The sequence below is a fragment of the Moschus berezovskii genome, chromosome 16 (genome assembly GCF_049115385.1).
Source record: "Moschus berezovskii isolate FMDL1 chromosome 16, NW_MosBer_1.0, whole genome shotgun sequence".
Classification (NCBI taxonomy): Eukaryota; Metazoa; Chordata; class Mammalia; order Artiodactyla; family Moschidae; genus Moschus; species Moschus berezovskii.
In genome coordinates, this window is record NC_142475.1 from 43,471,023 (window position 1) to 43,615,201 (window position 144,179).

The 144,179-nt window shown below is 38.6% G+C and overlaps 1 protein-coding gene and 1 pseudogene across 2 annotated transcripts; one reads left to right on the plus strand and one right to left on the minus strand.

Moving 5' to 3' along the window:
* Nucleotides 1-16,958: 16,958 nt before the first annotated feature.
* On the plus strand, nucleotides 16,959-17,567 carry LOC129559824 (securin pseudogene; annotated as a pseudogene).
* Nucleotides 17,568-53,385: 35,818 nt separating this feature from the next.
* CRISPLD1 (cysteine rich secretory protein LCCL domain containing 1) lies at nucleotides 53,386-108,973 on the minus strand. 2 transcript variants are annotated; one of them, XM_055431913.2, is made up of 15 exons: nucleotides 108,571-108,973; nucleotides 107,308-107,627; nucleotides 76,036-76,154; nucleotides 75,553-75,685; nucleotides 74,143-74,258; nucleotides 73,267-73,367; nucleotides 71,372-71,512; nucleotides 71,139-71,199; nucleotides 70,964-71,030; nucleotides 70,656-70,786; nucleotides 68,458-68,501; nucleotides 68,291-68,363; nucleotides 64,466-64,541; nucleotides 58,921-59,051; nucleotides 53,386-54,541 (listed from the first exon to the last, which is right to left on the minus strand). In XM_055431913.2, the coding sequence occupies exons 2-15, from the start codon at nucleotides 107,563-107,565 to the stop codon at nucleotides 54,490-54,492; spliced, it is 1,503 nt and encodes a 500-aa protein (XP_055287888.1). In that variant the 5' UTR covers nucleotides 107,566-107,627; nucleotides 108,571-108,973; the 3' UTR covers nucleotides 53,386-54,489. The 2 variants fall into 2 exon arrangements, with proteins under 2 accessions (XP_055287888.1, XP_088700736.1); XM_088844610.1 differs by lacking the exon at nucleotides 108,571-108,973 and having other exon boundaries at nucleotides 107,308-107,673.
* Between the last annotated feature and the right edge of the window lie 35,206 nt (nucleotides 108,974-144,179).

Below are 144,179 nucleotides of genomic sequence, written 5' to 3' on the forward strand. Positions count from 1 at the left end.
TCATGTATGGATGTGAGAGTTGGACTATAAAGAAAGCTGAGCACCGAAGAATTGATGCTTTTGAACTGTGGTGATGGAGAAGACTCTTGAGAGTTTCTTGGACTGCAAGGAGATCAAACCAGTCAATCCTAAAGGAAAATTAGTCCTGAATATTCATTGGAAAGACTGATACTAAAGATGAAACTACAATACTTCGGCCACCTGATGCAAAGAATTGACTCATTGGAAAAGACCCTGATGCTGGGAAAGATTGAAGGCAGGAGGAGAAGGGGACCATGAGATGGTTGGATGGCATCACCAACTTGATGGACATGAGTTTGAACAAGCTCCGGGAGTGGGTGATGGACAGGGAAGCCTGGTGTGCTGCAGTCCATTGGGTCGCAAACAGTTGGACATGATTGAGTTACTGAACTGAATTGAACTTCCCTTGACCTTAGCCATGTGACCTAAGCAGGGTACAGAATTAGTCAAGGAACTGGACATAAAAGTCAACCATAGCCGATCAGAATCTTTTCTTGAAATATACCACCTAAACATAAGGTGAGAGAGGATCGTTCTTCTTTTAGAACTCAAACTTTAAGCCTACCAGCTTCTACCTTATCCTCCTTGTGGGAAGAATGCATGTGAAGCAGAAGAACAGCCAAGAAGAGAAGAAAGACACACTAAGAAATAGAGTCCAAGCAAGCTTCAGATATATATGAGCTGCATTTACATATGTAATGCATACTCTGTTTTGTTTCTGTTAGCATAAAAAGTGATTTGCTACTTGGATCCCAAAGAGTCACATCTAATGTAATAAACCTACATTAAAATGTATAGTAAACCAAGTTCTCACATTTGTGTTCTCTCTTAAGTCCCCAAATTATCTCCAATGACTGGAATTTTTATTTCTACAATTCTAAAGATGAATAAATTGAAGCTCAAAGTGATAAAATATCATGCTTAAGATCTCACAGGGAAAATGTTTACCTGAATATTCTGATTTCAAGTGTGTGTGATATTCTTCAAGTGTGATAATGCAAATCAGTACATATTTCTGCTTTAGGTTGGAGTCAAGACTCTAGCTCAAATTTACAAAAGCAAAAAACACGCTATTGTACCAATGTATAGCAGGGTGAGCCAAACTGAGCCTACCCTGCGAGTAAGGGCAGAAGAACAATAACTGTCCTCATTTCTGGGCAGAGTCCGGGATGGTTTTTTGCTCAGAGAAGAGTATGTTAGCAGCCCCAAGTGTGCAGGGCTTTGTTCATGAGTATATTTCTGGGACATCTCAGAAATGTTTTGATGGAGGTTGATGACTGAGAAGCTGTGTAAACTGTGTAATGAACAAGGAAATTTTGTGTATAAAGGCTCATTTGTACCCACAATTGGGTAAAACTTGAGCAATTCAGGTTAAATTTGTCTTCCTTGAATAACCTGTTTGACTTTTAGGAAGTAAAAAAAGATAGAAATATATTTACTCAAAAATGTTTTCACAACTGTCTGTTTAGTGGATGCTTTTATCTGGAATAGAGAAAATACTAGCTAGGAAGAGCAATATATCTAGAAAGATCAATTTTTTTTATGTTAAAGCAGGATAACTTGGTTGAACTTCAAAATGCAAGATAAACTGGCTGTATCATCTTGATCAACCTCTTTGAATTTCAGGTTCCTCACCTGTACAATTACTATACTAATTATTACTCTCAGGATTATGTACAAAGATTTAATAGGTTAATTTGTACAAATGCACATAATTAACGTTCAGTTCAGTTCAGTCACTCAGTCATGTCCAACTCCTTGTGACCCCATGAATCACAGCACGCCAGGCCTCCCTGTCCATAGGATAGCATCAGTTCAGTTCAGTTCAGTCGCTCAGTCGTGTCCGATAGGATAGCATAAATATTACCTATTGAATCTTGCTTGTGATACCACATTCAACATGATTTTGCTTGTAACACTCCTTAGATTGAAAGGATTTTTTTTCTGGGTTAAAAAAATAACTTCAGTAACATTTCTTTTAGTTCTTCAAATAGAAACCACTGCCTGGAGATAAGTTTTCTTCGGTTAAGTTTATATATCAACACATGTATCTATATTATACACTACAGAGATATACAGAACATGAATTGAATAAAGGAAAGCTCTCAGAAAGATTTTTCATTTCAAATGTTCTACTTTCATTTAATAATGAAAAAAATCTTAGTAACTAACGTTCTTTTGTGTTTAGGGAACAATTCCATCATATCTGTAGGCTTCTACCTTCTCATTTTTTTTTTTTTTTTTAGTTAGAATATGAGAACTGAAGTTCTTCAGCTTGAAGGTAAATCTCTGCTCAGGACACAAACTGAAATAACCCAACCTGCCAGTACAAAGGACTTGCATGCTCTCCAACAGGTGAGGTCTGGCACGGAATTCGACCAGCTGGCAAAGCCAGTGTGGCTTCCTGACCTGGATTCTCCTTCCAGGGTTGCAGTCCTCCAAATCCTCTTCTAGCCCCAAATCTCTCAATGTTTGTCCCAACCTTTGGAAAGTTCTGCCTGCTGGAATTAGAGTCCTGCCCTACAGCCATGATTTACACTGATAAAGGGACTGGGTTATAGGGAAGAAAGGAGTAGGAAGAGCAGAGCTAATCACGCCCACTGCTGTTGTTGTTTCCTTACTAAGTCCTGTCCAATTCATTTGTGACCCCAGGGACTGTAGCCTGCCCGGCTCCTCTGTCCATGGAATTTCCCAGGCAAGAACACTGGACTTCCATCTCCAGAGGATTTTCCCAACCCAGGGATTGAAACCACATCTCTTGTATTAGCAGAAAACTCTTTATCACTGGGCCACCAGGGAAGACCATGATCATGCCCATATTGTCTTATTTCAACATTTCACTTTGACAATCCTCTTCCCTTTCCTAATATATATACTATCACCTCTCTGGTTTGGGCCCTGTTTTCACCCAGAGAGATTTGATGCTGACTCCAGTCAACAGCAGGAGTGTAAACTGTGTGATCATTAGTATCACTGAAGCTCATAACTCCTGCTAACTTAAACAAAACTAGGAACCAGTGGCTATCAATCTCAGCCTTGTACAAACAGGAGTTTGCCACAGTCCTATACTGTGTCCTATACTTTCTATATTATGATTTGGACTTGCTGCCGCTTCCTTGGGAGTCAAATCTACACCATGTGTATCTCCTCCTGTGCTAGGGAAGCAGATTACTTCCCCTGTTTTTCTTGGCCTACTGTAAAATCTCTGCAGTATCCAAAGCCAAGAACACACAGATTTTGAAAAGATCTACACTAAATAGGATGTTTAAAAATACTTCATTTCTTTCATCAGTAAACAAGCTTTATAGTTCCTATTAGCTATTTCTACCATACAAGAGAAAAAAGAAAAATCATTTTAAAGATAATAAGTTTTCAAATCAAAAAGTAAAAGGGTTCTGTGACAGAAAATGTAAAAAAAAAAATAGGGACGGATCTAAAGTAAAAAGACTCACTACATCCATCAAATATACAAAATTATTCATTATATCCAGCTCAGAGAATATAAATCTTCATGTAAATGCACAAAAATGTGTACATTACCCTAGCCACTTAACAAATCACAAACTGTCTCCCCATGGATATCTTTGGTCCTCATATTGTTTGGTTTCCAATGAATAGATAAAGAAAGAAAATATTGATGGGCCTAGTAAGTGTGTCTGGCAAAGAGTTCACAGCAGGGAGAAAGAAAATCTGGGTTTAGTTTCTGTTTTCTTGCCCTAATTTACTGAGTGAACTTGGAAAAGTTCTTTGCCTTTTCTGGACTTGACTCACCTGTAATACAGGAGAGCTGAAATTAACACCCTCTAAGTTCTTGTGTATATCCAAACAAGTAAAAATCAGCAACTCACAGCCATCTCACAGCCATCAGAACAACCATCGTCAAAAAGACAACAAACAGTACCACCTTTCTCGATTCCACTTACACATGTTAATGTACAATATTTGTTTTCCTCTTTCTGACTTACTTCACTCTGTATAATAGGCCCTAGGTTCATCCACTTCATGAGGACTGACTCAAATGTGTTCTTTTTATGGCTGATTAATATTCCATTGTATATATGTACCACAACTTCTTGATCCATTCATTCATCAGTGGACATCTAGTTGTTTCCATAGCCTGGCTATTGTAAATAGTGCTGCAACAAATATTGGGGTGCCTGTGTTGATTTCAATTGTGGTTTATGGTACTGATGAACCTACTTGCAGGGCAGCAACGGAGGTACAGACATAAGGAACAGGTTTGTGAATGCAGTAGGGGAAGGAGAGAGTGTGGTGAATGGAGAGAGTAGCAAACAGACACACACATTACCACACATTACCATATAGAAAATATATAGCCAGTGGGAATTTGCTGTATGATGCAGGTAGCTCAATCCAGTGCCCTGTCACAACCTAGAGGGGTGGAATCGGTGGGAGATGGGAGGGAGATTCAAGAGGGAGGAGACATATGTTTATCTATGGCTGATTCATGTTGATATATGACAGAAACCAACAGAATATTGTAAAGCAATTATTGTCCAATTAAATTTTTAAAAAAAGACAACAGACAAAAATTGTTGGCCAGGATATTGAGAAAAGGGAACCCTAGTTTACTATTGGTGGGAATGTTAACTGGTACAGCCACTATGGAAAAATAGTATGCAAATTTCTCCAAAACTTAAAAACAGAACTACCATGTTGTTGTTGTTATTGTTAAGTCATGTTTAACTCTTTGCAATCCCATGGACTATATAGCCTGTCAGGATCCTCTGTCCATGGGATTCTCCAGGTAAGAATACTAGAGTGGGTTGCCATTTCCTTTTCCCGGCAATCATCCTGACCCAGGGATTGAACCCACATCTCTTGTGTCTCCTGTATTGGTAGGCGGATTCTTTTACTACTGATCCACCAGGAAAGCCTGAGAACTACTATACAATCCAGCAATTCTACTCCTGAGTATATATCTGAAGAAAATGAAAATACTAATTTGAAGAGATACATGCACCTTGAGGTTCACAGACCATTGTTTACAATAAATATCAAAGATACAGATTAACAATCTAAGAATATTACTCAGTCATAAAAAGAATGAACTTCTGTTATCTGCAACAACATGGATGAAACTAGAGGGTTTTAGCTTACTGAAATAAGACAGAGAAAGACAAATTCTGTATGTGTTTCCTTATATGTGGAACCTAAAAACCAAAAAAAGCAAATGAATATAATAAGACAGGAACAGACTCACAGATACAAAATTAGTGGTTACTGGTGAGGAGAGGGGTAGGTGGAAGGGGAAGATAAGGGAAAGGGATTAAGAGATACAAACTATTAGGTTTAAAATAAATATGATACAAGGATGCAATGTAAAGAAGAAGGAATGTAACTAATATTTTATAATAACCTTAAATGAAGTATAATCCATGAAAATATCTAATCATTATGTGGTATACCTGAAACTAATATCACATTGTAAATCAACTTTCAGTTCAGTTCAGTTCAGTTGAGTCACTCAGTCGTGTCCGACTCTTTGCAACCCCATGAATCACAGCATGCCAGGCCTCCCTGTCCATCACCAAATCCCAGAGTTCACTCAAACCCACCTCCATTGAGTCGGTGATGCCATCCAGCCATCTCATTCTCTGTCGTCCCCTTCTCCTCCTGCCCTCAATCCCTCCCAGAATCAGAGTCTTTTCCAGTGAGTCAACTCTTCGCATGAAGTGGCCAAAGTATTGGTGCTTCAGCTTTAGCATCAGTCCTTCCAATGAACATCCAAGACTGGTCTCCTTTAGGATGGACTGGTTGGATCTCCTTGCGGTACAAGGGACTCTCAAGAGTCTTCTCCAGCACCACAGTTCAAAAGCATCAATTCTTCGGTGCTCAGCTTTCTTTATAATCCAACTCTCACATCCATACATGACCACTGGAAAAACCATAGCCTTGACTAGACAGACCTTGGTTGGCAAAGTAATGTCTCTGTTTTTTAATATGCTGTCTAAGTTGGTCATAACTTTCCTTCCAAGGAGTAAGTGTCTTTTAATTTCATGGCTGCAATCAACATCCGCAGTGATTTTGGAGCCCAAGAAAATAAAGTCTGACATTGTTTCCACTGTTTTCCCATCTATTTCCCATGAAATGATGGGACCAGATGCCATGATCTTTGTTTTCTCAATGTTGAGCTTCAAGCCAACCTTTCCACTCTCCTCTTTCACTTTCCTCAAGAGGCTTTTGAGTTCCTCTTCACTTTCTGCCATAAGGGTGGTGTCATCTGCATATCTGAGGTTATTGATATTTCTCCCAGCAATCTTGATTCCAGCTTGTGCTTCTTCCAGCCCAGCGTTCCTCATGATGTACTCTGCATAGAAGTTAAATAAGCAGGGTGACAATATACAACCTTGACGTACTCCTTTTCCTATTTGGAACCAGTCTATTGTTCCATGTACAGTTCTGACTGTTGCTTCCTGACCTGAATACAGATTTCTCAAGAGGCAGGTCAGGTGGTCTGGTATTCCCATCTCTTGAAGAATTTTCCACAGTTTGTTGTGATCCACACAGTCAAAGGCTTTGGCATAGTCAATGAAGCAGAAATAGATGTTTTTCTGGAACTCTCTTGCTTTCTCCATGATCCAGTGGATGTTGGCAATTTGATCTCTGGTGCCTCTGCCTTTTCTAAAACCTGCTTCAACATCTGGGAGTTCACGGATCACATATTGCTGAAGCCTGGCTCGGAGAACTTTGAGCATGACTTTACTAATGTGTGAGATGAGTGCAGTTTTGCAGTAGTTTGAGCATTCTTTGGCATTGTCTTTCTTTGGGATTGGAATGAACCTCTTCCAGTCCTGTGGCCACTGCTGAGTTTTCCAAATTTGCCGGCATATTTAGTGCAGCACTTTCACAGCGTCATCTTTCAGGATTTGAAATAGCTCCACTGGAATTCCATCACCTCCACTAGCTTTGTTTGTAGTGATGCTTTCTAAGGCCCACTTGACTTCACATTCCAAGATGTCTGGCTGTAGTTCAGTGATCACTCCATCGTGATTATCTGGGTCATGAAGATCTTTTTTGTACAATTCTACTGTGTATTCTTGTCACCTCTTCTTAATAATGTCTGCTTCTGTTAGGTCCATACCATTTCTGTCCTTTATTGAGCCCATCTTTGCATGAAATGTTCCCTTGGAATCTCTAAATTTCCTGTAGAGATCTCTTGTCTTTCCTATTCTGTTGTTTTCCTCTATTTCTTTGCATTGATCGCTGAGGAAGGCTTTCTTATCTCTCCTTGCTATTCTTTGGAACTCTGCATTCAGATGCTTATATCTTTCCTTTTCTCCTTTGCTTTTTGCTTCTCTTCTTTTCACAGGTATTTGTAAGGCCTCCTCAGACAACAATTTTGCTTTTTTGCATTTCTTTTCCATGGGGATGGTCTTGATCCCTGTCTCCTGTACAATGTCACGAACCTCCATCCATAGTTCATCAGGCACTCAATCTATCAGATCTAGTCCCTTAAATCTATTTCTCACTTCCACTGCTTCAATTTAAAAACAAAAATTTTAAGTACTAAGATGCTGTGTGTCTGCGATTTTCTGAAGTATTAACATTAAAATACTAAATGCTAAATAAAAGTTGAGCTAGGGGCATAACAAAATAGATACCAGATGCAAGAGTGTGTTATGACACAGAGCAACTTGTTAAAAGCAAAGTATATAAACTTAATAGACTAGTGAGTAGAATTGCCCTATGTTTTCTGAGCATTCAGGTTAAGATTTTTTTTTCCTTCGTAATGGCACTAAGGGCATCAAGAAGAGTGAGAGATAATAGAAGAAAAATAAATTAAGCCATAAGCTGATGAAGCTTAATTGCTTGGATGAAAATGTTTTATCCATTTTACTATACACTATGTAGTCACTGATGTTTTTGGCAAGTATGAGAATGTTACTCTGGAGAAGGAAATAGCAACTCCTCCACTATTCTTGCCTGGAGAATCCCATGAACAGAGGAACCTGGCAGGCTACAGTCCCATAGGGTCTCACAGTATCAGACACGACTGAAGCGACTTAGCACAGAATGTAACTGCAATTACATTTAAGGGATACAACTGTAAATTTCTTTTATGACTTTTGTTCCTTTCGCAGCTGCTGCTGCTGCTGCTAGCAGCAGGTGCGTTTTATTGTTGTTTTTGTTGTCAAGCACAGAAGTATACAGGAATGATCTCTCCTTGTGGCTTTATCATTTTTTAAGGAGAGTGTTTGCTTGATAATCCACAGTGCATGCACGTGCAAGCACATGACCCTGTTTGAGAATATTTCTAAAATACCAGAAGAGCCTGTTTTTATTTTAATGCTTACACTACACAAATTCAAGATCAGTGCTATAATAAGGGATCCAATTTAATCCCCTGTCACCATTAAAATTTGCTTTGTGGAATTTTCCTTACCTCTCTTGTTATTCTCTTTCATATTTTTAGAATTCCAAACAGAATCTATCTAATTCAACTATGTTGACAGCCATAAGAAAGACTATCTATTTACTTAATCCAAGGTTCCTGAAATAATTAAAATATATTTTCTTCAAATTTTATATTATTTGCCACAACTATATAAAAGCATTGCTGGGCTTCCCAGGTGGCTCAGTGTTAAAGAATCTGCCTGCCAATTCAGGAGACTCAGGAGACGTGGGTTTGATCCCTGGGTCAGAAAGATCCCGTGAAACAGGAAATGGCAATCCATTCCAGTATTCTTGCTTGGAAAATTCCATGGACAGAAGAGCCTGGTGGGCTGCAGTCTGTGGGGTTGCAAAGAGTCAGACACCACTGAGCACACACATACATTGTTTTTATGCTATTTATGCCAATTTATGAGGTGAGTTCCATTTTTTATTCTTATCTTTAATCCTTATCTAATAATTTTATCTTTGAATCCTAAACTAGAAATATATGTATTTCTTATTTCTTTTTAGTTCTTTGCCTTGTTCTATTTCTAATACATTTTTCTTTTCCCTTTTTTTTTTTTTTTTTTTTTTGGTTGCTGGTCTTAACAGCAGTTGAAGTCAGTCCTATTACTCAATGTTATATGCTGTTTCAGCATCAAGCACACTCCACCCTTCAGAGGTCATATTTCACAAGTGACGAGATCTTTGTGTATAAAGTTGGAGGATGGGGAGGTAAGGGGGAGAGACTATGTATACATTCGTATAAGGAATTGGGGTTTCCTTTAGGGTGAAACACCATATAAACACATTATTGTTAGTAAACTTGAAGACCTGGTTAAACTGGAAAACCAGAGGTAAGAAAGACTTTTTGTTTTTAAATATGGAAACAGAAGAAGCCATAACTGAAAATAAAGTGGGGTTCCTGGATAGTCAGTCTCCTGTGTTTTTCGTTGGTGAAAGTCAATGGAATCCTTTCATAGCAAGTGAAAGTTGGCTACAGGGGCAGCTGACATTGGAAACACAGCACAGAGCTCGTGTTTTGTGGAGTTTATTGACTGCTTCCCAAACAGAAGAAATAAACAGAGAGCTGGGTTTTTAATTTTAGGATCTATTTGCACCCTATTAAATTAGAGAACCCAAATGACGTCTGCCTGGAGGAACTCCTGGCTGCATGAGCACTTTCTTTCCTAGCCTGACAAAAGATGATTCAGTTCTAAGTAGGCACATATCACCTCCTTGGCCAGAACAGCAGTTGCTAGGATGAAACACAAAATATTGATGTTGCCATTGTGTCTGTGATAATGTCTTATCTCTGCCAGGTATGCAGTTTCAGTTCAGTCTGAAGAAGTTTATGAGAAAAACAAGTTGACAATCACTGACTACCAAGTTTGCTAAATTGTGACTTGAATTGGGAGGCCTACAGCTTCCTCACTAACATGAGACCAGATGAATTTCATTTTGAAGTTTATTTTTCAAACTTATCGAACTTTCCAAATATATTCTTCTTATCTATTAGCAATTTACATAATTTATCAATATATTTATTCTGTCTTCTATCTTTAGAATGAGAGTTCAAAGAGAGCAAGGAAGTCTTCTGTATTTATAAGGACCAGGATGGTGCCTATTGTAATGGTGAAAGAAAGTGAAGTCACTCAGTTGTGTCTGACTCTTGGTGACACCATGAACTGTAGCCTGCCAGGCTCCTCTGTTCATGGGATTCTCCAGGCAAGAATACTGGAGTGGGTTGCCATTTCCTTCTCCAGGGGATCTTCCCAAGCCAGGGATCAAACCTGGGTCTCCCACACTCTATAGGCAGACTCTGTCCTCTGAGCCACCAGGGAAGCTACCAGGGAAGTCCTATTACATAGTAACTACACAATCAATGCTTTCAAAAAAGAGTAAAGTCACACACTCTCTTTCTCTCTCTCTCTCTCACACACACACACCTGAGAAAGCTGGTGTGCTTGACTTTAGAATGATGAATTTTTAGCAACAAGTTTGCTCTGTACTGTTCTTATGCCTTCTATGTTATGGATGAACTATTAATACAAACATACAACCTTGTATCTGTGAAGCAGCAGGAGGCAATCAAGTATGGATTTTTTTTTCTTCTCGAAACAACTAATGTATAGATGATTTCACAAGCTTTATAGATTTTAAAACAGCTTCCAGATCATTTGAAAGTTGCATTAAATACCAAACTTATATATAACTAGAGCTAAATATGGAATGTGAAGTCAAGTGGGCCTTAGAAAGCATCACAACGAACAACGCTAGTGGAGGTGATGGAATTCCAGTTGAGCTATTTCAAATCTTGAAAGATGATACTGTGAAAGTGCTGCATTCAATATGCCAGCAAATTTGGAAAACTCAGCGGTGGCCACAGGACTGGAAAAGGTCAGTCTTCATTCCAATCCCAAAGAAAGGCAATGCCAAAGAATGCTCAAACTACCACACAATTGCACTCATCTCACACGCTAGTAAAGTCATGCTCAAAATTCTCCAAGCCAGGCTTCAGCAATATGTGAACCATGAACTTGCAGATGTTCAAGCAGGTTTTAGAAAAGGCAGAGGCACCAGAGATCAAATTGCCAACATCCGCTGGATCATGGAGGAAGCAAGAGAGTTCCAGAAAAACATCTATTTCTGCTTCATTGACCATGCCAAAGCCTTTGACTGTGTGGATCACAATAAACTGTGGAAAATTCTGAAAGAGATGGGAATAGCAGACCACCTGACCTGCCTCTTGAGAAACCTGTATGCAGGTCAGGAAGCAACAGTCAGAACTGTACATGGAACAACAGACTGGTTCCAAATAGGAAAAGGAGTACGTCAAGGCTGTATATTGTCACCCAGCTTATTTAACTTCTATGCAGAGTACATCATGAGGAACGCTGGGCTGGAAGAAGCACAAGCTGGAATCAAGACTGCCGGGAGAAATATCAATAACCTCAGATATGCAGATGACACCACCCTTATGGCAGAAAGTGAAGAGGAACTAAAGAATCTCTTGATGAAAGTGAAAGAGGAGAGTGGAAAGGTTGGCTTGAAGCTCAACGTTCAGAAAACAAAGATCATGGCATCACTTCATGGGAAATAGATGGAAAAACAGTGGAGACAGTGTCAGACTTTATTTTTTGGGCTCCAAAATCACTGCAGATGCTGATTGCAGCCATGAAATTAAAAGACACTTACTCCTTGGAAGGAAAGTTATGACCAACCTAGATAGTATATTAAAAAGCAGAGACATTACTTTGCCAACCAAGGTCCGTTTAGTCAAGGCTATGGTTTTTCCCGTGGTCATGTATGGATGTGAGAGTTGGACTGTGAAGAAGGCTGATCGCCGAAGAATTGATGCTTTTGAACTGTGGTGTTGGAGAAGACTCTTGAGAGTCCCTTGTACTGCGGGGAGATCCAACCAGTCCATTCTAAAGGAGATCAATCCTGGGTGTTCATTGGAAGGACTGATACTAAAGCTGAAACTGCAATACTTCGGCCACCTCATGCGACGAGTTGACTCACTGGGAAAGACTCTGATGCTGGGAAAGGTTGGGGGTGGGATGAGACAGGGACGACAGAGAATGAGATGGCTGGATGGCATCCCCGACTCGATGGACATGAGTTTGAGTGAACTCCGGGAGTTGGTGATGGACACGGAGGCCTGGCATGCTGTGATTCATGGGGTCGCAGAGAGCCGGACACGACTGAGCGACTGAAATGAATTGAATTGAATTGAACTGAAATATTAATCAGAAGACAGCTAATGATGTCTAGCTTTCAGAGTTAAATGCTTCTTTTTAATATAATGTTGAAACAGAATAATGCTGATATTTCATGATAGTTTTCTTTCACTTCAGTTCAGTTCAGTTCAGTCGCTCAGTCATGTCCGACTCTCCGCGACCCCATGAATCACAGCACGCCAGGCCTCCCTGCCCATCACCAACTCCTGGAGTTCACTCAAACTCATGTCCACAGAGTCGGTGATGCCATCCAGCCATCTCATTCTCGGTCGTCCCCTTCTCCTCCCGCCCCCAACCTTTCCCAGCATCAGAGTCTTTTCCAGTGAGTCAACTCATCGCATGAGGTGGCCGAAGTATTGAAGTTTCAGCTTTAGCATCAGTCCTTCCAATGAACACCCAGGATTGATCTCTAGAATGGACTGGTTGGATCTCCTTGCAGTACAAGGGACTCTCAAGAGTCTTCTCCAACACCACAGTTCAAAAGCATCAATTCTTCGGTGATCAGGTTTCTCCATAGTCCAACTCTCACATCCATATATGACCACGGGAAAAACCATAGCCTTGACTAGACGGACCTTTGTTGGCAAAGTAATGTCTCTGCTTTTTAATATACTATCAAGGTTGGTCATAACTTTCCTTCCAAGGAGTAAGCGTCTTTTAATTTCATGGCTGCAATCAGCATCTGCAGTGATTTTGGAGCCCAAAAAAATAAAGTCTGACACTGTTTCCACTGTTTCTCCATCTATTTCCCATGAAGTGATGGGACCAGAAGCCATGATCTTTGTTTTCTGAATGTTGAGCTTCAAGCCAACCTTTTCACTCTCCTCTTTCACTTTCATCAAGATGCTTTTTAGTTCCTCTTCACTTTCTTTCACTTAGGTGACATCATAAAAGTTAAAAATTAAAAGGCCAGTTTTAAGAGACTTCTTTTGCTGTAATCTCAGAAAGGCTACAATTTAGTGAGAGAATGAAATGATTCTTTTCTGTAGTGATTCACGTCTTTGTTCTTCCCCAAATTGAGATTTTGTGAACAAATTATGCTTTTAATAGTGTTCTCATGCTGTGGGGCCAGCTGCCCATTTAAATTCAAATAATTTATTCTAAGACAAAATTCATACATTCACAATGTGGTATATTTAACACAAAAATATTCCCTACACACTCTTTGTTGCTGCTGCTGCTGCTAAGTCGCTTCAGTCGTGACCAACTCTGTGCGACCCCATAGACGGCAGCCCACCTGACTCAGCCGTCCCTGGGATTCTCCAGGCAAGAACACTGGAGTGGGTTGCCATTTCCTTTTCCAATGCACAAAAGTGAAAAGTGAAAGTAAAGTTGCTCAGTCATGTCTAACTCTTAGCGATCCCAGGGACTGATGCCTACTAGGCCCCTCTGTCCTTGGGATTTTCCAGGCAAAAGAGTACTGGAGTGGGGCGCCATTGCCTTCTCCCACAGTCTGTGTTATATGTATTAAACACTTATATACATATTATGTGTGTATGTAATATATCTTTATCTATATATTACCAAAAGCATGAACAACAAAAGAAAGAATTGACATATTAGACTAAATTGAAATTAAAACTTCTTCTGCATCAAAAGTGAAAGTGAAAGTCGCTCAGTCGTGTCCAACTCTTTGTGACCCCATGGACTATACAGTCTATTCAATTCTCCAGGCCAGAATACTAGAGTGGGTAGACTTTCCCTTCTCCAGAGGATCTTCCCAACCCAGGGGTTAAACCCAGGTCTCCTGCACTGCAGGCGGATTCTTTACCAGCTGAGCCACAAGGGAAGCCCTCTGCATGAAAAGACATTATCAAAAAAGTGAAAAGTCAATCTATAGAATGGAAGACAGGATTTACAAATCATATATCCTATAAGGGTCTGGCACCCAGAATATATCAAGAACTCTTACAAGTCAATAAGCACAAGTCACACAATGCAATCACAATATGGGCAATGGACTTTAATATATATTTTTCCAAAGAAGTTATATTAACTACCAATAAGAAAATGAAATGATGCTCAGCATCATTGGTCACTAGGTAAATGAAATCAAAATCACTTCAGAACAACTAGTATGACTATAATTAGAAAAACAAAAAAAAGCCAAGACTGGTAAGGCAATGAGAAACTGGAACCCTTATACATCATTAGTGAAAATGTATAATGGTTCAGCTATTGTGGAAAACACTTTGACGATTCCTCAAAAAGTCAGACACAGAACTATCATGACCCATAAAGCCTACTCCTATGTATAGAACCAAAAGACTTGAAAACAAACACTCAAATGAATACATATACACTTACGTTCATAGTAGTACCATCAAAACAGCTTAAAGATGGGAACAGCCCAGCTGTCCTTCAATGGCTGAACAGATAAACAAATTGTGGCAGATACACACAATGGAAAATTACTTAGGCATTAAAAAAGATGAATAATAGGAACATAATCAATCCTTTTGTCGTTATAGATGAAATGCTTTCCATTACCCTAGACTAAAAATAAGATCTGGGTTTTAGAAAACTCATACAAGGTAGGGTTTTTTTCCCCTACATCTTTATTGGTACAGAGCAAACAGAAGACAGCAGTCCCAGGAGGTAAGACACGAGTGAAACTGAGCATTCAATAGAATCAGAAATCAGAATTAAGAGACACCTTAAAAAACAAAACCCTAGGAATGCCCAGCACTCCAGTACTCTTGCCTGGAAAATCCCATGGATGGAGGAGCCTGGTAGGCTGCAGTCCATGGGGTTGCTATGAGTCAGACGCAACTGAGCGACTTCACTTTCACTTTTCACTTTCATGCACTGGAGAAGGAAATGGCAGCCCACTCCAGTGTTCTTGCCTGGAGAATCCCAGGGATGAGGGAGCCTGGTGGGCTGCCCTCTATGGGGTCGCACAGAGTCGGACACGACTGAAGCAGCGACAGTAGCAGCAGCAGCAGCAGGAATGCCCAGCAATCTAAGTGAAAACACTAAAATACTGCCCTCTCCTTTCACACATACAGAAACAGAACATACATAACGGGGCTTCAGCCAAGTTTACATAACTATGATGCAGATTTAAATGGATGACTTCAATTAACTATTTTTTGTTATTCCAATAGAAAAGACTTTGCAAGCCAATAAGCAGACAGACAGACAGAGATAAAAAAAATAAAGAACAAGACACACTGTGGAGATCTACAGGTACCTTGGTATAGTTAGACTATCAGTTCTGAAGCCAGAGTAGTAAACAATGAGGCTAACTGGAGAGGAGAACCCATTTCAAAGAGATGGAAAGCTTTAAATGGATTGAGAAGGATAATGGAACAGTCCATAATAATAAAGAGCCTCTGAGTTGTGAGCAGAAAAGTAATATATCAGATTTAAGACTTAGCAAAACCATTTGGCACTATGGATAACATACTTGAAAGGGAACAGGTATTTAACACAGTTTTAAAAGACCACTCATGAATCAGTTTAGTAACAGGATCAGCAACCCTCTGGTTATCTAATACCTGAGCAGTTTCATTCAAAATTTTCTTTAGAGGCCTAGAATCCTTGCCAGGATAAAGGACCAAGGAGTGAGAAACTGCTGCCTGGAAAAATGGAAACCCAGATTCAAGTTAAAAAAGACAAAACCACAGAAGGATGACTTTGGTATTTTCTTTTAACTAATGAAAACATCAAAAATTGCTAATACCCACAGTTTTCCAGGAAGAAAGAATTGCTTTGCATGGGGCTTTCCTGCCAGTTTTCTTTTCCTTTACTTTTAAAAAGAATCTTTGGGGCACCCTGTACTCTATAAATTCAGTATTTGAATAATTATTTGTTTTAGCTTTACAAATTCATGGACATTGAATTTTCTTTGTAAAAACAATGTTACTGTAGGTTGACAACTGAGAGAGCCAAAAAATTAAGATAAATAAAAATGTAGTTCTATGTACTCCAAAGACAGAAAGGAAGATCTTTCAACTATGACAAATTAGGGGGGTAGGGTGGAGTCATAAACATGTAAGAATATTCTGAATATAATTAAGCACAGAATCACCTAAGATTAATTTTTAATATTCTCTACCCAAAAGAGAGTTTTTATATTATGTTTTTAGAAATAAAGCAAACATGAAGAAGAAATGTTCAATGATTGAAAAAGATCAAAAAGAAGGCAGACATATTCAAATTCTTTTCTCTATCAGGGTAGTTAGAAAAAAATTATTAAGAGGAAATTATTCTAATCCATAAACATAGGATATCTTTCTACTTATTTGTGTCTTCTTCAATGTCTCTCATCAATAATTTATAGTTTTCTTTTAGCTCAATGGTTAAATTTATCCCTAAGTATTTTTTAATGCTACTATAAAGGACTACCCTGGTAGCTCAGCTGGTAAATAATCTACCTGCAATGCAGGAGACCCCAGTTCAATTCCTGGGTCAGGAAGATCCACAGGAGAAGGGATAGGCTACCCACTCCAGTATTCTTGGGATTCCCTGGTGGCTCAGATGGTAAAGAATCTGCCAGCAATCTGGGAGACCTGAGTTTAATCCTTGGGTTGGGAAGATCCTCTGGAGAAGTGAATGGCAGCCCACTCCAGTATTCTTGCCTGGAGAATTCCAAGGACAGAGGAACCCAGTGGGCTGCAGTCCATGGGATCACAGTCAGACATGACTGAAGGACATTCACTTTTATTTTTTGATGCTACTATAAAGGGGACTGTTTTCTTCACTGCTTCTTCAGATAGTTCACAAGTAGTATATAGAAACATAAGTCAGATAAGTCTTGCGAGAGTTTGACTGTTACTCCGAACTTGATCCAGAATGGCTACTCTGATCTATGCTGATAAGGAAAATGGAGAACCAGGCATCCATGTGGCTCATAAGGATGGGCTAAAGCTGGGGTCTGTGCCTTCAGTCAAAGCTTTAGATGGGAGATCTCAGGTTTCCACACCACGAGTTTGCAAAATGTTTGATGCTCCACCAGCTTTACCAAAACCTGCGAGAAAGGCTTTGGGAACTGTCAACAGAGCTACAGAAAAATCAGTTAAGACGAATGGACCACTCAAACAGAAACAGACAACTTTCTCTACCAAAAAGATTACTGAGAAGATTGTTAAAGCAAAAAGTCCGGTTCCTGCCTCAGATGACACCTATCCAGAAATAGAAAAATTCTTTCCCTTCAGTCCATTAGATTTTGGGAGTTTTGACCTGCCTGAGGATCACCAGATCGCACACCTCCCCTTGAATGGAGTGTCTCTCATGATCCTTGATGAGGAGAGGGAGCTTGAGCAGCTGTTACACGTGGGCCCCCCTTCGCCTCTGAAGACGTCTCCTCCACTATGGGAGTCTAATGTGTTGCAGTCTCCCTCAAGCCTTCTGTCGACTCTGGATGTTGAATTGCCACCTGTTTGCTGTGACTTAGATATTTAAATTTCTTAGCACTTTGTAGCTTGGGTATGTATTAATAGTTTGTATTAATAAAGCAATTCTTTGTTTTAAAAAAAAAAGAAACGTAAGTCATTTCTGTGTGAGTTTGTATCCTTTAACTTTACTGAATTTGTTATTAGTTTTCAGTTTTATGGTGGAGTCTTAAGGGTGTTCTATATATAAGATTATGTCAACTGTAAATAGAAACACTTTCATTTCTTCCTTTCTGATTTGAATGACTTTTAATTTTATTTCTTGCCTGATTGCTCTAGCCAGGACTTCTCATACTATATTGATTAGAAGTGGTCAGAGCAGACATCCTTGTCTTGTTTATAATTTTAGAGGAAAATATTTCAGCTTCTCACTATTAAGCATGATGTTAACTATGGTCTTACCTTATATGGCTTTATCATACTGCAGTAAATTCCTTCTATACCTAGGAGCTTTTAATTTGTTGAGTTTTTATCATGATAGGGTATTGAATTTTATCAAATGCTTCTGGTGTACCTATTGACATGATCATACAATTTTTATCCTTCATTATAGCCAATGCAATCTTAAGCAAAAAGAACAAAGCTGGAGGGAGTGCACTATCTGACTTCAAAATACACTATAAAGCTATGGTAATGAAAACAACATGGTACTGGCATAAAAACAAGACATACAGAAAACGGAAATAAAGATCTCTGAAATATATCCCACACCTTTACAGTCAATTAATTTTTGAGAATAGTATCAAGAATACAATATAGGGAAAGGACAGTATGTTCAATAAATGGCTATGAAAAAACTGAATATTATTCACATTCAGAAAAATGAAACCGGATTATTTCACATCACCTACAAAATCAACTCAAAATGGATTAAAGACTTAAATATGAGACCTAAACCTATAAAACTACCAGAAAAAAACCTTTTGATACTGGTCTTGGCAATAATTTTTGGATATGACCCCCAAAACACAGGCAACAAAAGTAAAATTAGACAAACTGCCCCAAATTAAAAAGCTCTTGCACAGCAAAGGAAACCATCAAAAAAGTAAAAGAATAACCTAAGGAATGGGAGATAATATTTGAAAATCATGTATCTAATAAGGGGTCAATATTCAAAATATATAAGGAACTCAAAAAACTCAATAGAAAAAATAATGATAATAATAACCTGATTAAAATATGTGCCTGAATAATGCATTGTTCAGAAAAAGACATTGTTCAAATGGCCAACAGTTGTATGAAAAGATACTCAATATTAATAAACATCAGGGAAAAGCAAACTGAAACCACAATCATACATTATCTCACACCAGTTAGAATGTTTACTATCAAAAAGTGTTGGTGAGGATGTGGGAATAAAAGAATCCTTGGGCACTGTTCGTAGGAATGCAAATTGGTTCAGCCATAATGGAGAACAGTATGGAGGTTCTTCAAAAAAACTGAAAATATATCTACCATATGATCCAGCAATACTATTTCTGGGTATATGTCCAAAGGAAATGAAATCAGTATCAAAGAGAAATACTTGCACTCCCACGTTCATTGTACCATAATTCACAATAACCAAGATATGATAAAAACATAAGTGTCCACTGATGGATGAATGAATAAAGAAAATGAGACATCTTTCTATCTCTCATACATGCAATGGAATATTATTCAGTCTTTAAAAAGAAGGAAACTATGTATTTGTGACAACATGGATGAACCTGGATGACACAATGCTAAATGAAATAAACCAAGCACAGAAAGACTAATACTTCATGATCTCACTTGTAGGTGGGATCTTAAAAATTCAAACCCAGAGAAATAGAGATTAGAATGGTAGTTTCCAGGGGCTGAGTGCATGGTGGTGTTAGTTCCCATTTTAAAATGAGATTTTAGATGAAAAGAATAAAGTTTGAGCAATGCAGAATGAATAATTCCTGGAGATCTAAAGTACAGCATATTGACTACAGAAATTAATACAGAGTGCCTGATGAACTATGGATGGAGGTTCGTGACATTGTACGGGAGACAGGAATCAAGACCATCCCCAAGAAAAAGAAATGCAAAAAAGCAAAATGGCTGTCTGAGGAGACTTACAAATAGCTGTGAAAAGACGTGAAGCAAAAAGCAAAGGAGACACAGATGTATAGAACAGTCTTTGGGACTCTATGGGAGAGGGTGAGGGTGGGATGATTTGGGAGAATGGCATTGAAACACGTATGTTGTCATATGTGAAACGAATCACTAGTTCAGGGTCGATGCATGTTATAGGATGCTCGGGGCTGGCATGCGGGGATGACCCAGAGGGAGGATAAAGGGAGGAGGGAGGTGGGAGGGGGGTTCAGGAGGGGGAACTTATGTAAACCCGGGGCAAATTCATATCAATGTATGGCAAAACCAACCAATATAATATTGTAAAATAATTTGCCTCCAATAAAAAATAAATTAACTACAAAAAAAAAAAAGCTTTTAAGTTTAAAAAAAAAAAAACAAAGGAGAAAAGGAAAGATATACCCATTTGAAAGCAAAGTTCCAAAGACAAGCAAGGAGAGATAAGAAAGCCTTCCTCAGCGATCGATGCAAAGAAATAGAGGAAAACAACAGAATGAAGACTAGAGATCTCTTCAAGAAAATTAAACCTACCAAGGGAACATTTCATGCAAAGATGGGCTCAATAAAAGACAGAAATGAAGATATTAAGAAGAGGTGGCAAGAATACACAGAAAAACTGTACAAAAAAGATCTTCATGACCCAGATAATCATGATAGTGTGATCACTCACCTAGAACCAGATATCCTGGAATGTGAAGTCAAGTGGGCCTTAGGGAGCATCATTACAAACAAAGCTAGTGGAGGTGATGGAATTCCAGTTGAGCTACTTCAAATCCTGAAAGACGATGCTGTGAAAGTGCTGCACTCAATATGCCAGAAAATATGGAAATTCAGCAGTGGCCACAGGACTGGAAAAGGTCAGTTTTCATTCCAATCCCAAAGAATGGCAATGCCAAAGATGCTCAGACTACCGCACAGTTGAACTCATCTCACACGCTAGTAAAGTAATGCTTAAAATTCTCCAAGCCAGGCTTCAGCAATACGTGAACATGAACTTCCAGATGTTCAAGCTGGTTTTAGAAAAGGCAGAGGAACCACAGATCAAATTGCCAATATCTGTTCGATCATTGAAAAAACAAAATAGTTCCAGAAAAAACATCTACTTCTGCTTTATTGACTATGCCAAAGCCTTTGATTGTGTGGATCACAATAAACTGTATAATTCTGAAAGAGATGGGAATAGCAGACCACCTGACCTGTCTCTTGAGAAATCTGTATGCAGGTCAGGAAGCAACAGTTAGAACTGGACTTGGAACAACAGACTGGTTCCAAATGGGAAAAGTAATACGTCAAGGCTGTACATTGTCACCCTGCTTATTTAACTTATATGCAGAGTACATCACCAGAAACACTGGGATGGAGGAAGCACAAGTTGGAATCAATACTGCCAGGAGAAATATCAATAACCTCAGATATTCAGATAACACCACCTTTATGGCAGAAAGTGAAGAACTAAAGAGTCTCTTGATGAAAGTGAAAGAGGAGAGTGAAAAGGTTGGCTTAAAGCTCAACATTCAGAAAACTAAGATCATGACATCTGATCCCATCACTTCATGGCAAATAGATGGGGAAACGGTGTAAACAGTGGCTGATTTTATTTTTCTAGGCTCCAAAATCACTGTAAATGGTGATTGCAGCCATGAAATTAAAAGACGCTTACTCCTTGTAAGAAAGTTATGACCAACCTAGACAGCATATTAAAAAGCAGAGATATTACTTTGCCAACAAAGGTCCGTCTAGTCAAGGCTGTGGTTTTTCCAGTGGTCATGTATGGATGTGAGAGTTGGACTATGAAGAAAGCTGAGTGCCAAAGAATTGATGCTTTTGAACTGTGGTGCTGGAGAAGACTCTTGAGAGTCCCTTGGACTGCAAGGAGATCCAACCAGTCCATCCTAAAGGAGATCAATCCTGGGTGTTCATTGGAAGCACTGATACTGAAGCTGAAACTCGAATACTTTGGCCACATCATGGGAAGAGCTGACTCATTGGAAAGGACCCTGATTCTGGAAAAGATAGAGGGCAGAAGGAGAAGGGGACGACATAGGATGATATGATTGGATGGGATCATCGACTCAATGGACATGGGTTTGGGTAGACTCTGGGACTTGGTGATGGACAGGGAGGCCTGGCGTGCTGTGGTTCATGGGGTCGCAAAGATTCGGACACAACTGAGCAACTGAACTGAACTGAATAATATTGTATATTGTACCTGAAATTTGCTAAAGAGTAGTTCTTAAATGTTCTCACAAAAAATATTATTGATAAGTGCATGAGGAGCTGATTATATAATTAGTTTCACTATGCTTATCATTTCACAATGTATGCATACATCTCAGTTCAGTTCAGTCGCTCAGTCGTGTCTGACTCTCCGCGACCCCATGAATCACAGCACGCCAGGCCTCCCTGTCCATCACCAACTCCCGGAGTACACTCAAACTCATGTCCACAGAGTCGGTGATGCCATTCAGCCATCTCATTCTCCGTCGTCCCCTTCTCCTCCCGCCCCCAACATTTCCCAGCATCAGAGTCCTTTCCAGTGAGTCAACTAGTCGCATGAGGTGGCCAAAGTATTGCAGTTTCAGCTTTAGCATCAGTCCCTCCAATGAACATCCAGGATTGATCTCCTTCAGAATGGACTGGTTGGATCTCCTTGCAGTATAAGGGACTCTCAAGAGTCTTCTCCAACACCACAGTTCAAAAGCATCAATTCTTCGGCGATCAGCTTTCTTCACAGTCCAACTCTCACAACCATACATGACCACGGGAAAAACCATTGCCTTGACTAGACGGACCTTGGTTGGCAAAGTAATGTCTCTGCTTTTTAATATATTATCAAGGTTGGTCATAACTTTCCTTCCAAGGAGTAAACGTCTTTTAATTTCATGGCTGCAATCAGCATCTGCAGTGATTCTGGAGCCCAAAAAAATAAAGTCTGACACTGTTTCCACTGTTTTTCCATCTATTTCCCATGAAGTGATGGGACCAGAAGCCATGATCTTTGTTTTCTGAATGTTGAACTTCAAGCCAACCTTTTCACTCTCCTCTTTCACTTTCATCAAGAGGCTTTTGAGTTCCTCTTCACTTTCTGCCATAAGGGTAGTGTCATCTGCATATCTGAGGTTATTGATATTTCTCCCAGCAATCTTTATTCCAGCCTGTGCTTCTTCCAGCCCAGCGTTCCTCATGATGTACTCCGCATATAAGTTAAATAAGCAGGGTGACAATATACAACCTTGACGTACATACATCTACATGTGTATATATGTATATATATACACACACACACATATATCACATTCTTCACTGAAAATATATACAATTTCCATTTATCAGTTTTGCCTCAATAAGCTGGGGGAAAAAGAGGAAACATAAGCTCAAGAATAGAAAAAAAATTCTAATAGAGAATCTAACCATTTCAAATTAGTTCAAGTGTTTCAGTCAGTTCAGTTCAGTTGCTCAGTCATGTCCGACTCTTTGCAACCCCATGAATCACAGCACGCCAGGCCTCCCTGTCCATCACCAGCTCCTGGAGTTCACTCAAACTCATGTCCATCGAGTCGGTGATGCCATCCAGCCATCTCATTCTCTGTCATCCCATTCTCCTCCCACCCCCAATCCCTCCCAGCATCAGAGTCTTTTCCAGTGAGTCAACTCGTCGCATGAGGTGGCCAAAGTATTGCAGTTTCAGCTTTAGCATCAATCCTTCCAATGAACACCCAGGACTGATCTCTTTTAGTGTGGACTGGTTGGATCTCCTTGCAGTCCAAGGGACTCTCAAGAGTCTTCTCCAACACCACAGTTCAAAACCATCAATTCTTCGGTGATCATTTTTCTTCACAGTCCAACTCTCACATCCACACATGACCACGGGAAAAACCATAGTCTTGACTAGATGGACCTTTGTTTGCAAAGTAATGTCTCTGCTTTTTAATATGCTATCTAGGTTGGTGTTTGGGCACAGAAAAATTGACTTTAAGGAAATAAAAAATTGATTTTCAGGACTGATCATGAAACAATCATGAGTAATGTTTATGTAACTGTGCCAACTATAAATGGTTTTTACTGCAAGAAACACAATGCTCACATGAGGTGACTTATGAAATAAAGATGTTCAGCAAATTTGGGTAGAGAAGTTTGAGGCTTGATGTCATAACTCAACAAAATTATCAGCCTTTGGTTCTCACTGTTTTTTCATTTTCCCATCCTCAGCGTATTAGTTTTCATTAAAGTAAATGTTTGTCACTTCTTAGCTACATAATTAAAATCAAAACTCTGAACTGTCATTTCTTAACAAAACTTTGTTCAGTGTAACTGTGTATCTATCTTGCTCTCTTTATATCCATGGAGCAAAAGTCCCTCCCAGAACCAGCTTGCCCCTAAGCAGATGTCTCCTTAAATATCTTTTTTCACAACCTGATTACCTTCTCATCTCTATAAAAATCTGTGGCAGAGAAAAATGCCATAACCAAGTTTCATTTACATATTCATGCTTCATCCTTTAGGGGATAGGGAAGGATATACTTTTCTTGAGCATTTTACTTTCTGAAAATATTGGGGTTCTATAAACAAATGATGGCTCAGCAGAGAAAATCTGCCTGCAATGCAGGAGACACAGGAGATGTGGGTTCAGTCCCTGAGTTGGGAAGATCCTTTGGACGAGGAAATAGCAACCCACTCCAGTATCCATGCCTGGAAAATTCCGTGGACAGAAGAGCCTGGTGGGCTACAGGCAAAGGGGTTACAAAGAGTCAGATATGACTGAGCACATGGCACATCTATACATCTATAAACAAATGAGGAAAGAGTACTGGGTAGGCCCAACATTATCATTTGCCAGAATATTCATGAAAAATAAATTTGTCAGAACACAAAGGTAAATAGTATGCATTTCTAATTCTTTTTCTAAAGATTCATTAGGAAATTTTCAAACATTTTAAAAGAAAAGTGAATAAATCAATGAAACCATCCCCAGTACCAATCCACCACCTTTGATAATTTTCTACGTTCTGCCAGTTTCTTTAGTCGATACCACAACTGCACTCATCTCACACACTGCAAAGTAACACTCAAAATTCTCCAAGCAAGGTTTCAACAGTATGTGAACCGAGAACTTCCAGATGTTCAAGTTGGAACTTCAGATGTTCAAGCTGCCTTTAGAAAAGGCAGAGGAATCTGAGATCAAACTGCCAACAGCCATTGGACTGTAGAAAAAGCAAGAGAATTCCAGAAAAAACATACACTTCTGCTTCATTGACTACACTAAAGCTTTTGACTATAGGCTTTAGCTGTTGTGTGGATCACAATAAACTGTGAAAAATTCTGAAAGAGATGGTACTACCAGACTACCTGATCTGCCTCCTAAGAAATCAGTATGCAGGTCAAAAAGCAACAGTTAGAACCAGACATGGAACAATGAACTGTTTCAAAATTAGGAAAGGAGTACATCAAGGCTGTATACTGTCACCCTGCTTATTTAACTTCTATGAAGAGTACATCATGCTAAATGCCTGGCTGAATGAAGCACAAGCTGGAATCAAGATTTCCGGGAGAAATATCAATAACCTCAGATATGCATTTGACACCACCCTTATAGCAGAAAGCCAAGAGGAACTAAAGAGCCTCTCTTGATGAGAGTGAAAGAGGAGGGTGAAAAAGCTGGCTTAAAATTCAACATTCAAAAAATGAAGATCATGCCATCTGTTCCCATCATTTCATGGCAAAGAGATGGGGAAACAATGGAAATACTGAAAGACTTTATCTTCTTGGGCTCAAAATTCACTGCAGATAGAGACTGCAGCCATGAAATAAAAAGACGCTTGCTCCTTGGAAGAAAAGCTATGACCAACCTAGACACCTGTTTAAGCTACATCAGCCTTCAGTTAAAATAATAAAAGCAGAGACATTACTTCACTAACAAAGGTCCGTCTAGTCAAAGCTTTGGTTTTTCCAGTAGCCATGTATGGATGTGAAAGTTGGACCACAAAGAAAGCTGAGCACCGAAAAATTGATGCTTTTGAAATGCAGTGTTGGAGAAGACTCCTGAGAGTCCCTTGGACTGTAAGGAGATCAAAATAGTCAATCCTAAAGGAAATCAGTCCTGAATATTCATTGGAAGGACTGATGCTGAAGCTGAAGCTCCAGTACTTTGGCCACCTGATGCAAAAGTCTGACTCACTGGGAAAGACCCTGATGCTGGGAAAGATTGAAGGCATAAGTGGACAACAGAGGATGAGGTGGTTGGATGGCATCACTGACTCAATGGACATGAGTTTGTTCAAGCTCCCAGAGTTGGTGATGGACAGGGAAGCCTGGCGTGCTGCACTCCATGGCTGCGCAGAGTCAGACACAACTGTGTGACTGAACTGAACTGATACTTACCTACTTTGTGGGAATATCTAAAGGAAATACAGAAATCAAAATAATCCTTCCTTAAGTATCTGGGACTTTTTTTTATGATTATCAGATGACTATCAAAAAGTCCAAGAAGACTTGTATCACATTAAAAATCACACATGAAAAAAATATAAATATAGTGAATAAATAGTGGAAATAGTGAAGTTGCTCAGTTGTGTCCAACTCTTTGTGACCCCATGGACTGTAGACTGCCAGGCTCCTCCATCCATGGGATTCTCCAGGCAAGAATACTGGAGTGGGTTGCCATTTCCTTCTCCAGGGGATCTTCCCAACCCAGGGATACATGTATAAAATTTCCTAATTATCACAAAAATGCTTTTAACTTTTTAAAATAACTTTAGACTTACAGAAAAGTTGCAAAGATAGGACAAAAATGTTCCTGGCTTCCCTGGTTGCTCAGTTGGTGAAAAAACTGCCTGCAATGCAGGAGAGCCAGAGGGTCAGAGAGATCCCCTGAAGAAGGAAATGACAACCCATTCCAGTCTTCTTGCCTGGAGAACCCCACGGACGGAGGAGACTGGCAGGCAACAGTCCATGGGGTCGCAAAGAGTTCGACATGACCGACATGACAACAACATGACATGACAACAACATAACGACAACAAATGAGAGTAGGGGTGACCATATGACAACATTCAGGCTAATGTGAACAAAAGAAATGGGGGAAAGGTCCCTGTTATCATCATTTGAAAGACGGAGAACTTATCCTCATCTTTGCTCTTTCCCCTTCAGCTAAGTTGAAATGTGTTCATTAGCAGTGACACAGGTGTAACCGTACAGATGGGGGAAACACCCAAGAAGAGACCCAATCTCAGCAACACAACAGGAAGCCCATTCCCTAAAGAAGTAGGGTGAGTGGCATTACTTTCTGCGCTAGCCTGCCACCCACTTCTACACTATTAGTGAAAGACAGTATCAATATTGTCTGAGGCACTATAGTTTTTTCTCTCCTTTCAGTTCAGTTCAGTCGCTCAGTCGTGTCATGCAACCCCATGAATCACAGCACACCAGGCCTCCCTGTCCATCACCAACTCCCGGAGTTCACCCAAACTCATGTCCATTGAGTCGGTGATGCCATCCAGGCATCTCATTCTCTGTCGTCCCCATCTCCTCCTGCCCCCAATCCCTCCCAGCATCAGAGTCTTTTCCAGTCAGTCAACTTTTCACATGAGGTGGTCAAAGTATTGGAGTTTTAGCTTTAGTATCAGTCCTTCCAATGAACACCCAGGATTGATCTCCTCCAGAATGGACTGGTTGGATCTCCTTGCAGTCCAAGGGACTCTCAAGAGTCTTCTCCAACACCATAGTTCAAAAGCATCAATTCTTCGGCAATCAGCTTTCTTCACAGTCCAACTCTCACATCCATACATGACCACGGGAAAAACCATAGCCTTGACTAGATGGACCTTGGTTGGCAAAGTAATGTCTCTGCTTTTTAATATGCTTTCTCTCCTTTAAAAACATGCAATTTCCAGTTATAGCAACTATAAATGAGATGCAGCAAGCATCTAAAAACTTAATCTACTCTGTTCATTTATACTTACTTACTAACATTTATACTTACTTACTGAAACAAAATATACAACCACTATAGTTTTAGTGTCCCAACCTCCAGAAAGGGATGGCAAATAGTTCCATACATTATTAGTGAATCAAAACAAAAACTGAGATCTCTGTGGCTTCTCTTATCTTGGAGATAGTTTCCACATGGTTTAAATTATCTTTGAAATAATGTGTTTTCATCTGAACCCAAGCAATAGGTCATGCTACCACTGACCATGTTTGATCTATACCACACACAATATTCTTGTAACAAATCTTTAATGCAATTTTCTATTAAAGCAAAATAAATGAATGTAGCACTTGTATCTCTTACTGAGGTGAGGCACAGTGGAAAGGGAGGGAGGAAAAAATAGAAAAAAGGGGGCGACTAAACTCACAACAACAACCAAGCAGAGTAATTCACAAACTGTGCCAGATTAGGAAATCAACACCCTAACTATAAACGGGCAAGTAAAAATCTGTCAGGGAGGATGGACAGATAGGGTATACACACACAGACTTTGACTAAATACTGACAGACTGCTTTAAGAATGGTTGCAGTAGTCAGACTCTGCATCAGCAGAGGTCTGTATCTTAACTCCCACCCACACACTCCATTGTCCAGTTTTCTATTTTTTCTAGTCCAACAGGTATAACTGATACCTGAGTATATTGTAACAGGTATTCTCCACTTATCAGTTAGAGTGCTATCTTCATATTTTGGTGAGATTTTTTGATTTCTCCTTTGACAAATTAATCTTTTGCCTATTTTTCCATTGGGATTGTTGTATTTTATACAATTTTAATGGATTTTTGCATATTTTAGATCTTAATCCCTTATCGATTCTAGACATTGAGTATTTTCTCTCATTCTGATAGTTATCAATTTCTTTCTTTTGATATTTTTTTATCAAATAGAAAATTCTGCCCAAAACTTTCTACAAAACATTTTTTCTCATTGATTTTTTAGCACTGAATTATATTCCATTGTTTGGATATATCACAATTTATCCAACCACCTGCTTAAGAACATCTTGGTTGCTTCCAAGTTTTGGCAATTATAAATAAATGTGCTATCAACATCCATGTGCAGGTTTTATGTGAAGATAAGATTTGATCTCATTTCTTTAAATACCAAGGAGTACAAATGCTGGATCATATGGCAAGAGTACCCTTCAGTTCAGTTCAGTTCAGTTCAGTCGCTCAGTCGTGTCTGACTCTCCACGACCCCATGAATCACAGCACACCAGGCCTCCCTGTCCATCACCAACTCCCGGAGTTCACCCAAACGCATGTCCACAGAGTCGGTGATGCCATCCAGCCATCTCATTCTCTGTCGTCCCCATCTCCTCCTGCCCCCAACCTTTCCCAGCATCAGAGTCTTTTCCAGTGAGTCAACTCGTCGCATGAGGTGGCCGAGGTATTGCAGTTTCAGCTTTAGCATCAGTCCTTCCAATGAACACCCAGGATTGATCTCCTTCAGAATGGACTGGTTGGATCTCCTTGCAGTCCAAGGGACTCTCAAGAGTCTTCTCCAACACCACAGTTCAAAACCATCAATTCTTCAGTGATCAGCTTTCTTCACAGTCCAGCTCTCACATCCATACATGACCACGGGAAAAACTAAAGCCTTGACTAGACGGACCTTTTTTGGCAAAGTAATGTCTCTGCTTTTTAATATACTATCAAGGTTGGTCATAACTTTCCTTCCAAGGAGTAGAGTAAGCTTAGTCTTGTTAAAAAAGAAAGAAGACATTGTCTTCTAAAGTGGCTGTATAATTTGCATTCCAATCAGCAATGAATGAGAAAACCTGTTGCTCCACATACTCCCTAGCCTTTGGCAATATCAGCATTTTGGATTCTCTCTAGTTCTAATAGTTGTGTAGTGATATCTCATAGTCATTTTAGTTTGAAATTTCTTAATAACATGTGATATTGAGCAGCTTTCCATAATTTGCCATTTGTGTATCTTCTTTGGTCTATTCAGATTTTTTGCCCATTTTTAAATTGGATTATTTGTTTTCTTGTTGTTGAGTTTTATGAGTTCTTTGTATATTTTGGATAATTTTCCTTTATCAACGTGTGTTTTGCAAGTGTTTTTCTCCTAGCCTGTAATTTGTCTTCCTGTTCTCTTAACAGGGTCTTTTGCAGAGCAGAGTCATTATTTTTAGCCTCACTGTTTTTCTTCCTTCCTTTTGGGACTCAACAATATGAATGTTAGCTCTTTAGGTTTGGTCCCACAGTCCCAGGCTCCTTTAATTTTTTTAGTCTATTTTCTGCTATTTAAGTCAGGTAAATCATATTGATATGTACTTAAATTCACTTATTTTCTCCTCTGACATCTCTACTACCGAACCCATCAGAGAGTTATGCATTTAATTACTGTCTTATTCAAGCCAATGACTTCTATTTAGGTCCTTTTTGATATTTTCTTTGCTTAAATTTTCTATTTTTTCATTCAAGAGAATTTTTATCTGTTTGTTTAAGTGATTTTATGATAGCTATTTTAAGATTTCTGTCAGATAATTCCAACATTTGATTTGTTTCTTTCCTGCCATCTGGAATCTCTTTTCTCATCCATAGTGGGAAACTTCCCTAGTTCTTGATATTTTTATTGAATTCTAGACTTTCAGATATTATAAGACACTGGAATATATAAATATGTATTTGTTTTTATATTTATAGCAGACACTTCCCATGTTGAAGTAAAGGCTAGGCAGGCATTTAAATCAGCTTCTTACTCAACATCCCTGATATCACCCCATATAAGTGGGGTACCTACTAGTACAGCACCACTGCCTCCAAGCAGGGATATAAACTCAGCTCCCCACTGGGCCTCATGGCACCAGAGGAAAAGAGAGGGGAAAGTAGAATATAGACTTGCCCTACGTCTTACCACTTCTTTTTGCCTCACTGATTAGGGGTGAAGGCAGAAGCTCCAATACTTTGGCTACCTGATGTGAAGAGTCGACTCATTGGAAAAGACACTAATGCTGGGAAAGACTGAGGAGAAGGGGGTGACAGAGGATGAAATGGTTGCATGGCATCACTGACTCAATGGACACGAGTTTGAGCAAACTCCAGGAGACACTGGAGGACAGGGAAGCCTGGCATGCTGCAGTCCACGGGGTCACAAAAGAGTCAGACATGAGAGAGTGACTGAACAACAGAGACTCTCCCTACCCATTGAGACTTACTGATCTGGAGAAGAGGAGTGGGTAGTCTGCCTTGCACCCGACTGCCTTGTTCGGTTTCTTTGACATCAGTTTGCAGGGGGCTCACCTTACCACTGGATCACACTGACACTACCTGGTCACAGCACTCGAGGGAAGCTGCCTGCTTCTGCCGGGAGTAGAATGCTGCTGCTGCTGCTAAGTCACTTCAGTCGTGTCCGACTCTGTGTGACCCCATAGACGGAAGCCCACCAGGCTCCCCCGTCCCTGGGATTCTCCAGGCAAGAACACTGGAGTGGGTTGCCATTTCCTTCTCCAATGTATGAAAGTGAAAAGTGAAGTCGCTCAGCCGTGTCCGACCCTTAGCGACCCCACGGACTGCAGCCTACCAGGCTCCTCCATCCATGGGATTTTCTAGGCAAGAGTACTGGAGTGGCTTGCCATTGCCTTCTCCACGGGAGTAGAATAGAGATCAGTTTTCTGCTCAGCCTCACTGCCAGTGCCCCAACAAAGGAACGGAAACACCTCCTGCTTCAGCTGGTTGAAGACGGAAAATCAGCTGCCTCCTGACCCTGTCAGCACTCAGGACGACAGTCAGAGCATCACTGGATTCTGTAAGGCAGGTGTGGGTTGAAGGATCAACCTCACCTTCTGCTTCTCTGAAACCATGAGGAAAGGGGCAGTTGCTCTGTTGATGTTTGAGTAGAGGATATATTACCAAGAACATTTTCTTTGTTAGGCTACCCTTTTCTTGGAATGTTTTTCAAAAGTATCTGTACCCTTAGATGGCTCCAGGTTAGAGGATTTTGTGGTACCCTAACCAGGATGTCCGGAGAAGGCAATGGCAAGCCACTCCAGTACTCTTGCCTGGAAAATCCCATGGATGGAGGAGCCTGGTAGGCTGCAGTCCCTGGGGTCACTAGGGGTCGGACACGACTGAGCGACTTCACTTTCACTTTTCACTTTCACACATTGGAGAAGGAAATGGCAACCCACTCCAGTGTTCTTGCCTGGAAAATCCCAGGGACGGGGGAGCCTGGTGGGCTTCCGTCTATGTCGGACACGACTGAAGTGACTTAGCAACAGCAGCAACCAGGATGTCAGAATGAAGCAAGAAAGAAACCTATGGAACTCACCCCCAAGGATTCTCTCAAGTCCTGAGCTTCCAAAGCAACCTGACTTCTTCTTTCTACCTTTGAGAGATTTCCTATGAGTGATTGCTATAATGCATCCACAGACTTTTAGTAATAAGGGGAAAGACCTGGGAGGAATGGGGCTACTCTATCCTGGCAGAACTCTAAGTCCTTTTTTTTTTTTTTTAAAGAATAAAGTCCTCAATGGTGAAAAACTGAAAGCATTTCCCCTAAAGTCAGGAACAAGACAAGGGTGCCCACTCTCACCACTACTATTCAACATAGTTCTGGAAGTTTTGGCCACAGCAATCAGAGCAGAAAAAGACATAAAAGGAATACAAATTGGAAAAGAAGAAGTAAAGCTTTCACTGTTCGCTGATGACATGATCCTCTACACAGAAAACCCTAAAGACTCTACCAGAAAACTACTAGAGCTAATCAATGATTACAGCAAAGTTGCAGGATATAAAATCAACACACAGAAATCCCTTGCATTCCTATACACTAATAATGAGAAAATAGAAAGAGAAATTAAGGAAACTATTCCATTCACTGTTGCAATGAAAACAATTAAATACTTAGGAATATATCTACCTAAGGAAACTAAAGATTTGTACATAGAAAACTATAAAACACTAGTGAAAGTAATCAAAGAGGACACGAATAGATGGAGAAATATACCGTGTTCGTGGATTGGAAGAATAAATATTGTAAAAATGAGTATACTACCCAAAGTAATTTATACATTCAATGCAATCCCTATCAAGCTACCAACAATATTTTTCACAGAACTAGAACAAATAATCTCACAATTTGTATGGAAATACAAAAAACCTCGAATAGCCAAAGCAATCTTGAGGAAGAAGAATGGAACTGGGGGAATTAACCTGCCGGACTTCAGGCTCTATTACAAAGCCACAGTCATCAAGACAGTATGGTACTGGCATAAAGACAGAAATATAGATCAATGGAACAAAATAGAAAGCCCAGAGATAAACCCACGCTCCTATGGACACCTTATCTTCGACAAAGGAGGCAAGAATATAAAATGGAGAAAAGACAGTCTCTTTAACAAGTGGTGCTGGGAAAACTGGTCAGCCACTTGTAAAAGAATGAAACTAGAACACTTCCTAACACCATACACCAAAATAAACTCAAAATGGATTAAAGATCTAAATGTAAGACCAGAAACTATAAAACTCCTAGAGGAGAACGTAGGCAAAACACTCTCCGACATAAATCACAGCAGGATCCTCCAAGACCCACCTCCCAGAATATTGGAAATAAAAGCAAAAATAAACAAATGGGACCTAATTAAAATCAAAAGCTTCTGCACAGCAAAGGAAACTCTAAGCAAGGTGAGAAGACAGCCTTCAGAATGGGAGAAAATAATAACAAATGAAGCAACTGATAAAGGATTAATCTCCAAATTATACAAGCAGCTCCTGCAGCTTAATTCCAGAAAACTAAGTGACCCAATCAAAAAATGGGCCAAAGAACTAAACAGACATTTCTCCAAAGAAGACATAAAGATGGCTAATAAACACATGAAAAAATGCTCAACATCCCTCATCATCAGAGAAATGCAAATCAAAACCACAATGAGATACCATTTCACACCAGTCAGAATGGCTGCTATCCAAAAGTCTACATGCAATAAGTGCTGGAGAGGGTGTGGAGAGAAGGGAACCCTCTTACACTGTTGGTGGGAATGCAAACTAGTACAGCCACTATGGAGAACAGTGTGGAGATTCCTCAGAAAACTGGAAATAGAACTGCTATATGATCCAGCGATCGCACTCCTGGGCATACACACCGAGGAAACCAGAATTGAAAGAGACATATGTACTCCAATGTTCATTGCAGCACTGTTTATAATAGCCAGGACATGGAAGCAACCTAGATGTCCATCTGCAGATGAATGGATAAGAAAGCTTTGGTACATATACACAATGGAGTATTTCTCAGCCATCAAAAAGAATGCATTTGAATCAGTTTTAATTAGGTGGATGAAATTGGAGCCAATTATACAGAGTGAAGTAAGCCAGAAAGAAGAACATCAATACCGTATATTAACGCATATATATGGAATTTAGAAAAATGGTAACCTGAACCCTGTATAAGAGACTGCAAAAGAGACATAGGCATTTAGAACAGTCTTTGGGACTCTGTGGGAGAGGGTGAAGGTGGAATGATTGGGGAGAATGGAATTGTAGCATGTATATTATCATAAGTGACCAGTCCAGGTTCGACGCATAAATTTTCCTCTGTTCATTTCTTTGCATTTGTGCTTTTTTAATAAAATTCTTTTTTAAAATAATAAAAAAAAAAAAGAATAAAGGCATAACAAAATATCTGAATACTTTGTTATGTAGCAGACTGAGTAATGGAGAAGGCAATGGCACCCCACTCCAGTACTCTTGCCTGGAAAATCCCATGGACAGAGGAGCCTGGTGGGCTGCAGTCCATGGGGTTGCTAAGAGTCGGACACGGCTGAGCGACTTCACTTTCACTTTCACACATTGGAGAAGGAAATGGCAACCCACTCCAGTGTTCTCGCCTGGAGAATCCCAGGGATGGCGGAGCCTGGTGGGCTGCCGTCTATGGGGTCGCACAGAGTCGGACACGACTGAAGCGACTTAGCAGCAGCAGCAGCAGCAGACTGAGTAATAGTCTTCTTACCAATGATGTCCAATTACTGTGATGTCTAGAACCTGCGAATATGTTACCTTACATCAGTGATAGGAAACAAATACACGTATATACTTCTTGTAGCACTGTACCCTTGTACCGGTTTCTTTTCTTACTTGAGTACCACATCTACAGGTGTTTTCCATGTATGCCTCTGTGTAAAACCTTCTGAGATATTGCATTCCAGAGGATATTATTTCTTCACATTTGAATTTAATTTTATTATACCCTCAGATTTTAATTTAATAGAAAATTCTAAGTTATTTCCAAAATGTAAAAAATATTACCCCTTTGAAATTTTGTACCCAGTGGTGCTACTGAAATGCCTAACATTCATCTGAAACTCATTCTCTCATAGGTCTTTTCATTCTCTCTGAAAATATTCTGCATTTTCCCTTTGACTTTGGTATTCTTAGAATTCACGATACTAAGTGTGAATTTTCCTCTCTGAATACTTGCAATCTCAAGTCTTTCATATATATTCTTTAATCTTGGAAAATTTTAGGTAAATTATTTCTCCAATTTTTTTTTTTACTTTATTTTCTTCTCTTTCTGAAGTTTCTGCATGGATTTATATACTTCTATTTCTGGCTTCTCTCTTAGCAATTCTCGTATCTTTTTCTATAACTTTATATGATCTTGCTGCATTTGGGGAGAGTTCCTTTTTTATGGATTTTATTTATTTTTTATTTAAATATTTTTTGTATTAGTATATAGCTGATTAATGAATAATGCTGTGATAGTTTCAGGTGAACAATGAAGGGATTCAGTCACACATAAACACGTATCAATTCTCTCCCAAACTCCTGAGGAGAGTTTCTTAACTTGATCTCTGAACTCATTCCTTCACCAGCTACATCTATCCTACTACTAGTGCACAGGGGTACATTTATTTTCTAGCTACCCTGTCTCAGACCATGATCTTTCACCCTTGATTACCCATTCCATTATTCCCATTTGCGCTCTTTAGCTGTCTTGCCTTCAATGTAACTCACTCGCATTAAGGGCATTCTTTTATGCCTTATTCTTCTATTGCTGTTCTATTGTTCTAATTCTTTATGCAACACTTTGTCTTGCTTTAATCCTTTACATGAAACATCCAGCTCTTCCAAGATATCTAAACTTCTCCTTGAACAACTGACACTTATGGAAATGTACCTGTCTATCCTTTCCTGTATAGTATCCTTCTAGACAAATCTGATTGAAGGGCTGTTATTAGCCAGATTTTCATGTTTTATCCACTTATTGATACTGTAAGACAGAGAGTAGTTGGTTGTTCTATTCTCACACAAATTTAATTACCTATGCACATTTTACTTATAGAAGGGTTTTACTTTAAAATGGCAGTAGGACAGGAAGCATGTGGCATTAAGAATCTTAAATATTTTCATCTATATTTTTAATTATTTTCAATATATTTTTAAAAACATATTTGTCTTCCAAAGGCTTAATTACTGGTCATCTTTCCAAAAATGAAATCTTTTAGGTTTTATCCATTTCATTATGCTATAAACTGTATGCATGTAGACAATAACAGAAAATAAATATTGTTTCAATATTTATGTTAGTTATGGTAATACTTTTAGGAATTCAGTTATGCTTTACTTAGGTTATTATCCTATAATTAAATATTCATAAAATTTAAATTGCCTAAATAATAGCATATAGGCTAAATTTTGGCTCATAAACTTTAGAACAGAGACCGTGCTTCCTTGTTTATTATAGTGGCATGTTTTCCAGGAAGTAACTCTTCATTTTGCTCTTGAAAAAGTTCTTCTAAGTGCAAATAACTTGCAAAAAGTCAAAACTATTGATACTTCTATCTAAACATTTTTTCATTGTATTGCTTTGCTTTTAAAATCCTTGGAAGCAACCATTGTGTGGCTGTGAATTACACAGGAACTTTTCTTTGATTCATCATTCTAAAATTTTTTTTCGGTTTTATTTTTATGGAAAAGAAGTCTCAAATCCATTCCCCTTGTTTTTCCCTGAACTTTTCCATTTCTCCTCTTTCACTGTAGCCCAAGTTTTCACATCTATATCTGTTTCTCCTTTCCAGTCAAGTGCTCCAACTGGTGGGCACAGCTGCCAGTAAGCAAAGATTTACTCAGCGTGTGAGGACGTGGAAGAGTATTTGGCTGGTGTGTGCCCAGGCTAGCTTTCTCTGGCAGTGCTAACTGAAGGCTACTGTCAAACAGCATGTCATATTGACCAAAAGAGCTGGGGAAGAGCCATTAGAACCAGCAGAAATTATCTGTGGGTTGGTCTAATTTTTTTTTCCCCACTGTGGAGGAATATTTCTTCTTTTCCTTGTGGATTGTTATATTTCTTCAATTGCCATAAGAAAAATGTTTAAATGTTTTAAAAAAGATGACTCATATAAGGAAAAGACAGTACATGCAATAAAGTTGATATTTAATAATACCTGTTGATAAAGAACATATAACAGATTTCCTAATTTATATTCTGATTTTTCAAATGTTTGTCAGGTTTCAAACTGATTGTATTACATGTCAAATGATATAGTTTTAACACTCTGTCATCTGTGGTATTGTAAGGGAACAGAGTATGTGCAGACAAAAAGAAAAAAATGCATACATAAGAAATAAGTTTATTAGTCTGGTCTTGCGATCATACATGAATTTTTAACATGCACATACTATGTGTGTGTTCTTGTACAAAAACAAAAAATGTACATGTATTTATAAACTCTATGAATAAAAAATTAATGATTATAATTTGTAAGTATTCAGTGAATCCCTGATTTATAATATAACAAGTCTCATAAAGGTTGAAATATCAGTCATCAAAGTAGATACTACATAGCAATAGACTAATATCCTCTTAGATGATCTTAGGTGGGTCCACACCAGATCACATGTATCACTACTTCTTTTATACACAAAGCAATTAGAAAGTCAAGCATTTTGGTTAATAATACTATTTCAACAAGGAAAGGTATAGTGACAAATACTCTTGGAATAATGGACAAAAGGTACACATTAACACACTTACCTTTGTTGCATTGATCCTGCACAAACTTTCAGGGCTGCTGAACCATACATTTTTCTGTGACACCACAGACAAATAAACCTATCCAGACTATTATCCCTTTCTGCATTATCACTGTTTTTGTATTTCAATTATGTTTATTTTACTTTATCAACTTTAGATATTCCAGACACTGGTCTAAATCATCAACCACTTAATTTCCCAACACTTTTGATCTTCCAGATCTTAAGCTCCCCCTATGACATGAAACTGTGAAAGCTCTCCACTGGTAACTTGTCAGCAAAACCTGATAACTCATTGACTTTTGAACCTAAGTGTTCACCCTATTAACCTGACAGCAGTAACCCTGTATTTCAATATGGCATCAATTAGCTGAATGAAGGATTTTCTCCAAGCATTGATAGATATTTAAAATAGTCTCTAGTATACATCTGTTAACTCTGTGAAAAAAACATAAATGCATGGAAAATTTCAGAATCACTGCCATAGATTCTTAATAAATTTTTTAATAAATAAAATTAGTAGCAATTATATTTAAAACAGAAGTGTTTCATTTTATTTTCAAATCATATTGGAGTTCAGTGAATAGAGTTTTAATCTAAAATCGTCTAAAAAATCATTTAACATCTCTGTTTCTGCTCTTCTTATTTATAAAATGGAAATATAAACATCTATTTCATGGAGGTTTTGTCAGACTCAAATACTATATGGGAAAAGAGCCTGTAAGTTTTAAGACATTACTGGAATTTGACGAATTATTACATGATACATTCATAAGACTAACAAAAGTCAAATTAAGATCATTTTCCTCTATAAAAATATGTGAGAGAAAAATTAAATATTAAATGAGCATTTTGGTGTTTACTGCTTTCGTAAAATATAGGTTGGAATCATAACTTAAAAGATACGAGCTGCAAAGTTTTAGAATTTGTCTATATCCCAATGCAATGCATATTTACAGAAGACAGAACGAGAGCCTGACACTGAGCAAAAACATTCGTTAAACAATTCTCAATGTTGAAAGATACTACTTGGTTACCTTACTCTTCTTGGTGTTGACTACAACTTCTTGCCTATTTATACCATGTACTCCTTCATAACATATTCTATACATTCGTGTCACCTAAGTTCTACTTGGGGCTTCCCTTGTGGCTCAGTTGGTAAAGAATCTGCCTGCAATGCAGGAGACCTGGGTTTTATCTCTGGGTTGGGAAGATCTGCTGGAGAAGGGAAAGGCTCCACTCCAGTATTCCGTCCTGTAGAATTCCATGGACTCTACGGTCCATGAAATCGCAAAAAGCCGGACACTACTGAGCGACTTTCACACTCAAGTTCTACTTATAAGGGTCAGAGTTATTGTGTAACAAGACAGAAAGAGAAAAGGATGATCTCTCCCAAAAGGATTCTGCAGGTCAATGAGGATGTGTACAGGGAGAAAAAGAAAGTCATCACATCACGAAATGCATGTGACATATGACCTCCCATCACAGGCTCTGGGGATATCACTGATTCAGTTTAATAAAAAGTGGAAAATTATGGCAAGCAGTAACTGTAATTGTAACCAAAAGCATAAAGCATCCAATACTAAACCTGTTTCTCAAACTGGACTATTTAACTGGCCAAAAAAAAAAAATGATTTTACACTTCCTATGAAAATATTAACACGTGAGACTAGCTGGGAAACTTTTTAAAAACATGAGTAGTAAGCCACACCAAACATTAAAATATATTACAAAACAAATGAATAAAACATGTTAGTACTGGCTGATATATAGCTACATCAATAGATCAGAAGATAGAGGCAATAATTATATCAAATATTTATGGAAATTTAGTTCAAATAAGGCAGCATTTTCAAATTTATGTGGGAAAGGTGAATTATTCAAACAACTGTTAGGAAAAATGGATAGACATTTGGAAAAATATAGTTGGATTTCTCCTTCCTCAGTCCTTATACCAAAATAAATTTTACATTGATCCAATATTTAAGCATAATAAACAAAAACCTTAAAATGCTAGAAGAAAACATTGAATTTTTTTTTAAATATATGTTTGAAGTAAGAATTGTTCTTCTAAGCAGAATATTGGAAATCATTAAGGAAAAGATCTAAGAAATTTAACAACACACAAATGCAAGTTTAAAAGTAAAAAGAAAAATGATAGGCAAAAATGTTTCAAATTAATGAGGAAATGTTAATTTCTTAGGGTAGCACAGTGGTTAATAGTTCACATTGCATGTATGCACAAATCCACAAATACAAACAAAGACATGCAGATCTATGATTGTTAAGCCATATGAGGCCTCGCTGGATTTATAAAGGGAAGCTGGGTGTCAAAGTAATATACTTTTCATGATATAACTTTAGAAACTCTCAGTTTCTTTTATTGTTGTCATGGGTTACACTGCCTCTTCTAAATAAAATACAGCTTACAAAAACAAACATTTGTAACTTTTTGGTTCCAGCCAGAGTAGAATAGCCTGTTTTGGACTAACCTTCCAGCACAGGATAACTATAAAAGTGTAAAAAGATCTATAAAACATGGATTTGAAAGTTTTGGAAAGCATCAAATATAGACAGGGCTTGAAGGGCTAAAATCTTTGGGGAAAGGGAAGTGTGTAATGAAATAGCAGACGAGGAAGACAGCAGAAGCCCAAAGTGCAAGTCTTATTATCCTAAGACTGAAGACAGATGCTGGTGCTACCATACTGACTCAGATTTAGTGGGCAATCACCAGAGGAGAAGAAAACCTCAGAGACAGGGCTCAAATATTACTATACAAATCTCCCCTAAATTACTGGCTGACTTCTACTGTGCACTAACAGAGTAAGACTCAAAAAAAATTTTTTAACTTAGAAATATCATCTGGGAGGTTAATATGCTAAAGCAGAGATGGCAGTAGCCACATGATTTAGAGAAGAATTGGAGTTCAAACCCTGCCAAGGTGGGTTGGCTCTGGTTACTACCCAGTGCTCTGAGACCCCAGGAAGGCTATGTTCTAATAGTAAGGGCCACAGAGGATGAGATGGTTGGATGGCATCACCAACTCAATGAGCATGGGTTTGGGTGGACTCCAAGAGTTGGTGATGGACAGGGAGGCCTGGCGTGCTGTGATTCATGGGGTCGCAAAAAGTCAGACACGACTGAGCAACTGAACTGAAGTGAGAATAAAATTAAAAAAAAAAAATAACTAGCCTTAACAGTCCATTCTAAAGGAGATCAATCCTGGGTGTTCATTGGAAGGACTGATGCTAAAGCTGAAACTGCGATACTTTGGCCACCTCATGCGACGAGTTGACTCACTGGAAAAGACTCTGATGCTGGGAAGGATTGGGGGCGGGAGGAGAAGGGGACGACAGAGAATGAGATGGCTGGATGGCATCACCGACTCTGTGGACATGAGTTTGAGTGAACTCCGGGAGTTGGTGATGGACAGGGAGGCCTGGCGTGCTGTGATTCATGGGGTCACGGAGAGTCGGACACGACTGAGTGACTGAACTGAACTGAACAAAGATAAACACCAAGCCGCAATAGGACCAAGGTGATCCAATAGTGCTCTGGTTGTTTTCCAAAAGAAAATTTAGCCCACCTGGAGGAAGAGAACATAATTTAGAATTTCTACTATATTCCTCCAATCCAAATATATGAAGAATGCAAAAAAGAAAAGAAACAAATAACCCCAGGTCAAATAAAAATAGGGAAAGTGAAATCTACAGGTGATTTAGATATTTTAGTTACCAGTTAGTTATTAGTCTGATTGCCAAAAAATAAATATAAAGAGAAAATTTTAAGAGCAGCCACATTCTGCATTCACAGGAACAAAAAAAAAGTGTAAAACTTAATGGACATCATCACTATGGCAGAAGATAACGGAATATTTTAAAGTGATCAAAAGGAAGAAAGACAAGCTATCTAGACATTTCTCTCTAGCAAAAATGTCCTCCAGAAGTGAAGATGAAGTAAAGACATGTCAGATAAATAAAAGTTGAGCAGGTACACAAGCAGTCAGCCTATACTACGGGAAATTATATTTTTCATATTAAATAAATATAACCATGTAAGGAAACACAGAATTTCTGAAGTGAACACAAACACTGGAAAAAGTAAATACAAATAAACATGTTCTACTTCAGTGAATAACAATAATGTCCTGTAAGACAAATCACAAATGCAGAAGTAAAATTTACAACAACATAAGCACAGAAGGCAGAACTGGTGTTAAAGGAAGTTAAACTCTTTGAAGGCACTTGCATTTAGAAGTGACAAATGCGCTAATTGAAGGTAGACAGTAATATAATAAAAAATGCATATTAAAGTCCCTGTACATTACCACTATGAGAAAGAGCTAAAAGGTAATGGAAAAGGAAAAATGGAAAAATTAAATATACTCAGCTTATCCAAAAGAAGACAAGAAAGGAGGAATAAGGAATGAAAAACATGATCAAATGGAAAATATGTATCAAGTGTAGGGCATTTCAGAGCTAATCAAGGAACAATAACCACAAGATGGCAGAAGCACACACAAACTTTACTGGGTAGAGCATGGATAGGTTTTCATGGGGTGGGGGAGATCCTCACAAGAAGTTTTTGAGTGGCTAAAATGGGGCTTCCCTGGTGGCTCAGAGGTTAAAGCGTCTGCCTCCGATGCGGGAGACCCAGGTTCGATCCTTGGGTCGGGAAGATCCCCTGGAGAAGGAAACGGTAACCCACTCCAGTATTCTTGCCTGGAGAATCCCATGGACGGAGAAGCCTGGTAGGCTACAGTCCACGGGTCGCATAGAGTCGGACACGACTGAGCGACGGAACGGAACGGAACGGAAAATATGGGGGAGAAAAACAGGAAACTTACTTGTCTAGGTGATGTCCCACACAGCCCTGCGAGGAGCTCATTGGCCTGGTTATTGAAGCTTCCTCTACAGCAGATGACTTTCCAGGGCATTTGCTTATCACAAAAGTTATCTTCACACTTGGTACCCATTCTGAAAAGTGAAAGTGAAGTTGCTTAGTTGTATCCGACTCTTTGAAACCCAGGGGACTGTAGCCTACCAGGCTCCTCTGTCCATGGGATTTTCCAGGAAAGAATACTGGAATGGGTTGCCATTTCCTTCTCCAGGAGATTTTCCCGACCCAGGGATTAAACCCAGGTCTCCCGCAGGCAGACACTTTACCATCTGAGCCACCAGGGAAATCCTCTGAAAAGTATATGTGCACAAAAAAATTAGGCTGTCTATACACCTAATAAAAGATGCTGACTGAGGGAGAGAAATAACTAATAAGAGCACAGAATCTAGAGCCATATTTAGGAGTTCAGATCCTGGTTCCAATATTTATTTTCTGGGTGATTTTGAGGAAGTTACTGAACTCTTATCAATCTACAAAATGACCATGATAATAATGGCCCTTTCCTCGCTGGATTGTAATATGGATCCTGTGAGTTTACATACAAACTGTTTAGGAACGTGTATGGCACAAAATAAGCACTCTATAAAAACCGCTATTATTAGTACTATTCATAAAAACACTTGCTAGACCTCTTAGTATTTCAGACAGCAGTATCAGTGGTCTGGCAGGTTTTTAATGTCTTAGAGTCTGAGTGTGTACGTTGTAATTTTTTTACTTTCTAAAAAATACGTTCTGATGCAACAAATGAATATGCTTCTAAACTGACACACTAAACTACCTAATTCAATTCAATTCAGTTCAGTTCAGTCGCTCAGTCGTGTCCGACTCTTTGCGACCCCATGAATCACAGCACACCAGGCCTTCCTGTCCATCACCAACTCCTGGAGTTCACTCAAACTCACCTCCATCGAGTCGGTGATGCCATCCAGCCATCTCATTCTCTGTCGTCCCCTTCTCCTCCTGCCCACAATTATTCATTATTAGTGTGGTGCTCATCCTTACAGGTAGAGTGCTTGTAATATTAATATAATCACTGACTTGATACTTTGTGAAGTTTGCAAGGATGTATTCAAAGTATTTAGGCATTGGGACTCTTAATTGGGTTGGATGGCATCACTGACTCAATGGACATGGGCTTGGGTGGACTCCGGGAATTGGTGATGGACAGAGGGCTGGCATGCCACAGTTCATGGGGTCACAAAGAGTTGGACACGATTGAGCATGTCCTATCTGACTCTTTGTGACCCTATGGATGGTAGCCCACCAGGCTCTTCTATCCATGGGATTTTCCAAACAAGAGTACCAGAGTGGGTTGCCATTTCTTTCTCCAGGGGGGTTTTCTGACCCAGGGATCAAAGCCGGGTCTCCTTCATTGCAAGCAGATGCTTTACCCTCTGAACCATCAGGGAAACCCCTCCATCGCAAATCCACACCTAATGGGTATGTGTTAGTATAGAGATCCAACTAGTCCATCCTAAAGGAGATCAGTCCTGAGTGTTCATTGGAAGGACTGATGTTGAAGTTGAAGCTTCAATACTTTGGCCACCTGATGTGAAGAACTGACTCATTTGGAAAGGCCCTGATGCTGGGAAGGATTGAAGGTGGGAGGAGTAGGGGATGAGAGAGGATGAGGTGGTTGGATGGCATCACCGACTCAATGGACATGAGTTTGGGTAAACTCTGGGAGTTGTTGATGGACAGGGAGGCCTGGCATGATGCAGTTCATGGGGCGCAAAGAGTCTGACACAACTGAGTAACTGAACTGAAGTGTGAACAGAGGAGCCTGGCTGGCTACAGTCCATGAGGTTGCAGGGTCGGAAACCACTGAGCGCTTGTCAGCAGCAGCAGGCCATAGGCAGAGACTTTTAGCCAGGTCTCTGGGGAATTCCTTTGGATCCCAGGCACCACCAGTAAGTTGACTGATGAAAACTACCTGGGAAGCCTGACTCAAATAGGCTCTATGTGTGCCTTCATAGAACTGAGCCTTGAGTCCGGCTGTAAAGATGTTCCTCTCTCCTCTTCCAGGGTGCAGTTGAGGGAACTGCTATCTACCCCAGGAAGATAACAGGATGGAAAGAGTTGGCCCAGGTTCATAAATTTTCATGGAATGCTCTGGAGTGTTTGCTTAATACTAGCCTGACTCAAAAAGAGCCATGAGAGAATAAATGAAACCAATTCCAGAGCACCCCAGGACCCAGGAAACAAGCTCTGATCAACCAAAGTGGCTATTCTTTGTGTATCAGTGGGAGCACTTAACAGAGACCCCAGAAAGATTAGACCTTAGTGACTAAACAGTCTCTGCATAGTGATAAACAGAAAAATCTTAAAAGGTACCAAAGGAAAAAGAACCATTATGCAGAGTAAGATACAAGTAGAATGACCACAAAAATATCCTCAGAAAATGTTAAGCCAGAAGCAGTCAATGACATGACATTTTTAAAATGATAAAAGCAAATAATCGTGAATGCAGAATTTTATATCCAGTGAAAATAGTTTTTAAAATTAAAGCAAAATAAGGACTTTTGAAGAACATCTGTAATAAAACACAAAAACCAAAAGAGCAAGTTGAACTCCATCAAATTTATATTTTCTGCTTTCCACAAAATACCATTCAAAAAGTAAAATATATATGTATATGTGTGTCTATATATACACATATATACATATTTTAAGATATATATCCTTGTATGTATATGACAAAAGCCTTGTATCCAGTATAAATAAAAAACTTGCTATAATTAAGTCATGAAAAGACAACCAATCTAATTTTAAAATGGGCAAAAGTTTTGAATAAACACCTCATTGAGTAGATATATAAATGGCACGTGAAAAAAAAGTGAACATCATTCATCAGGTAAATGCAAAATAAAACCACAATAAATGAGAGAGTTCAATATGTGTTGAACAGATAAAATTAGAAAGATTAAATATGATCAAGTTTGCCAAACAAGCAGAGCAACCAAGAGCTCTCCTACATTACTTGCGGGACTGTAAAATGGTACAACCACTGTGAAAAAATTTGGACAGAAATCACTTAAACACATATTTGTTATATAGCCCAGAAATTTTGCTACCTGTGTATCTAAGAGAAATTAGAATATGTGTGTAGGCAAAGTCTTGTACTTGAGCGTTATTTGTTACCTAAAACATGGAACAGGCATCTGCAGTAGATGAATGGATCAATGAATTGATGGATATCCATACAATAGAGGACAATTCAATGACTAAAGGTGAAAAACTACTGATGCATGTAACGACATGAATAAATCTTAAAAAAATTATGCAGAGCCAAAGGAGCCAGACATGAAGTAGTATATACTACATAGATAATTAGTTATATGAAACCCTAGAGAAGTTAAATCTATTCTTGATAAAAAGCCCAACAGTGATTGCTGAAATTGGGGGCATTTGGCAGATTGACTGGGAATAAGCATCACAAAATTGGGGGGTGGGGGATACAGAAATGTTTTATATCTACTTATGATGGTAGTTAATGCAAGTGTATACATTTGTCAACACTTTTGTAGTTTAATTGTGTCCTCCAAAATTCACATTTAAATCTTAATCCCCAGTACTAGGAATGTGGTACCTTATTTGGAAATAGAGTCATTGCTGATGTCATCAGTTAAGATGAGGTCATTGTTGATGACTTCTGTACTTATAAAAAGGGAAATTTGGACACATGCACACACAAAGGAGATGTCATGTGTATATTGGGTTTGTGCCACATGCCAAGGAAATGCACAAGAATGTCATTGAATGAACAGAAGATAGAAGCCAGACATGGAACAAGTCATTCCCTGGAGCATTCAGAGGGAGCACGGCCCTGCCAGAACCTTGATCTGGGACTACCAATGTTCAGAACTGTGACTCAGTTTCAGTAATAAATTTCTTTTGCTTAAACCACTCATTTTGTGGTACTTTGTTACCAGTGTGAGGTGATAGCTCATTGTGGTTTTGATTTGCATTTCTGTAATAATGGTTCATGGGGTCGCAAAGAGTCGAACACGACTAAGCGACTGAACTGAACTGAATAATGAGGGATGTTGAGCATCTTTTCATGTGTTTGTTGGCCATCTGTATATCTTCTTTGGAGAAATGTCTGCTAAGTTCTTTTCCCCACTTTTTGATTGGGTTATTTGTTTTCCTGGTATTGAGTTGTATGAGCTGCTTGTATATTTTGGAAATTAATCTTTTGTCAGTTGTTTCATTTCCTATTATTTTCTCCCACTCCGAGGGTTGTCTTTTCACCTTGCTTATAGTTTCCTTTGCTGTGAAAAAGCTTTTAAGTTTAATCAGGTCCCACTTGTTTACTTTTGTTTTTATTTCCATTACTCTAGGAGGTGGATCATAGAGGATCTTGCTTTGATTTAGGTCATCGAGTGTTCTACCTATGTTTTCCTGTAAGAGTTTTACAGTTTCTGGCCTTACATTTAGGTCTTTAAGCCATTTTGAATTTATCTTTGTGCATGGTGTTAGGAAGTGTTCTAATTTCATTCTTTTACATGTAGCTGTCCAGTCTTCCCAGCACCACTTATTGAAGAGGCTGTCTAAGCTTCATTGTATATTCTTGCCTCTTTTGTCAAAAATAAGGTACCCATAAGTACATGGGCTTACTTCTGGGCTTTCTATCTTGTTCTGTTGGTCTATATTTCTGTTTTTGTGCCAGTACCATACTCTCTTAATGACTGTAGCTTTGTAGTATAATCTGAAGTCAGGAAGGTTGATTCCTCCAGCTCCATTCCTCTTTCTCAAGACTGCTTTGGCTATTTGGAGTCTTTTGTATTTCCACATGAATTGTGAATTTTTTTGTTCTAGTTTCTGTGAAAAATGCTAGGAACAAAACCACCATATGACCCAGCAATCCCACTCTTAGGCATATACCCTGAGGAAACAAGGGTTGAAAAAGACATATGTATCCCATTGTTCATTGCAGCACTATTTACAGTAGCTAGAAGATGGAAGCAACCTAGATGCTCATCAACAGATGAATGGATAAAGAAGTTGTGGTACATATACATCACGGAATATTACTCAGCCATAAAAAGAAACACATTTGAGTCAGTTCTGATGAGGTAGATGAACCTAGAATTTATTATACAGAGTGAAGTGAGTCAGAAAGAGAAATATAAATACTGTATTCTAATACACACATAGGGAATCTAGAAAAATGGCACTAAAGAATGTATTTACAGGGTGGCATTCATGGGAAATAGATGGGGAAACAGTGGAAACAGTGTCAGACTTTATTTTTGGGGGCTCCAAAATCACTGCAGATGCTGATTGCAGCCAGGAAATTAAAAGACACTTACTCCTTGGAAGGAAAGTTATGACCAACCTAGATAGAATATTAAAAAGCAGAGACATTACTTTGCCAACAAAGGTCCGTCTAGTCAAGGCTATGGTTTTTCCCGTGGTCATGTATGGGTGTGAGAGTTGGACTATAAAGAAAGCTGAGTGCCAAAGAACTGATGCTTTTGAACTGTGGTGCTGGAGAAGACTCTGGAGAGTCCCTTGGACTGCAAGGAGATCCAACCAGTCCATTCTAAAGGAGATCAATCCTGGGTGTTCATTGGAAGGACTGATGCTAAAGCTGAAACTGCAATACTTTGGCCACCTCATGCGAAGAGCTGACTCACTGGAAAAGAGTCTGATGCTGAGAAGGATTGGGGATGGGAGGAGACAGGGATGACAGAGAATGAGATGACTGGATGGCATCACTAACTCGATGGACATGAGTTTGAGTGAACTCCGGGAGTTGGTGATGGACAGGGAGGCCTGGCGTGCTGTGATTCATGGGGTCGCAAAGTCGGAGACGACTGAGCAACTGAACTGAAGGAAGAAACAGACATAGAGAATAGACTTGTGGACATGGGGAGAGGGGAGGGGAGGGTGAGATGTATGGAAAGAGTAATGTGGAAACTTACATTACCATATGTAAAATAGATAGCCAATGGGAATTTGCTGTATGGCCTAGGAAACTCAAACAGGGATTCTGTATCAACCTTGATGGGTGGGATGGGGAGGGAGATGGGAGGGAGGTTCAAAAGGGAGGGGATATATGTATACCTACGGCTGATTCATGTTGAGGTTCGACAGAAAAGAACAAAATTCTGTAAAGCAATTATCCTTCAATAAAAAAGATAAAGAAAATAAAAGAAAAAAATACTGGAGTGTTTTGCCATTTCCTCCTCCAGGGGGATCTTCTCGACCCATGGATCAAACCCGTGTCTCTTACATCTCCTGCAATGGCAGCCAGGTTCCTTACCACTAGCACCACCTGGGAAGCTATCAATAAGTGCAAGCATTTTCTTAAATGTAAATTACACCTCAATAAATTTGATTTTAAATGATTGAATCTAGTTCATTAATATCTGAAATAAAGTCCTTGTAACTTTGGAGAGTTCACATGGAGATAAGTTATATCATCTTCTAGAATCTTCATTCTAATATATAAATTTGGGGAAGTAATCTTGCCTCACAAGTTTGTTGTGTGAATCAAATAATATATATGAAATGCAAAGCAGTGTTTCTAACACACTATTGGAGCTCAATACATTTTATTCCTTCCTTTGGAATGAATGAAAGCAGAAAGCTTCCCAGGGGCTGGGGGGGAGGGGTGTTATTTTTTGTTCTGTTTATTTATTTCTGTTTTTCATTGTATTGTTACTAATGAAGTTGTTCTCATATGACTTAAAAAATATTTGTTTTAGCATGAGTGACCGTAGCCATGAAATTACAAGATGTTTGCTACTTGGAAGAAAAACTATGACAAACCTAGACAGCATATTAAAAAGCAGAAACATCATTTTGCTGACAAAGGTCTTTAAAGCTATGGTTTTTCCAGTAGTCAGGTATGGATGTGAGAGTTGGACCATAAAGAAGGTTGAGCGCTGAAGAATTGATGCTTTTGAGCTGTGGTGCTGGAGAAGACTCTTGAGAGTCCCTTGGAGTGCAAGATCAAACCAATCTATCCTAAAGGAAATTAACCCTGAATGGAAGGACTGATGCTGAAGCTGAATCTCCAATACTTTGGCCACCTGATGCAAAGAATTGACTCATTGGAAAAGACCCTGATGCTGGGAAAGATTGAAGGCTGGAGGAGAAAGGGGTGGCAGAAAGTGAGATGATTAGATAGCATCAGTGGACATGAATTTGCCCAAGATCTGGGAGATAGTGGAGGTCAGAGGAGCCTGGAATGCTGCCGTCCATAGAGTTGCAAAGAGTTGGACACAACTCAGCAACTGAACAACCACAAAAGACCTCAGTCAGGCTGGGACTTAACATTTTAAAAGTTATTTCACATCAACCCACACAGTTTTAAATATTTATTCCTGATTTCTATTTCATCTTACATGCATTTCTTTCTAAAAGTGAGCTTATCAGATGCAGTCTTGGGTAGGCCCTCTGTTTTCATCTTCATCAGTGTAGTCATAAATGTAGCTGACAAAGTTTCAATTAGAACATATTTTCAGCAATTGTTGAAAAATTAGTTTTCACAATTTAATGATCTAGTACAAAGATATTTGTTTATCAGCACTGTTTTACACTCTGATTTTTTTGCAGCCTATGGCATGGATTGGAGAATAAGAAAAGAGAATATCTAACTGCTTAGCATAATAGATTTCTAAAAAGTTTGTCTTTTAAAAATCTCAAGCATATAATTTAGCCTTTAAACCAACGAATTAGTGGAGGTTCAGATAATTTCACTAAACTATTTCTTCAGCTCCTAAATATTATGGTGCCAGGGATGAAATACCACATCAGATAAGGGTTTTAAATCAACATAAATAGTGTAATTCTGTATGAAATAAATTAGCTGAAACCCCAAATCAGAAGTTCGTATATTTGTAAAAATTATAGATGTTTCCTTGCTTAGTTCACCATATTCTTCAAGAGAGTTTATATTTCTTCTAAGAACATTGTAGAAATGCTAAAGTCAAGACTTCAAATTACAACAGTGAAATAGAAAAAAATAAAACATAATTTATCAACATATTTAGGAGAGAAAAAAATTGACTTTATTCCACTTGAAATGCACGAATGTTTTGTATTAGATGAAGAATATTAAAGTAATAGTTTTTTTTTTTTTTTAATTAGCCCCAGCTGGGGCCCTGGCAGGGTGACGTGGGGCTCCGAATGGCAGCAGCCCCACTCGAGGTGACAGGAAAACGGCAGGTGCTGGTAACTGCATCCATCTCCATGGAAGCAGAAGACTCGCTGGAAATATCTGCAGACCTGGGATGCCTTCTGGTCCCAAGGGAAGCAGTGGCTGGACCTCCAGTGACAGGGCCCTTAGTCAACATTCCTGTGTGACTGCTGGGAATAGGGACTGCTCCCCCAACCTCGGACATCACCATCGGGCCGGCAGAGTCCATCCCAGCTGTGGCCCCTCATCTAAAGTAATAGTTAACATGTGGTCTGGTAAACTTTGAAAGCTAAAATAATGATGTTAATACTACTGTATAAGCATTCAGTTCAGTTCAGTTCAGTCACTCGGTCGTGTCCAACTCTTTGCGACCCCATGAATCACAGCACACCAGGTCTCCCTGTCCATCACCAACTCCTGGAGTTCACTCAAACCCATGTCCATCGAGTCGGTGATGCCATTCAGCCATCTCATTCTCTGTCGTCCCCTTCTCCTCCTGCCCCCAATCCCTCCCAGCATCAAAGTCTTTTCCAGTGAGTCAGCTCTTCGCATGAGGTGGCCAAAGTGTTGGAGTTCCAGCTTTAGCATCAGTCCACCTCTGTTTTAAGTCCACATTTAGAATGTTTTATCAATGAACTATTTTAATTAGCTTTAATATTTTATCTACTGCTCAGCTAACATGCACAATGTCTACTTACATCATCAAGATAAACTTGGGATTGTTGGAATAGTCATTCAATAATACTGTTTATAGAGGATATATACTGTTTCTGGAGTAGAGAGACAGGTTAAGAGTATCACCATTTTCAAGGACATTATCCTAAAATTTAAAAAACTAAATATAAGGCAAAATTTTAAAATTAATATGGTTAAATTAAAAAGGCCTTTTAGAGAGCATTATTTTATTCTTACCAAGACAGCTGCAGGAAAAATTCCTGGAGTATTTCACATTTAGTTAAGTGCTGAAGGATCAGTACTATATTATGACAGATGCATAGTTTCCCCAAGCTAAATAACATCAAATATTATTATAAAAATACTAGTGATAAAAACTAATGTATTGTTAACATTGTTAATATGTTAACTAACATATTGACCACATATTGTTTAATGTTCTTTTAAGTAGGTTATACATGATATCTCAATTAATTCTTAGAGCAATCCCTATGAGGTATTATTTGTCCCATTTTTCAAGTGAGGTAATTGAAGCATGAAAGTGAAGTGAAAGTCACTCAGTCATGTGTGATTCTTTGCGACCCATGGACTATACAGTCCACATAATTTTCTAGGCAAGGAAACTGGAGTGGGTAGCCTATCCCTTCTCCAGCAGATCTTCCCGATCCAGAAATTGAACCAGGATCTCCTGCATTGCAGGTGGACTCTTTACCAACTGAGCTATCAGGGAAGCTGATATTGAAGCATAAAAAGGGGATAACTTACTCCAGGCCATACCCTATGTAGAAGAGCACAGAGAGGGAGCAAGACTATGAAGGGGATTAAATGCTTTTATCGGAGAAGGCAATGGCAAGCCACTCCAGTACTCTTGCCTAGAAAATCCCATGGATGGAGGAGCCTGGTAGGCTGCAGTCCGTGGGGTCGCTAAGGGTCAGACACGACTGAGCGACTTTACTTTCACTTTTCACTTTCACACATTGGAGAAGGAAATGGCAACCCACTCCAGTGTTCTTGCCTGGAGAATCCCAGGGAAGGGGGAGCCTGGTGGGCTTCCGTCTATGGGGTCACACAGAGTCGGACACGACTGAAGTGACTTAGCAGCAAATGCTTTTATAAGATGATTTGGTTTTCTTAAATAATGGAGTCTATGGAAGAGAGAAATTATAGTAAAAAATTAATGATGTACTGAAAAAGAATGGAAAGGAACCAAATGAAAAGGCTCCTCGTGGAAACACTGCAATGGTACAGAAAACTGATGATGAGTAGCTAAACCAGAGTCAAATATAATAATTTTTACACTGACAGAATTGATGGAGTGTCCCTGCTTGGGGGAAGGAGTGAGGAACAGAAGCTGAATCTGACTAAAGTCTACATTTTAATCACAGTATTTAAGGTGTATGTTTCTTTCAGATAAAAGATGATCCTATAAAATTTGCTTTAAAATTCTTAATAAATGGATACTTTTTGATTACCTATATTTTGAACCAATTTGCAGCCAATATTTGATAACTGATCATGATGTTAGTTTCTTCATCATTTGCTCTTCAGCAGCTACTTATATGAGCCCTTCTTTTCCTTCCATTTTTGGTATTATCTAGCTCTCTTGCTTTCTCTGATCCCTGCACGTAATTTATCTCTCTTTTATCTGTTCCTAAACGCCTACTCATTTCCTTTTTAAAAACATTTGAAGTATTTGTTGTCAATTTTTTGTAAACACTTTATATCTTTCGAATTCTTTCCTTCTGACTTATAATCCTTTTATTTTCCAAAATTTTCCTGTGATATAATGCTTCTAAATATATGATATATGATCGTCTGTCTTCTCCTTCACAAATACCTAAATAATCACAGTGACTTTGATGACAGCTGATATGAGGGGTGTTGTTTAGATTAATGTTGATAACCCAAATTTAAAAGACTCACATAATTTTGCTAACTGAAAATAATTTTTAAATCAAAATAAGGATACAAAATGGACTAAAGAAAATACTTTGAAACATGATTAATTTTAATATGTTTACAGGGAAAGAGTAAATTCACCAGCAGAAAAAAAAATTACCAAAATTAAAATTTTACAGTTTTTTAGTCTTAAAGCACAATACATTTTCCATACAAACAAATATATCACCATTACAGATACAATAATATGGCAACATTTATACACAAGGCCATTTGCCAGTAAGAAAATCAGTGGCAATGGTGATACAATACATTAGTTCATCTTTGTTAAATTTTTTGCTATTATACTTCCTGGCCTGCAGGAGTATTTGCCAGGATAACACAATAAATGTGTGACCTCATTTTGAACAATACATAGAAGGCTCTGGTTGCCCATGCTTGCTGCTGCTGCTGCTGCTAAGTCACTTTAGTCGTGTCCAACTCTGTGTGACCCCATAGACGGAAGACCACCAGGCTCCCCCATCCAGGCCCATGCTTAATCCTAATCTATTATAGGATCACTAGAAATGATTTTGTACCACTACTCTGACATAATTCCATTTACTATTAATGTCATTCCCAAGGAATCAAACATTTTAACAGATTCACTTGGATATTAAGAGATTATTTTATACAAAATAAGTGCAACATCAGGATTTAATATTCTATATACCTAAACTTAATAGAAGAGAAAAACTATACAGGTATTTCATTGAAAATTATTTGCTATTATATGAAGTAGGTAATCATAGCACTGAACCTGGGAAAATAAAATCTTTTTCATCCTTAGAGTTACTATTTTTATTATTGTTTTTAAATGTACCCAGGTGATCTTCTGAGGACCGTTCACATTCAATGTTTAGTTTCATGTTACTAGTGGCATATACAAAGCACCATATAACATAATATATGAAATGTAGAATAATTATGACTATGTAATACTGTAGAAATAACTGCTAAGAAAATATAGCAATATTTAACACAGGATTTCTAAAACCATTACATATTCATTATTTTTCCCAAAGTTAATAATGTCCCATGTTTTATTTTACAGATGTAGTCTATCAAGATTTATATGCATTTGGTCCTTTGAGGGGACTGAAAATAGTTGATATCTTCTGTACAGTAATGTTACAGTTTTATACAAACTTAAGAAACGTGGTATTTGGAGCAGTCTTTACAATCCTCTTCCAACTGTTCCATTTCACACAACAGCAAATACTCTGAATGCCTTTCCTCCTGGAGGATTCTGTAAGCTGCAAAAAAAAAATACACAAAGTACACTGATGTCATCTCCATGCATAATCCTTCAAACAAATCATGCTTTCTTATGACAGTCAATAAAACAGCTCTGTGAATCCAGATGGTCATCTTTCTCAAAACTACTATAATTTATAGTTCTTGGAAAGCTTGAGTGGGGATGACATAATTCTTTAAATCATATGCTGGCTACAAGTTCACTAAAGAAATTTAAGGTGCACAGAAGTAATATTGGTACTTTATATTAAACTTCAAAGATTCTAGGTCATGTTTTCATACATTACCACCTTTAGTTCCAATAAAGTAGAGTTAAGCAATTCTTATGCCATTCTACTAGGGAAATACTAAGATCCAGGTTTACAACTGACTGGCAGGGTTAAAAGTTTGTTGTGTTTGTGTTTGACTCTTTGGGACCCAATGGACTATAGCCCACCAGGCTCCTCTGTCATGGGACTTCCCAGGCAAGAATACTGGAGTGGGTTACCATTCCCATCTCCCGGGGTCCTTCCCGATCCAGGGATCAAACCCGCATTTCCTGTGTCTCCTGCATTGGGCAGGCAGATTCTTTACCACCGAGCCACCTGGGAAGCCCTATATAGCTGGCATACTTAGTAATATTTTTAACATATGTGGTTTAAAAAAAAATCTTAGGAAATTTAATGGTCAAGTCTGGAAGGTTCTAAGTATTTCTTCAACAAAATGGAAACACAGACACAAACACAAATCACTCAATCTCTTTTCAGAAATATTCTAAAACAGAACTTCAAAGCAATGCAAAATCATTCCTTTTACTCTTTAATAAATTATTTATATGCTCTTTGAAAATATTAATCAGGGTATGTTTTGCTTAAATGCCTCAAGTTAAAACCATTAATCATCATTTATTCTAATCGAATTTAAACTTTTGAAGTCTATAATTTTGCATAAAAGTTTATTTTCTAAACAATACAAACAAGCTTTCAGAGATAAATAAATAAATGCTATGGGGATATAAAATGCAATTTATTTTATATATGTATTCATGTACTACAAAAGGGGAGAATTTTAAAATGAAGAAAAGAATGTTAGAAGTGTGCACACACCACATTACACAATAACACACACACACAGCAGGTTTTGCATACAAGCGTATGGCTAATTGAAAGGCATTTTTATTTGTAGGAAACAAATTGACAAAATGCCCTAGAAAGTGTCTTTGTACACACTGATACACTGGAAAAATGTGTTATTTCGGAACTTACAGAACTAGTGCTGAATCTGATTTCTGAGACTGACTAGTTATATGACCTTGGGCAAATCATTTAACCTCTCTGACCCTCAATTAACATATCGGTAAATCAGAGTTTATAAAATCAACTTTATAAGGGTACTGGTGGAGCCAAGTTCACATACTTAAAGGGCCAACAGCATCTGGAAAATTCATGGTAGGTGTTAAAAAATAGCTCAGTTTTCTTAGGATATCATCTATCTTATTGTTTTTAAATAAATTTTTAAAATCATAGGTAAATGAGACCACATTACTTAATTTAGCATATAAAACTGCATTATCATTCTCTTCAACTCAATCTCCTTTGAAGTGAAGTGAAAGTCACTCAGTCATGTCCAACTCTTTGTGACCGCAAGGACTATAGCCCACCCAGTCAAGAATACTGGAGTGGGTGGCCATTCCCTTCTCCAGGGGATCTTCCCAACCCAGGGATTGAACCCGGGTCACCTGCATTGCAGGCATATGCTTTACCATCTGAGCCACCAGGGAAGCCCTAATATACTTTATATATCATATCATATATATATATATATATACGTCTATATATATATACACGTATATATGTATTATGATATGATATATAAAGTAGAGAGAGAGGGTGACAGATGGGGGAAGGGTGTAGGAAATGAGCTTGTTGACATTTTATTGAAGAAATTCTTAGGATACTCTATGTTAGACCATTAAATTTCCTCATTAAATTTTTTCTTGAAACCATAAATGTTAAAAATATTAGTAAGTATGATGACAATACAATTTCAATTTTGTCAAATTTAAGAAACGGTAAGTTAGTACCCTAGGGTTAGCCAGATAAGCCAGGTTGTTGAGGTCAACTTCTTAACAATAGCCTCTTGATGATACAGTCTCATTAGAAACTAGATGCTAAAGACAAAGCTGTCATTTCATGAAGAATGGCACCCAGATGCTTATGTGAAGACAATCCAGATAACCTGCATAGCAGGCACATCCTTTGGTGTTCTTTAGAAAACCTTTACCATATGTGCAAACAAACCCTTGAAGAACTCAGTAAATGTTTAAAAGTTAGAAAGATGATGCTGTGAAAGTGCTGCACTCAATATGCCAGCAAATTTGGAAAACTCAGCAGTGGCCACAGGACTGGAAAAGGTCAGTCTTCATTCCAATCCCAAAGAAAGGCAATGCCAAAGCATGCTCAAACTACCACACAATTGCACTCATCTCACACGCTAGTAAACTCATGCTCAAAATTCTCCAAGCCAGGCTTCAGCAATACATGAACCATGAACTTCCAGATGTTCAAACTGGTTTTAGAAAAGGCAGAGGAACCAGATATCAAATTGCCAACATCCACTGGATCATGGAAAAAGTAAGAGAGTTCCAGAAAAACATCTATTTCTGCTTTACTGAGTATACCAAAGCCTTTGACTGTGTGGATCATAATAAACTGGAAAATTCTGAAAGAGATGGGAATACCAGACCACCTGACCTGCCTCTTGAGAAACCTGTATGCAAGTCAGGAAGCAACAGTTAGAACTGGACATGGAACAACAGACTGGTTCCAAATAGGAAGGTTGTATATTATCACCCTGGTTATTTAACTCATATGCAGAGTACATCATGAGGAACGCTGGGCTGGAGGAAGCACAAGCTGGAATCAAGATTGCTGGGAGAAATATCAATAACCTCAGATATGCAGATGACACCACCCTTATGGCAGAAAGTGAAGAGGAACTAAAAAGCCTCTTGGTGAAAGAGGAGAGTGAAAAAGTTGGCTTGAAGCTCAACAATCAGAAAACTAAGATCACGGCATCTGGTCCCATCACTTTATGGGAAATAGATGGGGAAACAGTGGAAACAGTGTTGGACTTTATTTTTTTGGGCTCCAAAATCACTGCAGATGCTGATTGCAGCCATGAAATTAAAAGACGCTTACTCCTTGGAAGGAAAGTTATGACCAACCTAGATAGCATATTAAAAGGCAGAGACATTATTTTGCCAACCAAGGTCTGTCTAGTCAAGGCTATGGTTTTTCCCGTGGTCATGTATGGATGTGAGAGTTGGACTGTGAAGAAAGCTGATCGCCGAAGAATTGATGCTTTTGAACTGTGGTGCTGGAGAAGACTCTTGAGAGTCCCTTGGACTGCAAGGAGATCCAACCAGTCCTTTCTAAAGGAGATCAGTCCTGGGTTTTCATCGGAAGGACTGATGCTAAAGCTGAAGCTCCAATACTTTGGCCAACTCATGCGAAGAGCTGACTCACTGGAAAAGACTCTGATGCTGGGAAGGATTGGGGGCAGGAGGAGACGGGGACGACAGAGAATGAGATGGCTGGATGGCATCACTAACTTGATGGACATGAATTTGAGTGAACTCCGGGAGTTGGTGATGGACAGGGAGGCCTGGTGTGCTGTGATTCATGGGGTCGCAAAGAGTCAGACACGACTGAGCGACTGAACTGACTGACTGACTGATACAAAATGCACAGACTTAATTCTACTTCCATAAGTACCAATGATTTGAAAAATCACTACAGGGTTTTTGTTTTATTCTCTTAAGTTTTATTATTACTTGAAAAAGTAAGTTACATGCATTTTTCTCAAACCACTGAAATATGTAATATTAAGGAGCCAAATATAAGATAACCTGAAAGGGTTCATTTATACCATACTAGGCATCCAACTTCCAATCAAACAGAATTTGGTTCCAGGGAAAATTGGACTCATTGTTTTGGTCAAATACTTTGTCAGATAACTGGATTAGAGAAATATTCAGTGCCTTGCTCACCTAGAAAGAATTACATATAAATACTAATCTAGAAAATCCGAAAGAGGATGAAAGAAATTTCCTTTTTATAAGATCAGTTAAAAAAAGAATGGTTCTGACTCGTAATCCGATTTTCACGTTGATTTTTATAAGCCTGCAGGAGACAGGCACCTCTGGTACTACGGCTCCTCCCATCCCTGGAAGACCAACTATTAGCTACAGCCTGCAAAGGAAGCACACTGGCTTAGTCATGAAACCTCAAAGCCATGCGGGTTGGCTGTAAAGCCAGCATAAAGGGAGAGATGATATATAAATATACAAATATATATGTATGCTTTTAAAAATATGTGTACACATATGTTAATTTACCTTTCTGAGAAGATTCCATTCTGAAAAGAAGCAGTGTAAGTCTTTCTTTTGTCCACAGGCATCACATCAACATAACCCCCATGATTCTGAACCACGCCAGCATGTACGGCAGCTCTGCAGATACTGGACAGCTGAGGAAGCAAGGAAAAATCCACCATCATTAGGAACTGCCCACTGAATTTGTCCAGTCTTCTCTCTGATTGGACACAAGGTCACTGACATCCATCTCTCTATGGATTCCCAGTGAGCAACTACAGGATGATGTTTTCTGCATAAAATAATCTTTCTAAAGTCACAAAGTGTGAGTCGATGAGTCGTATCCGACTCTTTGTGACCCCATGAACTGTAGCCTGCCAGGCTCCTCTGTCCTACCCATGGAGTGGGTAGCCATTCCCTTCTGCAGGGGTCTTCCTGACCCAGGAATTGAACCCAGGTCTTCCCACACAGCAGGCAGATCCTTAAATGTCTGAACCACCAGGGAAGCTCATTCAAATTCACAAAGTTAAAGCTAATTTTGATCTAAGACTTGATTTGTACATTTTTGTAAATAGTGAGATTTATTTCTTGACCCATATGTAAATATTTACAGTCTCATTTCTCTAAAACTTAGTTGTGGGTTTGGAGTTTTGTTTGTTTGTCTTGGTTGGGGGTGGGGGGAGGGAAGGTATTTTGTACTCTGATAATGCAGGTAGATTAGGAAGTCAACCCTGAAGATTCATTGGAAGGACTGATGCTGCAGCTGAAGCTCCAATACTTCACCCACCTGAATTTGAAGAGCCGACTCACTGGAAAAGACCCTGATGCTGGGAAAGATTGAAGGCAAGAGAAGGGGGTGACAGAGGATGAGATTGTTGGATGGCATCACCAACTCAATGGACATGAATCTAAGCAAACTCCAGGAGGTAATGGAGGACAGGGGAGCCTGGAGTGCTGCAGTCCATGGATGGGGTCACAAGAGTCAGACACAACTTAGTGACTGAACAACAACAAATCCAGTTGGAGATATCTTGTGGTTTAAAGCAAATGTCCTATTGAAAGCAATTCAAATATCAACAAAATTATTTCAGATTAAACAGAAAATAAAAGCCAATGTTGAGCAAGTAGAGATCTGAAGGCCAGTCTTTAGGGTGGCTGCATGGATAAGATCCCTGCACCAGCTAACTGTCCAAACAGCAAACTTTTACTATTGTCCAAGCAATAAAATGCAAATTAGCTCCTTTTATCTCTTCAAGGGCCTATTTATTATCCTTAAATTTCAGCCTTTGGGACTTCTCCGGTGATCCAGTGGTTAAAAATCCACCTTGCAGTGCTGGGGGACACAGATTCTATCCCTAGTCTGGGAGCTAAGATCCTACATGTCACAGGGCAACTAAAGCTACACTCCACAACTCCTGAGTCCGTATCACAACTAGAGAATGTGCGTACTGCAGAGAGGGGGTCCCATGTGCCACAGCTAGGAACCGACGCAGACCAATAAATAAATAAATTTTTTTTTTTTAATTGAACCTTTGCTAGTCCCCACTCCAGTCACTCACCAAATGTTCCCAGGCTGGATTATCTGCACTCCATTTATATTCAGTTTTGACTTTAAACAACTCACACATAGTTATGGATATCTCTATAGTCCCTTTTCCAACATATAAGTATGTATTAAAAATGGGGTGGCTTTTCCTATTAGATAATAAAATCTATGCAGAGAAAACCTGCCCAAAAGAATAACTCCAAGAAGAAAAATATGAAGTAAGAATGATAGCTTCTACCTAGATGTGCAAGGTCTATCACTCTGTTTTGAACGTTCTGACATGAAGTACCAGGAAAGTTCTATACTTGCATTCTACCAGTTATATAATCAGAATTGAATGAAATTTCTATAAAGGAGAGAACTGTTCCAGGCCCAACAAACACAGCCATTTTTTACACGACTTAATTCTAGAAGTCAACGCTTTTCTTTTGACCAATTAAAGTCTTCTGTAGATTTTAATATCTGCTTTCATCCAAATGTTCTTCCAAAAGTTGTCAATAGCTGAGTAGAGCCTGAGGAAATCCCACAAAAATGAAACACTCAAACTGTTTCAGTATAAAGCAATCTATTCCATAGCCCCAAGGGTCTTTCCTGAACCCACTGGTGTGCTCTTTTCTTATCTCTATGCACATATGAGTGACTTAATGTGCTTTTTTAAGTTCACATAGGCATGTGCATCTTACGTGACCTTGCTTTATTACTGTGCTCTGAACTCTGCGGCATCAGTCAGTATTTATTAGATCAGAGAGACCGAATGCCAAGCTGTTTAATCCTTTTCGTGTTTTCGCTATATCACAAAATACCATACATCTAAAACCTTGAATCCTTACTCTGAAGAATCATTTTATTCACCATTTAAAGTCCCTCACTGAATTAATATTTATGTCCAATTGGGTTCATAACAGATGGAATTAAAAATAACTCTGTACGCATTTCAGTACTTATCCTGTTCTGTTAAAAGGGTATTATCAGCATTTTTCCCAAGGCAATAAAAGTGCTTAGATATAACATTCACTAAATCCAAGCACTTAATATGGTTTGAAACTATTGTTTTGCCCATAACTCTGCAGTCAGCAGGCATTCCAATTTGAGTTCAAAGGTCAGAGGAGATTTTCTTTTCCTGGCCACACTTTATAAGAACTAATATATCACAAAAAGAAAAAAATTTCTCTATGAAATCAGTGGAACGTTTTTAATGAATGCAGAAATTCACTTCATCTCTAACAATGAGAAATAAAAGCTCAAAAAAAGAGGGTATACAAGTTGTAACTCTATAAATGGAAAGAGAGAGAGAGAGAAAGATGGCGGAGGGAGAGAGGTTGGGAGATCATTTCTCATTTGTCCTTATCTTGTATCTTTAAAGAGATAATATATTTTGCAGGGGGAGTATGAAAATTATTTCATTAATGGTTGATTCTGTACTTTGCACATAAAAATATTTATATTTCTAAATTACTCTGCAGAGTAATACACAATATTTTACCCCATTTCACTGAAATAAGATAAAAATAATCTCGTTAAAAAAACCTTAACTCTATCAAAGAGATGGCTTATAGGTATAAAACCGTGTAGGATATTTTGAAAGATTTTCACTAGACATGAATAAAATTAAGTTCTTTTACTTAAAGGGACAATTTGGGAAGAATTATTTCTTTAGAAATGTCTGATGATTTTATATTTGCCCATTCATATATATCTATTCAGAGAAGGCAATGGCACCCTACTCCAGTACTCTTGCCTGGAAAATCCCATGAACGGCAGAGCCTGGTGAGCTGCAATCCATGGGGTCGCACAGAGTCGGACACAATTAAAGTGACTTAGCAGCAGCATATATCTATTAATTAATTTTCTTTAACAAACTTTTCTGTGCAAGGTGTTTGCTGAATCACTGAAAGTTCTAAGTTCTGTTAAAGCAAGAAATAGGAGCCATTGATTCGATCACTGGGTTGGGAAGATCCCTGGAGAAGGAAATGACAACCCACTTTATAATACCTATGAGAATCTGTTAATTGCTAAAAAAAAAAAAAAAAACAAAAAACTATTAGGGTTAAAGAAAAGCAACATTATACTTAGCTTCTTTACAGAGAAAGTGGTAGTAATTTAGGATGTAAAGAATGACCATGACCATGATTTTGACAGAAAAATCAGAGAAAGGATGTTTACAAACAGAAACAAGAAGCTAAGCACAAACAGTGAGGACCACTAAATTAAGACACCAGCAGGATTTAAGTTGCAGATAAAAGGACTGCAATTCTTCCCTGGTGGCTCAGATGGTAAAGAATCTGCCCACAATGTAGGAGACCAGAATTCAATTCCTGGGTCAGGAAGATTCCCTGGAGAAGGGAATGGCAACCCACTCCAGTATTCTTGCCTAGAGAACCCCATGGACAGAGTTGCCTAGTGGGCTACTCCATGGGATTGCAAAGAGTGGGAAATGACTGAGCGACTTTCAATACTACTACTAAGATGACTGCAAACTCGGAGCTGGAGAGAGACTTAGATTTGGAGAACAATTTCTGGGATAAAGGTGAACTAGGAAAAAACAAACAAACATAAATAAATTCACCAAGAGAAATACTGGGGTAATACACACATTTCAGGACTCTTTTCCCGATCATATTCCCACAGTATTCTATTGAATAAGTGCATCAAGAATATACTTCTTAAATTTGTTTTTGTAACTCTTTGAATGAGATATTGGTGAAAGTGAAAGTCACTCAGTATGTCCGACTCTTTGCGGCCCTATGGACTGTCATCCATGGAACTCTCCAGGCCAGAATACTGAAGTGGGTAGCCTTTCCCTTCTCCAGTGGATCTTCCCAACCCATCTGCCATATAAAATCTAAACTTATCAGCATGGATTAACATTTAGATTCTCCAATTACATGTTTCAAAAGCTGGATCTCTCCCTTCATCCCTCACACTAAACTGGCTGCAGCCACTTTTAGCTAATTCTCACCAGCTCAAATATAAGCAAACCAGGTATGACCATTTGAGATTTTGCCATGCCCATACAATTTTATGTGTGCCAAGCTGTAAATAAAACAGACTTTGTTGCTGTCGTTCAGCTGCTAAATCGTGTCCAACTCTTTTACGACCCCATGTACTGTAGCCCACCAGGTTCTTCTGTTCATGGGATATCCCAGTCAAACATGCCATGCCCACTTTCAGCTCACTTGCTCTCACCTCCATGTTTCTGGAGAAGCCTTCCGCCCCACCTACAATGTGCACTACTCCACTTTACCAGCTCACTTGAAACCCGGATTGGAAAGCACCATCTATCCATACTAAAGCCATGACAGTTACTCTTCCTGGTCCACTCTGGTACTGGCATCCATTACAATACATCGCCAACTGGTTAGATTTTGTGTGTCTTTTAACAATTATCTGTTTTTGATACTATGCTACTTTTTAAATACTCATTTGGCAGTGGAGAAACTGTTTATAAATTTGACAAACTCTTAACTATCCAGCTTATACTTCAAAAACTGAAGAGCCAAAAGGAAGATTAAAGAAAAGCAAAATGCTTTATCCTTCTCAAGGATGCATCCAAGCTATTTTAGTGTCTAATATAGAATATAGTATGCAAAAAAAATTAGTCAACATAAATTATGCATGCATATTTGCATATGGATATTTATTTTCACTGCTATTCATGACTGACTCTTTTGAGAATACATATATCAACACAAGAGCCTGTTCTTTTTTTGTATACAAATGAAAATATATACATTTAAATATATATGTGAGTATATTTTTATGGATAGATAAATTAGTGCTTGCAGGCTTAGTCCTGTCTGATTCTTTGCAACCCCATGGACTGTAGCTCGCCAGGCTCCTCTGTCCATAGAATTTTCCAGGCAAGAATAGTATTCCTGCCATTTCCTACTCTAGGGGATCTCGACCTAGGGATCAAACCTGTGTCTCCTGCATTGGCAGGTGGATTCGTTACCACTGTGCCACCTGGGAAGCCCAGATATATAAATACCAAGACTGAAGACCTACATAAATTAGGATACTTACATCAGAGTAAATTCGAGTTCCAATTACACGAGCATAATGTGGATTTGCCTGCATACAGTTACGAGGACAGTATACTCTGAAAAATAAAGACATATTTACCAATACTAAGTAGCTGGTTATTTAGTCTTTCTTATTAGTAAAACCATAGATATGCATACACAAGCGTAAACTCAGAATTCTAAACTCTACTAATTTTTTTATTGAAGTATCGATGGTGTATAAAATATGTTATAGGTATAGAATAGGGTGATACACAATTCTTATAGGTTACATCCATTTATAGTTATTATAAAACATTGGTTATATTCACTGTGTTATACAATACATCCTTGTAGCTTATTTCATACATAATAGTTTGTGCCTTTTAATGCCCTACCTCTGTATTACTCACCCACTTCCCTCTCCCCATTGGCAGCCACTAGTTTCTTCTCTGTATCTATGAGTCTTTTTCTTTTTTTCCCTATATTCACTAGTCTACTGTATTTTTTAGATTTCACATATGATATCACACTGTATTTTTCTTTCTCTGTATGACATATTAAACTTAGCATAATACCCTCAGGGTCCATCCATGTAGTTGCAAATGGCAAATTTTTATTTTTTTTTTATAGCTGAATAGTTTTTTTCTTCTGAAATGGGTCAGTTGTAGAAGCCAGGCAGCAGACACAACTGCTTCTACTTACTTATCCACTTCCAGCTTTTGGCACAAATGTGTTTCTTTTCTCTCTCTTATTTTTTCCTCTCTCTCTTTCAAAAGAAATTTAGCTAGAAAGCTTTCTAATTTGTGAATTCAAAGCAGCAAAACACATCAGGAAGTATTGTTCTCTCAGTATCTAGGAATTTGATAACTAACGTGGGTGCAGAAATTAACAAATACATAACTTGGAAAAAGTGAACCACTGTCTGCCACATATATCTCATAGTTCACATCTTTGGTATCTCGTCCAATTTCATGGTTTTAACTGTCATCTATAAACTGCTGATTTCCGAATTTACATCTCGAGTTTGGATCTCATCTCTTAATTCTAAATCTGCATTAATATATCCTGTTGCTTATTCAATATCTCCACTTGTTTTTGTGGTTGTTCGGTCGCTAAGTCATGTCCGATTCTTTGCGACCCCATGAACTGCAGCATGCCAGGCTTCTCTGTCCATCACTATCTCTCTGAGTTTCCTCAAACTCATGTCCATTGAGTCAGTGATGCCATCCAACCATCTCATCCTTTGTTTCAGCCTTTTCCTCCTGCCTTCAATTTTTCCCAGCACCAGGGCCTTTTCCAGTGAGTCAGCTCTTCACATCAGGTGGCCAAAATATGGAGCTTCAGCTTCAGCATCAGTTCTTCCAAAGAATATTCAGGGTTGATTTCTTTTAGGACTGACTGGTTTAATCTCCTTGCTGTCCAAGGGACTCTCAAGAGTCTTCTCCAGCACCACTGTTTGAAAGCATCAACTCTTCAACGCTCAACCTTCCTTATGGTCCAACTCTCACATCCATCCATGACTACTGGAAAAATCATAGCTTAGACAATATGGACCTTTGCTGGCAAAGTAATGTCTCTGCTTTTTAAATACTGTCTAGGCTTGACATAGCTATTCTTCCAAGGAGCAAGTATATTTTAATTTAGTGGCTGCAGTCACTATCTGCTTTGATTTTATCTCCACTTAGGCCTAATAAACATCTTAAATTCAGCATGCTTGAAACCAAATTCCTAATCTCCTCCAGTCCCCCAAATCTTCCTTCTTTAGGCTTCCTACAATAAATGTCAACTCCATTATTTGGTTGCACAAGTCAAAACCTTTATTCTAGCCTTACTCTCCCTCCCTACCTCAACCTTACATTCAACCCACCAGCAATTTCTATTGGGTGTACATTGAAATAAACTCTGAGCATCCTGAAGTACCATGATCACTGTGACTCTGGACTCTATCATCTGACACCCAGCTCACTACAATAAGCTCTCCTATGCTCTCTCTGCTTCCAATCTTGCCCCTTCCAATCTACTTTCCCCACACACTTATACTGAAGAATACAAGTCCAGTCATATCATTTCTCTGCTTCAAATATTCTAGTGGCTTTCCATCTCATTCAGAATAAATGACAAGATCCTTACAATGACCAATAAGCCCTGAATATTGTCTTCCCATTACCTCTCTGATATTATATCCTACCCTCTTCCACATTCTCAGCCATGGTTATTCTTCAAACATATGGAATAATCTTATCTTCTGGGTCACTGTGCTATCTTTCCCTCTGTATGGAATGTTCTTTCTCCACATAGCCTACTCACTTACTGATACCTTAGCTCATTTCTTCAAAGTTTCCAAAAGGTTTTTGATTTAAACATAGAGTTCAATTATCAGTGTTCAATCAGTCACATGACATTAAAAAAAATCCACTCCCAGAAATTAAGAAACTGTCAAGTGGCACTTTTTTAAATTGTTTGGCTCTTCAGAATTCGTTCACACACATACACTCATAAACTAAAAGAAAATCAGAGCTAAGACTAGAAAAAAAAAAAAACATAATTCATTCTACACAGTAAATCAGAGTCTCAACAAAATGCATGCACGTGTTCTCAGTCATGTCCAACTCTTTGCAACCCCATGGACTGAAGCCCGCTATGCTCCTCTGTCCATAGGATTCTCCAGGCAAGAATACTATCGTGGGTTGCCATGCCCTCCTCCAGGGCTCAGCAAAATGACCCTATGAAAATCATTATTTGATGAAAGTATCAATTATTTTCCTAAAAGTATTGTAAAAAATATTTCAATTGTAACTATCTTTACCAATTGAAGCATGTCTTCTGCAAGGCAGTTTTTAAGAAATGGCTACAATTCTTATTTAAATTTCATGTTCCTAAAGTTTATATGACTCCAGAGTGCATGGGGTCACACAGAGTCGGACACGACTGAAGTGACTTAGCAGCAGCATCTAAACCAGAGCCATTTAAATATAAGTAATATGTGAATCTGAGTTTTTATAACTTTGAATTAAAGAGTTGATTTTAATAAAAATGCCTTCTGTTGGAGGAAGGGTATCCCCACTGACAACAAAATTGTTTTTGTATTTGAGAACTGCTGGGCATTCCCTGCCCACCCTACAGTGGCAAAACCAACTGCTCTGCCCTTCGGACCAGGCTGTGCAGGCTCCACCTTGACCATACTTAGCACTTGGTTTGTGGAAGACCGAGGTCAAACACAGTTCAAACTGAGTTAGTTTCTACTTAGGTAAGTTCAGTTCAAAGAAAGAATGTAGGCGCTTTTTGCTTGTTTGTGTTCCAATCTCCGGTTTTAACACCTTGTTATTATATACACTTGCTAGAATGTAGACAGTGATCTAGTATATCTTTCCTTTCACTACAACTTGCATTAAGCTTGAATAAAAATGTTGACACATTTCAACAGTACCTCCTTTTACATCTAATCTTAAGGAAAGATGTTTGGCCATGATGTGATCTGGATCTGTGAAAGAGTCAAGCAATGACCTGACAAGTGACTGATGTGTGTAACTTGTCACTCACTGGGTGGCCTAGCCTCCTTAAAGCTGTCAGAATGAATATGTGGGTCTTTTTTTCCAATGTGAAAACAAATATTTTTTATAGAGACAAAGACAAAAAATTTTAAAAACCTACATTTTTTGGAGAAACGACACTAAGAATGCCTGGAGTGCACACAGTGTGTGGTGTCCACTGTTCCTACTGTTAGCAGTTCAAGACCAAACACCCTTGACTCTTAGAGACACCAGGATCTCAGGTAAAAGCAGTTGTCCAGGGTAAAAGTCCCCCATTCACTGGTTAAAAATGAAGAAAATCTAAAACACAGTACCTCGGGCAATGTGAAGCAGGCTTATGGAAAGGACAGAGCTGTTCCACAGTTGTTTCACAAGTGACAGCCTGAACTGAAGTATTCAAACACAAAACAATAAGTGAATCCTTTAGAAATGGTAATATGCAACAGAGTGATAAGAAAATAGATGAAAAAACAGTGCTAACCTGTTACTTTAGAGACTGTGAAGGAATTGGCAGACTGATATTTGCTGAAGATAAAAATATACAAATTTCAGTCAACATATTACATGCATTGACATCAACGTAAATTTTTACATTTTTTAAGTCTGTGAAATTTGATTTCATCTTAAACATTTTTATTTAAATATTTAGACATGGAGTAGTATAAGAATTAACCATCTATTTTATGCCAAACCCATATGACCTTCAAGTATGAACCAAGTCGATACCATTCTTGATATCAGAGAATGACCTCTTTTCATTATCAATCTCAAAAACTTAAAGGTAACAGCATGAAATAATACACATTTGTATCTATATATTTGTTTCTTATTAAAATTAAAATTCTCAATATACTCATGCTCTGTCACCACAGAACCAAACAACTTATTCTTTCGAAACAGTCAATACAAGGCCCTGTAAAAAGACTGCTAAATAATAAGTACCTTAAAGGAATGTGCATTTTTCATTTTTTGTTTCCTCTAGTACTCCTTATATGTATTATTAAAGCAGGAATAAAAGAAAAGACATACCATTATATATGAAATTTTTAATTGGTTTATCTATACCAGATTTTCAGAAAAACATCTATTGCAAAAGGTAATGCTTATTTATGATGGTACTTTAATTTGACACACACTGCAAATTTCAAGAGAGTTTCTAAAATAAATAATAAAAAACAACTTAAGAGAAAAAAATTAAATAATAGGATAAATGTTCCTCTTTTTGTTCTGTTTTTTGTATTTTTTAGTAATAGAATAAATGTTCTTTAATGCAACACCCAGTGTTTGCCTTGCTACAGTGAATACTTAACATTGGTTACTATTGATGGTAATTAATAAATATCTGCTAGGTGAATAAGTTAATAAATAAGTGTTTCTATAAAACTTTTACTTAAGAGAATAATTGCTAATGCCTAAAAAACACACATCAAGCCTTTGAACAAAACTGTATATATACCACATCATTCCACCAGTTTTTAAGGATCTTAAATATTAAAAAATTCTTTCTAATCATTGTGAATTCCCTACTGTGAAGTTTTTTGCAATTGTATAGTTACAAAGAAAGGGTGACTATGTCATATTTCCTAAGAAAAGGCATCCCAAAATGAGACTCAATAATGTTTATTATTTTACACAGGAGAAAGAGAAACTACAAAGCCTACATTTTTCTATTTTCTACAGAGACTATATCAAAATATTTTTTTTAGAATAATGTATTTACTATGTTTAATGTGACAAACATTTCAAAAGTTAATCAATGCTTTTGTTGTTGTTTAGTCATTAAATCATGTCCAACTCTTTGTGACCCCATGGCCTATAGTGCCCGCCAGGTTCCTCTATCCATGGGATTTCCTAGGCAAGAATACTGGAGTGGGTTGTCATTTACCTTCTCCAGGGGACCTTCCTGACCCAAGGATCGAACCCATGTCTCCAGCACTGGCAGGCAGATTCTTTACCATTGAGCCACCAGGGAAGTCACCAGGGAATTAATTCTTTTATGTTGAATCAAATTACATTTTAAGGAGAAGAAAGGTGACATGATACATTACATATTTAGAGACTTTTCAAAAGGCTCTTTTATCTAGTACTTAATTTATCTTATTGACAAAGTTAGTGTTTCATAAAATAATTGTCTTTAAACAAGAAAGGAAGAATATGCAAATCAATTAGTCTTCTTGGGCATTTTCTATCACAGGTGAAAAATGTATTGTTTCACAATGGGAAAAACCATAAATTTGTACATTCTTAATGACATGAAATTTAAAATTTAGAGTTTCAGCATTATCTGTATTAGGTGGCTCAATGGTAAAGAATCTGCTTGCAATGCAGGAGACACAGGTTCGATCCCTGGGTCAGGAAGAGGCCCTCAAAAAGGCAATGGCAACCCACTCCAGTATTGCCTGCAGAATTCCACGGACAGAGGAGCCTGGTGGGTTACAGTCCACAGAGTCTTCAAAGAGTCAGACACTACTGAAGCAACTTACTTAGCATGTAAAAGCAAAAGGGTTCAACTGAATTCAGAGACTTTTCCTTCTTTTTGCCCATGGATATCATGTAGCTGAAATAAGCCTTTCTATCTTATATCTTTATAAATTAAATTCTTCTGTGCTTTGTTCTAAAAGAATGTAACTCATTGTTGCAACTTAAAATCTCTGGTCACAAGATTATTCAGGTACTTACCCAACTGTTTGAACACCATTTCTATTGGATTTGATGAAGTAATGCTTCCTTCCTTGTCTAGTGATATCCACCCAACCACCATCATTATCTATTATCCCGTAATGAATTGCAGCCCTACAGATACTGGATTGCTGGGAGAAAAGAGAAAAAAGAATGTGAAAATAAGAATTCTGCATGGGATACCACTGATTACTATTTATGGCTTTAAACATTTCTTAGCAAAATATCTATAAATACATAAAATATTTTTCCCATTAAAAATCAAATATTATTTGAAAGGAGTCTATCCTCAAATTTATAATACTTACCATTTCATAATGTACACTACCAATAACTTTAGCTTTACTATCCAAACAGCCAGCAGGGCATTCATATCTAAATGAAAGAAATGAGAAACAAAACTTAGCCTCTCTGAATGTCTGTATAAAATGAAAGTATTTCTGTATCTTGTCAATTAATTTTGAATGCAATCATAAATATTACCTATTACAGGTTGTTCCTTTGCACTGATCTCTTAATCTTACTTCACAAGAAACAATTTGAGCTAAAATTTAAAAGATAATAATAATTTAGTTGATGTACAGCTTCTCTGATTCATCCATACAGTCTAAGGCCAAGTTTTTGCCACTCTAAAAATGTTCAAGATTAATAAAATAAAGTTGAATATGTCAGCAATGTAAACTTTAAAATTTTTGTAAATAATGCAGAGGTCTTACACATTTGCTGTGTGCTTATGACTTCATTTCGGTTACTATCATCTGCTACTGTCCGGATGTGGGTGTCATGGACTTGTGACTGCTGCCGTTCAATTTCATTTGTTTCTTCTTCTCGAGGAGGATAGTAACTATCTGATCCTTCTGTTAAAGAAAAGGATTTAAGAAGTATGAGTTCATCTTAAATGTGCACAAATTATTAATAACGATACACCTTTATATGCCTGTTTAACATTTAATACTACTAGAAAAATTCACACTGTATATTGGCACATGTTTTGGCTTATAGTAGTGACCTTACATACTGCATTGGGGTAAATAACACAGGTGCATAAACTTTTGAGCCCTCGACTCATTTATGCTTCCATTTTGCTAATATCAAATGGAATAATTTCTTTGCTTTCCTTATATTTTAAAGTGAAATCAATGATCCACTTTCATAATGACACCATGAAATCTATACAGTGATCTAAATGAAATTGAAGCTTAGTGAATTTTCATTTCTCTTCTCAAATGAAACCATATTTTCAGGAGGATAACACTTAAAATTTTCAAAAGAATCACATTTAAAATTCTCCTGAAAGGAAATTCAACTTAAGAAGAATTGACATTCCCTTGTTATTTACCACAGTATCAGTTTCCATGGAAAGGTTTCTATTGTAGAAGGAAATTCAATGTGCAAAAGGAAATTCAATGTGCAGAAATTTAAATTTAACAATGGAAAATATGCAAACACTGAATTTAATATTTTTTTCCAGGCTGGCTTATATCAAGGGCTTGATGGGCACATTTTGAAAATGCGGTTATTTTCATGTATGTCCAAGAATTCAGAACCTAAAAAAAAGGAAGTATGAACTCAGAGGAAAGTCAGCTTTAAAAAACATTGTGGTCACTGACAATGGAGCAAGCAGGTTGGAGGTTTGGGGGTAGAACAGATGGAAAACAGACTCGCACACAAAGAAAAATATTTTTAGGAATTAAAAATGGCTCATATAACAGAGTGAAATATATGGTTACTTCTTGCCTACTTATTATACCTAATGAGCACTCAATCATTAAGGGAAAAAAAGATCTCTCTCTGAGCACTGAAAAGTGGCTTCATTTACACATTTTTTCTAATACACTTGGTCTGCATTAATCTTCATTTAGTCATCATTAAGAATAAAGTAGTGCAAGAGAGTAAAATGTTCACTTGGATGCCCAATAAGAGGATGATCTTCACAAAGTTTTGTCAGGTAAGTTTTATCTTCATGTGCTACAAATAAGACACCATGCATTTACTTTATATTTACTTTTGAGGACATCCAATGTATGTGAGACAGCACTTTTTGCAACAGTTTTATAATACTATTTTATGTGTGTGTATATATATATATTTATTTATGCACATATAGTGTTATTTTGGCATGAGAAATTACATACTCTGCAGTAAGAAGCAGAGAATTAGTATAATTCTCTGGGTTCATGGGGCATGGGTTCAATAAGAGTCATGGATAGGTATTTAGGCAAAAAATTTTAAAGCATTTAAAACAAATTGTGTTAAATTGCTAAATTCTTAAAAAAAATGACATTCATGGAAATAATTCTAGCCAACACTGTATCAAGATGGTTTTTAAGACTGTAAATATACTCATCACTCAGGGATAATTTCAACATAGAATTAAGTGGTCATCTGAAGCAATCATGCAACTTTCCTTTAAATACAAATTACTGTAATAGACTTATTAATGTTATAAATATTCTTAAAATATTTTAAATGATTTCTTCAGAATATTTGAAATAGAGTTCTGAAAACTTTTCATGTAAAAATTAAACGTGCTTTTTGGCCTTTTAAACACAAATTAATGTAGAAGTTGTATTAAAATATAAATGAAACTGAATGTTACAACAGCACATACCTTTGTAACACAAATTTTCTCTACAGCCTCCTCCAAAACTTGGTGGGCAAGCAGAACAGGGCCGGCCATGTTTGTAGGGGGCATGGCCCCACCAGTTTCCCCTTAAAAAGATAATTCACTCCATTAAGTGGTAGTTTATTTTTCCTATTTTTGAGAAATCTTTATACTGTTTTCCACAGTGGCTGCACTAATTTACATTCCCAGCACAGTGTACAAGGGTCCTTTTTTCTCTACATCCTCACCAACATTTGTTATTTGTATTCTTTTTAATAATAGTATTTCTGACAAATGTGAAGTGATATCTCATTGTTACTAAGTTTAAACATACATTGCTATCCCATTCTTTTGAAAATATTCTAAATAATGTGCTATATATATTGTTAAGAATTACAAAACCAAACTTCTGCAAAACACTAACCTCTGCTATGGGATATTCATCTATATTTCATTTGCCTTAATAAAAAGAGATTTTTGACTTACACTTGACTGAAGTTTAGTTGTGTAATATTTTCAGTGTAATTATTTGAAGGGTCTTTACATAGATGAAAATACATTTCTCAGTCTATAGTTTCCCATCTCTAATAAACCCAAATTATTAAATATTAAACAATATAATAGTGCAATAAATAAAACTGAAGGCCTAAAAATATGATTCTTATCTTTACAAATATCATATTTTCAATTTTCACATTTCTTTTAAGCACCAATTTTATGCATCAGGCAACCATAATTGTTGCCATATTAAGTAAAGTGAGTAAAAACAGTGCACTTTACTTCATAACACACACGGAAAATGAGAAAAAAGTCAAGAATATAAAGTTATATCTACATTGTTAAGAAATATTTACATATAAAAGCAGTGTTTCGTCTACTCACTTTGGGGAATAATTGCACACCAGGTAAACAGCTTTGGGCCATATTTGCCCCCAGATGTTCATGTTATGGCACAAATTAATGGCACAGCCTATTCTGCTACTTGTTGCCCACACCACCTACATTAGAGGGGAAAAAAAGGCTCAGAGAAAGCAGGTTGAGATGAAATAAGACAACAACCTATCTGAGAAAATGTACAGATGTGAACTCAAGAACCAGCTGTTACCATTCAAAATAAAATGAGGCAATGTCCAAAAGGATACTTTTTAGAGATTTTGGGAAGTCCTTAACTTAAAACAAAGAGAGAGAGAGATACATAATAACTCTGAAAGTGAAAGTGTTACGTGCTTAGTCGTGTCCAACTCTTTGTGACCCCATGGACTGTAGCCCACCAGGCTCCTCTGTCCATGGGGATTCTCCGCAAGAATATTGGAGTGGGTAACCATTCCCTTCTCCAATTTTCATATACAAAACATAAAAATCTTATTTCTGTTCTGTTCTGTTCAGTCGCTCAGTCGTGTCCGACTCTTTGCGACCCCATGGACTGTAGCCTACCAGGCTTCTCCGTCCATGGGATTCTCCAGGCAAGAATACTGGAGTGGGTTACCGTTTCCTTCTCCAAAAAATCTTATTTATTACTAAATAATTCAAATGTTACACACCTTCACAAGCCTAAATGGCATATTAATTTTATTTTTATGAAGAAACCTACCTAACAAAGGAAGAGAAATTCTCATCTTAAAACAGAAAGTACAGGAACAAAAGTTTAGGTGTTCAAATTTCTCAAATTTTAATGTGTCACTGCCTATTAGGGAACCTCCTGCTGATCTTAATCTTGGACATGCTAAGGTATACTGAAGCATTTGTCTGCTTTATATTCAGTAATAATCGGTCATAGAAAGTCTAGAAACTCAGATCTGTGGTGAGTTTTATGTAATCAAATCTGCCATTACTTGGTAGATTTAGTAGTTTAGAACATATCCAATGGAAACACTGAGAATTTTTGTAAAAAGATAAATGCTGCATGCATCAAATATACTGAATGTCATGGTAAATAAAACCATATTTTTATTTTTGGAAAATAAAAAATAATGACATCTGAATATAAAGATAGTAAATTTCCTCCCATCTGCATTTACTGGGGCCATATTAAAGTATTTTAAATGTAAAATCACTGAAATAATATTTTTAAGGAAATGCCTATCCATTTCTCTGATTATTATTGTTTATAAAAATTTATAAGCCTATTCTACATGCATCTATACATTTGCAACAGCCATACTAAATGATATAAGGAAGACAAATGTTCAGTACTCTATAAGTTCTCCTACAAAAAACAAACAAACAAAGAAACAAAACTTTGTTAGTTTACACAAGTTCAGAGGAATAAAATATAATACACCCCAGACATACCTGTGTATAATGAGTACATACGGGACCAGAACATCTGAAGGGACAATACGGATTACATTCATGCTCATATGGGTAGCTAAAGTCTCTTACTTCATCATACCATGCTTGCACATGAAATGTTGGGGGCCTGTATCTTTTTGAAAGAAAATAACCACAAAGATCAAGTAAGGTTGGAGAAAATATAAAACTAAACATTGCTGAAAGCACTGATAAAATTTGGTAGACAGGCAGTTCTGCGGAATTTATTAATATTAAACACTTTTGCACATTACGTCACTAATATATCAATTACTTGAAACAAAAACACGTCTAGGATACTGCTGATAATTCTACTATAATATTTATTTTTTCTTATTTGTCTTGGTGTGACTGCTTGTTTTCCTTTTAGGCACTAAGCCTTTGAAAACTTACAATGATGAATTAGTAAGTATTTCATTTCAAACTCTTCTGTTTTCAGAAACAAAAAGTTATATTTTAAGCTACCTTCCCCAATGGGCTCCCAAATTCTGTCCAATTGACGGAAGCAAGCTTGCAGGTCCATGTTCCCACAAACAAGTTTCAGCCCAGGATTCTGCAGACCTTTCCAGTTCTACATCCCATGTCTACAATTCAAAACAAAAACAAAATACAGACACAAAAAGATAATGTATATATAGAGTTCGGACATTTCTTTAGAATATACAGTTAGTTACGTTTTCTTCTTTCTGACTTCTTTGCAAAGTCAGCATCTTAATCTGGGTTCTCTCCATCTCTCACCTAGATTTTTGCACTAGGCTCCTAATGAATCTCCTTTAATCCATCCCGCATCTCTCCAATCTGCTCTATAAGTGTTAAGAATTGCCTAAGTGGACATAAATACACTTCAGTGATTCCTCTGTCTAATCACATTGAACAAATCCCTATACACATAAAGTCCAAATCCTCACTCACAATATTCTGTCATAAAACCTGTTATTCCTTGCTTTTGCTAGCACTGTTTCCTCTGCAGAACACATCCTTGTCCCAATTATTTGTCAAACAGATCCTTACTCTTATCACGATCCAACTTTATATAATACATTCTTGACACATTTTCATTTCTCTTAAACGTAAGCCATTTCCTCCTTTGGACTTTAAAGCTCTGTTATATGCTCTTTGCCATGTGGCACTAGTGGTAAACAACCCGCCCGCCAAAGCAGGAGACTTAAGAGACATGGGTTCAATCCCAGGGTCGGGAAGATCCCCTGGAGAAGGGAATGGCAACCCACTCCAGTATTCCTGCCTGGAGAATCCCATGGACAGTAGAACCTGTGGGCTACAGTCCATGGGGTCGCAAAGAGTCGGACACAACTGAAGAGACCTGGCACGGCACTGAGATGCCAGCATTCATCTGTATGTCTCTGTCACGTGACTGTGAGTTGCTTGGGGACAGTTATTTAACTCATGTTTGTAACTTCAGCTTATTATCTATGTCTATCATATGAACAAGGTAGTCAGCAAACGTTTGCTGAATAAATGAATGGTTGCTGCTGCTGCTGCTAAGTTGCTTCAGTAGTGTCCGACTCTGTGCGACCCCATAGATGGCAGCCCACCAGGCTCCCCCGTCCCCGAGATTCTCCAGGCAAGAACACTGGAGTGGGTTGCCATTTCCTCCTCCAATGCATGAAAGTGAAATGTGAAAGTGAAGTCGCCCAGTCGTGTCCGACTCTTCATGACCCCATGGATTGCAGCCTACCAGGCTCCTCCATCCATGGGATTTTCCAGGCAAGAGTACTGGAGTGGGGTGCCCTTGCCTTCTCTGAATGAATGGTTAATGAATCTGAATTCCATAAAATAGAAATGCATTTTTGTAAGCAAAATATTCAACAAGAGTGACTAATTCATGCTTTAAAAATACTTGATAAAGAAACACTTACAATTACAAAATCATTACCAAAATAATTTCATATGTCCCAAGTTTAATATTCAGTTTGTTAATTTGAAAATCAGGCAGTATAGTGAATAAGGTGGTAAAAACAAAGAATTTTCCAATACTGGGTTCAATACTGGCACAATTACAGGATTCTGGGCATGTTAGGAGGATAGAAAAACAGGCCTGGAACTAGAAAATGAGGACACAACCTAAGGTGAAATCAGTGAAACTGGAGAAAAGCAGACAGACTGAAATAATGTTTAGGAATTTAAATTCCTAGAAGTTGATGGATGACTAAAGGCAGGCGGTGAGGGGAAGAAAAAAAAAAGGTGAAGACTGATGAGATTACCAAACTGTGAGAAAGAAAAACAGAAAGAGAAATAGATTGTTGTCATAGTGCATTTCAATGCATATTTCAAGGCTGATGGGTGAGGTGTCTGTGATATACACAGTATATATGTCAAATGGAGAGTGGAGATAGATGACTGGGGTTCTGGGGAAAGAAATATACTCCAAAGACATGAATTTTCAAGTTATTCACTCAGAGATGAATTACTTCAGGAAGATGATACAGAATGAGAAAAAATGTAAAGAAAACTCTGGGGTTACCAAAATTGAAGAGGAAAAAAAAAATGTTTAAGTAAAATGAATGAGGAAAAGTGGAATCAGAAAGGCTAAGGGAAAACTGAAAGGGGATTCAATTATAAAAGGCATAGGACAAGAGATTCCAGGAGTAGAGAGTGGGCAATTAAGCTCAAATGCTACAGAGAGGTTGAAGACGAAGTCCGCTCGGTACTAATTCATTATTAAGAGCAATTTGAGGGACTTCCCTGTTGGTTCATTGTTTAAGAATCCACCTTGCAAAGCAGAGAAGATGGGTCTGATCCTTGGCCAGAGGGCTGAGAACTCCCATGAAAGTGTTAGTTGCTCAGTCGTGTCCCACTCTTTGCAACCCCATGGACTGTAGCCTGTCAGTCTCCTCTGCCCTTGCAATTCTCCTGGCAAGAATACTGGAGTGGGTTGCTATTCCCTTTTCCAGGCAATCTTCCCCACCCAGTGATTGAACCTGTGTCTCCTGCATTGCAGGCAGATTCTTTACCATCTGAGCCACAAGGGAAGTCCTTTTAAAGGATGGAGGAAACCTAACCATGATTATAGGTCAAAAGGACAAGATACTAGAAAACAAAACAAAGGAAAAAAAAAAGTATGTGGAAAGAAGGGAAGTTTCTTCATTCTATGTATAGTCTCCATATAATCTTGCAACAAACGTTCTTGTTAATTCAACTGTGGATCTGAAATACATAAAACCATGCTTTCAAAGCCAGAAAAAAAAAGTATACAAAATTAGGGTAATACTACATCTTTATTATCTACCAAAAACACACAAAAAAGTATATTTACATGCCACTAAAATATTAACAGCATAAAAGTATCTGGATTTCATAAAAACTTGAATTTCACTTTGAATTAATATCTAATGTTCAAGATGGCTGGTTTTGTGGTATAGACATCAGAAACGTATGCTATCAATAAGTATCAGGTAAACACTTTGCCAAATGTGAACATACTATTAACTAAATTCATTACTTAAATTAGACCTAATTTTACCATTACATATTATGTAAGATGCAAAGGCTTAATTTAAATTACTGTCATTATTTACCCAAACAAATTAGGTAAGAAACAAAGAATTTGGCTGAAGTCCCCAAAAATGAGCAAGATGCTGATTTCCTTTTGTATCCAGATGGTTAGAGAGACAGTTCTCTCTCAAAAGCAAGCTTACTTCTAGGTAGAGTTCCCTGGTAAGTAGGTTGTCCTTAAGAGACAAACAAATTTTTGCCTTCAATCTTGGAAATCAGGTTCTTGCATAATATTTTAGTCACACTCATGGCTCAGCAGTAAAGAATCCACCTGCCAATGTAGAGACTTGGGTTCAACCCCTGGGTCAGGAAGACCCCCCTGGAGGAGGAAATGGCAACCCACTCAGGTATTCGTGCCTGGAAAATCCCTTGGACAGAGAAGCCTGGCAGGCTACAGTCCACATGGTCGCAAAGAATCAGACACAACTTAGCACCTAAACAACACCACAGTGAAAATACATTTATCCATAGGTTTCTAATCTAGCAACAAAGCAACCTCACAAAGAGCAGCCAGGCACCAGAAGAAAAACACAAATATTCCTAAATGGGGGGGTGGGGAGGGGAAGGCCTTGAAACCATTGGAATGGTTTTAAAACATTCTTCCCACGAAGGGTGGAGTTGAATTCCCTCCCCTTCCTTCAAGTTGAGTTAGATAGTGGCTCCCTTCTAACAAACAGAATAGCACTGTGAGATTTCCCCAGCTAGGTTAGGAAATTAAGCCTCTATCTGATTCCTTCTCTTTTAAGACACACATCTTAAAAGACCTGAGTCAACAAATTAGGATTTCAGCTACCCAGAAGAGGTAGCTAAAAAAATAAGATGGAGAGACCACACAGAAACAGACAGAGAGATGCAAGAGGAGTCCCTACTGTTTGTGTTTTCCTAGCCCAGACATGAGACTTGTAAATTTGCCTGTCCAGGTCACTACAAACAAGTAAGAGACCCAGAAGAAGAACCAGCCAGCTAAGGGAGTTCTCAAGGCCCTTATTCAAGGTCAAATTTACTCTTGTGTTACACACAATTCTGCAACCTTAGATGTCAGTTTTTCCTACAAAATTGATGGATTCTTTCTAGAGAAGATACACAACTATTTCCACATTCACAAACATGTTGTATATCCAAAGTTTGTTTATATATCTGTTGTGTAGAAACTGGAATAAAATCTACAACATATCATTCAAATGCTTCAGGCTATGTTTTCTTATTTGTAAAGTATGTCAGTTGAGATAGAAGATAACTCAGGTTCCTTTAAGGACTAAAATACAACTGTTGACTATATATTATGGACACGTTGTTTTTACAGCATGACTTCTCTTCTATTTAATCCATTAAAAACGGGGGTGGGGGACATCCCTGGTGGTCCGGTAGTAAGAAACCACCTTCCAATGCAGAGGGTGTGGGTTTGATCCCTGGTTGGGAAACTAAGACCCCACATGCTGCAGGGTGTGGCCAAAATTAAAAATAAATAATACTCATTAAAAATAATAAAATGGGGAGTGGAGCATATCAAATTAACTATGATAATGCTAAACCGGGACATACGTCATTTTAATTCAAGAACTGAGGCAAAGAGCATGCAGCTAAAATTTGCTATCAATATTTAATAAATCTTGACAATTTTGAAAGTAATCAATTGAAGAATCTAATCAAGCACTGCTATTTAGGATAAGTTCAATAATAGGAATCAAGAACATTCTTTAAAAAAAAAATCACTCAAAATATAGCTGTCCTGGAAGAAATACTATCATATAACATGACAACAGCACGGAATATATATTTTTATGCTACAACATAATATTTCAGGTTTGAAGACAGGCAATAATTCTTACCCATCCCATTTAAATGCAGGTTACTCTCTATACATTTCTATTTAAATTCAGGATTGTAAATTAAATCAAGATGGCCTAACCACCTTCATTTTTTCTCTCTGAACTATTCACCCAGGACTAATTTAAAGCCAAGCCACACTTAAAATTACCATTTCTGTATAGAACGGGTACTTGAGGTGTGCAGAAATAAAAACCACTCTATTTTCCAACTACATGAATAATCTGTTCCTTCTGAGAACATAGTAAAGTCTTCAATTTAAGTTTTATTACTAAAAGAAACATTTAGAATATTATTAACATACTTTGTCTCTGGGGTCATTTTTCAACCAGTTGAACACAGTGGCTCTATCATTTCCCGTGTGTATGTATACGAGAAACCTTAAACCTTGACAAAGGACTTTCAAAAGTAAACCTTGAAATTTATAGTAGTTCAGCATTAAAAAGGGCTTCTTTGGTGGTTCAGATGATAAAGAATTTGCCTGCAATGTGGGAGGCCTGAGTTCAATCCCTGGGTTGGGAAGATCCCCTGGAAAAAGGAACGACTACCCACTCCATGATTCTTGCCTGGAAAATTCCATGGACAGAGGAGTCCATGGGGCTGCAAAGAGTCAGATACAACCGAGCGACTTTCACTTCACTTTAGCACTAAAATAATGTGTTGCAAAATCTGAAAATTATGTAGCTATCTATACATATACAGAAAATTCCATTGACTGCTCTTCTTTGTGAAATGTGGTGAGCATACACAATTCATACTCCTACCAGAATACCTGTTACGCTGTTATAGTAACAGTCAATGACAGCTGCAAATCACTGAGGAGGGTAGTTTTTAATAGAGGTAATACTGCTGGCTTATCAGAGGTTGTATCCCTATACATGAGGCAAAGACAGTCATTAGTAACATAACTCTCTCTCTTTGACACTGAGAATAGCTCCTCTCTTAAAAAGAATTCAGTTCAGTTCAGTTGCTCAGTTGTGTTGGACTCTGCGACCCCATGGTCTGCAGCACGCCAGGCTTCCCTTGTCCATTACCAACTCCCAGAGCTTGCTCAAACTCATGTTCATCAAGTCAGTAACGCCATCCAACCATCTCATCCTCTGTCGTCCCCTTCTCCTCCTGCCTTCAATCTTTCCCAGCTGCAGGGTCTTTTCCAATGAGTCAATTCTTTGCATCAGGAGGCCAAAGTACTGGAGTTTCAGCTTCAGCATCAGTCCTTCCAATGAATACTCAGATCTGACTTCCTTTAGGATTGACTGGTTTGATCTCCTTGCAGTCCAAAGGACTCTCAAGAGTCTTCTCCAACACTACAGTTCAAAAGCAACAAATCTTCGTTGCTTTCTTTATAAAACTTTCTTTATACATCCATATATGACTACTGGAAAAACCGCAGCATTGACTAGACGGACCTTTGTTGACAAAGTAATGTCTCTGCTTTTTAATATGTTATCTAAGTTGATCATAGTTTTTCTTCCAAGAAAGATTTTCAAATATATTTTCTTTACTATTGTACATTTATAACTCTTTACAGATTTGTTGCTGTTTAGTCGCTAAGTTGTGTACAACTTTTACAACCCCATGGACTGTACACCATCAGGCTCCTCTGTCCATGGGATTCTCCAGGCAAGAATACTGGAGTGGGTAGCCATTTCCTTTTTTAGCAGATCTTCCCAACCCAGGGATCAAACCAGCGTCTCCATGATTGACATGCAGATTCTTTACCACTGAGCCACCTGGGAAGCCCATTTACATAACCTTAAAATTCTTGTCCTGGAAATCACTGTCTTTTTGCAGTGTCAAAATTATTGTTGCAGTACATTAAATCAGAGTTAAAAGCAATGTTAATTAGTCACTAGGAATGTGCCTGAAGAGTGTTTTCTTATAATTGAGGCTTCAAAATTAATAGTACAAAAACTAAAGAGAATAGTAGACTATTTTTCAAATAAAATTCAAACATTAATTTGAACTTTTTAGTTAATTATTAGTACTAAAGATTGTATTAAAGCACATGGAGTAAAGTTTTGTGATATTTGATTTCTGTACTTAGACTCCTCACACATAAATCCTTAAAGATGAGGGGTAGGCCAAGGAAACCAGAATTGAAAGAGACACTTGTACCCCAATGTTCATTGCAGCACTGTTTACAATAGCTAGGACATGGAAGCAACCTAGATGTACATCAGCAGATGAATAGAGAAGAAAGCTGTAGTACACATACACAATGGAATATTCCTCAGCTATCAAAAAGAACACATTTGAATCAGTTCTAATGAGGTGGATGAAACTGGAGCCTATTATACAAAGTGAGGTAAGTCAGAAAGAAAAACACCAATACAGGATATTAATGTATATATATGGAGTTTAGAAAGATGGTAACGATGACCCTATATGCAAGAAGGCAAAAGAGATACAGATGTATAGAACAGACTTTTGGATTCTGTGGGAGGTGAGGGTGGGATGATTTGAGAGAAGAGCACTGAAACATATATATGTGAAATAGATCACCAGTCCAAGTCTGATGCGTGAGCCAGGGCACTCAAAGTGGGTGCACCAGGATGACCCTGAGGGATGGGGTGGGGAGGGAGGTGGGAGGGGTTTCAGGATGGGAAACACATGTACACCTGTGGCTGATTCATGTCAATGTATGGCAAAAACTACCACAATACTGTAAAGTAATTAGCCTCCAATTAAAATAAATTAATTTTAAAAAAAAGGATGAGTGGTAGGGATGCAGATGACAGATGTCTCTTTATCCACAAAGATACTGATGAGCACTTCCTGGTGAAGGTATCATGATAATTAGTCTGCTGCTGCTGCTGCTAAGTCACTTCAGTCATGTCCGACTCTGTGTGACCCCATAGATGGAGGCCCACCAGGCTCCCCCATCCCTGGGATTCTCCAGGCAAGAACACTGGAGTGGGTTGCCATTTCCTTCTCCAATGTGTGAAAGTGAAAAGTGAAAGTGAAGTCGCTCAGCCGTGTCCAACCCTTAGCGACCCCACGGACTGCAGCCTACCAGGCTCCTCCATCCATGGGATTTTCTAGGCAACAGTACTGGAGTGGCTTGCCATTGCCTTCTCCAGCAGGAAATATTCTAAATGACACAGAAGACGTAAGTAGTTTACGTCGATATTGGGTTGGCCAAAAAGTTTGTTCAGGTTTTTCCATAAGATGTTACAGAAAAAACTCGAACAAACTTTTCGGCCAACTCGATAGTTTAGATTCACCAATGAAAAAAACATTATGAGTAAACAAAGAGATTTTAATAGGAAATTGACCAGCATGATCTGATACCTTCAAATGCGCACAGAAATAATCTACTGACTAGAAACTCTCACATAATTTACTAACTGTTTAATGTCATTCTAAGCAGGGAGAAATACGACTGCAAGATTTTCTACCATTCTAGAAAACCCTACCTAAGTGGCTGAAGCTATGATAAGTCTTTTCGAAGATATGCTGAGACATGAAAAGACATAAGTCTTTTCGAAGGCATTCTTGCCTGGAAAATCCATGGACAGAGGAGCCTGGTGGGCTATACTGAGTCACAAAGAGTCAGACACAACTGAGCACACATGCTGAGAAAAAATAGCTTTAGATAGTTAACATAAACATTTACTCAAAAAGATTTTTAAATAGCAAGCAATGTTGTAATTTTCTATTCAAAAGAGTATCTAAATAATCTAGAAACAATGTTTTAGTTCATTATAACTTTTGGCAAAATTGATACAGCTTTACTGGGTTTTCAAGATAAATGCAAAAAAAAAGGTCCTTGACTATCTTACTGTTAGGTATCTTAATTAAATGGCAACAAATATCAATAACCTCAGATATGCAGATGACACTACCCTTATGGCAGAAAGTGAAGAGGAACTCAAAAGCCTCTTGATGAAAGTGAAAGAGGAGAGTGAAAAGGTTGGCTTGAAGCTCAACAATCAGAAAACGAAGATCATGGCATCTGGTCCCATCACTTCATGGGAAATAGAAGGGGAAACAGTGCAAACAGTGTCAGACTTTATTTTTGGGGGCTCCAAAATCACTGCAGATGCTGATTGCAGCCAGGAAATTAAAAGATGCTTACTCCTTGGAAGGAAAGTTATGACCAACCTAGACAGTATATTAAAAAGCAGAGACATTATTTTGCCAAAAAAGGTCCGTCTAGTCAAGGCTATGGTTTTTCCCATGGTCATGTATGGATGTGAGAGTTGGACTGTGAAGAAAGCTGATCGCCGGAGAATTGATGCTTTTGAACTGTGGTGCTGGAGAAGACTCTTGAGAGTCCCTTGGACTGCAGGGAGATCCAACCAGTCCATCCTAAAGGAGATCAATCCTGGGTGTTCATTGGAAGGACTGATGCTGAAGCTGAAACTCCAATACTTTGGCCACCTCATGCGACGAGTTGACTCACTGGAAAAGAGTCTGATGCTAGGAAGGATTGGGGGTGGGAGGAGACGGGGACGACAGAGAGTGAGATGGCTGGATGGCATCACCGACTTGATGGACATGAGTTTGAGTGAACTCCGGGAGTTGGTGATGGACAGGGAGGCCTGGCGTGCTGTGATTCATGGGGTCGCAAAGAGTCGGACACGACTGAGCAACTGAACTGAACTGAACACTAGTCCATGACACAATATGCAGTTTGAAAGGATGGACTTTTAAAATATGCATTGCTGTTTGGCAAAGTAACAACATCAAAGCACAATAGTGTTTGAAAATGCAGTTATAGTGGACATCTAGATCTTGGCTGAAACCTCTGGTCTTATAGTCCTACCGAAAACTATAAATTACAATGAAACTATAAAACTTGAAAATGAATTCCACAAACATCTGGATTTTTTAGATATATATATCTGCATACAGACGGAGAAAGCAATGGCACCCCACTCCAGTACTTCTGCCTGGAAAATCCCATGGACGGGGAAGCCTGGTAGGCTGCAGTCCATGGGGTCTCGAAGAGTCGGACATGACTAAGCGACTTCACTTTCACTTTTCATGCATTGGGGAAGGAAATGGCAGCCCATTCCAGTGTTCTTGCCTGGAGAATCCCAGGGACAGGGGAGCCTTGTAGGCTGCCATCTATGGGGTTGCACAAGGTTGGACACGACTGAAGCTACTTAGCAGCAGCATCTGCAAACAGAAAACTACCCTTTTTCCTCTAACTCTACTTTAGTTCTGGATTAGGAAATGGGAACCCACTCCAGTATTATTGCCTGGAAAATCCATGGACAGAGGAGTCTGCCAGGCTCTAGTTCACGGGGTCTTAGAGTTGGACAAATGACTGAGTACACATGCATCACACATACACCTCAGTTCTGAGCAGTTATTGGCTGTCAGAAGTAATGATACCATTCTCGCTTCCAATATATTGAAAATAACTGTGAGTACTGAAAACTTTCTTTCCCTAGTGCTCCATCTTCTAGTCACATGCAAGCAAGGTCGTTAGTGATGAGTTCCTTTCCATTTCTTATACAGACAGAGATAAAACTAAGCTTGCACTTGTTCCGATTACTCAAACTAAGGTTAAAATTAAAATACATGATACACCCTGGAAGAGTCTTCTTCCCGTTTACATTGTCTATTTTCAAATGTATCTAATTATGTAAAGTTTGGCTTCTGTTTCCTTGTCTGTGACATTAGTCAGCTGCAATAAGTCTCTTCAATTTCTTTTAGCTTTAAAATTATATCATTTTGTATTTACAGTCTCTTCTAGAGTGTGGTTTGTAGAATCCCATAAAATCTTTCAAATATAAAATAGTATTTCTGATGACAATAGAAGCTATTTCTCAACTAAGAAGCAAAAGTTGATTTGCAATTTTCAAGACTGCAAAGCCAAAGTGTTAGTTGCTCAGTCAGGTCTGACTCTGTGATCCCACAGACTATAGCTCACCAGGCTCTGTCCCTGGGATTCTCCAAGCAAGAATACTATAGTGGGTTGCCATGCCCTTCTCCAGGGGATCTTCCCAACCCAGAGATCAAACATGGGTCTCCTGCATTGTACGTAGATTCTCTACCATGTGAGCCTCCAGGGAAGCCTAATTATGATTCTAGAGAACTGTTTCTGAATCGTCGCTATTGAATAAAGTTTTAATACTGTGCCAAACAGAAATACAACTGAAAACCTTCAATAAAACTTCCCAGTAAAACTTCAGCTTAACTGAGTAAGACAAGAAATTATTCTCAATAAACAGTTAACACCAGGTATCTCTTCAGCTTAGTCCTGCAAACTCAATGATAAATCTTCAAAGTAACGCATAGACTTTCACATGTAATTTTTCTACACAGCTAAAAGGATGATCAGAATTCTCTAGCGAGCTCATGAATGTACAAGCAGTTGAAGAAAATAAACATAAACATATAGAGCTAACTCTTTCTAAACACCACCTTTAAAAGATAATTCTTATCCTGCCATCCCTTCTGGAAAAACAGGTTTATAAATAATCATCATCTGTCAAAACAAAAATCCCTCTCAAACCACTGTTGTGTTTTCTATTTACATCAGAAAGTGCAATCTCCAAATCTGATGGAATAAGTTGTCAAGGTGATCTGCTCAATAGCAATTAACTGAAGCTCTAGGAAAGAAATTGTTTTTCGATGGAAGTAACACATTTGATAGTTCACAATGCTTCAGTTTCAAATTCCAAAAATAATGCCTCATTATAAAAACTTAGCCACATTCTCTTCACCCTGATGGTGGTATTATCAGAACTACAATGAAGAGCCAGACATCAAGGAGATCAATCAATCATTCAATCTATGCTAAGGGAGCCTATGAGGTTTTTGTGACAAAGTCGTCTGGTACAAAAAGCACTGGAAAACAGTACATTCTTTACAACTCGGAAATTACCTCAGGTGTTTTAACTCCTGTGCTTCACCTGCTTTGAAAAGACTTTGTAGTCACAGGGAAAATGAACAAGGCTCAGATTTCAAAGGGAACACCTGTGTTTCTGGACAGAGAGGCTTTGCCAGGTACTGAGAAAATAGCAGCATCACCCCAGGGCAAGGCACATATGAGGGTCTCCTGGAAATGACAGAGATGTGAGGCAGATGTGGCAGTGTTTTATCTAAAATCTACTTCAAAACAAACCCTTGGAAGTCTTAGCAAAGGAGCGACTTAATGATTGAGGAAACTGCCTCTTCAGTTTACTAAAATTAAAATAATTTTTGGAATGACAATTCCATGTGTGGATGAACTCACAAGATCATTTTAGTTACACCCACTGTTTTGATATTATACAGACAGACTGAACGCATGATGTAAGGCAGATTGTCCTGTGATGCCGCAGAGTCGTGAAATCAACAATTTCCTTACCTTTCTCCAGAATGGCTGCTCATTCGCATCTCATCTCCTTGCCGAGGCCCTCCCAAATCTGGCTGTAACTTACTTACCTACCTCACTTACCATCCACCCTTCTCAACCTGAGCTGACTCTACTGCTGACTCTACTGGAACGTTAAAATGCCTGTACATCATCTGGAGATCTTGTTAAAATTCCAGATTCCGACTCAGTAGGTCAGGAGAGAAATCCAAGTTATGACATTTCTAACAGACGCATACACTGAATAACCATACTTCAAGAAGCAAGGTTCTAATACCTGTCCGTTCATATTTCTCGGCCACTGAATCCATCATAAATTTTCCCCTGCGAGACTGTTCTTTCTTTCCTCCCCTCCTTGGTTACTTAAACCTTATCCTTTCACCAAAGTCCTGTCAAGAGACACTCTCCTCTCGGAAGTCATTTCAACCACAATACGTATTCTATTTATCTCACCCTTCTCTGAATCGTCTTACTAAAGACAACAATCACTATGTGTTCTCCGACATCTGCTTCTACTTTGGATTTTAATTCTCAAAGCAGAATTTTAAATCAAAAACCATCTCATACCTTTTCTGTGTTTTCCATGTCGTCTAATATAAAACTTGACATACAATATATTACCAATATGTACTCATCGATTTTCTCTAGCCTCAGCTGGCCTGGCCTGGGCAATAACTTGGATCACAAATACAGGAACCTAAATACCCTGCATCAACCATACTAGTGTGCTATAAAATCAAGTGAAAGGGTATTCATGATGCTGCTGTTGTTTATCAGCTAAGTTGTGTCTTAGCTATTAGCTAAGTCTCTTTGCAATCCCCTGTACTGTAGCCCTCTAGGTTCCTCTGTCATGGGATTTCCCAGGCAAGAATTGGAGTGGATTGCCATTTACTTCTCCAGGGGATCTTCCCACCCAGCGATCGAACTCATCTCTTCTGCATTGGCAGGTGGATTCTTTTCCACTGAGCCACCAGGGAAGCCCAACTCATGATATACTCAGGCTAGACTAAAGATAAATTTTTGAATAGTTGAACATGAATTATTTTTGTAAAGGCCATATCTTTTTACTGACTTTGTGATAAATTCAAGGCTCTAATGTTTTCATTGTTTTTGTTGCCATTTAGGAGAGAAGTTGTCAATCTTTAAGACTATATTTAAGAGACCTCAGTATTTAAGGAAATCCTTTAATAATTGAGAAAATACAATACCATCTATCAGTTCTCTAAGTCTTGATCTATTAATATTCCAAAATCACTGCAATGATGACTGTAGCCATGAAATTAAAAGACGCTTGCTCCTTGGAAGAAAAGCTATGACCAACCTAGACAGCATATTAAAACTAACAGCATTTCCTTGTTGAAACAGAATTATCAAATCCTTTTTTAGTACATCCATTTTAGAATCACTGCTGAAAATTTTGTCCTCTTTTTACTTTTTTATTCATTCCATTTTCCCCCCTTCCAATTAACATAAATGGAGCTTAGATTATATGTCAGCTTCTCAGCTGAGGAAATGCAAAAACTACTTAAGCACAGTTCCTTCCCACAAAGGAAGATAAGGCAAGAGAAAGAGACAAGGATGCAAATAACAGAGGCAGAGACAGGTATGAAATGCTGTAGAAGCCAAGGAACTGGGTTAGATGTACCTAACTTAGGACAGGGGGGTTTAGACAAAAAAGCAGATTAGTCTTTAGGTGAGTCTTAAGGGAAGAGGAGAAATTCACTGGAGAGAAAACAAGATGAACATAAGTCATCCCAGCATCTGCAAAAGCAACAGCTTGGCAAGATGCCTACAGCCTAAAAAGCCCAAGGTATATGGAATAACGATGCAGATGCTTTTATGAAAGAGTACTACCTTTCATTTGTTTAAATGTATTCGCTGAATTCACCAAACTCAAGTAACAAAACTCTTCTCTCAGCCTTTTCTTTCTAGACAGGAGTTCTGAAGTTCTTCATCTTCGTTCAAAAGCCTCCCCTCCCCCACCTCTTTCTTTTTTGGCTTTAGTTTCCTGTCTCTGGACAACACCTGATCTCAATATAGGTTTTTTTTTGAGCCCATCAGTCAATCATTCAATATTTCAGATTTGGATTTGCCATGTCTTAAACAAACACAAGATACAGTTTAATATTTTAATCCTAGCACCTTTATTGGATTGTCTCCTGTTTAGATAAAGTTACCTGCACTGTTTGAGTTGCAAGAGCAACACAAAGGGGAGAGTTATAAAAAGTAACTCCCATGCTCATTCTTGGGTCTTATTTAATAGCTCATTATCTGATCTAGCTGACCTTTTCTACACCCCCACCCATAACCCCACCCCTCACCTCTGTTCTTGCTCACTTCTGAATTCTTCCTTCCTTCGCATTCAAGTGGCTTTTTGAGTTTACCCTGTCATTGACTGCACTTCTGTTTTCACTATTGCACAGAACTGTGCCATTAACTAATTTTCCACCACTCCTCCAAGTAGATAGATTTAAACGGTGAGTCTTGGGAAATCTTATTGTTTAAGCTTCTCTATCTTTTTGGTTTCTAAGCACTTCATGAAAGGGAGTGATTTCTATTTTCCTGCACTAATAATTAAGAGTTGCTACCTTAGAAAAAGGAGAAGGTGAATGTGAGAGTTGAGGTGAAAAAGGATCAGGATCCTAGAGTCAATTTTTAATCTCTTTTTTTAGACCGCACTTCCTCTGGACAGCCTCAAGCTTTCTACTCAGTTCTATTCCCAGTGGCTGTGGGACTGCCACAGTGGCTGCCACATCACCTGGGAGCTCGTTAGGAATGCAGAATATTGGGGACCACCCAGACCTCAAGAATCATAATCTGCATGTTAACAAGATTTCCAGGGAATTCATATGCACAGTAAAGCTTGAGTGACATCGGACTAAAGCATCCTGATTTCTATTCCCCAAATCATACCTAGCTGCTTTTTCATGAAAAACATTTTTGCTACCCTTAATTTTCAGCTGATTGACTTCAAAATTTTCTTTCATTAAACACCTAAAACATAAAACCTGTCTAGCCTATTAAATAATGTCCATGTTCATATTTTGCCTTTGTGGTTGATGAGCTTCTAATAAAGAAAATCTGTTGCCTTTTTCATAATAAGCTATTAAGAAAAAGTTGACTTGGTTAACTTAATTGCATTTTATTGATTCTGTTATCAGTTAAAAGAGAAAAGAAAAAGTAAGATTCATTGGCTTATAGTTCTGGGTTCTTATATTAAACTCATCAGTTTAATAACCCACTAATCCAAGTCACAAATCTGGGTCACTCCCATAATTTATTTTTTGGAGTTGCCATACAATTAGTTGTATTTAACCTCCAGTCTGCAATTTGAACCTCAAACACATTATGTGGTCTGTATCTGCACTTGATTTGTATTACGGAATATCTGAGCACTTTAAAAATCAACCCCCTTCTCCCACCCTGGCTAACATGACTTTAATCTCATTCATGTCTCCAGGAGCTGCCTAGTCAGACGCCCTCAAAGGTCAAGCAGGTGACACCACACTAAATGGCTGAGGAGAGCAGTGACCTATGCAAACCAGAGAAGTTATTACTGTAAATCCTCCTGCTTTTTGAAAATACTTGACGACTACATATGATAGGAATATATACTATAGTAAACTTCCCTATCAGATTTTGTAGCTTAAAGCATAATGAAACAAATGAACACAAAGTACCTCAAAACATCTCATGCATTTGACTCCACAGAGATCTTTATGTAATAACCCCCAAAATACCTTTTCCTAATATCCCATCCTCACACCACTCCATTCCTGCCCTCTCAATCTTGGCTGACAATCTTGCTCCATACTTCACTGGGAAAAACAGAATTATTCACATGAAAATTCTTTTTCCACTAAATATACCAAATGTACCTACTGCCTCAGCCCTTCCTGTCAGAAGAAAAAAACTGACTCTGCAGTTATATTTTCTCCCTCCCGTGTCAAGTGCTTTTACAATGTGTGCATTTCCATCAAGTTCCAAGCACACTCTTTAAAAAACAAAACCAAAAACATTGCCATATACCCATGTAGTGCTAGCTGATTCCATTTCTCAAATCGTTCTCAGCTTTCTTTGCTTATTTCTCCATTCTGCTCAACCTCTACATATTACTGGGCCATGGCTCAATTTAAAGCATTCAACCTTCATCCATAAAAATCTTCTTAGATGGTTTTATTCAGTCAGTTAAGATGGTTCTTAACAGCATCTATACATCATTTCCACACTTTATCTCAAGTCCCACTTCTCCACTGACCATTAAACTCAGCTGAGGATGACAAGGCAATGGAAAATAAGCTTTGCCTAAAGGAAACCTTCTCTTGTTTCTTTTTCTGTCTCAGTAAATGTTTCAATTATCGATCAGTACACTTCAGTAAGCATATTGGGCTTCCCTGATAGCTCAGTTGGTAAAGAATCCGCTTGCAATGCAGGAGACCCTGGTTCGACTCCTGGGTTGGGAAGATTCGTGGAGAAGGGATAGGCTGCCCACCCCAGCATTCTTAGGCTTCCCTTGTGGCTCAGCTGGTAAAAAATCCACCTGCAATGCAGGAGACCTAGGTTCCATCCCTGGGTTGGGAAGATCCCCTGGGGAAGGGAAAGACTACCCACTCCAGAATTCTGGCCTAGAGAATTCCATGGACTGTATAGTCCATGGGGTCACAGAGTCGGACACAACTGAGCAACTTTCACTTTCACTTTTATGCTTAAGTAAAAATCTTAAAAAAGCCCTCCTTATCTTTCACCCTTCATATTAAATTTATCAGAAAACCATCAGCAATGCTATCTAAACAGACCTGAAACCACCCACCTCTCTCCATCTTTACCACTGTCACCCTGGCCCCAGCCATCATCGTCTCTCATTAGAACATACCAATGGTCTCCTACCTGTATCTCTGTGCTTTCACTGTGAATCCTCCTGCAACCCATTCCCCAAGGCACAGAGTAATTATATAAAGCTGGAAATAAGACCAAAGGTCAGTCCCTTGCCAGGATTTTCCAATGGCTTGTAATTTTCCTCGACATAAAATCCAAACTTATCTTCACCAATATGGCCAAAAGGAATTCTGGCCCCTGCTTATATGTCTACTTTATTTTCTAACACTTTCCTCATTACTGAATAAAATCCAGCCATCCTAGTCTTCTTTGTGGTCCCTGAAGACTCCCACCTCATTTCTGACTTAAAGACCTTTTACCTGATATTCCTGCTGCCTAGATTTCTATAGCTTTGTTTAGTTGACTCATTATTCTAATTTAGCGCTCAGCTCAAAAGTCATTAATTTAGAGAGGTCTTCCCCAACTACTCAGTATGTTAGCTCCACCTCTATCATGAATGTATGCTAAGTCACTTCAGTCGCATCCAATTCTGTGCGACCCTACGGACTGTAGCCCACCAGGCTCCTCTAACCATGTGATTGTCCAGGCAAGAAAACTAGAGTGTGTTGCCACGTCCTCCTCCAGGTGGAGCTTCCCAACCCAGGGATCGAACCTATGTCTTCTTATGTCTCCTGCATTGGAAGGTGGGTTCTTTACCACAAGCGCCACCTCAGAAGCCCCCACGTCTGTCATGCTCCATCATCTCACTTTGCTTATTTCATTAACTTGTTGAACTTTTTTCAAAAACAGTGCCTGGTACAAAAATGCTCAATCAGTATTTGTTGAATTAAATCCTTTGTAAATCACAAATTTATCAATTAGAATAAAAAATTGTTTTAATCAATTACAAATGCCTTTCTGTAACTTCTTGAAATTATGAAAGCAACAGATACTTAGGAAAATAAAGAAAGGGTTACTTAAACATACTTACTATTATACCTTCACCAGACAATTCATTACCACTTGAATTTTCACATTTTCTTCCAATGAACTAAATATTCTATGTAACATATGCATATATTGTGTTCATGGGGTTCTCAAAAAGAGTCAGACACAACTTAGTGACTTAACAACAACAATGTATATATTATACATGACAACATATAAAACTATAAAATGCTAGTTTTATAAACTTAAATTCAATTAGAAAAAATCATTAAAAAGATGAGAATTTAAGTTTTAAATCCTATATATTACTTGGTTGTATAAATTCCCAAGATAAGTATGTGAGAGAACACAGCTGAACAATAGTAATGAATGTTCTTGAACTAAAAGTCATTCTTAATTGTGATTACAAATGATTATAAATGACCATGTTGCTTTTAATGAAGGCACCCGGTAAAGGTAGCTAAGAAACAATTAAGCAAAGAAACTGCATTTCCCTACCGACTATAATTATAAATTTGGTATATGTTCCCAAACTGACTTACCTCTTCTAAAACTAAGCTGAAAACTTTTTGGATTAGAAAAGAGTTAAGGCTGCAGATACCACCTGGCCCAGAGGAGACAGTTCATGTTTGATGAATGAGTAGGTGAACAAGCTTGATCATTTCTCCCATCCATTCTTCCCTGAACCATCCTTGGACTACTATGATGATACCCAAACTGTTTTATGAGATCTCCAGTATAGCCCTTATATCTCAGAATTCAAGGGTCCTCATCTTACTTGATCTTTATAAGTAACATTTAACAGAGTTGATCTTCCTTTCTGCCTTTCTCCATTTGACTTCAGGACATCTTACTTCCCTGTTTTTTTCCGTAATTCTCAACTCCATTTGATGTTACTCCTCTCCTTCCCTAACTCTACACTGTTAAGTATGTCGTGGGCTCAGACAGTAAAGAATCCGCCTGCAGTGCGGGAGACCTGGGTTCGATCCCTGGGTTGGGAAGATCCCCTGGAGGACGGCATGGCAACATACTCCAGTATTCTTGCCTAGAAAATACCGTGAACAGAGGTACCTGGGAAGCTGCAGTTCATGGGGTTGCAAATAGTCAGACATGACTGAGCAACCAAGCACAGCTTCCTTCTATATTCATTCCCCTGATGATTTCATCTCTCCTGTGGCTTTCAGTTCAGTTCAGTTCAGTCGCTCAGTCGTGACCGACTATTTGCGACCCCATGAATCACAGCACACCAGGCCTCCCTGTCCATTACCAACTCCCGGAGTTCACTCAAACTCATGTCCATCGAGTCAGTGATGCCATCCAGCCATCTCATTCTCTGTCAACCCCGTCTCCTCCTGCCCCCAATCCCTCCCAGCATCAGTCTTTCCAGTGAGTCAACTCTTCACATGAGGTGGCCAAAGTATTGCAGTTTCAGCTTTACCATCAGGCCTTCCAATGAACACCGAGGACTGATCTCCTTTAGAATGTACTGGTTGGATCTCCTTGCAGTCCGAGGGACTCTCAAGAGTCTTATCCAACACCACAGTTCAAAAGCATCAATTCTTCAGTGATCAGCTTTCTTCACAGTCCAACTCTCACATCCATACATGACCACTGGAAAAACCAAAGCCTTGACTAGACGGACCTTTGTTGGCAAAGTAATGTCTCTGCTTTTTAATATGCTATCTAGGCTGGTCATAACTTTCCTTCCAAGGAGTAAGCGTCTTTTAATTTCCTGGGTGCAGTCAGCATCCGCAGTGATTTTGGAGCCCCCCAAAATAAAGTCTGACACTGTTTTACATCATCTAAATTCTGATGAATCCTAACTTCATGGTCCAGATTAGACCACATACATCGAGTTGCACACATGAAAAATTCCCTTGGATATTTAAGGGAAATCTTAAGTTTAATTTATCCAAAATTGAGCTCCAGCTTTCTCTACCAAAAGCTGATCAAGCCACGTTCTTCCATATCTTAAAAACTGGTAACTCCAATATTTCCCAGTTCCTCAGGCAAAATCTTTTCAGCTACACCGAGCATCCAAAATATGTCTATGTTACCTCCAAGATGGAATCAAATCCAATGACATACCCCACGATGGTGCAATGGATGTTTAATGAACAGGAACTAGGTCACTGTCCCTTTCTGCTAAAGTTCTCACTTCCTCTTGCTTTTAGAGGGAATGGGAGAGTAGAGTGGAGGTGAGGGCAGACTACGTGGGAAAACAGCAAGCATCGGTACCCTGGGAAGTGAGGAAACAAAAGTTTGCTTCTATCTCTTCTCCGCTCTTGGAATTGGGTGGGTGAAATGGAAATCGGTAACCTGCGTATTTCCAGAAGTCAGGACAAGTTGAAATTTCCCCATTATTTTTTTTTTTTCATTTTTTTCCCCATTGATATTCAAACCAGGATGGAAAGTACCACCAGTGTTCAAAAACTGCCGTCAGTGCTTGGGTGGATTTAGACATTGCACTAGATGCGGGAACTTGGCTACCTGGCTGGCCAAGCCAATTGCACGAGTCTTGCAGCAAGGTTTCCTTGAATTTATCAATGTTGATGTCATGACTACAAATGAGATTTAGTGTGGATTCACACTATACCACTTCTCATCACTTTCAAGGCTACCATCCCACTCCTCAGTTCAGTTCAGTCGCTCAGTCGTGTCTGACTTTTTGCGACCCCAGGAATCACAGAACGCCAGGCCCCTCTGTCCATCACCAACTCCCGGAGTTCACTCAAACTCATGTCCATCGAACTGGTGATGCCATCCAGCCATCTCATTCTCGGTCGTCCCCGTCTCCTCCCACCCCCAATCCCTCTCAGCATCAGAGTCTTTTCCAGTGAGTCAACTCGTCACATGAGTTGGCCAAAGTAATGGAGTTTCAGTTTTAGCATCAGTCCTTCCAATGAACACCCAGGATTGATCTCTAGAATGGACTGGTTGGATTTCCTTGCAGTCCAAGGGACTCTCAAGCCACCATCAACTCCTGGGCTGGTTACTGCAATAGCCTTGAATCTCTGCCCACACTATGGCCCCACCCCCCACCACTTAAAAGTCTATTCTTAACAAATTCAAATTGATTTTGAGTTAGTATAAGTATTAATAAGATCATGATATTCCTCTATTCAAATGACTTCTTGTCATTTGGCCTCAGAGGGAGTCTTTACAATGGCTACAGTGACGTGTATCTGTTCTCCTCAGTGAAAGCTGGGACCTCATTTTCTACATGACTTTCACACTCGTTGTGTCAGCCACACAGGCCACTTGCTGAATTGGGAGAGTTGGGGCTTTTACACCTATTCTAGGCAAGTTAGAATGTTTGCTGTATTTACAGCTGGGCCCTCAATGGTGCCCGGCATTTGGTAAACTAATACTTGTCAAATGAAGGAATAAATAACAATAACCATTTCAAAATTTTGTGACACTTTTCTGGCTCTGAGTAGTCCACTCTCCTGATGGAACTGCTTCTCATGTCTTGCCTTTCTAAGATTCTAGATCTGCTGCTTTCATTTTATGAGGAATCTTTAATCTCCCAGAATCACAGGGTAGCTAACAAAGTGTCAACAGAACTGAGCTGTAATGTCACTCTCTTCCTACAGGTCTTGCCATCTACAAGTGCAACTTTCAAAAAGGAAATTACATTAATTTGAAGTGTCAATGCTAAAAAAAAAAAAAAATACTATGCATCCAAATCAAGGTTTAAAAAAATTTTAAATTCTGTAGACAAATTAACTAATACAAGAAAAGCTTTATTATATCTAAATAATATTAGTGAAGTAAAATAAAAACTGTTTAAGAAAATTACATGTTTTTGTAAATGAAGAATAAAGAAATTATAAAAACTTTAAATAAGAGTAATATGGCAGAAAGGGAAGAGGGACTAAAAAGCCTCTTGATGAAAGTGAAAAAGGAGAGTGAAAAAGTTGGCTTGAAGCTCAACATTCAGAAAACTAAGATCATGCCATCTGGTCCCATCACTTCATGGGACATAGATGGGGAAACAGTGGAAACAGTGTCAGACTTCATTTTTTTGGGCTCCAAAATCACTGCGGATGCTGACTGCACCCAGGAAATTAAAAGACGCTTACTCCTTGGAAGGAAAGTTATGACCAACCTAGATAGCATGTTAAAAAGCAGAGACATTACTTTGCCAACAAAGGTCCGTCTAGTCAAGGCTTTGGTTTTTCCAGTGGTCATGTATGGATGTGAGAGTTGGACTGTGAAGAAAGCTGATCGCTGAAGAATTGATGCTTTTGTTGGATAAGACTCTTGAGAGTCCCTTGGACAGCAAGGAGATCCAACCAGTCCATTCTAAAGGAGATCAATCCTGGGTGTTCACTGGAAGGACTGATGCTAAAGCTGAAACTGCAATACTTTGGCCACCTCATGCGAAGTGTTGACTCACTAGAAAAGACTCTGATGCTGGGAGGGATTGGGGGCAGGAGGAGAAGGGGTTGACAGAGAATGAGATGGCTGGATGGCATCACCGACTCGATGGACATGAGTTTGAGTGAACGTGAGTTGGTGATGGACAGGGAGGCCTGGTGTGCTGTGATTCATGGGGTCGCAAAGAGTCAGACATGACTGAGCAACTGAACTGAACTGAATATTCTTTGAGTCAAGACACTTCATGAACTTTGAAGTGCATATAGATTACGCTGTATATCCTTAAAAGATACAAATATTTAACTTTGAAAACTATTAGGCAAGTGCCAGGACACAGAAAAATAATCATTTTAGGAATCGAGAGGTGAAATAAAACCCTACTTGCAGTGAATTCCTGCCACTTTTAGCAAGGGAAGAAATTTGTCAACATTAAGCTCTGGGTAAATGAGTTATGAGGCCATCAATTCATTAATTGCATTTATTCTGGATATTATATAAGTCCATTTCAGTCACTCAGTTGTGTCCAACTCTTTGCGACCCCATGGACTGCAGCTTGCCAGGCTTCCCTGTCCATCACCAACTCCCGGAGCTTGCTCAAACTCATGTCCATCGAGTCGGTGATGCCATCCAACCATCTCATCCTCTGTCATCCCCTTCTCTTCCTGTCTTCAATCTTTCCCAGCATCAGGGTATTATATGGATAATACAACATCCATATATTATTTATTCAATGACAATGATATACGTCACTGGTGGCAGATAATGTCAGAAAACGTACATTTATAAGAGTTGCTTTGTGAGAGCAACTCACAAGCTAAAAGTAACTTTTTTTAGGCTTGGACTCAGGACTACAGCTAGTCAGAAATAGGGCAGAGTCCAGACTAACATCACCCTGGGTTGGGGACTACATTGTCCCTTGACCAGTTTCTATAATTATCTGCTCTACAGAAGAAAAATCTGCACAGAAGAAAAATCACTTCATTTCCAGTGTTAAGCATGGCCATATAAAGAATTTAAGTGACAAACTGGTACTAAGCCATTCTTTGTATCAAAACATGTACCACGGACTGCAAGTATGACTGGCTGTTGGCTTGGAGCCTCTGGTTGCCCAGGAACAGGCAGCTAGATGTATTTTGTTCTATATTTGGAAAAATACTGTGCAAAACTTCTGCCCCTAGTCTCATCATATGTGAAATAAGAGCAAGCAAGTACAGCCATCAACCCTCCCAGCAGAATGTCTGTCAACTGTCCTGTGACTGACATGGAAATAGTTCTAATAGTGGGAAATAGCTTCTATAATTGGCACTGTGAGACACGGGCTCGATCTTTGGGTCAGGAAAATCCCCTGTAGAAGGAAACAGCAACCCAGTCTGTTATTCTTGCCTGGAGAATCCTCATGGACAGAGGAGCTTAGCAGGCTACAGTCCATGGAGATCACAGAGTCGGACACAACTGAGCATGTACAAAGGCAAATGACACATATAAAATTTTTAGGGAGTATGTCCTAATGTTGCTAAAGGACATTCTAGACTTAGATACACTTTCTATCACAGTGAATTATTTTGGATTTTAACCAATCTATAATTTAAGAGACTTATTAAAGAGTTGTTACAAGAGGTAAATAAGCATTAATTTATTATTTAAATTCCAGAGCATCTGAATATCTTTACCACTGTTCAGCAGCTCTATATTATAGGACAATTTTTAGTACACCATGAATATTTTTAAAAGCAGAAAAAATAATTCTGAATTACTTGATTTATTCTTCATCTCTGATATTTCCAACTTATCTCTGGTGTTGATGATATCCTACTTACAGAACTTATATTATTTTAATTCCTCTTTCTTATCCTTTATATTTATCTCATATAATTTTATCTATTTTCCATCCATGCCTTTATTCAACACATATTTACTGAACATTCAACAGTATTCAATCAACAAATATTAATATTTACTTAGTATATCTATGCATCAGGCACAGGGTCATAAAGGTAAGTACATCCTTATCCTTCTAGGAAATTCAGTCTTGAAAGGAAAATAGACATGTATATATTTAATTGCAACAAAACTTGAATACTATAAACAGGCTTAAATAAAATACTTTGGCTTCCCAGGTGGCACTACTGGTAAAGAACCCACCTGCTGATGCAGGAGACGTAATAGATCCGGGTTCAATCCCTGGGTCAGGAAGATCCCCTGGGGGAGAGCATGGCAACCCACTCCAGTATTCTTGCCTGGAGAATCCCATGGACAGAGGAGGCTGGCGGGCTACAGTCTGTGGGGTCGCAGAGTCAGACATGACTGAGCAATTAAGCACAGCACACACACAGCAAGAAAGACCCAGCATACCCAAATGAATTTTAAATTAAAAAAAAGAAAGAACAGTGTATAGTTTAATGTGAACACAGATTAAATTATATACAAGGGAGTTGAGCTTTCAAACTGTGGTGCTGGAGAAGATTCTTGAGGGTCCCTTGGACAGCAAGGAGATTAAACTAGTCAATCCTGAAGGAAATCAACCCTGAATGTTCACTGGAAGGACTGATGCTGAAGCTGAAGCTCCAATACTTTGGCAACCCGACACAAAGAGCCAAATCATTGGAAAAGACCCTGATGATGGGAAAGATTGAGGGAAGGAGGAGAAGGGGAAGACGGAGGATGTCATGGTTGGATGGCATCACCAACTCAATGGACATGAATTTGAACAACAACAATAAGGGCTATGGGGCTTATTGGACTAGACCTGCCTCCTTTTGTAAGTTCTTCAAGATGGACTTTAACTTGTGAGCAGCCAGAAGTTAATAGAAGCTTTGGACAGTTGAGCAAGCGCCAGAGATTTGTTTGAGGGAAAAGAGAGATTATGTAGCAGTGAGGAAGGTAGATTAAAGTAGAAATAAAGTAAGACTAGATGGTATAATCTTCTGCAGGGGAAGCTGTGATACCCGTCTCAAGGAGACAAAGATCACAGGTTTTGATGAAATAGAAGAGATGCATTCAAACATTTCTAAGACAGGATCTAAGACTCTGGTGCGTAACCGTGTATTTACATTTGTGTGTACATATTACATGAAAGTGGACAGAGGGAATGAAAGTAAGGCAAGAGCTGAGGATGTCCCTAATGATCTGTTTTTGTTTGGACAGGACTTAGCAGATTTCTATGACATTCACTGAGAAGGGAGGGAAGGAGGACCACAGGCAAGAGTGGAACAAAAGCAGCTCATTTTCTTTTTAGACATCTTAAACTTGAAGCAATACTACAATATTACTTTAAGATTCAAGAGATGACCCAGTGGGCAGTAGGAAACATGAAAACAATGCTCAAAGAAGGCTGTCGGATGGAATGTCATCACGGAGCCATCAACAGACAGAAGGTATTTAAAGTCAAAAGAGTAGATAAAATTCCCCAGGAAGGGAAAAGACCAAAAGGAAAACCATGGGGGCCAAAACTGAAGTTTGAAGATATGAGCAAGACCCTTGGAATAGAACCCGATGCTGGAAAAGACTGAAAGCAAAAGGGTGGCAGAGGATGAGATGCTTAGATAGCATCACCCACTTAACGGACATGAACTTCAGCAAACTCCAGGAAACAGAGGAAGACAGGGAAGCCTCTCGTGCTGCAATCCACAGGGTCACAAAAAGTCAGACACGACTTAGCAACTGAACAACAACAACAACATGACGAAGAAATAACCAAAAAAATAACAATAAAAGAGCCAAGTGATGGGGCTAATACCCACAAAGGGGAAAGGTTTGAAGAAAAATAGCAGTATGCTCAACAGGATCAAATCTCTTATCTCACTGCAGCCTGTGGGCTATATACTCCTAAACCTATATACATAGGAATATATAGCCCATGAGCTGGTATAGAATTGGTATCCCTATACCAAGTCTACCAATGACAAAAACAATGCCCAAATCGTTGCTGACAGACCTCACATGCCAGTAAGCAGCAGAGACAACACAGGTCTAAAGGCAATGTTTCCTCCTCAAATATCCACTGCCTCTTCAGTAACAGCTTCATTTGATGACCTAAAAGCTTCAGTTTTTCAATGCATCCTGAATTAAACACTGGTAATCCCTCTGCTTAGGTTACTGGTTTCTGTAATTAATAATGCATTTCTCCTCTCCCTGATTCTACCACAGGGCTTTGCTTTCATCAACCTACTCTGCTTCCGGTTTCCTATGGAAACAGTCAGCCATTCCACTTTGTTGATTCCTCTTTTTTTTTTTTTTTAACTTCATTATAACACAGCCAATTAACAATGGTGTTATAGTTTCAGTGGACAGCATAGGGACTCAGCCAGACATATACATGTATCCATTCTCCCCCAAATTCCCCTCCAATCCAGGCTGCCACATAACACTGAGCAGAGTTCCCTGTGCTATATAGTAGGTCCTTGTGTGTTATCCATTTTAAATATAGCAGTGTGTACATGTGATCCCAACTCCCTAGGTGTCCCTCCCCAACATCCTTCCCCACTGGCAACCAGTAAATTCATTCTCTAGGTCTCTGAGTGTGTTTCTGTTTTGTAAATAAGTTACTCTGTATCACTGCTTTTTATATTCCGAATGTTGGTTCCTCTTCCAGCTGAGACATGCCCTTCACTCTTGGCCACAGTTTGTGGTCCTGACCATCTGCCAGAAACAACATAAACGTCATCTTCCCCATTGATTAACTCTCCTGTAGGAATATTCCAGTATTCTGGCATCAATCATACATGTGAATGAAGAATTTCGTGTCCCTGCCTTCCTGAAAATTTTCAACTGTGTCTATTCTTTCTTCTCAATCAGCCTATAAGCTCTTCCAGCAAAGATGTGACCTTCTGGAGGTCATTTTTAACCCTATTAATTAATGAGCCTTAGGGTAGGGCAGGTAGCCTTAATGGGGGTAGGGTTGTGATGTTAATAAATATGGATGTGGCTTGGCTGCGGTAGGTTCAAGCACAAAAAACAGACTAAAATCAGCACCAAATGTACATAAGGTAACTGGCTATTCAAACTTTTAATGCAGTATTAACAGAGTATAGGACTTCCGTGGTAGCTCAGATGATAAAGAATCAGCCTGCCATGCAGGAGACCTGGGTTCCATCCCTGCATCAGGAAGATCACTGGAGAAGGGGAGTGTAAGTGGCCAAAAGCGGTGGCACTTATCACATGGCACTGCAGATTCTATAGGAAGTGGCTCTTTAGCTTTTCATTTTATCAAAATACACTTTTCTTTAAAAAATATTTATTTGGTTGCAACATGTAGAATCTTTAATTGAGGCATGTGGGATCTAGTTCCTTGACCAGAGATTGAACCCAGGCCCCCTGCATTGGAAGCATGAAGTCCTAGCCACTGGACCATCAGGGAAGTCCCCTGAAAGAATTTTTTTTAATCTTTTTTTTTTAAATTGGGATATCCCTGATAGCTCAGTTGGTAAAGAATCCACCAGCAATGTGGGAGACCTGGGTTCCATTCTTGGGTTGGGAAGATCCCCTGGAGAAGGGAAAGCTACCCACTCCAATATTCTGGCCTGGAGAATTCGATAGACTGTATAGTCCATGGGGTCACAAAGAGCAGGACATGATTGAGCGACTTTCACTTCACTTCACAACCAATTAACAATGTTGTGATAGCGTCAGGTGAACAGTGAAGGGACTCAGTCACACATGTACGTGTATCCATTCTCCCTCAAAAATACACTTCAGTCAACTATTTGAACCAATTTTCTTTCCATGGGTCGACCGACATCTGTACTTACATTATTATTATATAAAATATCAATCAACAGTGTTTCAAATAAAGCAGTATTGTTCTTTTAGACTTCCCCTTCTATGTGTATTCTAGAAAATGTGTTCCTGTGTTACCATCGGGAAATAAACTCCTCTGCAGCCCAGTTATTAGCCAAGACATAGTTCTAGTGTTCACAGTATCTAAGGGCAACACAACATAAACCTTGGCTGGTTTCTGAATCTACATTTCAAGGATAGAATGAAAGCAATGAAATTGAAAAGAAACGCATATAAACATTCTAGACCAGACATCATACAATAGGCACTTATTTTCTTTGGAAGTCAGACATAGAAAACGAATCACAGAACTGTTCTTTCATTATTTCCATATTACTTAAAACACACACAAATATTCTCAGATTTCTTTTTGCGGGTTTGAACTCCCAAGTTCGTCCTTATTTTCAATAAAATGCAACTGAGTACCTATCAACATGGGATAGCATAGGGTGGCCTACTCGGAAAAACTCCATAATTAACTGGCTCTTTCTGTTTGAAGCTCACACAGAGCTTTTTTTATGAAGAAGTAAGAGAATCCTGTACTTTGAACAAACATTTTAAAATAGTCAGAAAATGGGAGACATTACTGATGTCATATCATGCATGGCACAGCATTTTGAAAAGAACAAACAAATTTCAGATGGGCTATTTAAATGGTATTAAGGAAACATAATATTGGTTTTATGTCTTAGTAATACTTACAGGGACCTCGTAATTGCAATATGGTTGATAATAAGCTAAACTTTACACAGGTCATCTCATTTCGTACACAATCCTCACAACACCCCTCTGAGGTAAGCACATGTGTTAGACATGAGGAAACTGAAGTAGAGGGCAATTTATGATTTTCCCAAAGTCACACAGCCAGTGGGTGCGTGTGTGCATGCTCAGTCGCTTCAATCATGTCCAACTCTGTGTAACCCTATGGACCATAGCCCGCCAGGCTCCTCTGTCCATGGGATTTTCCAGCCTAGAATACTGGAGTGGGTTGCCATGTCCTTCTCCAGGGGATCTTCCCAACCCAGGGATTGAACCCATATCTCTTATATCTTCTACATTTGGATGGGGGAGGGTCCCTTTCTCCTTGAGCCACTTGGGAAGCCAGGAGTGGGTATCAGTGCCAGAATTTAAACCCCTACAGCCTGATGGTTGGGACTGATTCCTTATCTCTGATGACTTCTCTTGCGTGCTACCTACTTCCTTTAGGGTAAAATATTTTTCTAGTAAAAGCTAAAATAATATAAGGAAATATTTTGTAATATAAAATGTGAACTTAGAATTTCCATGTTTCATCAAAGTTACCTAAATAGAGACTACCTATCCAAACTAATGTAAGTGAAAAAAAAAAAAAAGGAAAAACTAGAATATATTAAAATTAACGGGACCCTGCAACGTGTCCAAAAGATAAATGCTAACATCAATGTTCCTTAAATTTGCTGTCATCAATGAAGATTATCGGTTTTGTCTAGTGCATTCCTAATTCATGCAAGTAGTAAGATTTTTGAAAATTTTTCTATATATTTAGGGTATGAAGTATCCTAATATTAATGAGTTGCTGCTGCTGCTCCTAAGTCACCTCAGTCGTGTCCGACTCTGTGTGACCCCATAGACGGAAGCCCACCAGGCTCCCCCTTCCCTGGGATTCTCCAGGCAAGAACACTGGAGTGGGTTGCATTTCCTTCTCCAATGTGTGAAAGTGAAAAGTGCACGTGAAGTCGCTCCAGTCTTGAAAAAGTAACAGTCTTTAAAAAGTAATCTTGTTTCTCAAACTTGCTAATTTACTCTCAGAATTCATATAAGGTTATTAAGGATATCACATATTTTTATTGAATCCTTTATCCAAATGTATTTACACACTTCGAAGTTCACAAATAAATTCAGAGGGTAAAGAGTTATTGCTAAAGTATTCCCTAATATAAAGCAACCACAGAAATGTATACTTTACAACATGTCATTTATATACTTCTAAGAAACAATGGCCCGTTAGAAACTACATATATAAAAGTATATATATATATATATATATACTCTATGAACATGTATGCATGCCCAGTCACATCTGACTCTTTGTGACCCCATGGACTGTAGCTCCACCAGGCTCCTCTGTCCATGGGATTTCCCAGGCAAGAATACTGGGGTGGGTTACCATTTCCTCAGCCAGGGGATCTTCCCAACCCAGGGATCAAACCTGGGACTCTGTGTTTCCTACATTAGCAGGTGGATTCTTTACCACTGCACCACCTGGGAGACCCTATACCTATCTATTATCTATCTACATACACATATGTCTGTGTGTGTGTGTGTGTGTGTGTGTGTGTATACACACATCAGTCATCTGGAAAGTGTCTTCAAATTATTCATCCTCGAATTTTTTCAGGTCTACCATTCATAAGAAGATTCCATCAATTAGGAATTAGGAAACAATTTTTCTACTAAGTCATTTAAAGGCAAATACATCAACTGTTCAGCAGTTTTGGGACAGGAATCTTTCTCCTAAGAGCAGAATTTAAAGCACTTAGTTGGAACATTAGATCTGAAGGTATTTATTTTACTCTGAAATTTAAAGAGCTCTTAAAATTAAAGGAACACTAATAAAAGAATATGTAGAAGAATATATAGGACCTGGGAATTCCCTTGTGGTCCAGTGGTTAGAACCATGCCTTTCCTGTCCAGGGCCTAGGTTTAATCCCTGGTCAGGGAGCCAAGATCCCACAAGCCTTGTGGCATAGTCAAAAAAAAAAAGAATATACAGGACTAGACCACTGCCTGTGTGTAGTAATAAGACTGGAAAACTGCAAAGATGGATTTTAATCAAAGATGGATAAAAAAAAAATTGTGGTACCAGAGAACTTGACACAATACTCTGTAATGACCTATATGGGAAAGGAATCTAAAAAAGAACAGCTACATATATAACTGATTCACTTTGCTATAAAGCAGAAACTAACAACACTGTAAAGCAACTACACTCCAATAAAACTTTAAAAAATGGAAAAAAAAAGAATATGCAGAAGAAAACACTCTTGAAGAAAATCTTTTTTAAAAGTTTTATACAGGACAAATGGTAAAAGATTAAATGCCAGCAAGATGGATTTTAACCACAGAAGCTAAAAGCATCATTAAACATTTCTATGTACATACCATTTGAAAAATGTTCTTACCATATACTCCATATTAGAAGCTGTAGGATACACCTGACTTCGCAACTTATTATGAAGGTCCAGGATACTCTGCATGTCATTGTCTGTGATGGCCCTTTTCCCTCTTTGCTTGGCTATCCACCACACACCATCCTCATCCATGTACTTTTCCAAAAGTTTTTCCAATAAAGTGGCATTAGGAACCACCATGGCTGGAATCGCTCGGGCCATGAGGAGCACTGTGGTTACCCTGAACCACTCCCGCACGGTACACTTCATAATGAACGCTCTCAGGATTTCCCCGGGAAAATCTCCAACACCGGCTCTTCCACTCCTTTTGGCTATAAGGACATGTAGTGCAATTAGGGTGAAAATCCCGGCACACATTAATTTTCTAACAACAAAAATAATACAACAGTCACAAAGGGATGGAGCCAGTTTGATTTGTTTACATAATTCCAGCAAACGGAATACATTTTGAAATACATTTTCTCCAATCCATTTTTACTCCAGAGTACTTTTCACAGTGCACCTTTCCCACAAAACAGAAGACTGCATTTTCCAAGATAATGTACATGATGCCAAAAACAAATGGCAAAAGCAACCCAGAAGAATTAAAGCTTGAAAGCTATTTCTGAATTACAAATCTTTAAAGGGCTATTTAGGGCACACAGCTTGCGAAGGGTCCTAGAATGTTTTATCCTAGAATGTTTTATCAGGCAATCCAGAGGTCCATGTTTCTCTCTCTGCTTCAAGGTATTATTTTATCTCAATGCCCCATCTCTGGTTCAAACATTCAGAATGTCAATAAAATTAAGAAATCAAGGGTGAATGCTTTAAAAAAGTACGAAATTTTACGCATACATATTGAGACTTCTAAAGGGACCAGAGAATTAATACAAGTGAACAGTTAAGGTCAATGGAGGAAGTATCTTCGCATACAGGCACAGGTCAAGAAGAAAAAAATCATTATTTCCTAGAAAGCGTGTGCCTAACCTGTGGCCCGCACCCGATGAAGACAACAGCCCACGGGCGGTTTCGGAGCCTCTCCGGCCACACGCCGCAGGCGCACACCGTTCACCCAAACCAAAGGAGGTGAAACTCACAAACTCACTGAGAAGCAGGAGCGCCCAGAGTTCTCCATCGTGGCTGCTTTCCGAGTACACACCCACCCCTCCGTGATCGACCGTTCTCTGCAAGTGGATTGTTTGTTTTTGTTTTTTTTTAAAGTAGAGTTTAAGAAGAAAAAAGTAGATAGAAGAGGGTGGGAGCTTGACGACTTACCTCTCCAGTGTGAAGTTCCCTAAGATGGATCAGCCGAACCAGACGGCCGGCCTCCCCAGCCGCCTGCAGCCTGCACACAGACGGCCCGGTTCGGGAGGACCTGGGCGCCGCACGTCCTCTGGCGCTGCCTGCAGGGGGGTTGCTATCCTCCACCTCGGCGGCTCCCCTCGGACCTGAAAGCCGGAGCGGGGCAAAACGCGGCGAGATTGGAAGGCCGAGGCTGGGGAGGAACGGCAGCGGCCTGGTTAGCTCTGCAGGGTGGGCGCCCGAGCGTCTCGGAGCAGAAGCTGCAGGAGCGAGAGGGGCGGGGACTCGGGTCGGGCTGGGCGGCGAAGGCTGCAAGCGACCCCGCGCTCCCGCTCGGTGCAGCCGCCGCGCGCAGAGCCAGGCGCAGAGCGCTTCCGCCGCTCCCCTGAGCGCCGGGGCATTTATTGCGGTCCCCGCGCGCGCGCACGTGACGGGAGCGCCCCTGCTCGCCCACTCCCACCTCTGCCAGCCCTGGACGCGTGCCCGCGGCGGGAGCGAGGAGAGGCCGCCCGGCTTCTCCCCGCGCGCCTCACCGCCCCAGCCCCCGCCCACGGCCCGGCGCCGCCAGGACGCCTGGCCTTTGTGGCGGTAGCTTGGGCTTCAGGGACCGGAGAGTGGAAGGTCTGAACCCCGTGAGAGGCCGTATGCAAGGAGGATCAAACTCCCAACGCCCCCTCGCAGTTCCGCCAACTTTCCGAGAGCCGTCTCCTAGTTCCTTCCAGATTCGATGCTAAACAAGGAGCTGTCCCAGAGAGCGCGCGTAGCCGGTGGAGTGGGGTTAACACTTTGCAAACTGGGAAAGGTAACTGGGGCAGGGGAGCGTAGGGTAGGGGAACAGAGGTCTTGTCCTTTTATTTTCTCCAGGGAATCACTTCCATTACCAAGACCGGTTGTCTAGAATTAGAAAGTTGTTCATTTTTGCTGCGTTAGAACATTGATGATGATGAACAAATGGGACAAGGATTTCATAGAGTGATGGATGATCTGTGACTCGGGGTTGCTTTACAGTTGAGAGCCCCACTTCATCCTTAAAATATGTTGCATTCGCTTCCTAAGGTGACAGCAGCACTTTTTCTTTTCTTTCTAATCATGTAAACATTTATGCAGTTGATGCAAAGAGTAGCCTCAATTTATCAGAGCTACCTTGACAGGAATTCAATACCCAAACCTAGAAGTGATAGTGAAATGAGAGTCGGTCTCCTAGATGTTCATGCTAAAATTCGAAGTAGGAAAATTACTAATTTTAAGTTCATAAAGGCTCACCCTAATTAATGTGGTGCTACTTCTACAGGTACATTTTTTATTAAGCATTTAATTTATTTACCTTTATATTCCCTCTGTGGGCTTTCCTCGTGGCTCAGATGGTGAAGAATCTTCCTGTAATTCCGGAGACCCAGGTTAAATCCCTGGGTTGGGAAGATCCTTTAGAGAATGAAATGGCAACCTACTCCAGTATTCTTGAATGAAGAATTCCATGGACAGAGGAGCCTGGTGGGCTACAGCCTGTGCGGTCGCAAAGAGTCTAACACAACTGAGCAACTTCACTCCTGCATTGTGGGCAGATTCTTTACCACCTGAGCCACCAGGGAAGCTACAGTCTATAGCATATGATCAAATAAAGTAAAACTCTGAAAGTAATTCCAAAATTCCACCACCCAATTACTTTATCAAACCGAGAAGGAAATGGCAATCCACTCCAGTATTCTTGCCTGGAGAATCCCAGGGACGGGGGAGCCTGGTGGGCTGCCCTCTATGGGGTCGCACAGAGTCGGACACGACTGAAGCGACTTAGCAGCAGCAGCAGCAGCATGCCTCTGCTGAACATGAGACCTTGCTTCCTCTCAAATATAGAAAAGAAACAAAAGGGAAATATGGCCTAGCAGAAGAACACAGAAGCTGAAAAGCGTTGATGCACATAACCAGTTTCATAGAAGGTGTCATTTTTAACAACTTACTACACTTGCATTTTTCAAATATTTATAACTTTTTGCATTTGGTTTTCCCTCTTAGAAACTGATGAAAGACCCCAAAGTATGTGATACAAGAATTTTCATTTGTCATATCAGATGAAGAACACTTTTATATACTGCAATTTTAATGTACTGGAAATTATGTGTGTATGTGTGCCCAGTCGCTCAGTAGTGTTTGACTCTTGCGACCCCATGGATTGCAGCCCACCAGGCTCCTCTCTCCATTGAATTTTCCAGGCAAGAATACGGCAGCAGGTTGCCATTTACTACTCCAGGGGATCTTCCCTACCCAGGAATCAAACCTGTGTCTCCTGCATTGGCAGGCAGATTCTTTACCACTTGAGCCACCTGGGAAGCCCCATTGAAAAGTATACTGAGTATCAAATAAAATACAGTTAAGATTAATAACATTACTTGAAACATTTTCAAAGAGAATTTAAGTTGGGAAAAACAGAATTAAGATGCTAAAAATGAAGTTAAGTGCATTGACTCATGAATGTTTCCATCATAAAACTGTCCACAAAATACACAGATCACACACCTAAAGGCTTACATTAAAGAAAATTAATTTTGGTTTTAAGATTTTAATTCCCAAACTTTCTCCAGGCAGAAAATAAAAGTTTGTATTCCTTGTCTTAGTGTTTCTATTGGCTTCCAAACTTCTCCTGCGGGGCATATTTTTATATAAAGGAATGATTTAAATATTAGCAAAATTAAGCATTAACACTTTGATAATGTGTCATGTCATATCTGATTTAATATATATGCTGCTGCTGCTAAGTCGCTTCAGTCGTGTCCGACTCTGTGCGATCCCATGGACTGCAGCCCACCAGCCTCCCCCGTCCCTGGGATTCTCCAGGCAAGAACACTGGAGTGGGTTGCCATTGCCTTCTCCAAATATATATGCTAAGAACATCATTTTGGGGCTTCCCTTGTAGCTCAGTCGGTAAAGAATCGTCCTGCAGTGCAGGAGACCAAGGTTCAATCCCTGGGTTGGGAAGGTCCCCTGGAGAAGGAAATGGCACCCCGCTCCAGTATCCTTGCTTGGAAAATGCCATGGACAGAGGAGCCTGGTGAGCTGCAGTCCATGGGGTAGCAAAGAGTCGGGCATGACTGAGCAACTAACACTTACTTACACTTAATGTCATTTTAAAAAGTAATCAAACACAATGTTCTGGAATACTCTAAAATGATACTGTTCACTTTTCAGTTTTTTGTTGGGAAATCTGTGTGGAGATTAAAGAAAATGTCACAGAATTTGTGTGTAAGGTGCACTTTGGTTTGTGGCTAAGACTGATACTTGTAAAGCCATGGTTGTTTTTAGCATTGCTACTTTCTTGTGGCAGACATTGTTGGTCGCCTAACCCAAAACCAGCCTTCCACCCCTTTTCTTCCAAGCCCATAGCTGCCAATTTACTGGGGGTGTTCACTTGCTCACATTCTGTCAAACTATCCTCAGGAGATGAATGTTGACTAGTGAAAGGCAGTCTTCATACTCTACCAGCAGTTGACTTAACCTGTATATGACTTGCAACCCTGGCTCCTGAAAGGAAGGAAGAAATCTGCTTGGGTGAAGACAAAGGTTGGCAAGGGTTTTATTTTGTAATAAAAAGAGATGCAAAAAGAGAAAATGACCCTCAGGTGCTAATGTATGAGTTTGTGAAATTTAAATATGCACCTGTTATCATACAAAGAGGGACAAGCCTAAAGATAGGCTTATCATCTTGGCTGAGGAGAAAGACAGACAGTGCCTGAGTCTCCCTGCCACTGAGCAGTCATTGAATACCTAGCCTCCGTTTTACTAACCCTGCAAGACAGGAAATGTATTGTTCAAGCCACACTGACTTGGAAATTCAGTTACTTGCAGCTCAGAGCATTCTAAAAGTATATTTCTACAAAGAGGATACCTTCCTTTGACAATATTGTATTTTTTCTGTGCTGCTGCTCACCTGCATGCTTAGGAATTATCTTTAAGTGTATTCTATGGCTTTTCTATCCCCATGTTTTAAAATTGGGTATATGTTCATCTCTCGGTAATTAACCCACTGCATAGTTTCATGGCCCCAAACCTCAATCTCAAACAGGCACACTGGCTGTTCCATCACCATATTGTTAGTAAGTCCATCCTCCGCTGGGGAGATATAGGAATAGAATTTGTGTTATGTTTTGGGAGATGGAATCAATGTAGTACAATGTTTTAAAACATGTAATTTTAAATTTGGCTTCCCTAGTGGCTCAAGAATATGCCTGCAATGCAGGAGACCTGGGTTTAATCCCTGGGTCGGGAAGATTACCTGGAGAAGGAAATGACTACCCACTCCAGTATTCTTGCCTGGAGAATTCCATGGACCGAGGAGCCTGGCAGACTAACGTCCATGGGGTCGCAAAGAGTTAGACATGACTGAGCGACTAACACACACACACACAATTTTAAATTAAGATACCTGAGTTAGTTTCATGAAGTGTCACTGGGTCCTTGGAACTTGTTTATGCTACTTGGCCTCTACCAGCCCTGGATCCTTTTCCCTTTAAGGGAAGAAATAACAGTAGCTATCTCTCTTTGTCACTTTGTGTATTAAAATGAATTAATACATGGAAGCACTTGAAACAGATGCATAGAGAGTGCTCAATAAGAGTTAAATATTATTGTTATTATAAGAACTAAAGTAGAGGATTTATAGTTGCTATTTTATAAACTCAGTGGGCCTTAATCAAAGTATTATGCCATGTAGGAGATTAATTTTTAAGTAGAAGACTGAAATAACTGGTCATAAACATGATGAAAACAATCTGTAATGTCTCTGGCAATGCTCAGTGGATTTTCCTCTCACAGCTTATAAAGGATCCTGTTCTGTTTATGATAGGACACAGTTCCCATTTTTATCCAAAGTAGCAACTTGTCTCCACCTCAAGACAGTTACATATACGTCTTTCTACTCTAACTACAAATGTGAAATTAATTATTTAAACCTTATTTTTTAAATGTGACATACATGCATTGAAGTGAAAAAATCTTAAGTGTACAGCTCAAGGAAATTTTACAAAGACTCATTTGAAAAAACCCTGATGTTGGGAAAGATTGAGGGCAGGAAGAGAAGGGGACGACAGAGGATGAGATGGTTGGATGGCCTCACTGATTCAATGGACTTGGGTTTGGGTGGACTCTGGGACTTGGTGATGGACAGGGAGGCCTGGCGTGCTGCGGTTCATGGGGTCGCAAAAGTCGGACACAACTGAACAACTGAACTGAACACCCAACATGAAAACCACTGACATCTAGATGAAGAACATAACCATTTCCTAAAAACTTTCTTGGTGCCTTTTCCTGGCGCATTCTCCCCAAAGGTAAGTAATATTCTAATCTCTTATTCAAAATCAGTTTTAAATCAACAAAGCCAAAAGCTGGTTCTTTGAGAAGGTGAATAAAATTGACAAACCACTAGCCAGACTCATCAAGAAACAAAGGGAGAAGAACCAAATCAATAAAATTAGAAATGAAAATGGAGAGATCACAACTGACAACACAGAAATACAAAGGATTATTAGAGAATACTATCAGCAATTATATGGCAATAAAATGAATAACCTGGAAGAAATGGACAAATTCCTAGAAAAGTACAACTTTCCAAAACTGAACCAGGAAGAAATAGAAAATCTGAACAAACCCATCACAAGCACGGAAATCGAAACTGTAATCAAAAATCTCCCAGCAAACAAAAGCCCAGGTCCAGACGGCTTCACAGCTGAATTCTACCAAAAATTTAGAGAAGAGCTAACACCTATTCTACTCAAACTCTTCCAGAAAATAGCTGAGGAAGGGAAACTTCCAAACTCATTCTATGAGGCCACCATCACCCTAATCCCAAAACCTGGTAAAGACCCCACAAAAAAAGAAAACTATAGGCCAATATCATTGATGAACATAGATGCAAAAATCCTTAACAGTTTTGCCTGTTTTTTGTATCTTTACATGCATGGAATCATATAGTAGACAATTTTATTGTCTGGCATCTTTTGTATCTTTTTTCTTTTATTCAGTATGTCTGCAAGATTTATCCATTTTGTTGTATGTAGCAACACTTTGTTCTTTTTTTTTTTTTTGATGAGCATTCTACATTTTTCAAACCCATTCTGTTGCTGAATGTTAATAGTCCAGTTTAGGCTATTAAAATAATTCTGCTAAAGACATCCCTGTACATGCCTTTTTGAACACATATTCACACTTTTTTTTTATTGGCTGTATAGCTCAGAGTAGAACTTCTGGATCCTAACATATACCTATGTAAAACTTGAGTAGATGAATTATATACCTTTTTCTTATTGATTTGTAGGAATCTTTTGTAACTTGTATTTCCTTTTTAAAATATCTTCATTTTCTAATTCCTTTCACTTTTTTGCATTTTCACTCTCTTAATCATGTCTCTTGATGAGTGCTGCTGCTGCTAAGTCGCTTCATTCGTGTGCAACTCTGTGCGACCCCATAGACGGCAGCCCACCAGGCTTCCCCGTCCCTGAGATTCTCCAGACAAGAGCACTGGAGTGGGTTGCCGTTTCCTTCTCCAATGCATGAAAGTGAAAAATTAAAGTGAAGTCGCTCAGTCGTGTCCGACTCTTAGTGACCCCATGGACTGCAGCCTACCAGGCTCCTCCACCCATGGGATTTTCCAGGCAAGAGTACTGGAGTGGGTTGCCATTGCCTTCTCCGCTCTTGATGAATAGAATGCAAATATTTATCCTATGGGTCACACATATCACTAACCATAAAGGAAAAGATTGAAAAATTGGACTTCATTAAAATTAGGACACTCTTGATGAGTAGAATGTCCTAATTTTAATGAAGTCCAATTTTTCAATCTTTTCCTTTATAGTTAGTGATATGTGTGACCTATAGGATAAATAGTTGTTTGTCTCAAAGTGATAAAGAAAAATCTTCTATGTTATCTTGTAGCTTTATTATTTTACATTTTACAATCATGTCTTTGATCCATCTGGAATGGATTTTTACGTTATGACAAGGAAGTAATTGAATTTTTAAAGAAATATTTGAATGATTAAATTAAAAGCCTCCATATCTTATAAGCATCACTATAAAACTTTATGAATTTGTTCTGGAAAGATTGTAAATTTCAGAATTAAGAGATAGAAAAATGCCTTTGTTCTTTAATCCAGAGTTATGATGCTTTAATCAGATTATTTAGAAATATAAATGCTGAGATCCATGTTGATGCTGTAACCTGAAAAGTCCTTAATCTGTCTCCTGATGTCAGGAAAGTAATTATTTTAAGCTTCTTTTTAGATTTGCAGAGGATCTATTTTTTTGTCATCCATTTAAAGTTTGCTCCACAATCACTAAATGCAGTGATTCATTTTTAAGTTTTCTACTACCACCAGTACTACCTCTATGCATTTGAAAAAAAAAATGTTCAGTAACTTCCGTATATGCTTTGTACCTTTCTTGGCATAGTTCTCACTGGTTAAAGTCTTTTCTGAATATGCACACTCTAACCATTCTTCTCCACAAAGACTTTCACTGATGCAGTCAATCATTTCTTTCGTCTATTTTCCTCTGAATCTTATCAATTTCAATTATATAAATTATAACTATTCATATATTTCCTTATCTCTCCAACAATGCTAAAAGCTCCTTGAGAAAAGAGATCATGTTTATGTGACTTTTGTATTACTTATACTAACATATACATGTAACATGCTTAACATGCTGCTAAGTCACTTTAGTCGTGTCCGACTCTGTGTGACCCCATAGACGGAAGCCCACCAGGCTCCCCCGTCCCTGGAATTCTCCAGGCAAGAACACTGGAGTGGGTTGCCATTTCCTTCTCCAAGGTGTGAAAGTGAAGTCGCTCAGTCATGTCTGACCCTCAGCGACCCCACGGACTGCAGCCTACCAGGCTCTTCCATCCATGGGATTTTCTAGGCAATAGTACTGGAGTGGCTTGCCATTGCCTTCTCCGATACATGTAATATAATATATACATATAACATATGACAATATATATTAAATGAATAATTGAATTTGGACTTTTGGAATGTTCCATATTGCCCAGAAAAGTGGACGCATGTGCCTAAATGTACAAGCTTGTGGACAGGAGCACAAAAATCCACAAAATGAACAAAACTCCACATCATGCTAGAGATGAACTTCACCTAGGGATTTTTCTTTTGAGGGAAAGTATCTTATTTTGAAAAAAACATTTGCCATTTATGTCATAAATGACTTAAGCAGCAGACAAGCAATTCAGATTAATTTTAAAATGAAAACCAGGCATGGCATAAGTGTTTTCTACAATATCTCCAGACCCATTACCAGTAATGATTTTTCAGTGGAAGAGTTTTAGTACAGCCCTATACCATTTATTGACAAAATTTTTGTGTGAACATTTTTTAAAAAATGTAATCCACTTCTAAAGCACTTATTCTTTTCAATTTATCATTTTTAAATTCATAGAAAAGTGATGTTTCCTAAAGTAAAAAGAAGTCAAACATTTGTCAAACAGTATTTTTCAGAACATTGCACTACTTGATTGATGTTCTACTCTGTCACTTTTATCTATTGATGGCTTATATTCTGTCAGCCTCTTTATGACAATCTGGTACCTGTGTATTGTTAGCATCTGCAACTTGCAAATCATAGCAGAAACTGTAGATGCAAAACCGAAAAGATATAACTGTCCATCATGGTTGAAACACTGCATTTTAATTTCTTTAAATCAGAATATCCATAACAGTTGTTGTTATTGTTGTCTAGTTGCTAAGTTGTGTCCAGCTCTTTTAAGACAACATGGCCAAGTTCCTCTGTCCATGCAATTTCCTAGGCAAGAATACTGAAATGTGTTTCCATTTCCATCTCCAGAGGATCTGCCCAACACAGGAACTGAACTTGCATCTCTTGTATTTGTGGGTGGATTCTTTAGTGCTGAGCCACCAGTAGGTAATACTAAACTCTTTTTAAGTTGAGGAAGTATCTCTGAAGTACATTCAGGGTGACATGAGAACTCTGGCTGCAGCTTCGTCTTTTGATGATCACTTTTCTTTCTAGATCTGCAGAAGTGCTTCACAATGTGCCTGGGTTAGAGGTTACCTTTCAGGTTTACTTGGAAGGGCTGTTGAAAGGCATGCATTATAAAAGGAAAAGTATGTACTCTTTATCTACAGCTTTAATGTCAGAGACAGGCTTTTCATCCTAGTAAAAGGAAGATGAAAACTTTCTCAACTAATATTAGCTAACCCATGAAGAAATAGTTGGCAAAAGCCTCACAGACCACTTTTAATGGCAAATTTAAAGAAGCATATTTAACAAAAGTGAAAAAAAAAGAAAATCCCTGATGTTTTTCTGCAAATTTATATCATCTACAATTAAATTATTTTTATATAATTATAAAATATAAAAATTACATACATGTATATGTGTAAGTCAGAGAAGGCAATGGCAAGCCACTCCACTACTCTTGCCTAGAAAATCCCACGGACAGAGGAGCCTGGTAGGCTGCAGTCCATGGGGTCGCTACTAGTCGGACACGACTGAGAGACTTCACTTTCAATTTTCACTTTCACGCATTGGAGAAGGAAATGGCAACCCACTCCAGTGTTCTTGCCTGGAGAACCCCAGGGATGGCGGAGCCTGGTGCACTGACGTTTATGGGGTCGCACAGAGTCGGACACGACTGAAGCGACTTAGCAGCAGCAGCAGCAGCAGCATATGTGTAAGTAGTCATTGAATGTTAAACATTATTTCACCAGATAGTGAGAGAGATTAAAGAAAATTTAACTTTAGTTAGATAAGTTATAGGGAAGCACTGCAATAAAGGAAGAAAAGTCACTGTTTTTTACCTGTTATATGTTACCTCTAGCTATTCTCCTAGAATAAGCACAGGAATTAACAGAGATTTTAGAAATGCTTTGGAATTAAAAGAAAATGAAACAACTAGCAAATAATTTATAAATAATAACTTTATAAACAGTAAATGAAGCACATGTGAAACTATTTGGGTGCTGTTTCTGGGGCACCAAAGAGCTCTGATACCATAGACCTTTCTGTCTCAGCACAGAAAAAATTCAGCAAGAGACAAAGTGATAGATAAGAAGTGATTTATTAGACTAGGCTGCTTGTGCCGCTTATAAGCAGGAGAGTGAGGGGTGCCATGACCCAAGAACTTACCGGGCTACAGTTATATAATCAAAGGAAAAGTGGGGAGGAGGAGAAGGATTTCTTTGTTTTCTTGAGTAAACATCATGTTTCCATCATCTGTTCCTCCTCCAGGTTGGGCAGGGGAGTTTTCTTGTCCCTATGTGGTCAAGCTAGGTCTGTAGGTGATTGTTTTTTCATGTGTGAAGATAGCATGTCCTAGGAATCATGAACTTACAGAGCTCACTGGGCAGGACATGGGTTTCATGTCACCATTGTTTTATTGTTTGGGGCATGTCTCTTGCTTCTGTAGCATGGTTTTGTTGCTCAGCCAGCCTGTTTGGTTTTGTGGTGAAGCAAACCTGCTTTCTTGAGTAAACGTTAATTTACAAGGGTCTCCCATGTTTTTTCTACTTACAACCCCCTAGTGAGACTATTTAATCACCTACTTTGTCCCTTTACTCTGTTCCTATCACTTGGACAAATAGGAAACATAGGGACAGTAAGGGAGGAAAAGGGTGTGTGTGGGATGCATTGGGAGATTGGGATAGACATAAATACACTGTGTGTGCTAAATCACTTTAGTCATGCCCAACTCTTTGCAATCCTATGGACTGTAGCCCGCCAGGGTCCTATGTCCACGGGATACTCCAGGCAAGAATATTCTAGTGGGTTGCCATGTCCTCCTCCAGGAGATCTTTCTGGACTGGGGATCAAAACCAAGTCTTCTGCAGCTCCTGCATTGCAGGTGGCTTCTTTACTGCTGAGTCACTGGGGAAGCCCATACATATACTATAAAAAAAGATACTAATGAGAACCTACTGTATATCACAGGGAACTCTAGTCAGTGCTCTGTGGTGACCTAGATGGAGAGGAAATCCAAAAAAAAAAAAAAAGGAGAGTATATGTATACATATACCTGATTCACTTTGCTGGACAGCAGAAACTAACACAACATTGGAAAGCAACTATACTCCAATAAAAATTCTTTTAAAAGGAAATATACTTAAATAAACAGCTTTCACAAACAGATCTGAAACATTCATAACCTCAGTACTGTGTAATTGCATTATTCATAGAGGCGCCTTTTGCTTCTGCTCTGTCTTGCCTCATGCTCTTCGCTTAACTGAGGTATCCACTCTTGACATTGCACTGCCTCCTGAACGTTTCTTTCTTTGTGCCCTTGACCCAAATTCTTCCCCAAATTATAATATTATCCTCAATTGCTGCATGTATCTTTCTTCCACTTCCTTCCAAGGTTTCATCTCAAATCGTAACTCTTTCATGACATTGTTCTAATTGTCCTTATATAGAAGTGGTCTTCCCTAGTGGCTCAGTGGTAAAGAATCCACCTGCCAATGTAGGAGACACAGGTTTCAATCCCTGGGTTGGGAAGATCCCCTGGAGAAGGAAGTGGCAACCCACCTCTAGTATTCTTGCCTAGGAAATCCTTCACGCACAGAGGAGCCTGATGGACGACAGTTCTTGGGGTCGCAAAAAAGTCGGACACATCTTAGTGACTAAATGACAATAGAAGTGGTCTAGCTATACTCTTAGATTTTCATAAACCCTAAAACATGGAAAGAAAGCCAAAGTTGAATGTAAGAATATCTTTTTAGATTTGAGCAGACACTATGCTTAAAATGGAAGGGCTAATTACCCTGGTGATCCAGATACTTGGATCTTTAAAATATAAACTCTTTTATGTGAAAGAAATACATAGCAAACTATGTTCAGAAGATGCTTATAATGAGCAGAATTAAATTTAACATACACTTTCTATAGTGTAGGTGCAAAAATAGAAATGGTTTCTTATTTTTTAAAGTATTCCTTGAAAACCATGCACATTCCAGCTAATGTTAGATTGAGTTACAGTTGACCCTGAACATGTGTTTGAGCTGTGTGGGTCCACTTTCACATGGAAATTTTTCAATAAGTAAGTATTATGCTGCTGCTGCTGCTGCTAAGTCGCTTCAGTCATGTCTGACTCTGTGCAACCCCATAGACGGCAGCCCACCAGGCTCCCCCGTCCCTGGGATTCTCCAGGCAAGAACACTGGACCGGGTTTCCATTTCCATTGGAGTGGTTGAATCTGGACTGGAAGGGCTGACTGGAAGTTTACACAAAGAGTTTTGACTGCATGGACTGAAGTTGGGAGGGGCTTTAACTCCCAAGTTGTTCAAGGGTCACCTATATTTGCTCGCAAATCTTTCTCTTGCCGTTGACTTTGACCTTAGCCGTGTGACTGACTTGCTTTGCTCAAAAGAATATGAGTAAAAGCTAAGATTTTTGGAGGCACCTTCTTGGAGTTTCTGCCTTTTTCCATGAGGAGAGTATGACTGGGTAACCGTTGCTTTTGTAGGTAGATATGAAGCAATCTAAACCCCGAAGTCCAGCCTAGTTCAGCTGAGGCCAGCCAAGACCAGAACCAACTTGTCAGATCCTTGAACACCCAATAAGTATTTATATATCCCTCTGGATTTCAGTGTTGAATGCTTCACGAAACTATCACAGCAAGAGACTGACAGATACATACTTTTATATGTAATATATCAACATTTTAGTAATGCTGTAAAAATACAGATTAGTGATATGCAGAATAAAGTGACCTGCACAGTATTTGATGGTAAATCTTTTCCTCAAAGCTGATGTGCTTACCATGATATCCGTCTCTCTGGCACCACTCCTGCCCCCAACCCCACTGCTCCAGCTTCTTTTCAGTGCAAGAAAACAATCTTAAAAAATGCAAAAATTGGAAGTAGGGAACAGGAGTTAAGAAGTAGCAAACTAATAGAGAACATGTGTGCCAAGCATTTTGTTTTGAAGTTTCTAAATCTTACTCATTTGTGACTTTTAATATTTGAGAACATTTTTGTGAGCCTGGACAAAATGCTGACTTCTGCATCTTAATAAAATAGCGAGTACGTATAAGTAGTGGCATCTGCATGTCTAACCAATAAAAGTAAACAAGGATGAAAGATTGTATCATGATGTTGTACAATTATCTAAAATGAAAGACTGCTCCTCCTTTGAAGAATTGTATCACTTCTCTAAATAATTTCTTGATTTGAAAATTTGCTAGATAAATTTTGGTTAACTCCCGGTAATATGTTAAGACATAGTGATATTATATATTTTAAAAATATCATGGTTTTGTACATGATAGAAAAACAACTTTGAAAGACTGGTTCAATCCTGAGTGGGCTTCTTGAGTTTGGAAGGGTCTGATGATGGAAAAAAAGTACATTCTCTTGAATGAAGAATGAACAACAGGAAGCGTATAGGCTCAAATCCAAAGTAAGGCATATTTCTTGATCCTGGAAAAGGGAAAATGAAATACAAAGGCTTTCTGCCCTCAACAATATTATATAAAGGAAGTTATGTTCTGAAAAGTAGGGTCATGCTTGTGCCAGGAAGGAAGAAGTAGGTGTGCATGTTTTGAGAGGTGAAGGATGGCAGTTCTCCAGGTGGCAGGCAAGACGGCTGAAGCAGGAATCAGAAGAATTCAAGACACGTTTCTCCTTTTGCCAAAGCAGAGTCTTTCCAAGTTTATTCAAGATTTAATACTTTAAATGTGAGGTGAAACTGTAACTTTAATTATACATTCAGAATATTTGAAAATTAACATCGCCTGTAGTTATAAGAAGAACATCTGGAAAGGCATATGTAAGAAAAACCATTACTTCTGCAAATCCCATAAGACAGATTCAATTTCTTCTTTTAAATTAATAGCTTATCTGTTAGTAACAATTCAGCTCACAGACCATCTATTAACAAAATGGAGCGCTGCTCCCACATGTTCAGCAAACTGCCTTTGCTTTATCAAACCAGGTTTCCTGTTCCACTTTTGGCTTCTCACAGTTTGTTTTAAGTCTGTCCTTGGCTTGCTTTGTTAAACCAAAGGATAGGAATAGAATTAAAGGAATGCAAACATGAAGAAAAATAATTCAATGTTATACAATATACCCTTTCTTTCACCATTTTCCTTTTTATGAATCTATCCACTATTCCATTTTTGCTGTCTCTTATAAAAAGTCAGCTTCTTTTGTGAAGTCTCATTTTACTGTTAATATTAACAGTGTTTATATCTTAAACATGCATTTAATTAAGAATCATTTTTTGGAATTTGTTTTAGCTATTTAATTTGGTAAAATATACCTTGCTATTGATCCTCAGTTTGTGGCATAACCCTGGCGTCAATGTACTACTGTGGCTGTCTAAGGGAGAATATAATATTCTTAAACAGAAGTGGCTCTGTCTTAGCATTTCATGAATACTCAGTAATTATGACTTACTGATTCATAAGTCTACATGACTTTGGTTGCTTTCCATTGGTAATCAGCACCATGAAAATACCTACAGAGAGCGTCAACAAACTTCTGGAAATGTATTTTATTCACTAGTTTAGCTTTCTCTTACTCATCCATTTTATAACAACATAGTAAATACCTTAGGGTGATTATAAAAATGAGTAACTTCAAATTATTGTTGCCGTCATGATATAGTAAAAAGCGTATTAAAAAGAATTTTCTTTACTCATGCTTATTGAAAAGTAAAGGAAATAACCGTTCACTATTTTTTGTGCATATACACATGTACTAAGCCAAATTATTGGCAAAACATTGTCAGTTTTTTTAAATTGAAATTCACTAACTTAAAAGAATTTTTCTGCCAGGAAAATGCAATAATTTGGTTTGGCTTGGTCTGTTCTCAAATGGAAGAATCATGTCTTTCATGACTATGAGAAAATAGCAGAAGCCAAAGGTCATTCTAGGCTTGAGGTTGAACCACTGGAGATAATAACTCAAAACCAAAAGGGTTCAATATATCATTTCATTATTATATGCATTTAATTAAATATGGCAAACTTAGAGGCCATCATGTGTGCTAAGGACAACTAATAATTGGTTCTGCATCCTAAGATAATATTTCCACCTATTTTGTCAACTTTACTATTTTCTTTTTGGTTCATAACTATTTCTAGATTTCTAGTACAATAAATAACCTTTGCTTCTGGATTCAAGTCTGATAGAATCAGAATTTTTTAACTGATGTGTAAGAATGAATTCAAAAAACGGAGGACTCTGCACACATGGACATTTTCTATATCTTTTCTTATTTTTTACAGTGGAAGTATCTCTGTTCTACATAGAGGAATACCTTTACAGATAAAATCCAATTAATCATTGTTGTTTTTATTCTGTGTAAAAGTTGAATGGCTAGACCTATAACCAGTGTGCTTTCTACTTGATTGAACTTCTAATGGAATTATTACACTAACTGGATGAAATCTAAGTATTAGCCCTGAAAGTTGCATGAGGTGAGATTCTAAGGCTTGCCTTGACAGTGATGGTCTTTTGACCGTAATCGAGACCAGACACCTCCCCTGCCACAAGTACTCGTAGTATGAAGAAAAGGCAAGGAAACCTCATTGGAGAAATACAGTCTTTAGTGAGATTGATGGTTGAACTGTCTGGTTATAAGCCTGAAGCCAGTGGGTTCCACTCTATTACTCTATCTAGACGGAAGGTTTTCAGATACATTCTAGTTTTTTAATTGTTATTTTTATTTTTTTCCACACTTCACAGTATGTGGGATCTTAGTTCCCCCGAACTCATGCCCCTTGCGTTGGAAGCATGGAGTTTTAACCACTCAACCACAAGGTTAGTACCTCAGTTCAGTTCAGTTCAGTCACTCAGTCATGTCCAACTCTTTGTGGCCCCATGAATTGCAGCACGCCAGGCCTACCTGTCCATCACCAAATCCTAGAGTTTACCCAAACTCATGTCCATCGAGATGGTGATGCAATCCAACCATCTCATCCTCTGTCATCCCCTTCTCCTCCTACCCCAATCCCTCCCAGCATCAGGGTCTTTTCCAGTGAGTCACCTCTTCTTATCAGGTGGCCAAAGTATTGGAGTTTCAGCTTCAGCATCAGTCCTTCCAATGAACACCCAGGACTGATCTTCTTTAGGATGGACTGGTTGTATCTCTTTGCAGTCCAAGGTACTTTCAAGAGTCTCCTCCAACACCACAGTTCAAAAGCATCAGTTCTTCGGCAATCAGCTTTCTTCACAGTCCAACTCTCACATCCATACATGACCACTGGAAAAACCATAGCCTTGACTAGACAGACCTTTGTTGTCTGTTTTTTTACTGAGCCTAGTTTATGAGGGTGAAAATTTCATGAATGTAAGAGGATTTCAGTTCTTTCCATTGAGCAAAATCATTCTTTTTAACTTCTGAGCCCAAAGCATGGTACAGACACTAACTTTCCCAAACAAACTAAAAAATTTTAAAGTATTAGAAAAACCAATGCTTCCGACCACATGTTGGAACAGCATGGTTGGCAAAGCTTGAAGGAATTGTTTTAAAAAGGAACATTTCCAGTTGATTTTCTAATTCTCTCTCTCCAGGTTTACCTTTGTTTTTCAGGGATCATATCCATAAGGGTGCAACAGGTTTAGTAATGTGGAAGCTCAACTGGATTCTTGTCATGTATCTTTTAAAAAAGAAGTTATTAATAAATACCCATGACAGTAGTCAGTAAGTCAAGAAGTCATTCACTAAGTTTACAAGGAGCCACTCTTTCTACATAGAAACCCATGATGATTTCCGTACTATGGAAGTGATATGGTGAAAGATCTGAAGGGAAAAGCAGCCAGTGCTGCACATGTGGTTGGCTGCAGAGCTCCTTGTTAGTTCCAGTCTATTGACGAAGTCCCTTCTTTGTAAGCATGAATGCTAAGTCATTTTCATCATGTCTGACTCTTTGTAACCCTGTGAACTGTAGCCTGCCAGGCTCCTCTATTCATGGAACTCTCTAGGCAAGAATACTGAACTGGTTTGCCATGTCCTTCTCCAAGGTATCTTCTTGATCCAGGGATCAAACCTGGGTCTCCTTCATTACAGGCAGATTCTCTACCATCTGAGCCACCAGAGAAGTTCACAGGGTCCTTTCTACCTCTCATTAAAAATGCTTTCTGGTTCAGGGATTGAACAGCACAACCATACCTATTTGGAAACTTGGTATGTAGCAAGTGTGATATTATATATAAAAAAGTAAGACTAGATCATTTAATAAACTGCATTGTGAAAGACATGAAATTCTATACTTATTTCATATCACAAACAAAAACAATATCAGTCTTATTAAAGACATGGGGGGCATGAAACATAGAATAAATATAGGTGAAATAGCTTTTTAACATCAGGTGAAGAAAGAATTCTTAAACGCGATAGAAAAATCACAGTACCCATTTATGAAATCAATTTACTTTTGCATCTTAATCTTGCATCCTGAAACCTTGTTATAACTGCTATCTAGTTCCAGGAGTTTTTACATCAGTACATTGGGATTTTCTACGTGGACATTTATGTCAGCTGCAAACAAAGAGAATTTTATTTCTTCTTTAAAAAACACAACACAGTACCCAAAAGAAAATGTGATAAGTTTCATTATGATAGTAACTAATAACTTTGGTATGATAAAAGAATCATCAAAAAATTTAAAAACAAACCACAGATTCAAAGAAGGTAATTGTAACTTATATGACTGACAGATTTGTATTCAGAATAAGCAAAGAAATTCAAAAGTTATCAATAAAAACACAAATCACCCAACCAGAAAACATGACCAAGAACAGAATAAGAAAACTGAGTGGAAAATAAACTTAGGAATTTCAGTAGTGCTCAGTCACTCAGTTGTGTCTGACTCTTTGCGACCCCATGTTTCTCTGTCCATAGATCCAGGAAAGAATTGCCATTTCCTTCTCCAGAGGATCTTCACCACCCAGGGATCAAACCTGGGTCTCGAATCTCTTGCATTGGCAGGCAGATTCTTTACCACTGAGCCACCTGGGAAGCCCATGAATGTTATTACCTTATTAGTAATAAGAAAAATGCAAATAAAAATAGTAAATGTAATTTTAAACCATCATATTGACAATATTGGACCAGGATGCAGCAAAAGAGGAACAGTTATATAATATTATTGGGACTTACTATATGCCAGAAACTCTGCCGAGCACATAACTTTACTGATACAAATTTAAATATGGATAAAGAAATTATCACTTTGCTGACAAAGGTCTTTATGGTCAAAGCTATGGTTTTTCTGGTAGTCGTATACGGATGTGACAGTTGGACCATGAAGAAGGCTGAACACCAAAGAATTGGTGTTTTCAAACTGTGGTGCTGGAGAAGACTCTTGAGAGTCCTTTGGACAACAGGAAATTGAACCAGTCAATCTCAAAGGAAATCAACTCTGAATACTCATTGGAAGGACTGATGATGAAGCTGAAGCTTCAATACTTTGGCCACCTGATGTGAAAAGCTGCCGACTCATTGGTAAAGACCCTGATGCTGAAGAAAGATTGAGGAAAGGAGGAGAAGGGGGAGACAAAGGATGAGATGATTGTATGACATCACTGATTCAATGGACAGGAGTTTGAGCAAACTCCAGGAGATACTGATTGGGCAGCAAAGCTTGGCATGCCACAGTCCATGGGGTCACAAAGCTTAGGACAGGACTTACCAACTGAACAACAATAATAAGCTATAAAACATGCATGAGAGTGATATATACCAGCTTAGACTAGAGGTTGCCTTTAGGAATGATGTTAGGGGAATGAATTCAGGGAACACAGTTATCAAAGGTTTGTCTGCATCTATCTGTTGAAAGAAAAGAGAGAGGGAGAGATCTAAGTCAAGAGGGTAACTGTTAGACTGTGTGCTTTCTGCACCTCCTCACCTCTCTCCTTTGGCAGGCATATCTCCAAACTCATGCTCTTAATATCTCTATAAATGTTCACAACATCTCTCAGATGAAACAGAAACAAATATTAACTGACTCATAGCTAGCAATTGAGGGAGCCATCATTAGAACACAGACCTGATATGTTCCAATTGTTTTTTGACCAGGTGTTCTACCAATTAACAAGGAGCCAGGGGACACACTGGTAGCAGCATCGGTGGCACAGCAGGAAGGCGTGGTGAGGAGTCCAGACAGGAGGTCCAGTACAAATTCTGCCATTTAAAAAAATTGTATTTATATATTTGTGGTTGCACTGGGCCTTCGTTGCTGTGCGTGGGCTTTCTCTAGTTGTGAGTGGCAGATACTGTTCATTGCAGTGCACAGGCTTCTCATTGCAGTGGCTTCTGTTGTTGCAGAGCACAGGCTCCAGGCGCACAGGTTTCGTTGCGGTGCATGGGATTAGTTGCTCCATGGCATGTGGAATCTTTCTGGACCAAGGATCCAACCTGTGTCCCCTGCATTAGCAGGCAGATTTGTATCTACTGGATCATCAAGGGAGTCTCAAGTTTTGCCATTTATGAGTAGCCTGAACTTAGAAAAGTCACAGAAGCTCTCTGAATATTAGTGTTGTTGTTGTTTGGTAGTTAAATGGGTAGTTTCTGACTCTTTGAGACCCCATGGACTGCAGCACTCCAGACTTCCCTGTCCTTCACTGTATCCTGGAGTTTGTTCAAATTCATGTCCATTGAGTCGGTGATGCTATTTAACCATCTCATCCTTGATGTATCTTTCTCTAAAAGAGATCCACCTTTTGCAAAGAGTTTTGAGGGTCAAATGTGATGCTAAACATAATGAACTTTATCAGTACAAAGAGACAATTCGTTTTTGAAAAAAGGAACAATTTCTGAGTAGGAATTAGCAATCTTCATACCCCCGTGGCCTAGCAAAGGTACATACCTGGTTAGCATTCAGTAAATGCTCTTTGATGGGGATGCTGACTAGTTCACACAGGAACCTAGATGTCAACCAGAACTGGGAGCTCTCCGTGGGCATCCTTATAGATGTGTTACCCTACTAAAGGATCCCAGGTTGACACATATGGATTTGTTATTACTAGTCATTCTAGCAGAAAGCAAATAGAAGCATACTAGGATGTATTGCAGGAAGCCTCTTAGATCCCCAGAGAAAGTGAAAAAATAAAAGAACAGGACCAGGAGAACATGCATATCATATACTTATTTGCTTTATATTTGCCTATCCTGACTGGAGAAAATGCAGTCTATGAAGCTGTAGGCAGGAAACAATGACCTAGCAATGAAAAGGTGCTTGGTACAAGGTGTCCAGATTCTGACAAGCACAGCTGGATCATCTGGTATCGTCAGGAGTCCACTTGTACTCTGAGACAGGGCAAGTCAGCTTTTGTGACAAATGTGTTGGCTTAGACAAATATCAGTTCCCTCCTTAAACAAAATTATGAACCAAAATAATTCCATGTTGCATATTTTTAAATGAGAAAATAAGTTAGAAGATATTGCAAAATGTAACTTTAAAAAGCTAACACTAATATCACAAAATCTAGAAAAATATTGTATCAATTACTATACAAAACACTTCAATAATAAATAATCTTTTCATCATTGACTGCATAGTCTTTGATTACCTCTTTACATGACAACAATCTTGTAATATTTCCTAGAGATAATAGAAAGATAGTCTTTCAGTATGGTTGATCAAAGAAGGCATTTCTAATACAGACAGCAATAACAATTATATCTAGAAGAGATCCTGAAATATACCCTGCCTATTCTAAACTAGGTGGATGACTGTTCAACTCAACTTCTACTTCCCCAACACAAACGGGGTCTATTTCATCAACACCCTGCAGAGGTAAACTGTGATGGAGTTCTTAGCTCGTCAAAATACAAGATTTTGCAAATTTTACGAAAACATAATACCCTGTAAACACATTGCTAGAGCCTTTTCTGATATTTCTGCAAAGGGCCTTGTAGATGATAGACCCTGAGGCTTGACCTTCATCCCCTTCAGCTAATCTGCCTCAACTCAGCTTGCCCTTCACCTACTATGACATGCCAAGGGGATTCAAAGTCAGGAAGTTGGGAATAAAGAGTTGGGGAAAGGAGGTGCTCCTCTGCTTTTTGGCGTTGTAATAATAGTTGTCCAGCCTCCCTGAAAACCAGCCTGAAATTCAAGTCTCCTCTTTAGTGGAAATTGTAGAAAAGAACGCCACCTTCCCGCCAAAGCTCATGCTCTCCACTGTTAAAGAAATTAGACTCCAAATGTCATTTCATTGATGTCTAAAAGTAACTTAGCCTGACAAAACTGCTTTATTATCTTTGGAGAGAATTTCATTACTCCACAGTAATGTATGAGGAAGACACTTCAACACTGAGACTTGAAACTGTGAGAGCTCTGTGTTACTAAATTGCTCTCTGAATGGGAGATATGAATGTAACATGTGTGAATTTGATTCACTGTTGGGTCACCATTAATATTTCTTTCCACAAGCTCCATGGAACCCTGGTGTTTTAAAGAATCCTTGCCTGTCTAGGTTACCCTCCCGGAGAGACATAATGTATATGTTTCTATAACCAGAGGTCGAATTTGGCATAGGAGAAAATAGGGCTTAATGTGAAATTCAGCTTATTGCCTTTCCATCTAGGCCATGAGGAAGAGGGAACTGGAGGTTCAAATGGGGACAGCTTCACAAGGCAACTAAAAAAATAAAATAAAAAACCCTTAAAACCAAACCACAACCATGCTCACACTAACCTGGCCCTGTGGAGCCCTAATTCCAGTAACACCCTTGGATTGCGTCCATTCTTCCCAAGGCTCTCTCCCAAGACTGAATGAGCTGAGGAGTGCCTTTTTGCTCAAAAGAGACACTGAAGAACAGATTCAGCAATATGGCAAAGCTCTTGGTTCTTGTGGTCAGAGGAGCCCCGTGAACAGCTATACAGGGCAGATTAATTCTTCCTGATTCACAGGTCTTAGGTTGATAGTTTACCCATGATACCTAGTTAAAAATGTGCCTTTCCTCAATAGAGCGTCTGAAAAAGTTAGTTCTGTATTTAAAAATAACAGGTGCATTTATGTTACACCTGTATAGTCATGATTCTATATTTCATGTGTTTTCCATAACTCTAATACATTATACAGTCAGGCAATTCATGTTAAGGACGTGAGCAGAGAAATTTAATCTCAAAAGCATTTTATGTACCAGGGACAATAGTCTAGGTATGAAACAAGCCATCTGAAATAAATATTTCCATAATCTTTAAGATGAAAAATAATTGTTGACAAATAGACATTTTTGGACAAGTTCATCTAAAACAAAGTGTTGAATATTGTAAGTGGCAATGGAAAGTGAAAAAAATAAGGGAAAACATATCTGATATCAATCCTTTATTCTAATCGAATGGCTAGTCAAAAATAATTTTGTCAGCCATTAATCTATTATATTTCTGCTATATTTTTAAGATATTGTAAAAACAAGCAGTAAGTGTCAAAAACATTATCCAACATTGGTTAATCTGTTAAATGATAAAAATTGCATCAGGTCAATGGAAAAAAGAAATGAGGGGCAACAAATACTTTAAGGTCATTAAACCATCTATTCACATTCTCTTCTATTGTTCTATTTTAATTGTAACAATAACTTAGTTTCTTCACAGAAAGGAGGTAATTGAAAAAAATGATTTGTTCTCAAAATGTACTTCAGTTTCCTAAAACAATTTAAAAACTCTAATTTTTCTTACATTTTATTTAAATACAGATTAAAATTTAAAATGCGAAAACACATTCATGTAAAATTGTGGGGAGTTTTCAAAGCTTTCACGTGTATACAAATTATAGAAAAAAAAAAGCATTTAGAGACTAGATAGATTGCGCCCTCTTCTGGTAAATCAGTATATTTCCAACATAAAGTTGAGTATGTGATATTTGATTTAGTTTTAATCTTTCATAGAAATAAAATTTACTGTACAATATCTAAAATAGATTAAAATTAATTAAAAGTGTTCCCAAGCTGAGATCTTGGGTGATAATTTTAAAATAAGCTCTCTGAGGGCTAAAGTTGTTTGTTTGTTTTGCCTTTGTTAAGCAGTGGATTTTTTTTTTTTTACTCTAAAACTATTTCAAGTATTCCCTGCATGTCTTATATATAATTATGATTCAGATTGAAATTTGAGATGTTTATTAAGCATTATATTGAGGTGGAGAAAGGAACCCACTGAAACAGAAATATGCTTTTCAGCTTCTTTATAAAGAGATTCAAAAGACACTACAAAGATTCACTTTCCTCTGAGATTTTAATTTTGCCTCTTGCTCAGCTGGGCAGGTGAGGGAATGGGGCTCACATGGCAGAATATGTTATAATCTAAGGAAAGCAAACCAAACACTTCAGTACGAATATTGAAAATACAATTTTATGCTTTTCCTTACTCTGCCTATTCTACTTGGTCATTACTAAGAGTCATTGATTTATGAATGGCCTGTATCTAAAGTCAATTTATAAATCACTAATTTGGAATTTGTTTGTTTTTTTTTCCCAGAGAATCAAGGCTGTCAATGGAATTTAGTCTCTTTACTAGTTATTAAAAAGTCTAAACAGCAAAAGAGACACAGATGTATAGAACAATCTTTTGGACTCTGTGGGAGAGGGTGAGGGTGGGATGATTTGGGAGAATGGCATTGAAACATGTATATTATCACATGTGAAACGAATCGCCAGTCCAGGTTCGATGCATGATACAGGATGCTTGGGGCTGGTGCACTGGGATGACCCAGAGGGATGAGATGGAGAGGGAGGTGGGAGGGGGATTAAAGATGGGGAACACATGTACACCTGGGGCGGGTTCATGTCAATGTATGGCAAAACCAATACAATATTGTAAAGTAATTAGCCTCCAATTAAAATTAAAAAAAAAAAAAAGTCTAAAAAGGTGTAATGTAGGAGAAAGGATAAACTGTTATTTTACCACCTAGTATAAAGAGAGAAGAGTCATTCAGGAATACCTTGGGAGGCTTCTTTGAAGGAGAAAAAGCTATAGTCCTGAGGATTTAGTTTGCGAAGAAGCACCAGATTGAAAGTGTGTCTTGTGCTGAGAAATGAGGAAACTGAGAGAGTATAGAAAGCCCAGGCAGTGTGGCAGACGATCAGAACCTTGGGGGAAATGTGATCAAAGTGACCGTCCCAGAGTCAGCGGAATAAAAAATTGCTGAGAAAGTGATCTTTTGTAAACTCCTGGTCTTCCGCAGCTTTGCTCAAGTAGTGAGAAGACTGGCGCCCTCTAGAGGACCATTCTTAAAATTTGTTTGAGTTTGGGGAATTATTTAGTTTTCCTGGTTTGCGGAGATGGGAAGATGCTGTTGGTCCGCTGTGGCCGGTGGCCAGAGATACTAGACAACCATGAATGTCTTCATTCAAAGTGGGATCTTAAAGTACTTTTCTAAACAAAATGTCTATGCTTCAAAGTGCTACGTTATGGATTTCTTCAATCGACTATATTTTCTGTATTTACATGTTAATTAGTATTTTGAGCCTGGACTGACAAACTTATTATTATTTCTGGCCTTGTTTCTTCAGAAAAAAATGAGAGAGAAGGAGAAGCAGGAGGAGGCGGAGGAAAAGGAAGGGGGGGGAGGAGGAAGAGAATACAGGAATGTGAATTTCATATATGTGTGTGCTTGTGTGTATGCATGTGTGTGTGTCTGTGTGCTCTCAGTGCTCAGTCGTGTCTGACTCTTTGCGACCCCATGGACTGAAGCCTGCCTGGTTCCTCTGTCCATGGGATTTGCCAGGCAAGAGTACTGGAGTGGATTGCCATTTCCCGATCCAGAGGATCTTCCCAACCAAGGAAATCAAACCTGTGTCTCGTGCATCTGCTTTGGCAGGCGAATTCTTTACCACTGCACCACCTGGGAAGCCCATATGTATGTGTATAAACACATATGTTTTTAACCATTATTTGCAAATATCAAACATAAAACTGTGACAAAGAAAACACTCAGTTGACTATGCAAGCATAAAATTGGGCTTCCCTTGTGGTTCAGCTGGTTAAGAATCTGCCTGCAATGCAGGAGACCTGGGTTCAATCCCTGGGTTAGGAAGATCCCTTGAAGAAGGGAAAGGCTACCCACTCCAATATTCTGGCCTGGAGAATTCCATGGACTATATAGTCCATGGGGAGCAAAGAGTTGGACTTGACTGAGTGACTTTCACTTTTCACTTTCAAGCATAAAATTAGTTCACAAATGAACCATTCACAGTGTGCCTACTCTGTCAATACATTTTTCTTCTGATGAAGAAAACCATCAAAATTAAATATCCTACAAAGAAACAGTTTTAAAGTTGGCAAAAATGTATAACACTTTTAATATTTTAAGTAAAAGTTTGATAACTGTAAACGCAGTAACTAGAATATTAAAAAGAAATTCATTAAAAACATAAAGTCCTAGTTGACAATTACAGAATAGCAGGGATGATAATGCTGTCAGGAGCCATGCACTGGTAAAGAAATTTCAACCATAACGATTTTTAAAAATATTTATTTTCTTTATTTATTTGGTGGTCCACTGCCAATGCAGGGGGCCTGGGTTCAATCCCTGGTCAGGGAACTAGATCCCATGTTGAAGCTCCCAGGTGTGGCAACTACTGGAGAAAATTCACTATTACAATTGTAGGAAAGGTTATTAGTACTATGTCGGAGAGAAACACCAGTGATATAGTTTCTTTGTCTCTTTTATAGTGTTTTGTTAAATATTTGATATTATTGCCAATTTTTAATTCCATAAAAATTAAACATCAGAATTAAACATTAAAAGGCATTAAAAAGGTTTTTATACATTTGAAAAGTTGTTTCTTCTACATATGTAATGACGTGCACTAGATTTTATTAAAGTGAATAGAATTATCACTGGTTTATCAACAAATTAAAGTTACCTTAAAAATTTCCTTGCTGACCTATAGCTTTCATAGTTTTGGTTTTTCAGATCGATTACATATACATATATGAATAAAATATGTAATATGTATATATATATGACAAGTTACATATTTATATAACTTGTACTTATTTGCAAGCTATTAAATAGATATGCTGTTTGGACTTAGAAATCCATATGAACTTAAAATTGGGGATTGGCATATTAATTAATTTGAGATAAAGATGGAATGCACAAGCCAACTTTTGAAGAAAGAATTCATTGAAAATAAAATATGATCTTAAGAGCAAAGTTGAATTATCAAGCATTTGAATCAAGTGAAGGCATCCATACCCATATATTTTGGAAAAAAGTTAAATAATTATTATGTTTTTTTCAATTGAACAGAAGCTGAAGAGTCTTTCACTGAATAGTGTAGTTATAGCAAAAGTAATGAAACTGACTAAATATGTATCATAGAGGTGATTTCAGACTCCTTACTTTATGTGAATGAAATCTTAAATTATCAGAGACATGGGAAATGCAGACTTCATGAAATTTCCATTAATGAAGTTAATAAATTTTTAAAAATACCATAGTATTCTCATACTAAATATTTTATATTGATCATAGCACAGTGGCTTATAATCTATTTTGTTAAAATTTCATATTTGATGCATTAATTTATTTTTATCTTAGCTAGTGATTTCTATTCACCTGATATAGACTGAAGAGGATTAAGATACCACTTTGATATAGAATATTTTATTATTTTTGCCTTTGTTGCAAACTGATATCTCTTTTCTATCAAATATTGAAGGTAGAGTTTTCGGGTTAATTTTAAGAACTAGAGACATAATGGTTGCATTGACATATGGTGTAATTTTAGAGAGGAAAATACATTTTCTATTATACTTATCAAAACTTGTTTGTATGACAAACACTTCTTTTGAAATGACAAACATTTCTAACGTAACATCAAGAATTAGCTTGATGCTACATTTAAAAATAAAGTTCAGCTTATTTACAAGAATATTAATCATGCTTCCTTATTTCTCTGACTCAAGAGTCAGTAATTTTTCTTGGCACAATATCCTTACTTGAATTAAGGTTATTTCCATCTTTCTCTTATTACATACAAACTACTCACTGATTTGTTATTATTTGCCTCAACACTTTCCTATTGCTTCTTATTGTTTTTATTCTTTTCATTCCAACAGTTTTATTATATTTCAACAATTATCATATTGCTTCACTTTGTCTCCCAGGGTATCCAACTCAGAGTGTTTACGGATAGAAATATATAGTTGAATTATTATTTATTTTCCTTTTATTTATCATTGTTTTTATAACAAGAACATCACATTTATTTATTAATCATTAAATTTTCAAGTTGCTCTCAAATGGTATGGGGTACTCACCTGTAATAAAAAGAAACAAGCTATCAATTCACACAAAAACAGGGTAAAAAAAGACAAACTAGTCTTCACTAACGGCTTCTCTCATAGCTCATTTGGTAAAGAATCCGCTTGCAATGCAGGAGACCTGGATTCGATTCCTGGGTCAGGAAGATCCCCTGGAGAAGGAAATGACAACCCACTCTAGTATCCTTGCCTGGAGAAGCCCATGGACAGAGGAGCCTGGCAGGCTATGGTCCATGAGGTCGCAAGAGTTGGACACGACTTAGTGACTAAACCACCACCACCACCACCAGTCCTCACTTGAGTTCAGATCAAAATCGTCCCTCATTTTATACAGTAGTTGCATTGCTAGAAAATTCAGTGTATACTAAAACGATATAAGAATAGTCTATGTTTTATCTAAAAGGAAGATTTTAGTTCACATAATTATAAATAAATTTTTCATCTATGTGAAAATCTAGCAAGACATTTGAAAGATACACAAGCATGAAAATAATTCTTTAAAGTGGAAGATTGTCCTGCAAATTGGGCTAGTGAATTGCTAGATTATATACAATTTCTTTTCCACTTTTTAAAGTAATTTTATCCCCATTTGATGTAAATTGTAAATACCTGTATTTGATATGATTATAATACAGCAACTTACATGCAGTTTTAGTTATTAGCTTCAAAACTAAAAAAAAAAAACTATGCAAATTGTAAACAAATATACCCCAGTTTTTAACAAATCTTAAAAGAAAAAATAAAAAACTGATAATATTAGCAAAAATGTTTGACGTGAAATTCTCCATATATCAATTTGGTTTTGTAGAAAGAAATCTATAAAACCTAATTAAATAAGTTTTCTTTTCACACTGAGCTTTGAAACATATCTTACATAACCAGGGAATCTGAACTTGTACATAATCAGAGATGAGTAAGCTGGGCTTTACTCACTCATTATAAAGATGCCAGTGGTGTTTTTAAGATTAAAATTATACTTAAAGTACATACCACAGTGCCTGACTTATAGAAAGTCAACAATCAATAGTAGCTAGTTATAGGATAGTTCATTTGAGGGGACTAATTTTTTAAATTCTGAATGTATGTGTCATTATTCGCTGGGATATAGTGAAATATTTTTTTCTTGTTCAAAACTAGAACAATTTGAGCATAAAAATAAAGTAGATCTGGCTATAAATAGCGTATAAAATAAGTATCCATGGGGCCACACTGATATTCAGTTCAGTTCAGTTCAGTCGCTCAGTCGTGTCCGACTCTCCGCGACCCCATGAATCACAGCACGCCAGGCCTCCCTGTCCATCACCAACTCCCGGAGTACACTCAAACTCATGTCCACAGAGTCGGTGATGCCATCCAGCCATCTCATTCTCCGTCGTCCCCTTCTCCTCCCGCCCCCAACCTTTCCCAGCATCAGAGTCTTTTCCAGTGAGTCAACTCGTCGCATGAGGTGGCCAAAGTATTGCAGTTTCAGCTTTAGCATCAGTCCCTCCAATGAACATCCAGGATTGATCTCCTTTAGAATGGACTGGTTGGATCTCCTTGCAGTATAAGGGACTCTCAAGAGTCTTCTCCAACACCACAGTTCAAAAGCATCGATTCTTCGGCGATCAGCCTTCTTCACAGTCCAACTCTCACAACCATACATGACCACGGGAAAAACCATTGCCTTGACTAGACGGACCTTGGTTGGCAAAGTAATGTCTCTGCTTTTTAATATACTATCAAGGTTGGTCATAACTTTCCTTCCAAGGAGCAAGCGTCTTTTAATTTCATGGCTGCAATCAGCATCTGCAGTGATTTTGGAGCCCAAAAAAACAAAGTCTGACACTGTTTCCACTGTTTTTCCATCTATTTCCCATGAAGTGATGGGACCAGATGCCATGATCTTTGTTTTCTGAATGTTGAGCTTCAAACCAACCTTTTCACTCTCCTCTTTCACTTTCATCAAGAGGCTTTTGAGTTCCTCTTCACTTTCTGCCATAAGGGTAGTGTCATCTGCATATCTGAGGTTATTGATATTTCTCCCAGCAATCTTGACTCCAGCTTGTGCTTCTTCCAGCCCAGCGTTCCTCATGATGTACTCTGCATATAAGTTAAATAAGCAAGGTGACAATATACAACCTTGACGTACACCTTTTCCTATTTGGAACCAGTCTGTTGTTCCATGTCCAGTTCTAACTGTTGCTTCCTGACCTGCATACAGGTTTCTCAAGAGGCAGGTCAGGTGGTCTGGGATTCCCATCTCTTTCAGAATGTTCCACAGTTTATTGTGATCCACACAGTCAAAGGCTTTGGCATAGTCAATGAAGCAGAAATAGATGTTTTTCTGAAACTCTCTTGCTTTCTCCATGATCCAGCGGATGTTGGCAATTTGATCTCTGGTGCCTCTGCCTTTTCTAAAACCTGCTTGAATATCTGGGAGTTCACGGTTTACATATTGCTGAAGCCTGTCTTGGAGAATTTTGAGCATGACTTTGCTAGCATGTGAGATGAGGGCAATTGTCCGGTAGTTTGAGCATTCTTTGGCATTGCCTTTCTTTGGGATTGGAATGAAGACTGACCTTTTCCAGTCCTGTGGCCACTGCTGAGTTTTCCAAATCTGCTGACATATTGAGTGCAGCACTTTCACAGCATCATCTTTCAAGACTTGTAATAGCTCAACTGGAATTCCATCACCTCCACTAGCTTTGTTAGTAGTGATGCTTTCTAAGGCCCACTTGACTTCACATTCCAAGATGTCTGGCTCTAGGTCAGTGATCACGTTATCGTGACTATCTTGGTCGGGAAGATCTTTTTTGTACAGTTCTTCTGTGTATTCTTGCCACCTCTTCTTAATATCTTCTGCTTCTGTTAGGTCCATACCATTTCTGTCCTTTATCGAGCCCATCTTTGCATGAAATGTTCCCTTGGAATCTCTAATTTTCTTGAAGAGGTCTCTCGTTTTTCCTATTTTGTTGTTTTCCTCTATTTCTTTGCATTGATCACTGAGGAAGTCTTTCTTATCTCTCCTTGCTATTCTTTGGAACTCTGCATTCAGATGCTTATATCTTTCCTTTTCTCCTTTGCTTTTCGCTTCTCTTCTTTTCACAGCTATTTGTAAGGCCTCCTCAGACAGCCATTTCGCTCTTTTGCATTTCTTTTCCATGGGGATGGTCTTGTTCCCTGTCTCCTGTACAATGTCACGAACCTCCATCCAGAGTTCATCAGGCACTCTATCTATCAGATCTAGTCCCTTAAATCTATTTCTCACTTCCACTGTATAATCATAAGGGATTTGATTGAGGTCATATCTGAATGGTCTACACTGATATTAATGCTTGGATAAATAAATCAATGGGGAAGAATAGACAATCTCTCTTGCAGAATAATTACAGATAGTTTCAGTGATAATCTATCCTCCCTACTCCTAAGTTTGAACTTGTGCATAATAACTGTCTTCCAAAGCATACTGTACAGAATGAAGTATAAAGAGATTAACCTTACAGTGGAGAAACCTGGCAAATACTACATCAGTGACGTGATCAAGGTCAACCTCAACAATAACAAATCAAATTTAATGTATGTACACACACTTAATATGATGTGGTGAAAATGGCACTTTACCTCTGTTGTCTTCCCTTCCTCAGTCACATCAGTTCAGTCTCTCTGTTGTGTCTGACACTTTGAGAGCCCATGGACTACAGGACACCAGGCTTCCCTGTTCATCACCAACTCCCAGAGCTTGCTCAAACTCATGTCCATCGAGTCGGTGATGCCATCCAACCTTCTCATCCTCTGTCGTCCCCTTTTTCTCCTGCCTTCAGTCTTTCCCAGCATCAGGATCTTTTCTAATGAGTCAACTCTTCTCATCAGGTGGCCAAAGTATTGGAGTGTCAGGTTCAGCGTCAGTCCTTCCAATGAATATTCAGGACTGATTTCCTTTAGGATGGACTGGTTTGATCTCTTTGCAGTGCAAGGGACTCTCAAGAGTCTTCTCGAACACCACAGTTCAAAAGCATCAATTCTTCGGCATTCAGCTTTCTTTATGGTCCAATTCTCACATCCATACATGACTACTGAAAAAACCATAGCTTTGACTAGACAGACCTTTGTTGGCAAAGTCACATAACCCCTGTCTAATCATGAGAAAAACATTAGACAAATCTTAAATGAGGACAGTCTACAAAAGACCAGTACTCCTCAAATCTGTCAAGGTCATAGAAATTTAAGGAAAGTCCCAGAGAAATTTTCATAGCCTAAGTAGGAAACTAAGAAGACAGAATGCTAAATATACATACACATATATATATATATATACATATATATATACATATAATTTAGGAATACAAAAATGAGATTAGATAAAAACTCAGAAAATCAGACTTAAGTATGCTGCTGCTGCTAAATCGCTTCAGTCGTGTCCGACTCTGTGCGACCCCATAGACGGCAGCCCACCAGGCTCCCCTGTCCTTGGGATTTTCCAGGCAAGAACACTGGAGTGGGTTACTTAAGTATAGGTTGCAGTTTTTAATAATGTATCAGTATTTGTTTGTTGATGGTAACAAATGCACCAGTATCTGACGTTAATGTGAGAAATTAAATATGAGGTATACAGAGACTTTTTGTATTATCATCACAATTTTTATTGAGATATAGTTGATGTAGAATATTACATAAGTTACAGGTGTGCATTTAAAAAGCTAAACCTGTTCTTAAATCACATATTTAAGAAACACCATTAAGTCATAAATACTTTTCCTAAATAACATAATCCAATGAAAAAAACTAGGACTTTTTGAGAAAAGGTGAATCAAAGACTGGCACACAGTAAATGGAAGATGAACTTGGAGCATTTGTTTTTCTCTAAAGTAGGAAAGCATTCCCCTCAAAGAACTCCAAAAAAATAGCAACAAAATATAGATGAGAACATGTCAGGAGGACACACAAGCTTATATGAAAATGCTCCCAATTGCCACAAGTGTGATAATTTGAACAAAAACATAAATAATGATACTATTGAGTTATAGCCCAAAGAATAAAATAAATATCCACAATCCCACAATGTTATAAACAAGTCACTGAATAAATAAATAAATGGAGGAGGAAGAGAAAATTTGCTTTACAGAAGAATTCCAAGTAAAATATTTAGGCAGTCTCATCTCCAGGAGAGAATTCTCACAAGAAAGCGGAACTTAACTCTTCTCATCTGAGTATGAGTTGAAATTAGTGACCTGATTCTAAAGAATCAAGCATGTAAAGGGAAAAATAGTTTTAATAGCTTAGGGGAGAAACCCGGCAGATATCACTTTAGTGATCAAAGTGAATCCACCAGTGATTCATCATGTTGATACCATGTAAGCCCTGATAAGACATGAGGACACTTTATCCTCTGGTATTTGTTCCCCAAACCCATAATACCACCTACTCATGAGAAACTAGACAGACACAGATCTGGAGATAACCTACACAGTACACTTCAAAAAGCTCAAATTTATATAAAAAGAAGAAAAGATTTCAATTGTCAGAGATCAGAGGAGAGTAAGGAGACGTGGTAAGCAAATGCACTGTAGTATCCTGGATAAGATCCTGGAACAGAAAAGGGATAATAGAGAAAAACTGGTGAAATGCAAATAAGGGCTGTAGTTTTACTTACTAATATTATACCAGTGATTTTTTTTTCTTAGTTTTGACAAATGTGTCATGATTATGTAAGATTGTCACCATTATGGGAAGCTGAGTGAAGGAGAAATGATGTGCGTGCTCAGTCATTCAGTTGTGTCCAACTCTTTTCAACCCCATGGACTATAGCCTGCCAGGCTCCTCTGTCCATGGAAATTTCCAGACAAGAATACAGGAAATGGAGCCGATTGCCATTTCCTACTCCAGGGGATCTTCCTGACCCAGGGATCAAACTCGAGTCTTGTGCCTCCTATATTGGCAGGCAGATTCTTCTACCACTGTGCCACCTCTCATCAAATAAAGATAATTCCCAAGTAATTATCAGTTTTGTTTTTTTATTTTTTGCTACAGACGTGGCAAGCCAACTTGTTTTGCCTTCTTGAAAACATTTGTGAATTTAGTGAGTCCCTTACAAATATTTTATAATCTGAAAATTACAGGACAGTCATTCAGTAGCATAGGTATAAAAACATCACTTATGCCAGCATTATTTTCTTTGACAGAAATTTTACGAGTTTCCATTTCTTCAACTTTAAATGGCAGGAGGGTATACATGACTTAAGACATTTACTTTTTTAACCTTCATTTAGTAGTCATTGTCTTAAATGGGAACTCTCAAGCTTTCGTAGTCATGCTGAAGTCCTAGGAAATCAGTTTTTTGTTTTGCAGAATTTCACAAGAAGGAACTGTTCTAATGATGACATTGAGGGAGAGAGAGAGAATGAGACAGAGAGATATTGAGATTAGAATGCTACTATTTTATTTTCCTACTACTGAAAAGGCCTTCTTTGGCTTTTGGTAGTTTCCCCACCTGCCTTCATAGAAATGTGTTTTTTATAATCACATGATGAATGGGTTCTGTAAGGAGGTTTCCATGACATAGCAAGCTAATAAAAAAGAGCAATATGCTGTTAGGCTTATGGGTCATCCCCTGTTGATGCCTTCAGTAAGAGAAACAAGAAAGTTCAGCCCACAGGAAAAATTAGAACCAGATGGTTCTTTATAGGCCCTATTCTGACACATAGGCATGGAGTTATGGGATTGACAAACAGACTTATTTTCTAAATAAATTGACTCTCCTTTTTCCAAACAAGCAAGGCATTTTCTAACTATGTCTGCCTATTTTCAGAGATCCCTGCTTATGGTTTATCTTGACCATTCAAGCATCTATCACTCATGATGGTGTTTTCAGAGTCCCTTCATTTTTCTCACATCTGCCAGCTGCTTTTCTCCACCTCAGCCACAGCTGGTCTATTCATCTGCTTGTGTTGCTCGAGTTATTGAAAGACGTGACCTTAGTTTGCCTTGTGAGATTTCTCATTAGCAGTGAAAATGTGCTTTTGCCATTGATTTCACGGTTTATTCTTTTCCAGTGAAAAAAGAACACGGCTTTCAGTATGCAATTAAAACTGCTTTTTATTCAAATAGTAACTCCTGTTTTCTTTCTTTTTAATTAAATCTTACCTTTTTTTTTCTTTTTTTTTTTTTTACTGAGCTAACGTGGGTTCATAACATTATATGTGTCACATGTATAGCAGTATATTCATACTTCCAAATACATTCCAGTGCACGAAACTGTTAGGAAGTTCTCTTTCCAGCCTCACCAACTCTGCCTCGCCTTTGTTCCTCAGGGCAACCACAGTTCTAACACATGGCCCTGAAATCTACTATGTTTGTCATTTATACGGTTATAAACTAAACATAATACATGGTGTTATTTCATCATATAAACTTTCCATAGTTAGTATTGAACTGCATGTATCTTTGATCAATCAACTTTTTTTTTTTCACATGCATACTCTTAACATCTCTCCATGCTGAGACCTGTAGCTCTAGTTTATTCATTTTAACTGATATATTACTTGCCATTTCAGGACTAGGAAATTAGTATTATTTCAGGAATAATCATACACTTTTCCTTCCTCCAGTCATGGTTGTTTAGATTGTTTCCAGATTCTTATTCTTATAAGGAATAGAACAATGGCCATTCCTTTACATGTCTTCTGGCGCAGACATGGCTTTTTTTCCAGGATATGTTCTTAGAAGTGAAACAGCTTTATTTTAGGGCACTGAGTGTTTCTATCAGTTCAGTTCAGTTGCTCATTCATGTCTGACTCCTTGCAACCCTATGGACTGCAGCACGCCAGGCTTCCCTGTCCATCACCATCTCCTAGAATTTGCTCAAACTCATTTCCATCAAGTTGGGATGCCATTCAACCACTTCATCCTCTGTTTTCCCCTTCTTCTCCTGCCTTCAATCTTTCCCAACATCAGAATCTTTTCCAGTGAGTTAGCTCTTCACAACAGGTGACCAAAGTATTGGAGCTTCAGCTTTTGCATCATCCTTCCAATGAATATTCAGAACTGATTTAACCCCTCCTACCATGTTGTTGTTCCATGTCCAGTTCTAACTGTTGCTTCCTGACCTGGAAAAGAGTCTGATGCTAGGAGGGATTGGGGGTAGGAGTAGACGGGTACGACAGAGAATGAGATGGCTGGATGGCATCACTGACTCTGTTGACATGAGTTTGAGTGAACTCTGGGAGTTGGTGATAGACATGGAGGCCTGGCGTGCTGTGGTTCTTGGGGTCGCAAAGAGTCGGACACGACTAAGCAACTGAACTGAACTGAACTGAACCATGTTGTTGGGGCTTCCCCTTTGCCTTTGGACATGGAGTATCTTTTTTGGT

Coding starts and splice junctions, on each gene's coding strand:
- CRISPLD1 (XM_088844610.1), bottom strand. CDS start 107,673: ATGTGTGCCGGGATTTTCACCCTAATTGCACTACATGTCCTTATAGCC. Junction 73,368..74,142: donor GTGTGCAATTATTCCCCAAA/GTGAGTAGACGA, acceptor TATCTTTTTAAG/GGGAAACTGGTGGGGCCATG. Junction 68,502..70,655: donor AATGGTGTTCAAACAGTTGG/GTAAGTACCTGA, acceptor TTTTATCTTCAG/CAAATATCAGTCTGCCAATT.